A 140,678-nucleotide genomic window follows, 5' to 3' on the forward strand; every position below is an offset into this window, starting at 1 on the left:
TCCTGGGGGTTGAGATGGCTGGGCAGGGGCCCCCTCCTGTTCTGAAGCCTGTTCCTCCCACCCCCACGTAGGCCCCATAAGCTACCTGCCTTTTGAGCAGTAGAGGCTGAGAGATGAACACAGCTCCAGCCCCACTGCCTTGTAGACCTTCAGGCAGACCTATGGCAGGTATTGAAATGCACGCATGCAATTAGGCTCAAAAAGTCTACAGACAGGAGATGGGTGCATAACAGGGTCAAAAGACTCACAGATGCCACCAAGATGAAGACAGCTGGCCACGGGACACCCAGCCCCTCAGAAGGCAGACAGAGCCGCTGACCCCAGCAGTCAAGCCCAGGCAGGGCCGAGCCTGGAAGCCTTACTTAAGTGGACAGAGGTCAGTGTGCCCAGCGCGGACCTGGCCTTCGAAGCTGTAGGAGCCCCCAGACTTACCCCAGGCCCTCCACTGCGAGCGTTTTGGGAGCAGACAGACAAACATCAACACTCACAGACAGGCATTCCTTGGTGCTATTCTCTTGCAAACAGAATCAAGCACTAGGCCAGCAGCATGAGCCTCAGGTTACTCAGGCCAGACCCAGAAAAACAGACCCTGAGGGGGAGCTTCGGGCAGCCTTCCTCACCCCTCCACCTCCTCTGCATCTTTCTGCCAGCCAGCCCCACTAAAGGAAGCACATCACTCAATCTGGGGGGCTGGGTGAGGAATGCACGATGAGGCTGGACGCCTGAGTCCCCCAGAGGAAGGAGGAACTAGATACCTAGGTCCCTGTGGGGGGCCCTTGGTGCCCGTCTGAGGCTCAGTCTTTGAGGGGATTGCAGAAGGGGGTTGCTGGAGCTCCTTTTAGTGTCTCTGAAGGGGATTCTGTGTGAGGGGATGGGGACTGGGGGGTTGGGGAGCAGGAAGCAGTCCCCAGGGGAGCCATCCAGGCCCATTCAAGGGTTGAGCACTTGTTTAGGGTTAGAGCTGCCCCCTCTGGGGACCGGGATTGTCCAGCCAAGGCCATTGTCCTGCCCCCTTCCCCCAGTCCCTCCCAGGCTTCTTTGAACCTGAAGTCAGATATTTTTTTTTTCTCTATACCCCAATCCCTTGGTTTTCCCCACCCAGGGCCTAGGGCTAGAGGCCTGGGCCGGGGAGGTGGGGGAGGGAGAAGGTATTTTAGGAGCCACTGTGGTATTAGATGTCTGAGTTTTGGTCGAGAGGGGAGCAAGGTTCTGCAGTGGAGGGGGCCCGGAGCGGGTGTCTGATCCTGCTGTTTGAACGAAGGTTGGGAAACTCAGGCCCAGTCAGTCCAAAGCCTGGTCTCTTGAAGGGGAAGTAAGGGCCAACTCCTCAGTCTGTTAGATGAGGAGACTCCGGAGTCTGATTCTGGAAGACGGGGATACCGCATAGAGGCCTTGTCTGGCAGTCTACTCTTGAAGATGGGGTGGAATTTGGCAGGCTGGGCAGATGGTGCCGGGCATCCAGGCTTCGGGGTGGCTGGGTTTGGCCAGTATCTGGAAGGGAATGCCTAGGGTTCTGGGAGAGGGCATAAGGGAGCAGCTAGCCAGGATGCTTATGGCTACTGATGCATTGAAGGATAGCCTCACGCACACGTTCAGTAAATGTGAGGAGCCGAGAGGGTGACTGGGTCTCAGTGAAAGGACAGTGCCAGAGGTCTTTGGAGAGCGGGTCAGGCAGCTGGGTTCCTGAAGAACCTGGAGGTGTAGGAGGGATACCAGACAGGTGGGGTGAACAGAGCTTAAGAGAGTGCCCGGGAGCCTGTTGGGAGTTTAAAGTTGGGTGTGGTGGCCCACAATCCTGACACTTTGGGAGGCAGAGGCGGGAGCATCGCTTGAGAACAGGAGTTCAAGACCAGCCTGGATAACATAGTAAGACTCCCTTCTCTACTAAAAATAAAAAAAATTATTTTTAGGCCAGGTGCCGTGGCTCAAGCCTGTGATCCCAGCACTTTGGGAGGCTGAGGCGGGTGGATCGCGAGGTCAAGAGATCGAGACCATCCTGGTCAACATAGTGAAACCCCGTCTCTACTAAAAATACAAAAAATTAGCTGGGCATGGTGGTGCGTGCCTGTAATCCAAGCTACTCAGGAGGCTGAGGCAGGAGAATTGCCTGAACCCAGGAGGCGGAGGTTGCGGTGAGCCGAGATCTCGCCATTGCACTCCAGCCTGGGTAACAAGAGCGAAACTCCGTCTCAAAAAAAAAAAAAAAAAAAAAAAAAAAATTGGCCGGGCGCGGTGGCTCAAGCCTGTAATCCCAGCACTTTGGGAGGCTGAGGCGGGTGGATCACGAGGTCAAGAGATCGAGACCATCCTGGTCAACATGGTGAAACCCCTTCTCTACTAAAGATACAAAAAAACTAGCTGGGCATGGTGGCACGTGCCTGTAATCCCAGCTACTCAGGAGGCTGAGGCAGGAGAATTGCTTGAACCCAGGAGGCGGATGTTGCGGTGAGCCGAGATCGCGCCATTGCACTCCAGCCTGGGTAACAAGAGCGAAACTCCGTCTCAAAAAAAAAAAAAAAAATTATTTTTATTTTCAAGTGCTACTTGAAAATTTTCCCAGCCACTCAGAGGGCGGAGGCAGAAGGATTGCTTCAGCCCAGTAGATAGAGGTTGCAATGAGCCATGTGATAAAACACTGTACTCCAGCCTGGGCAACAAAGTGAGACCCTGTCTTTTAAAAAAAGGGGAAAAAAAAAAAAAAGAAGTTTCTGTGGGGACCTGCACCGAGGTCCTGGAGGGGCACCCAGTTGTGTCTCCCGGTTCTCCCCTTCCACAGACACCACTGCCACCACCCTTAGGCAAACACCCTTCGCCTCAGTTTCTCCCCCCCACCTCCCTCTCCTCCACCCATCCAGGGGGCGGGGCCAGAGGTCAAGGCTAGTGGGTGGGATTGGGGAGGGAGAGAGGGGTTGAGCAGTCCCTTGGCAATCCCTCATTTCACCAGGCCCCCGGCTTGGGGCGCCTTCCTTCCCCATGGCGGGACACCTGGCTTCGGATTTCGCCTTCTCGCCTCCTCCAGGTGGTGGAGGTGATGGGCCAGGGGGGCCGGAGACGGGCTGGGTTGATCCTCGGACCTGGCTAAGCTTCCAGGGTCCTCCTGGAGGGCCAGGAATCGGGCCAGGGGTTGGGCCAGGCTCTGAGGTGTGGGGGATTCCCCCGTGCCCCCCACCGTATGAGTTCTGTGGGGGGATGGCATACTGTGGGCCTCAGGTTGGAGTGGGGCTAGTGCCCCAAGGCGGCTTGGAGACCTCGCAGCCGGAGGGCGAAGCAGGAGCCGGGGTGGAGAGCAACTCCGAGGGGGCCTCCCCGGAGCCCTGCACCATCCCCCCTGGTGCCGTGAAGCTGGAGAAGGAGAAGCTGGAACAAAACCCGGAGGAGGCAAGTGAGCTTTGACGGGGGTGGGATGTGGGGAAGGTGGTCATGGCAGGGCAGCCTGAGTGGGAAGTGGTCACCTGCAGCTGCCCAGACCTGGAACCTAGAAGAGGAGCAGGCAGGGGCGGCTGCCCCAGGCAAGCAGGGGTGTGTATCGACTGCAGGCAGCCCTGGGAGGCAGGGGGCCAGGTGGGAACTGGAAGCTGGAATTTGAAGAGACAACCGCAGGTGAGGGCCGGGAGGCCTGGGGGAGTCAGAAGCTGGCCCAGGCTGGCCTTTGCTCTTGTCAGGGTCGCTCTCATTTCCTAGGCCTGGCCAGGGTCAGGTCACTCATGACTGGCCCAGCACTCAGCTTGGGATTGGTTTGAGCCTCTTCTCGAAACCTTAGTCCTGCCTGAAAATTTGACCCTTATCGGGCCCCAAATCTTGGCCTTAGGGTTAAGTATGTCCTGAGGGTAAAAACAGTGATTGTCCCGGGGTTTTGTTCCTGAAAGTCTAGGGTGTGACTGGTTTCTGATAGGAGCTCCTGTTTGGGCTGCGTGTGCGTGCACGTGTGGCCCTGAGTTTACTTCCAGTCCAGTGTAGGGCTTGTCTTCCCTTGACCTCTGCTTGCCTCAGGCCTGTGACTCACCACTGTTTAAGGTGCACACCCTGGTATCCCTTGTAGAGAGCTGGATTTTGATTGATTTCGTAAGTTGTAAACAAGAAAAATGGTGAGAGATTTCTCCAGGCCATTCCTCAAATTTAGAGCTGCTGAGGGATTGAAGGCATCCAGCCCTGCTGAGGCGTATTAAAGATGTACCTTCCAGTCCTCCAAGGCGACAAGTGTAAGCATTTGGAAATCAAGTACTAAGCCTTGAGACCTCACAGAAAGGTGTGACTGGTTTCGGGAGTGACCGAGAAGCCCCAACCTCTTTGCAGGAGGTCACTGCTGGGCCTTGAATGATAATGGCTGCCAATTGCAGTCCACTAACTAAGTGCCTGGCTGTGTGCTCCGTTTATACATCATTATCTCATTAACCAGCACAAAATCTCCTAGGGGGAGGTATTATTATCCTATTTAACGGGTCTTAACTGCTAAATGATGAAACAAGGATTTGGACCGGTGTTTACTTTATTTCAAATCCCCAGAACATAATTTGGAAAATCCAAGGTAGCAGAGGGCAGGTTTGAGTTACTGGCTTGAGCAGAAGTTGGGAATGAAAATCAGCCCATTTGAAATTGATATGATTGAGCACCATTGAAACACTTCCTTGAGGCCTCAGGACTACACAAAGACATTGTTTTTTTCTTACTAGCTGTGCTCGTTTGTCCCCCAGCAGCCTCACTGGCTGCCCCAGGGCTCAGTCCTTCAACCTCTGCCCTATCTACCTTTCCTTCCTGTCACCCACCCTCAAGGCTTAAATGCCATTTAGACACCAGATAACTACCTCATTTTCTGTCTCCGGTGTTGGCTCCCTCAGCCTCTCCACCCCAATCTCCCAGTTGCTCAAGGCCAAGCCCAGTCATCCTCAGTTTCTTTCCTGTCCTACGTCCTATCCTTAAGAAACATCCTGAATCAATCACAACCTAACCCCGGGCTCCCATCATCTCTGCCGGGATTACTGCAGTAGCTTCTTGAATTATACTGCTTCCTCCCCACTGTCTGTGGCCAACATGTCTGAGTCAGTGTTTTTTATTTATTTATTTATTTAGGAGACTGAGTCTCGCTTTGTTGCCAGGCTGGAGTGCAGTGGCGTGATTTCGGCTCACTGCAACCTCCGCCTCCTGGGTTCAAGCGATTTTCCTGCCTCAGCTTCTCGAGTAGCTGGGATGTCAGGCATCCATAACCATGCCCAGCTAATTTTTTGTATTTTTAGTAGAGACGGGGTTTCACCGTATTGACCAGGTTAAAGCTGGTCTCAAACTTCTGACCGTGTTATCCACCTGCCTTGGCCTCCCAAAGTACTGAGATTACAGGTATGAGCCACCACACCTGGCCTTAAAGTCAGTGTTTTAAAAGGTGAGGCTGGGCGCGGTGGCTCACGCCTGTAATCCCAGCACTTTGGGAGGCTGAGGTGGGCAGATCACTTAAGGTCAGAAGTTCAAGACCAGCCTGGCCAACATGGTGAAACCCCATTTCTACTAAAAATACAAAAATTAGCCAGGCATGACCGCAGGTGCTTGTAGTCCCAGCTTACTTGGGCAGCTGAGGCAGAATAGCTTAAACCCAGGAGTTAGAGATTGAAGTGAGCTGAGATCAAGCCACTGCACTCCAGCTTGGGCGACAGAAAGAGATTGTCTCAAAAAAAAAACCGTGAGAGATCATTTCGCTTGGACTAAACCAAAGTCACTAAGTCCGCCAACAGGATCTGCCCAGCCGCAGAACCAGCTTTGGGCTCCTGCAGGCCCACTTCAGGGCCTTGCCACTAGACTCTAGTCCTTTGCTTAAGTAATCACCTTTTCCGTCTTTAAAATTGCCATCCTCCCTCCTACATAATCTCCTTACCTCCTTTACTCCATTCCCTGAGACTGCTTTACTTTTTTTTTTTTTTTTGAGATGGAGTTTCACTCATTACCTAGGCTGGAGTGCAATGGTGCGATCTCGGCTCACCGCAACCTCCGCCTCCTGGGTTCAGGCAATTCTCCTGCCTCAGCCTCCCAAGTAGCTGGGATTACAGGCACGTACCACCATGCCCACCTAAGTTTTTGTATTTTTAGTAGGGATGGGGTTTCACTTTGTTGACCAGGATGGTCTCAATCTCTTGACCTCGTGATCCACCTGCCTCGGCCTCCCAAAGTGCTGGGATTACAGGCTTGAGCCACCGCGCCTGGCCCCTTTACTTTTTTTTTTTTTTTTTGAGATGAAGTGTCACTCTGTCCCTCAGGCTGGAGTGCAGTGACATGATCTCGGCTCACTGCAACCTCCACCTCCTGGGTTCAAACAATTCTCCTGCCTCAGACTCCCAAGGAGCTGGGATTACAGGCCTGTGCCACGATGCCTGGCTAATTTTTGTGTTTTTAGTAGAGACGAGGTTTTGCCATGTTGGCCAGGCTGGTCTTGAACTCCTGACCTCAAGTGATTTACCCATCTAAGCCTCCAAAAGTGCAGGGATTACAGGCATGAGCCACCGTACCCTGCCTACTTTACCTTTTTCCATAGCACAGAGGGAGGAGGCAGCACAGGTCTCACTATGTTACCCAGGCTGGGCTCAAGCAATCTGCCTGCTTGGGCCTTCCAAAGTGCTAGGATTACAAATATGAGCCATTGTGTCTGGCCACTTTTTATTTACTTTTTTATTTTTCAGAGCAGGAGTGGAAGTTTATTATTATTATTATTTTCCTTTTAATTGCATTTATTTTAATGCTGAATTTACTCTGTGCCATGAGTTTTTGTTTGTTCAGTTTCTTCTGGGCAATCTCCTCTTCTGGTTTAGGAACAATCTGTTCCTCTTCAGGAAGGATCATCTCAATGTGGCAGGGAGAGCTCATGCATGGGTTAATCCGACCATGAGCTCTGTAGGTCTGTAGGTCCAGCGGCCTGTCTTAGGTGCTTCGTTCCCTTGGATATGCTCAATGGCCAGAGAGTCTATATCTAAACCCTTAAGTTCAGCATTACTCTCCACATTTTTAAGCATGCGCAGCAAAATTTCAGCATCTTTTTGGGCCACGGACCTTGTGTCCAGCCCCACGGCTTGGCCTGGGCACACCTGCCAACTCTACCATTGTAACATTGGAATGCTACGTACTGTTTGTGTAAAATGACATCTTTCAGATACTTCATGGCTTTTCACATATGCACACCCTTGATGGCCTGGGCAGTTCCACAAGTGTTCTTAAAGTTAACATGAGGAAGCCGGGCACAGTGGCTCACACCTGTAATCCTAGCACTTTGAGAGGCTGAGGTGGGTGGATCACCTGAGGTCAGGCGTTCAAGACCAGCCTGGCCATCATGGTGAAACCACATCTTTAATAATTAATTAATTAATTAAAATAAAATAGTTAACACAAAGATTGGAACCTCTAGATTTGCATGATTTTGTGGGGTTCTCTGGGTCAAGTGAAGAGGGAACCATTTTCACAGATTACCTCAGACCGCTTAGGGAAAGAGCAGAAGTTTATTATTAAAAAGCTGGCCGGGCGCGGTGGCTCAAGCCTATAATCCCAGCACTTTGGGAGGCCGAGGCGGGTGGATCACGAGGTCAAGAGATCGAGACCATCCTGGTCAAGATGGTGAAACCCCGTCTCTACTAATGGTGCAAAAAATTAGCTGGGCGTGGTGGCGCGTGCCTGTAATCCCAGCTACTCTGGAGGCTGAGGCAGGAGAATTGCCTGAACCCAGGAGGCGGAGGTTGCGGTGAGCCGAGATCGTGCCATTGCACTCCAGCCTGGGTAACAAGGGCGAAACTCTGTCTCAAAAAAAAAAGAAAAAAAAGCTTTAGAGCCGGGCGCAGTGGCTCACGCCTGTAATCCTAGCACTTTGGGAGGCCAAGGTGGGTGGATCACCTGACGTCAGGAGTTCAAGACCAGCCTGGCCATCATGGTGAAAACTCATCTTTAGAAAAGAAAAAAAAATTATTTAAAATAAAACATATATATGTGTGTGTGTGTGTGTGTGTATATATATATATATATATATATATATATATGAGCTTTAGAGCAGGAAAGAAAAGGAAAATGCACTTGGAAGAGATGCAGGTGGACGACTTGAACAAGTGCCAAACAGCGCTCTGTCATGCTGGATGTCAGGGCTCTTTGTCCACTGTGTATAGCCGCTGGCTTATAGAAGGTGCTCGATAAATCTGTTGAATTTAAAAATCAATGAGGATGCCTCTATAGTAAAAAAGATAACAGTAAAAATGAAGGATAATCAATTTTTTAAATGAGCATTAAGTACACACAAAGCGTTTTATTCGTTCTGCTGACACCTGTTCCTTTATTGCTGTTTGGGCATATGCATGCCATGTCACAGTGTGTGGGACCCCCAAAGCAAGCTGGGGAGAGCAAATTGAATTCAGCTTCAGAGACACGATGCTCTTTCTTTTTAATTAACCCAGAACTTAGCAGCTTATCTATCTCTCTAGTCTCAAAAGGTCCTTACACTGGGGGTAATACTGAACTGAAAGAGACTTTTGTAAGTATCAAATGAGCTAGTCAGGTGGGAGCTTCTAACCTTAAATACCTGACTGGTGTTTCCGTCCTTTCACAGTGCTCTGCATCCCCTGGATGTACCAGTTTCTGGGGGAAGAACAGTCCCTTGTTACAGGCATGAGTCAATGAACAGGGAATGATGAATGACATTTGTGGATGCCTTATTTCTAGAAGTTAGCTGGGCAGCTTGGGAGGCAGAGGCACTCCTACAGAGCATTCCTAGGGGCCGGGCACATTCTTGAATCCCAAATGGAAAGGGGATTGATAACTGGTATGTTTATGTTCTTACATGTCTTCTGTCTTTTAAAATCCAGTCCCAGGACATCAAAGCTCTGCAGAAAGAACTCGAGCAATTTGCCAAGCTCCTAAAGCAGAAGAGGATCACCCTGGGATATACACAGGCCGATGTGGGGCTCACCCTGGGGGTTCTGTTTGGTGGGTTCCACTCAGCATGTTCTGACCACATATCCCCTCTAACGAACATTCCTGATCCTAGGACTTTCCTCCCTATCAAGGGAGTGGGGGAGGAGCGGGGCAGACTCTACTGTCACCCATCAAGAGAAGGGGAGAGGGAGATGCTTGGGCTTTGAGCTCCCTCTGGGAAGAGATGGGAAGTCTGGATCTTGGAGTCAACAAGGGACCTGCGTGTTCCCTCACTTTGCTTCTCTTTTGACCTGCCTCCCCCAGGAAAGGTATTCAGCCAAACGACCATCTGCCGCTTTGAGGCTCTGCAGCTTAGCTTCAAGAACATGTGTAAGCTTCGGCCTTTACTGCAGAAGTGGGTGGAGGAAGCTGATAACAATGAAAATCTTCAGGAGGTAAGGGTGGGAGGGGGATACATAAGGACCTTCCCTTTCTTGGCCCAGTTTCCATTGCTACCATTCCTGGATCGTGGCTCTTCCTCTTTGGTGCAGTAGTTCTCAGTGGGATGGAGTAAAATGCCTCCCTTCTGCTTGGAGAAGGTCCAGAGTCAACCTTTCCAGGATCCTGCCTTTACACACCACCTGGCTCTGCTGACACATCTAGTCACAGACCCCGGAGATGCTATTACTCAGCAAGTCCAAAGCTTGCCCTTGTACCTGCTTCCCACCTGCACAGATATGCAAAGCAGAAACCCTCGTGCAGGCCCGAAAGAGAAAGCGAACCAGTATTGAGAACCGAGTGAGAGGCAACCTGGAGAATTTGTTCCTGCAGTGCCCTAAACCCACACTTCAGCAGATCAGCCACATCGCCCAGCAGCTTGGGCTTGAGAAGGATGTGAGTGACAAGCCTCTCCACGGGCTCCATCTCTTTCCTCTGTCACCACCTCTGCTTTCCCTAGCTCTGGCTCCTCCTCCAACCACTCTAGGGCTGTTGGCTTTGGGCAGAATGACCCGGTAGGGTCAGGCCCGTCTCCGCTCATTATCTAATGTCACTCTTCTCTGTGTTGTCCACTCGCAGGTGGTCCGTGTGTGGTTCTGTAACCGGCGCCAGAAGGGCAAGCGATCAAGCAGTGACTATGCACAACGAGAGGATTTTGAGGCTGCTGGGTCTCCTTTCTCGGGGGGACCAGTGTCCTTTCCTCTGGCCCCAGGGCCCCATTTTGGTACCCCAGGCTACGGGAGCCCTCATTTCACTGCACTGTACTCCTCGGTCCCTTTCCCTGAGGGGGAAGCCTTCCCCCCTGTCTCTGTCCCCACTCTGGGTTCTCCCATGCATTCCAACTGAGGTGCCTGTCCTTCTAGGAATGGGGACAGGGAGAGAGAAGCTAGGGAAAGAGAACATGGAGTTAGTGCCAGGGCTTTTAGGATTAAGTTCTTCATTCACTAAGGAAGGGATTGGGAACACAAAGGGTGAGGGCAGGGGAGTTTGGGGCAACTTGTTAGAGGGAAGGTGAAGTTCAATGATGCTCTTGATTTTAATCCCCACATGTATCACTTTTTTCTTAAATAAAGAAGCCTGGGACACAGTAGATAGATGCATTTATCTTGGTTTGGCCTCCTTTAGTTACTGAGGTGGGGATGGGAATATCCAATGCTCATACCCAAGTGACCCTGAAACCAAGGTGCCATTTAAACTCCTTGAGGTCACACAATGTCAGAGGAAGAGCTGGGATTGGAACCAAGTTTATCTGTACAGGACCCCTTTATAGCTAGTTCCCGGACGCCTGTGACATGGGATCTGGGTACCACACTTTTGCCCATACTCAGTCACCATGTAGCTGTTACCAGCTCAGAACGGGCTTTTTGCTTGCCCCACCCTACTCTAGAATTCTTTTTTCTTCTTTTTTTTTTTTAAATTTTTAAATTTTTTTTTTTAAAGACAGTTTCACCATGTTGGTCAGGCTGGTCTTGAACTCCTGACCTCAGGTGATCCGCCCGCCTTGACTTCCAAAGTGCTTGGATTACAGGCGTGAGCCACCGTGCCCAGCCTACTCTGGAATTCTTAAATGGCTTTATACTTAAAATCAAGTCTTATTACTGTTGTACTTAAATCACCCCAACTGGAAACTTCTATTAATATTTTGTGCTTTCTTGATACCAGGGTCTATCTGGTTTCCACTTAAGGTTTTCGCATACCCTGCCCATAAGTGACTCACCAAATACATAAGGCTTTATTTCTTTACAAATGATGCTTTGACAATAGCTTGGCTTGGTGTAAGGCTCACAAAGGAAAATCACATGTACCACATGTGGGGTAAGCAGTTGGATTCACACTGGACCAGGCCAGCCCTCTTGCCCTCTGCTGTGTCCACTATGGAGTGGAGCTGTGTCACAACCATCATGCTGGTAAACTGCTATAGCTGGTTTTCCAGGCTTTCTCTTGCCCTGATGGTATAGGTGAAGCCTGTAAAACTTATGCTATCTTTGTGAACTTGACCAGATCCCAGCTACCTTAGTTAAATGGCAGTAAATCTGTTCTCCCTTAAACTAGGAAATTACCTGTATTCCTACCTCCAGCTCAACCCATATATTTGCACCTTTCCAGTAAGTAGGTTTGTATTTCTCCATTCTTCTCTACGCCCCTTCCCCTAAGATTCTGAATTAGTTCTCCAGACCTTGCCAAGTGCATTCTCCCTGAAAAGCAAGGAATACCACAGACCCACAAGAAGAGTAAATACCCAGGAGTGAATGAAGCTGCTTGTCCTTGACTTGGAAATAAAAGCAAAGCTCTGAAAAGCCCAGTCCTTATGATTTAGTCAGTGGCAGGACTAGCCAGAGCAGGGAAGTTTTGGGGCCAGGCCCTAGGTTTTCCCAGAATGCCTTAGGTGATGCCACCAAGAACCTTAAGAACTCCCTCTTACGGCAGGAAAGAATTTTTTAAAAAACTCCCTTAGTTTTCCATCATTTGCAGGCATGGCTTTTGCAACTGATCAGTGCTCTGACTACAGATATTTTGGTGTCCGTGGCAACATGGCCTTGTAACAGTGGGAACTTCCAGCTCACTGGCAATTTCCTGGAGGTGGCAATATCTTTGGCAAGAAGCCATTTCTTCTGTCACCTTGGCCACCAGGCTCTGCTCCAGGCCCTGAATGAGTCCACATCAATCCACCCTTCTTCCCTGCAGTCATTCCCTCCTGGAAAGGGAAGGGAGCATTTATCAGACCAATTTGCTCACTGCTGTCTGAATGATGGGCAGCTGTGTCCGAGGGTACCTTCGTGGTTGACCTTAGGTGTGGATGCCAGCACGGCACCCTGGGCATCGGAAGTCAGCCTCCCTGGCAGCCTGGATGCTACAGCCAACACAAGCCACATGGAACCAGAGGTCACAGCCATCACACTGAACCCAGGCCACTGTCTCTTCCTGGGGCAGGCAGCAACAAGGAGCTGCACAGGGCTCCCCACCCCCAACTGCAGGGGGAGCCATGGGGTCTCTCGCTGGGTACTTCCGGGGACGAGGATGGCCACGTCGATTTCTGAAGGAAGTAACACAAATACAAGAGTCACTGGAAAACTGTAGGAGACGACCTAGACTTTGCCACCCTATGGCTGGTCATAGGGTGAGTCCACAGAGGCACAGTGGTCTGAGGACTAAGGTTAGCCCAGACCCTGTCTTTAAAAACACATAGGGTGGGCCTAAAATCCTCTAGTGTGAGCCTGGAAGTTCCCCAGGCACTAGAAGAATGGGGTTAAAGCTAGATGAATAAAAAGTAGGATGTGTCCACTCCAGCTGTTATAACCATTGCCCCCACCCCACCTCTCATTTTCTCCTGCACATAGTTTTCTTATCAGAGCTAACCCAGGTCTTGCCACTCCATCTATTCCACCTCCCAGCCTAGAGATACAAGGAATCAAAAGGCAGTAAAATACTGAGAGGGCCAAGTGAGGTCTCCACTTACCCAGTGGGAGTCAGAGGGGCTTTGTCTACACGGAGTTTCTTCCTGGGCTCCATAAGGACTGGTGGTGGGCTCTCAGAAGGCTCACTCTCATCCAGTTCTGCTAACACTTGGTGAGCAGATTTCCTCCGATTGCGTGGGGGTGGAGCAGAAGGGGTGATACCCACTTCCCCAGGTGGGGTCGGAACAGGCAAGCTCTTTGGTCTACCCCCACTAGGGGAGAAGGTGAGGGGCTGGGGCCGGAGCTTGCTGAGGCTGCCAATGGAGTTCAGGATGAGTGTGGCCTTGGGGGTAGAGGAGAAGGTGCTAAGAGGCCGCTGTGGCGCCCCAAGGGAGGGCAGCATGGGGCGGAAGCAAGCCCCAGCCCCAGCCTGGACTTCTCCCCTAGACCGTGGGATGGTAATGGCAGCAAACTCCTGAGGTTTGACTCGAACTTGCTGGAACATGAAGTAGAACTCCGAGGGGCTGGTCCCTGGGGGCCCTTCAGGGCCAAAGGTCAGGAGGTCTCCATCACTCAGTTCCAGCCTGTGACCTCTTGGGATTCGGACATTATTGACCAAAGTCCCTGTTGATGGTGGGACCAGACAAATACGGAGGACAAAAACAGAAATAACCAGAGTCAGGCGTGGAGAAATCTGGCTCTTGTCTGATTTCTGGGGAAGAACCTAAAACTGTCATCAGATTCTCCCTCACATCCTAAGCCCCTCAGCCGGTGGCAGGTACCAGGCAGTACGCTCCTTGTCAGCTGGGAACGAGTCTGTATTTCTTGTGCTTTCCTACAAAGGATCTCTGTCCTCACTCTCCTAAGGTCCAATTTTCTTCCTTTATGTTTTTTGAGACGAAGTCTTGCTCTGTTGCCCAGGCTGAAGATTACCTCAGCTCACCGCAACCTCTGCTTCCCAAATTGAAACAATTCTCCAGCCTCAGCCTCCTGAGTAGCTGGGATCACAGGCCTACGCCACCATGCCCGGCTACTTTTATATTTTTAGTAGAGATACATTTTTAGTAAAGATATATTTCTCCATGTTGGTCAGGTTAGTCTCGAACTCCCGACCTCAGGTGATCCGCCTACCTTGGCCTCCTAAAGTGCTGAGATTACAGGTGTGAGCCACTGCGCCTGGCCCCTAAGGTCCAATTTTCAAACATGCTGATTCTCCCCCAGCTCCAACTTGTTCAGATCTTAGCTCTACCACTTATAAGCTATGTGACCCTGAGCAAGCCTTTAGTTTTTTAAATTAATTAGTTAATTAATTTTTTGGTAGACAGAGTTTCACCATGTTTCCTAAGATGGTATTGAACTCCTGAGCTCAAGTGATCCACCCAGCTTGGCCTCTCAAAGTGCTGGATTACAGGTGTGAGCCACCATGTCCAGCCCTGGACAAGTTTCTTAACCTCTTTGTGCCTCCTTTTCCTTTACTGTAAATGAGGATAATATTAGTGCCCCTTACATTCAAAACACTTAAAATAGCGCCTGGCTCACAACAGTAAGCACTAGATGAATGTTGGCTACTAATACCCACAACACTCCTAAAGCAGACCTTCAAGAGGAAGAGGTTTTGCCAGGGGCCAGTGGCAGAACTCAAATGTGAATCTAGGTTTTCTGAGGTTTAACTGCCTCAAGTCAAGGAGAAAGACACAAGCCCAGATTATTAGAAACATCATTCAACATAGAACTACCCTAATCCAGGAACAGAGTGCCTCAGCAAAGCTGGAAACGGAATCAAGTCTAAACTTGGCCTCTAGTGGCCCCAGAACATCCCCGCTGTGACACGTTTCTGATGATACCCCAGGTCTTGTATGAGCTAAACGGGACCAACACAAGGGTCAGTCTTTCAGAGAGCTTCTGACTGTGCACACTTCTTCCCCCATCCCCTCACCCTCAATGACTTTCTTTTAACAGCAGACTGTGCACACTTCCGGTGGGAAGATGAAGGTCTGGACCATGACCATCCATCCAATCTGACAGGAGTATGGGAGGCAGGCAGCAGGGTCTTGTGGAGACCCTTCCTCATTTCAGCCTGGAACTTCAACAACCCAGGGACAAAGCTGCCCTGCTTACTGCTCACCTTGGCTGCTGTGGTCTTCCAGGCTGACCCTCCAGTCATCACCCCGGGGTTCGGCATGCAGTTCGGCGTGGATCCCGGAGATGAGGCCAGGCTCCTGCTGGGGCCGCAGAGCCACATCACACAAGTCGGCCCTGTGGCCCAAGCGGTAGGTGCAGCCAGCCCCGGCCGGGGGGTGAAAGGTGTAGAGATCTCCGCCTCTGCCGCCCCCTATGCGCAGCAGTTGGAAGCAGGGCAGCATGGGTGGTGCCCACTTTGCACCACCTCTTCCACTTCAGGCATCCATTTCCTTTCCCACTCCTGGGCCACGCACCACTGGCTTAAGTTCGCTTCCCAGTCTGATGCAAACTTGAGTTGTGCTGTGTGCAGTTTCAACTTTGAGCACACGACCTAAGTAGTCCAAATTCAGACTGCAAGCAGCCTAGGACTCAAGGCAAAATTTGTTGTGAAGCTGACTTGCAACTGAAAGATTCCAGGAAGGTCTCCATGCAGTGCAAACTCAGGAACACGTCCTATGGCACCTCACTTGAGCTGGATCCTCAGGTCGCAAAATATTTGGAGAACCTCCAATCTGCAAGGCTAGGATATTTTAGGCAGCTCCTTTGTGTGTTGGGGTGGCGGGGCGGGGAGGTCCTGTTATACAGTCTACATGCAATACGAACACATCACCTCTGCGTAATTTGGAGAACAGCAGCTTCTTCCTATCAAACTTGCTTATCCTAACAGAGCACTCCTGCTGGCCTGCGCCGCGATCTTCTGGCCAATCCCTCACTCATAACTAGTTTGAACCCCCGAGGGCAATGAATCCACTGTCATCCCCCAAAAGGAACTGCAAACAAGTCCTTAAGTTCTCCAACAAATTGGACCTAAACCCCTGTTTCCCGGCTTCTCTAGGCGGGATTAAAGGAAGGCGCTCCCGCGATCATGCAAGGCATACCCGGCCTTTTCCCTCGGGCTCAGCCGCGTTTCGGATCTACCGGTGCGATGCAGTCTCTGAGTGGCCTCCTCTTCAAGTAGTGCCAGCCTGTGCGGCGGTCCCGGGACCCCCTGGCCTCCTCCGCGGGAGCCAACACTTCCGCAGCTGTTTGACAGCCAAGAAGCCGGGGCCTGGAGGGGCGCGGCCTCGGGGCGCTGGCAGCCTACCCCGCCTTCGGAATTCCCGGGCCCGAACTTCGCGCCGAGCAAGCCCGCCCCCGTGCCGTTTCTGATTGGCCAGATCATTTGTTCTCTTCCGCGCCATTGGACGGTGCCCCAAGCTCTCCCGCCTTCCGCTTTTTCTGATTAGTTCACAAGTTTTCCCGGGTTCCCGCAGTGGGGAGGAGCCGCCTGGGCGCGGAGATTCTCCGACGCAAGGAGCCCAGCTTTAGACGGCATTGCGCCTGCGTGCACCTTTTCTGTCCTCTGAGTGAAATGGGGGCTTCAGAGAGCCCGACTTGCGCAGGCGCGGTCGATGCAGAGGCGGGGCCTGGAGCGAGGTGGCGGGGGTGTGGCCAAAGCGCAGTAGAGTGCTCTCGCGGTTGGTAAGGGACGTTCGGGAAGAGTCGGTTGGGGGCGGGAAGGGGCCGAGAGAGGGTGCTGGGGGGGTGTAAGGGGTCCAGAGGGGAAGGGGGCACAGGGGCCCGATGAAGGGGCAGATGAGGAGATCAGAAAAGCCTTAGATCTCAGGGGCCAACAGGGTGAAGCCTCGAGTATCTGAGGGAGCGTTGGGGGGAGCAGAGCGGGCTAGCGTGCAGGGGACGAGAGCAGGCTATTGAGAGATGGGGGTGAGGGTGAGGACCAGAATAATTCCTTCAGAAAAAAGTAGATTAGGATGTAAAAAGGGACGGGAGTAGGAATCCCAGATTTGGGTAACAAATAGATGAATGAGGGTGGGAGGGTAGGAGGGTGGGAGGAAGATCTTAAAGTGCCCGCTGTGTGTTAGGACTCTAGAAAGAGGGGGTGGGCGGCAGGCATGGAAGCTGAGGGGATAGTAGAGAGAAGCAGAGAGGACAGCTCCAGGAAAGATTTGGATGAGATGTCAGGAAGCTGGCTTTTCTGCCTGGGGATCTAGGCTGCCTGGATTCCCAAGGGCCTGGGGAGGGGTCTAACCCTGCATGTGGCCACATTCAACTGGGGCCAGGCCTTGGGCCAGCGCTTTAATAGGGAAGGACCCAAGAGTCATGGCCTGGTGGTATCTGGATGGGCTTCCCCCAGGCCTTGCTGAGCCATGGAGAGAATTCTGGAGATGGCGCTCAAGACCCCTGCACTGTGTACCTCCTTTCTCACCTTTGGCCAGGAGCAGCAGGGACCATAGAAACTTAAGGAGGAGGGTAAAGGCATTGCCCAGAATCCTGAAAGTAGGAGTAAAGCCTCAGAGCCCCCTCTCGGTCTCTCAGTAAATTCTCTCCACTTTGTAGTTAGTTGCCTGGGTTCTACCAGGAACCAGGTTGAGACAAGCAAGTGAATTTGGGGTATCTCCTACTTCTTTGGGGAAGTAGGAAAAGAGCGGAGCATCGGGTGGACCTGGCTGTAATTCCAGGATTATGACTTCATTATTGTAGGAGATTTCTCTTTGGAAGGTGGCCTGAAAATTGAATTGGAGTGTCCTTGTTTCTCCTATTGTCTAGGGGAATATAGATGGCTGGGGACAGAATCTAGAGCCTTCAAATAATATGAAGATGTTTCCACCTTCAGGTCAGTGGGACCAGACAAGGGGAGTGGGGGTTGCCTCTGCCTGGGAAACTGACCATCTTTGCTTCTGTAATTCCTCAGGTTCCACTGGGCTGATTCCCCCCTCCCACTTTCAAGCTCGGCCCGTTTCAACTCTACCAAAAATGGCTCCCACCTGGCTCGCAGACATTCCCCTGGTCCAACCCCCAAGCCATCAAGATGTCTCAGAGAGGCGGACAGACACCCAAAGACCTCAAGTGACGATGTGGGAACGGGATGTTTCCAGTGACAGACAGGAGCCAGGGCGGAGAGGCAGGTAGGGATCCATCCTTGCCATTTTCTCCGGCTTACTTGCTAGTGAGCCTTCCTCACTGGAATATCTTACCCTGTTTTGGCCCGTGTTTCCATAACTTACTCATTTTTATGTAAGCAAGTACTAGTTCCTACAGTGCATAAATAATAAAGCAATGTGCTAGGTGCTAGGTGCTAGGGATGGGAATAACAATAGGGAATAAGACAAACGTGACTTGAATTTGTAATTAATAAGGAACCTAAAACCCTAAGACGGGAGATAGATTGACCACCAGCTGATTGTAAAGCACAGCATGAGGCAAGATGAAGTGCAAACTGGAAGTAGAGACCCAGCACTGTGGCAGTGTGGGTTGATTCTGATGGAAGAAAGCCTTTACAGAGGACATGCTGTGGGAGCTGGCCATGCTGTCTGTCGCATTGTCTGTAAACATTCTCATTCTTGCTTCATGTGCCTTTTCCCAGATGTACTAGTATATCATTCTGCCATTTTGCTCCAGAATAGGATTACATTAGGAGCAGCAGCATGATAAAGAAGGAGGAATACTAAACTGGGTGTCAGGAGACAGAGACTCTGTTTCTAGTTTGGCTACCAGCTAGAGGACATCTGGCAAGTCACTTAATATCCCTAGACTACAGATCCCTGCTACTTTAAAAAAAAAAAAAAAAAAAAAAGAAGAAGAAGAAAGAAAAAGCCAGGTATGGCAGCTCACACCTATAATCCTAGCACTTTGGGAGCTGAGGCAGGAGGATCCCTTGAGCCCAGGAGGTCAAGACCAGCCTGGGCAACAAAGCAAGACTCCGTCTCCACAGAAAATAATTAGCTGGCTGTGGTTGCCTGCATTTGTAGTCCCAGCTACTCGGGAGGCTAAGGTGGTAGGACTGCTTGAGCTCAGGAGTTCAAAGAGGCAGTGACTTACGATCCAGCCACTGCACTGAAGCCTGGGTGACAGAGTGATGCCCTGTCTCTAAAAACAACAACAATTTCCTGTGGTCCAGGGTCTCAGAGAGAGAGCTGCCTCAGGAACCACGTTCCAAACTGGATTAAACTTTACGTGACATTGGTAGATGATATTCTCCAAAGGTTGGCACTGTGTTATTTATGTAATGTTCTCTCAGACGCCTCATAAAGTATACCTAACACTCGATAAATGCCTTTAACTAGCACCTGGCCTCACCATATTGATACTGGAAGCTCATGACCTTTTTATGCCCATTCCTCCCTCAAACTCCTTGCCCTTAAATCAGAATTCAGAAGTCTCTGTGTGTTCGTCCAACTTTTCCACTTAAAATGTGTTGCCTAAAAATAAAAATTAAAAAAAATAAGACAAACACCAAAAAACAAAAAGAATGTGGTGGCCTAATGGTACACACATTTGATGTCGAATCTGCCTGTATGTAGTGCTCTCTAGAGAGATCATGTTTCATGATCTCAGCCAGACTTTAGGTCCTGTGAGTCCAAGCACTGGACTTAACATGCTCAATAGGGCTTTGATGAATGATGTTAAGTGCAGACATCCCCATGCCCCAGCTTCAGCACCCCCTTCACCTCCCAACACGAGTGCAGATGGGCCCTCTTTTGCTTCTCCTAGCTATGTTTGTGCTCTCAACTATCCTTCCATCTCTGGAGACAAGTTTCATCTGCGCTAACCTGTCTTTGAAGGTGCCGGGAGTTGGAGGGGTCACAGGCCCTGAGCCAGCAGGCTGAGCTGATCTCTCGGCAGCTGCAAGAGCTGCGGCGGCTAGAGGAGGAGGTCCGGCTCCTGCGAGAGACCTCGCTGCAGCAGAAGATGAGGCTAGAGGCCCAGGCCATGGAGCTGGAGGCTCTGGCACGGGCAGAGCAGGCTGGCCGAGCCGAGGCTGAGGGCCTACGTGCTGCTTTGGCTGGGGCTGAGGTCGTCCGGAAGAACTTGGAAGAGGGGAGCCAGCGGGAGCTGGAAGAGGTTCAGAGGCTGCACCAAGAGCAGGTGAATCCAGAGGTGGAAAGGATTCAAATTCATAGTGGAGAGCTGGGCAGTAGCTTCCAAGCAGGTATTACAGAAAAGACCCCCCCATGAGTAGTAAGTAGTGGAATGCTGAGACCTTTGGTGAAAGGAAACACATATGGCCTAGAAGATGGAGAACTTGGGTGCTTTTTGTTTGTTTGTTTGTTTGTTTGTTTTTTTGAGACGGAGTTTCGCTCTTGTTACCCAGGCTGGAGTGCAATGGCACGATCTCGGCTCACCGCAACCTCCGCCTCCTGGGTTCAGGCAATTCTCCTGCCTCAACCTCCTGAGTAGCTGGGATTACAGGCACACGCCACCATGCCCAGCTAATGTTTTGTATTTTTAGTAGAGACGGGGTTTCACCATGTTGACCAGGATGGTCTCGATCTCTTTTTTTTTTTTGAGATGGAGTTTCGCTCTTTTTACCCAGGCTGGAGTGCAATGGCGCGATCTCGGCTCACCGCAACCTCCGCCTCCTGGGTTCAGGCAATTCTCCTGCCTCAGCCTCCTGAGTAGCTGGGATTACAGGCATGCGCCACCATGCCCAGCTAATTTTTTGTATTTTTAGTAGAGACGGGGTTTCACCATGTTGACCAGGTTGGTCTTGATCTCTCAACCTCGTGATCCACCCACCTCGGCCTCCCAAAGTGCTGGGATTACAGGCTTAAGCCACCGAGCCCGGCTTTGGGTGCTTTTATCTTAATTGGGTGCTTTTATCTTATCAGATTCCACTTTTCCCCCAAGACTCAGGTGGGTGCTTTTATCTTAATTTGGGTGCTTTTATCTTATCAGATTCCACTTTTCCCCCAAGACTCACGTGGCCTCCCACCACTTGAAGCCCTCCTTTCCTTTCTAGTAGGAAGTAGTTGCCTCCCTGCTTTACTGCAGGTACCAATTCATTGGGGGTATTGTGGAGGGCAGTGAGGAAGGTGGGTAAGGAGGCTGTGGTGGACTGGGGTAGAGATTATTCAGTCCACAGTGCTTACTCTTTGCCATTTTTCAGACTTAGGGACCAAATTAGCCTGAGTCCTGCCTTCGTGGATAGAGCTGACAGCCTTGTGGGGGATACACTCATCTATATTTAATTTAATCATAAGTAATTGCATTTGGGGGGAATGCCTTAAAGAAGGACTAGAGAGCACTAACTTGGTCTGGGGTTCAGGGAAGGCCACTGTAACCAGTTGACATGTCAAGAAAAGTAACCATAGGGCTGGGCATGGGTGGCTCATGCCTGTAATTCCAGCATTTTGGGAGGCTGAAGTAGGTGGATCACAAGGTCGGGAGTTCGAGACCAGCCCGGCCAACATGGCGAACACCCGTCTCTACTAAAAATACAAAAATTAGCTGGGCGTGGTAGTGCATGCCTGTAATCCCAGCTGCTCGGGAGGCTGAGGCAGGAGAATCGCTTAAACCTAGAAGGTGGAGGTTGTCGTCAGCCAAGATAATGCCACTGCACTCCAGCCTGGGCAACAGAGCTAGAATCCATCTCAAAAAAATTAAAAAATAAAGAAACCATAAAGGAACTGGGAGAAAACAAGGGATAATTGAATTCCTTATAACCTTGTAGTGTACAAGGCCTTTCTACCTGTGAGTCAAAATCCAAAATCTAGAAGCCATAAAGGAAAAGATTGACCCATTGACTGGAATGGCAAAAAAAAAAACCAAAACACCAGCTATATTTATAGCTCAGATAACAAGAAAAGGATACTATCCCTAATATATAATGTGTGTATAGAAATTGGTAATGGAAAGATGAGCAGTCCAATCAGAAAATGGACAAAGGAGATTAATGAAAGAAACTTAGCAATAAGAAGTTAGGCCAGGCACAGTGGCTCATGCCTCCAATCCTAGTACTTTGGGAGGCCGAGGCAGGTAGATCACTTGAGGCCAGGAGTTCGAGACCCGTCTGACCAACATGACGATACCCAGTCTACAAAAAATGCAAAAATTAGCCAGGTATGGTGGCAGGTGCCTGTAAGCCCCCAACTTCTTGGGAGGCTGAGGCAGGAGAATTGCTTAAACCCGGGAGGCAGACATTACAATGAGGTGAGATCACTACCCTCCAGCCGAGGCAGCGGAGCAAGACTGAAAAAAACAAGCTACCATTTGTGCTGGATAGGAGGTGGCCAGTGAAGAGGCGTGTGGGGTGCAATGGTAGCTGCTGAACACTCAGCAGGACAGCAGGTAGAGGTGGGGACAGGAGGAGGCCAGAAGACTGGAGCACAGAGATGAAGGCCCTGAGTGTGCTGCAGAGCACAGGACCCAGGGCGCAAGGCCTTGGTCAGTTCAGAACTTGATACTTTCCCTTAAGAGTAATGAGCAGGCTGGACACAGTGGCTCGTATCTATAATCCTAGCACTTAGGGAGGCCAAGGTGGAAGGATCACTTGAGCCCAGTAGTTTGAGACTAGCCTGGGCAACAAAGTGAGACCCCCGTGTCTATTTTATAAAATAAATTAGGGCCTGGCATGGTGGCTCACGCCTGTAATCCCAGCACTTTGGGAAGCCAAAGTGGGTGGATCACTTGAGGTCAGGAGTTTGAGACCAGCCTGGCCAACATGGTGAAACCTCATCTCTACTAAAAATACAAAAATTAGCCAGATGTGGTGGCTCATGCTTATAATCCTTGCTACTCAGGAGGCTGAGGCAGGAGAATCGCTTGAACCTGGGAGGCAGTGTTGCAGTGAGCTGAGATCTAGCCTGGGCAACAAAGTAAAACTCCATCTCCAGAAACAAAAAAAAGAAATTTAAAAAAAAAATTATTTTTCTTTTTTTTTTTTTGAGACAGGGTTTCACTCTTGTTACCCAGGCTGGAGTGCAATGGTGCGATCTCAGCTCACCGCAAGCTCCGCCTCCTGGGTTCAAGCAATTCTGCCTCAGCCTCCCGAGTAGCTGGTACTACAGGCGTGCACCACCATGCCCAGCTAATTTTTGTATTTTTAATAGAGGTGGGGTTTCACCATGTTGACAAGGATGGTCTTGATCTCATGACCTCATGATCCACCTGTCTCAGCCTCCCAAAGTGCTGGGATTATAGGTGTAAGCCACCACACCCAACCCCCCCGAAATTTTTTTTTAAGTAATATGTAACTGTTGAAACGTTTTAAACAGGGAAATGACATGATTAGATTTATATTTTATGTCTTAAAAGTTTTGTGGCCGGGCGCGGTGGCTCAAGCCTGTAATCCCAGCACTTTGGGAGGCCGAGGCGGGTGGATCACGAGGTCGAGAGATCGAGACCAACCTGGTCAACATGGTGAAACCCCGTCTCTACTAAAAATACAAAAAATTAGCTGGGCATGGTGGTGCGTGCCTATAATCCCAGCTACTCAGGAGGCTGAGGCAGGAGAATTGTCTGAACCCAGGAGGTGGAGGTTGCGGTGAGCCGAGATCGCGCCATTGCACTCCAGCCTGGGTAACAAGAGCGAGACTCCGTCTCAAAAAAAAAAAAAAAAGTTTTGTGATTTATGTCACCCAAATTAACTTTATTGTATGGAGACAGGACTAGAGGAGGGAGACCAGGAAACAGAGTGGCCACTGTGCTCTCTTTCCCAGTCCATCCTATGATTCTTGGTGGCTTTGACACCCCTACAACCCTTTGAGGTGTCATGAGCAAAAGACAAAATTCTTCCTTTTCCTTCCCTATGGCCCAACTGATGGTAACACAGTTACCATAAGCAAGACAAACACATAAGCAAGACATGGTCAGTGCTAAGTGCTTGGGAGTATGTGAACTGATGGGGTAGAGTAGGGTGGTAGGGGGCATGAGAGAGCCCAGCGAGGCCATCCTGAGGAGGGGCTATCGCTTGGGGTCTGTAGAGCAAGGAGGGGCCACTGTCTGGTTCTCAGCAGACTCCCTGCAGCTGGAGCAGGGAGCAGTGGGAGAGCCTACAGGGGTGAGCTCAGGAGGCAGGCAGAGGTGGGGTCACCCAGCCCACAGGCGTGGAGAGGCGTCTGGGTTTTGTTCTGAATGCTGTGATAAGCCACCGAGGATTTATAAAGACTCGTTAGGAGATGGTTGCTGTGGCCCAGGCAAGAGATGAAGGTAGCTTACCTTGGGTTGGTGGCCGTGGAGACAGAGAGAGGTGAAGATATGTTTTGGGGGAGATCTGACAAGAACTGATGGGTTGTGGGGCAACTGCAGAGAGTGAGTTACCAGCTCTCCATTTGTTATTGTTTTTTTGGGTTTTTTTGAGACAGAGTCTCACTGTCGCCTAGGCTAGAATTGCAATGGTGGGATCTTGGCTCACTGCAACCTCTGCCTCCTGGGTTGGAGCAATTCTCCTGCTGCAGCCTCACGAGTAGCTGGGATTACAGGTGTATACCATCAAGCCTGGCTAATTTTTGTATTTTTGGTAGAGACAGGGTTTCACCATGTTGACCAGGCTGGTCTTGAACACCTGACCTCAGGTGATCCACCCATCTCAGCCTCCCAGAGTGTTGGGATTACAGGCGTGAGCCACTGCACACAACCAACAGCTCTCCATTTGCTATGTGCAATTGGGTGATTGGTTGGGTCCTTTTCTAAGGTCACAGAAAGTGGGAGTGAAGGGAACAAGGAAGGCCCCCATGTGGGGTTGAGCCCCTGCTGAGCCCCCTCTTCTTTCCGTAGCTGTCCTCTTTGACACAGGCTCACCAGGAGGCTCTTTCCAGTTTGACCAGCAAGGCCGAGGGCTTGGAGAAGTCTCTGAGTAGTCTGGAAACCAGGAGGTTAGGGGAAGCCAAGGAGCTGGCCGAGGCTCAGAGGGAGGCCGAGCTGCTTCGGAATCAACTGAGGTAGGTGGGCAGACACCAGGGGGAACAGCAGTTGGTGATGTGGTGGGTCTGCAGGGCGCCCCACTGGTGGCTGTTCCATTCCCACCCCAACGCTAGCAAGACCCAGGACGATTTGGAGGCTCAGGTGACCCTGGTTGAGAATCTAAGAAAATATGTCGGAGAACAAGTCCCTCCTGAGGTTCACAGCCAGACATGGGAACCGGAGCGACAGAAGCTTCTGGAAACCGTGCAGGTGAGAGTGCAGGAGTGCATCTATGTGGGGATTTGGGGATCAGGTAGGGGGGCAAGCATAATGTATATAGTCCCCAGGAGAGAAGGTGGTGCCTGAGGTGGCATGGACGCCCTACAGAGGCGCTGCTTCCCTCCGCCCACAGCACTTGCAGGAGGACCGGGACGGCCTGCACGCCACTGCGGAGCTGCTGCAGGTGCGGGTGCAGAGCCTCACGCAAATCCTCGCCCTGCAGGAGGAGGAGCTGACCAGGAAGGTACAGCCTGACCCCCAGCCCCTCACCCTCAGCCGCATCCTGCACCTACTGTCCCCCTGCTTCCTCCCTGTGGGCGGGAGGGGTCGGTGTGCCCCAGAACCTGCTTGGATCTCTTTCTTCCTGTGAACTTGCTGTAGCTCATGTTGCCCAGGCAGGACAGGAGAAACAAAGACACCACCTCCCTCCTCTCCTCCCCCGGGAGCCCACACTTTGCCTCTCGCTCCTTCTCCCTCAGGTTCAACCTTCAGATTCCCTGGAGCCTGAGTTTACCAGGAAGTGCCAGTCCCTGCTGAACCGCTGGCGGGAGAAGGTGTTTGCCCTCATGGTACAGCTAAAGGCCCAGGAGCTGGAACACAGCGACTCTGTTAAGCAGCTGAAGGGACAGGTCACTGCACACTCTCTTTATTCCCTGTATTCCCTCCCAGCACCTTGCTCCTTCCATAAGGGTGGCATCCATTCAACCGGTGTTTATTGAGTGGTTACCACATGCTGGGCACACAGCCCTGAACAAAACCGAAATGTGGAGCTTGCATTCTAGAGCAGAGACACAGAACACGCAAGTAAGCAGGTAACGTTGAGTAATTATGTGTGCTATACAGAAAGATTCAAGCCGGTGCAGTGGTCACGCCTGTAATGCCAGCACTTTGGTCTCAAACTCCTGATCTCGGATGATTCGCCCACCTCAGCCTCCCAAAGTGATGGGATTACAGGTGGAGCCACCGTGCCAAACTGAGTAATGGCAACAGTTTGGGAGACTGAAGTAGTTGAACCACTTGAGGTCAGGAGTTGGAGACCAGCCTGGGAAACGTGAAATCCTGTCTCTACTGAAAATATAAAAAGTTAGCCAGGCATGGTGGCTTATGCCTATAGTCCCAGCTACTGTGGAGGCTGAGGTGGAGGATCACCTGAGCACGGGAGGTCAAGGCCACAGTGAGCTGTTATCCCATCACTGCACTGTAGCCTGGGTGACAAAGTGAGATCCTGTCTCAAAAAAAAGAAAGTAGTAAGAAAGAATCAAAAGATAATGAGATAATATGATGGTGAGACTGTGGGGTGGGTCAGCCTCAGGTAGGATGGTTGGGGACAGCCTCTCTGAGGAGGTGACAGCATCTAAGGAGGGTGGCATGGTCAGTTGGTGGGTCCTGTGGGGTAGGTCAAGGACTAGTCCCATGTTCAAGGGGGAACATGGAATGTGGAACATGGAAGGAACACTGGGCTCAGATTCCATTCTCAGGAACCTAAGCTTTGGTCTCCTGCATGGCATTCTTTCTTTTTCTTTTTTCCTTTTTTTTTTCTTTTGAGAAGGAATCTCTCTCTGTCACCCAGGCTGGAGTGCAGTGGCGTAATCTCAGCTCACTGCAACCTCCACCTCCCGGGTTCAAGTGATTCTTCTGCTTCAGCCTCCTGAGTAGCTGGGTCTACAGGCAGGTACCACCACACCCAGCTAATGTTTCTATTTTTTGTAGAGATGGGGTTTCAACATGTTGGCCAGGCTGCTCTTGAACTCCTAACCTCAAGTGATCCATCTGCCTCAGCCTCCCAAAGTGCTGGGATTACAGGCGTGAGCCACCTCGCCTGGCCCCTGCATGGCATTCTTGCAGAGATCTCTGCACCTGCCACTTTGCTTCCAGTGCCCCCATCAGCTTTTAGCTCTAGAAGGCCTTGCCCAGCTCCCTCTCCTCTCCCAGGTGGCCTCACTTCAGGAACAAGTGACAGCCCAGAGCCAGGAGCAGGCCATCCTGCAGCGATCCCTGCAGGACAAAGCTGCAGAGGCGGAGGTGGAGCGGATGGGTGCCAAGGTTGGTGTCTGAGCCCAGTAGAGACTCTGGGAGGGCAAGGGAGCCCCTTGTCTGGGGCTGCACCCAGGACTCAGGGAGAGACCCTGTCCTTTGCTGCGTCCTCCCCAGGCCTTGCAGTTGGAGCTGAGCCGTGCTCAGGAGGCCAGGCGCTGGTGGCAGCAGCAGACAGCCTCAGCCGAGGAACAGCTGAGGCTTGTGGTCAATGCTGTCAGCAGGTATCAGGGATGGAGGGGTGGATGGAGTACTGTTTCTGCCACTTCAGCTTCCCAGAGCCTCCGACAAGAGGGGCTGGAAAGCTGGCCACTGGAGGCTACAGGGAGGCTACAGGGCTGGGCACATTTAGCCCTATCAAAGTTCCTGTGTTTGTTTCTTTTCCTAGGGCAGCCCCCTCTGCCTTCATACCTGATTACTTGTTATGAATTCCCTGTTGCCTGTTGGGCTGGAGGTGAGGCCTTGCTTCCTCCTGCAGTTCAGTCTAGTAATGGCTTGAGCTAAATAGAGCACCTGGGAGGATCTTCACTTGCACCATTGTTCAAGGATGGAGAGTGTGGACACTTCATCATAATCCTTTCCTTCTCTAAAATTTTACAGGCATTCCCTGTTTCACTGCAGAAAAATTTAGTCTATTTATTTATTTACTTATTTACTTTGAGACAGAGTCTTGCTCTGTCACCCAGGCTGGAATGTAGTGGTGCAATCTCAGCTCACTGCAACCTCTGCCTCCCAGGTTCCAGTGATTCTCCTGCCTCAGCCTCCCGAGTAGTGGAGACTACAGGCACCCAGCACCATGCCCAGCTGATTTTTTTTTTTTTTTTGGAGATGGAGAGTTGGTCTGTCACCCAGGCTGGAGTGCAGTGGCATGATCTTGGCTCACTGCAACCTCCACCTCCCGGGTTCAAGCATTTCCCCTGCCTCAGCTGCCTGAGTAGCTGGGACTACAGGCATATTCCACCATGCCTAGCTAATTTTTTTTTTTTTTTTTTTTTTTTTTTGTATTTTAGTAGGGATGGGGTTTCACTGTCTTGCCCAGGCTGGTCTCAAACTCGTGAGCTCAGGCAGTCCGCCCACCTTTGCCTCCCAAAGTGCTAGGATTACAGGCGTGAGCCACTGTGCCTGGCCTAATTTTTGTATTTTTGGTAGAGACAGGGTTTCACCATGTTGACCAGGCTGGTCTTGAACTCCTAAACTCAGATGATCCACCCACCTCTGGCTCCCAAAGTGCTGGAATTACAGGTGTGAGCCACTGTGCCCAGCCTAGTCTATTTATTTAAAGCTTTGTATTTACTTGGTTACTAGATATTCCCTCTAAAATGTAAGCCAGTTAGTTTCCTTCTAAATCAATTGCCAGCCTTTGTCTCTTATACCATCTTCCTAGCTGTTTCATTACCAACAATTCTGTGACCTTCAGAAAAACCTCTAAGGATCCAGCAAAGCTTCTTGTGCTGGTGATGACTTCCCCTCAGCCTTAGACATTGAGATACCCAAGGCAGGCAGTTCTTAGCACAGTGTCTGGCTTGTAAATGTTTGTTGTTATCTTTGGCTCTTCTTGATGGGTTAGATAATTTAGATAAAGATAATTTTTGGTTTAGCCAAATTAAGATGCAGGATGAATTCTTGCCCATCACTCTCTTGGATTTGTACCTTGGGAACTGATTCAGCTTAAAAAATTATGAAAAATTTCAAACATGAATGGAATTGGACTAGTTATGATGACCTGCCACCCAGGTTCAATCCGTTGCATGTGCCTCCTGTCTCCAGAACAGAAAGATGTTCTGTGGACAGGGTTTGACTTTGGTACCAGGCGATCACAGAAATGGTTCTGTGTAATGATGCATGGCCAGAAGTCCTCCAGGCTCAAAGCAGCCCAAACTCGGATTGTTGCTGGGTTTATTAGGTTGTCTCTAGGTAATTGGGGACTTCATTAGAAAATGGCTTTAATAAGAGCTGTGGTAGGTGTTGGAAGCATCTACTCAAACAGTTTCCAGATCAAAGTAATCTTTGCTGTACTGCTGGGAATACAACTGCCAGCCTTTCATCATCAGGTGTTTTTCTGTGGATGCAGACCTGAACTCTATGAGGAAACCCCAGCCGGGCGCTAGACACTCCCTTGGCCTCCTCCCAGGATCTGTTTAAGCTGCTCAGTTTTCATGAGCCAGGTTGGTCCTGCTTTTGGCACAGCCAGCTGGTAAAAGCTGGTAAAGCACGTGGACCTGCCCATCATTGGTGCTAGAGGATCGACACCCCTGGGCTTGTTGGAGAGGATAACTTTGTTTTGTTTTGTTTTGATGAGACAGAGCCTTGCTCTGTCACATAGGCTTGAGTGCAGGAGTGCAATCTTGATTCACGGCAACCTCTACCTCCCAGGTTCAAGTGCTTCAACCTCCTGAGTAGCTGGGATTACAGGTGCACACCACCATGCCCAGCTAACTTGTGTATTTTTAGCAGAGACAGAATTTCACCATATTGGCCAGGCTGGTCTCCAATTCCTGACTTAAGGTGTTCCTCCTTCCTCGGCCTCCCAAAGTGCTGCGATTACAGGCGGGAGCCCCCGCCCCTGCCAGAGAGGATGACTTTGATCTTTGATGCCTAACAGTGAGCTAAACACAGGTTATGAGAAATAAGCTTAACAGTTTGCTTGAAAAGATACGGTCATTTAATGCATTCCTGGGGCAAGGACCCTTTAGAAAATCGACAGAAGCTGTGCATAACAGGACAGGATAGAGGGAATTGTCTATACAAGACACAGCAAGTCCTTTGAGAATGAGGGAGGCCTGGAGGGTCAGTGACCTGTGCCCTCTCCAGCTCTCAGATCTGGCTCGAGAGCACCATGGCTAAGGTGGAACAGGCTGTCACCCGGCTTCCCAGTCTCAGCAACCGACTCAGCTATGCTGTCCGCAAGGTCCACACCATTCGGGGTGCGTAGGGCAACTGCGAACCACATCCTGCTCCTGCCCCTCCAGCTCGGACTTTCTTCTTCCTGGCCCAGCTCTCTGATCCCACATCATCCACCTTCCTCTTTTCACCAGTCCTTTCATCTCTTTTCCCTTACTCCCCAGTCCCCCACTTTCTCCCATGCAAACTTCATCTGTTTCTCCCTGCCTTTTCCCTCCCAGGCCTGATGGCTCGAAAGCTTGCTGTTGCTCAGTTGCGCCAGGAGAGGTGAAGTTTGGGCACTTTGAGGTGGATGGGGCTTTAGGGTGGGGTGGATGGGGCTTTAGGGTGAGGTGGTTGGGGCTTTAGGGCATTGGTTGCTGGGACCCCCAAAACAATGAGGACTGAGGTGGGATGGGGGCTTAGGGGTAAGGCAGCTGGGTGACTTCTCCTGACTCTTTCTCGTCCCCATCCCAGCTGTCCCCTACCCCCACCTGTCACAGACGTGAGCCTTGAGTTGCAGCAGCTTCGTGAAGAACGAAACCGCCTGGATGCAGAACTGCAGCTGAGTGCCCGCCTCATCCAGCAGGAGGTGGGCCGGGCCCGGGAGCAAGGTACACCTGGTTGCCAGGGGGTGGAGAGGATGAAGAAAGACCTGGCATCTAGGGTTCCAGGAGAGGCCTGAGCCAGCACCCCCTCCTTTTAGGGGAGGCAGAGCGCCAGCAGCTGAGCAAGGTGGCCCAGCAGCTGGAGCAGGAGCTGCAGCAGACCCAGGAGTCCCTGGCTAGCTTGGGGCTGCAGCTGGATGTGGCACGCCAGGGCCAGCAGGAGAGCACGAAGGAGGCCGCCAGTCTGCGGCAGGAGCTGACCCAGCAGCAGGAACTCTACGGGCAAGGTGTCCAGAGGGGAAAGGGGTGCTTCCCTTGGAGGGTGGGATGGGAACTGCAAATCAAAGCTCCTGCTGATACGTCCCATCTGCACCTTCACCCCAGCCCTGCAAGAGAAGGTGGCTGAAGTGGAAACTCGGCTTCGGGAGCAACTCTCAGACACAGAGAGGAGGCTGAACGAGGCTCGGAGGGAGCATGCCAAGGCCGGTGAGCCTTGCCAGGGTGGATAGGGCTTTCCAGGAAGAAGGAAGTGTTCAGACATAAGGTTATTATTTCCCCCTCAACGTTTTTTCAAAGCTTCATTACAGGAGGTAATGAAGGTATCCAGGAATGACACAGATGAATTCTCACATCATAAACACACCCATGTAGCCAGCACCAGATTAAGAAACAGCATATGACTAGCTCAGGACCCTCACTGTACCCCTTCCAGTCATACCCCTTCACAGAGGACACCATCTTCCAGATGTCTAACACCAGCAATTACCCTCTAGCAAAAATTTCACACACCTGAACAAGTTAAAAGAATTGGGACCAGCACTTTGGGAGACCAGGTTGGGAGGATTGCTTGAGTTCAAGAGTTCCAGATCAGCCTGGGCAACATAGTGAGACCCCATCTCTAAAAAGAAATACAAAAATTAGCCAGGCATGGTGGTAAGCACCTGTAGTCCCAGCTTACTTGGGAGGCTGATGCGGGAGGATCATGTGAACCTGGGAAGTCGAGGCTGCAGTGAGCCAAGATTGTGCCACTGCACTCCAGCCTGGGCAATAGAGGAAGACCCTGTGTCAAAAAAAGAATTGTGTAATGAATATTCATATATCTCCTCTAACTATAGCAGTTAACATTTGCCACATTTGGTCTCTTACCTGTATACACACATATTTATACATTTTTTGAATCACTTAAAGTAAGTTTTAATGTTTTTCTTTGTTTTGTTTTGAGAAGGAGTCTTGCACTGTTGCCCAGGATGGAGTACGATGTCGTAATCTTGGCTCACTGCAAACTCCTGGGTTCAATCGATTCTCCTCCCTCATCCTCCAGAGTACCTGTGATTACAGGCGCCCACCACCACGCCTGGCTGACTTTTTGTGTTTTTAGTAGAGACGGGGTTTCACTATTTTGGTCATGCTGATCACAAACTCCTGACCTTGTGATCAGCCTGCCTCAGCCTCCCAAAGGGTTACAGGCATGAGGCACCGTGCCCAGTGTAATCATTTAACGTTTCAAGTAAGCCGTAAATATAAGTCGTTGAGCTGGATCTCCCAAAACCAGTAAATTTTCCTATATAGCTATCATCAAACTTTAAGAAATGAACACTAATTGCACAAAATCTAACCCAGTCCATATTCAGATTTCCCGTGAGGAACTCCAGGATGGATCAGGGATGAGGAAGGTACTTAGGTTCACAGCTTCCCAGGCTCCTGGAGCATCGGCCCACCCCTTCAACTGTGCAGAAGAGACAGATCCACAGAGCAAAACAGCCTCCCCAAGACAGAGCTGGTGACCCCGTGTTTGTTCCTGTTTTCGTGGTGCCTGGCTGCCTCTGGGCAGACCCACACCTGCCCCCTCTGTGCCTTGCCCTCTCTGCAGTGGTCTCCTTACGCCAGATCCAGCGCAAAGCTGCCCAGGAAAAGGAGCGGAGCCAGGAGCTCAGGCGTCTGCAGGAGGAGGCCCGGAAGGAGGAGGGGCAGCGACTGGCCCGGCGCCTGCAGGAACTAGAGCGGGATAAGAACCTCATGCTGGTAGGAGACAGGATTGCAGAGACTAGGGCCCATCCTGGGCTGGTTCCCGGGCTAGAGGTGTGGAAGGAGGATGGTGGGGGAGGCTCTACCCGGGCTAGGTGGCGTTTAACCCTCTCCTTCCCAGGCCACCTTGCAGCAGGAGGGTCTCCTCTCCCATTACAAGCAGCAGCGACTATTGGCAGTTCTTCCTTCCCTACTGGATAAGAAGAAATCTGTGGTGTCCAGTGGCAGGCCTCTAGGGTGTTCAGCATCTGCACCTGTAGCAGCAGCAGTGCCCACCAGGGAGTCCATAAAAGGTCTTGGCCCAAGCACAAAGGGACAAGGGATAAATGGGGACACTTCAGGAATCTCCGCTCCAGACTCTTGCATGATGAGTGTTGTTCTCTGATCCTTCCAGGCTCTTAGCCTCTTAGCCATGCCCCGCTTAGACCAAAGGGCCTTCTCCATCCTACCCCTTATGTCCTGTGCCAGCCCTGTTTCCTCATCTGGTGCTCATCCCCTGTCTTCCTTCCCAGGGTCCCTCTCTGTCCTGCTCGATGACCTGCAGGGCCTAAGTGAGGCCATTTCCAAAGAGGAAGCTATTTGTCAAGGAAACAACCTTGACAGATGCTCCAGCTCCAACCCGCAGATGAGCAGCTAAGCAGCTGAGAACTGGAGGGAAAGCCAGCCTGGAGGCTGGAGAAGCGGGTGTGGGGACAGACTATCCCTTCCCCAGCCAGTGGGCCTGCCCTGGGGAATACAGCTGAGTCTGAATTCTGCTCTAAATAAAGATAACTACTGTAGGAGCCATTGTTCGGAAATGTTATCTCTGGGAATCTGTGGGAATTCTCCCGGCAGCCACTCCGAGTGAGAAGTAGTCCTACCCATAGCTCTTTCTCTCAGTGGCACCTTTTCAAATCTTCTTTCTAGGCAGCTCTGGAAATTTTTTGGGAAGCTCCTGTATTTCTTTATCCTCAACTTTTGTTTTAAAACTCTCCTTCTGGAAGATGATAAATGCCAGGAGTGGGGAAGGTGAAACATTCATTCAACAGCAACGTCAGAGCCAGGCACTGTATTAGCCCAAGGGGCCACCATGGTGGGCCCAGCGGGCCCTTGAGAGCCTACATCCTAGTGGGAGAGAGAGGGCAGACAGGCCCTACACAGATGGACAGGGTCATTTCAAGCTGTCTGAAGTGCTTGAAGAGAAAGTACAGTGCAATGATGTCATAGAAACTGACTCTGTGGGGAGAGGCCTCGGAGCAGGGGACCTTGTGCTGAGGCCTGACTGAAGCGGGCTCCTCTGGAGGTCAGGAGGGCTCTGTATAGAAGCATCACAGGATGCTGCAGCAAGGCCGAGCTTGGATTTCGCTCTAAGTCAGTAGAAAGCCGTTGGAGTGCTTCTTTAAAAACGGAAGAGGGCCAGGTGCTGTGGCTCCCGCCTGTAATCCCAGCAGTTTTTTTTTTGAGTGCTAGGTCTTAGCTCACTACAATCTCCACCTCCTGGGTTCAAGCGATTCTCCTTCCTCAGTCTCCCGAGTAGCTGAATCCCAGCACTCCCTTTTTGGGAGGCCAAGGTGGGCAGATCGCTTGAGCCCAGGAGTTTAAGACCAGCCAACATAAGGAGACTCCATCTACACAAAGAATAAAAAATATTGGAAGGCGTGATGGTGTGCACCCATGATCCTAGTTACTCCAGAGGCTGAGGTGGGAGGATTGTTTGAGCCCAAGAAGTTGAGGCTGCAATGAGAGGTGATCGCACTACTGCACCCCAGCCTAGAGACAGTGAGAACCTGTCCACGCTCCCCAAACAAAGGGAAGAAGCAACATGCTTTGGTGTACATTTGGTTTTTTTCCTGAAAGACTTTTTTTTTTTTTTGAGATGGACTTTTTGCTCTTGCCGAAGCTGGAGTGCAATGGCATGATCTCGGCTCACTGCAACTTCCGCCTCTTGGAGTCAAGCAATTCTCCTGCCTCAGCTTCCCAAGTAGCTGGAAGTATAGGCGCTCGCCACCACGCCCTGCTAATTTTTTGTATTTTTGGTAGAAAGGGGGTTCACCATGTTGGCCAGGCTGATCTCAAACTCCTGACCTCAGGTGATCCACCTGCCTCAGCCTCCCAAAGCACTGGGATTACAGGCATTAGCCACCACACCCGGTCTTTCCTGAAAGACTCTCATTGGATGGTCCCTTCCAGAGTATGGTGCACACATCTACACACTGTTGTCAGCCATTGCTCCCAGCACTCCTGACGCCTCAGTTTAGTGAACTCGGAGCAAGACAGTGACTGCTCTTGGTCAGCACAGCAGGTGGGTGGGTCCGTTGAGGTCACTCCCCCAGGAGTGTGTAATTGAGCAGCTTCTGGATCAGGTCCACCCAGGCCAGCAGCGTGCAGCGGTGGCTATAGCGCTTCAGGGCCAGGGCATCCCCCTCAGTGTACTTGGCCTGCACAGCCCCAGGTAGGCCTCCCACATGTTGCCCACCATCTTGCTGCAGGGAAGCAGTGCACGGTGATCATGGCAGCGGCTTCGAAGCAGCTCATCCCCTTAGTGTATTTTTTTTTTTGAGATGGGGTGTCTCACTCTGTCATCCAGGTTGGAGTGTAGTGGCATGATCATGGCTCACTTACAGTATCGACCGCTTGGGCCCAAGCAATGCTCCCACTTCAACCTCTCTAGTAGCTGAGACTACAGTTGCACACCACCACACCCAGCTAAATTTTTTTTTTTTTTTTTTGAGATGGAGTCTCACTCTGTTGCCCAGGCTGTAGTGCAGTGGTATAATCTCGGATCACTGCAACCTCCACCTTCCCGGGTTCAAGCGATTCTCCTGCCTCAGCCTCCCAAGTAGTTGGGATTACCGATATGCACCACCATGCCCAGCTAATTTTTGTATTTTTAGTAGAGATGGGGTTTCACCAGGTTGGCCAGGCTGGTCTTGAACTCCTTACCTCAGGTGATCCGCCCACCTCACCTTTCAAAGTGCTGGGATTACGGGTGAGCCACCGTGCCTGGCCTTTTTTTCCTTTTGAGACAGGGTTCCACTCTTGTTGCCCAGGCTGGAGTGCAATGGCATGATCTCAGCTCACTGCAACCTCTGCTTCCCAGGTTCAAGTGATTCTCCTGTCTCAGCCTCTGGAGTAGCTGGGATTACAGGTATGCAGCACCACACCCTGCTAATTTTGTATTTTTAGTAGAGATGGGGTTTCTCCATGTTGGTCAGGCTGGTCTCGAACTTTCGACCTCAGGTGATCCACCCACTTCGGCCTCCCAAAGTGCTGGGATTACAGGCATGAGTCACCTCGCCTGGCCTTTTTTTTTTTTTTTTTTTTTTTTTCAAATTGTAGAGGCGGGGTCTCACAGTGTTGCCCAGGCTGGTCTCCAGCTCCTTGAGCTCAAGTGGTCCTCCCATGTCAGCCTCCCAAAGTGCTCGCATGAGCCACTGCGCCTGGCCTGATGTACATTTTAAGAGCTCCTTTGCTGGTTGTGGAGGGCAGGTTTTGTATTGGGGAGAGGGATAATGAGTGGGAGCAGGGGGGCCAATTAGAAGGGTGTTGGGGAGGCTGGGGGGAGATGGTGGCTCAGGTCGATGGGTTGGGTTTGGACAGGGCACGGAGGGGCTGGCAGGTAGATGGGCTGTGGATGGTGGATGAGAGAAGTGAAGGTTTCTGTGTGAGTCCTGGAGGGGACAGGGGTGTCCCTTACTGTGGGGTAGCAGACCAGATGGGGAACAACCTGGGAGGAATCAAATATTATTTTGGACATGTTACTTCTGAGAGGCTAACAGACTACCAGGCAGAGAGGTCCTCGAGGGAAACATTCTAGGGGTCTCTGGGAGGCTTAGACCAAGGAGCTGAGACTGAAAGGAAAATGGGAGGGAGGAGGCGAGCACAGCAGAGTTGGAGCAGAGGCCCTAGAGGCGGACAGGAGGATTCCTGAGGGGGAGGAAGGGGCTGAGGTTGTTGGAGCCTGGTGGGACCCACGCAAACAGGTCTGGGTGGGGAGAGGGGACCAGGATATCCTTCTGTGTCCTTCCTCTTCTGCAGTCATCTGCAGTCATGGGGTGGCTCCCGGATGGAATTCCTCGGATGTCACTGCTTGGAAGTCCCCTGCATGCCTGAAGGACAGGCTAGAGAGCAGGATGCCTGGATCCCAGGGGAGGGAGGTGCCCAGGAAAGAACAAAGCCCCAAGGGAGTGTTAAGCATGGGGGCAAGTGGGGAGGCTGGGGTAGTAGCTGACACCGTCCTTGCTGTATCCCAGGTTTGAAAGGCACCCCCTTCCCCAGCGCAGGCATGCTGCCTCCCAACCTTTAATTACGGTGCTTCCCAACGCCTGGTTTGCTCCCATTCTTTGGCTTCCAATAGTTGCAAAGGGTGAAGGTGAACATCTCTGTGATTACAGAGATGCCAAAGTGGGTACTGACTGCTGCAGGGTGTGGATGGAGGGCATGAAAACCAGGGTGGGGTGACACAGGGTTTGGGTCATGATAGGGAGAGCGGGCAGCTGGGTCTTGGGCTGGGGGACTAAAATGAGAGACGCCAACTTCAGAGGTGACACATTAGCCCGGGCCTTCCCAACGGGTCTGACCAGTTCTGTTCTCATGGTACTCCTGTGTCACTGGATTGGCCTCGCCTCCCCTCCTCCCCTATAAAGCCTCTTGGGGTTCTCAGGCACCCAGACTCAGCCCACCCCAGCTTTGGGGGCCAGTACACAGCCATGATGCTCAACTGGAAGCTCCTGGGGATCCTGGTCCTTTGCCTGCATGCCGGAGGTGAGGCGGGAACAGAGGCAGGGAGTGCAGTTTGGGGTGATGAGGGATAGTTAAGATGGGGGAGGTGAACTGGATGCTTGGGGTGGGGTGCAGAAGGTGTGTTTGGCTTTCACCAGAAATGGTTTGCTGGCTGGGCGCAGTGGCTCACGATTGTAATCCCAGCACTTTGGGAGGCTGAGGTGGGCATATCACGAGGTCAGGAGTTCAAGACTAGCCTTTTCGAAATGGTGAAAACCCATTTCTACTAAAAAATACAAAGATTAGCTGGGTGTGTTCCTAGCTACTTGGGAGGCTGACGCTGGAGAATCTCTTAAACCTAGGAGGCAGAGCAGTGAGCCGATATCATGCGACTGCACTCCAGCCTGGGCGACAGAGTGAAACTCCGTCCCCCCCCCCCAAAAAAAAAAGAAATGAGAAATGGTTTGCTGGCTCCATGTGGTGAAATGGGTCAGGATTAATGTGTGGGGAATGAGTTTCCTCGGAGCTGGGATCTGTGTTGAGGAGCTGGGGTCACTGCAATGATGGGGCCTGTGTGCTGGGGGCACCAAGGTGTAGCCCACTTTGGGGTGCAGGTTGGCCTGAGGGCAAAGCCTGTGGGGTACCCCAACCAGGGGTGATGGAGCTTATCTGGAGAAGTCTGGTCAGTGTAAAGTGGGTCGAGTGAATGGCTCAGATCCATCGGGGATGGGTGTTTATGCCATTTTAAGTATTTACGTTTGTAAATACTTAACAGTATTTACTGTTAAGAGCTCTTTGAAAGAGACTTTTTTGGTCTGTTTGTGGGTCAGTTCAGGCTCTGTCCATCCAGAGAGGCTCTTCCTCCTGGGCTGGGCCTGGGCTGGGGTGCGGGAGAGAAGCCCTCACCCCCTCTTACCTTTCTCCTTCCTCCTCTACAGGCATCTCAGGCAGCAAGGACCACCCCTCTCCCCAACCCACAGAGGACCGAGAGGAGGCAGGCTCCCCAACATTGCCTCAGGGCCCCCCGGTCCCCGGTGACCCCTGGCCAGAGGCCCCCCCTCTTTTTGAAGAACCTCCGCCTCCCAGCCCGAGTCGTACCTGGAGAGACCTGCCTGAAACGGGAGTCTGGCCCCCTGAACCGCCTCGAACGGATCCTCCTCAACCTCCCCGGCCTGATGACCCCTGGCCGGCAGGACCCCAGCCCCCAGAAAACCCCTGGCCGCCTGCCCCTGAGGTGGACCACCGACCCCAGGAAGAGCCAGACCTGGACCCACCCCGGGAAGAGTACAGATAGCGGCGTCCCCCCGGCCCTTCTGCTCCCAGGCCTCTCCAGGCACCCACGCCCTCTTCACCTTCGGATTCCCCGTGAATTCTCCCCAATTCAGCCTGTCTCCTTAAACCTCTTGCTCATTCCCTCAGTTTTATTCTGAACCCAGACGGTGGTGTTCTCAGGACATCCTGTCCCCTCCTGAGATCTGTGCTTAGTCCTCGCCTCGCCCGTATTTTCCTCTGCCAGCCTAAGGCTACCTCACCTCCCGGCCTCGGCCCCACCTGCCTCCCACCCCTCCTCCCGCCCGCGCGGTCGCTGGGGCAGGGCTGCGGTCCTGTGTTCCCTTCTGCCACCTGGCGGCCGGCGGCGGGAACTATCAGTAGACAGCTGCTGCGTCCATGACACGAAAAATAAAAATCATGTTTTCTTAATTCCGAATCTAGGCTGCTGCTTTTTTGTTTTGTTTTGTTTTGTTTTTGAGGCGGAGTTTCGCTCTTGTTACCCAGGCTGGAGTGCAATGGCGCGATCTCGGCTCACGGCAAACTCCGCCTCCTGGGTTCAGGCAATTTTCCTGCTTCAGCCTCCTGAGTAGCTGGGATTACAGACACGCGCCACCATGCCCAGCTAATTTTTTTTTTTTTTTTTTGTATTTTTAGTAGAGACGGGGTTTCACCATGTTGACCAGGATGGTCTCGATCTCTTGACCTCGTGATCCACCCGCCTCAGCCTCCCAAAGTGCTGGGATTACAGGCGTGAGCCACCGCGCCCGGCTTACACTGCTGCTTTAACTAACACTTAAGTTTTTGACTATTCGGGTGCCTGCCTCACAGTCCTAAACTTACAGAGACCTGGAAGTAACTTGAGTTCTCATCTTGCTCATATCCAGTGCGTGGGGCTATGATACTCAGCAGGAGGAGGGTTGGAAATGTGGTCACTACCCCAGTCACAAGAACATTCAGGCCCACATTTCTCCCCTTCTGGGAACTCTGTATTGAAGATTGGGAAGGCAAGTTTCATCTGTTTAACGGCCTATGGCTTGGATATCCCGGGTGGCACATGCAAACCTTCCCAGGGACTTGTCAGCAGGACCCGTTTTAAGAGAATCAGTTTCCAGATGAACATGTGCCCCTCCCTAGAATGAATCTCCTGCTTGTCCTGGACCTGACCAGAGTGCCCTTCCTAGAGCTGCCAAAGGTCAATGGGAAATAAATTGACGTTTTCCATCCCTTTAAGAGATGGGTTTTCTTTCTTTTTCTTTTTTCTCTCTTTTTTTTTTTTTTTTTTTTTCAAGTCAGAGTCTTGCTCTGTCCCAGGCTGGAGTGCAGTGGCACCATCTCAGCTCACTGCAACCTCCGCCTCCAAGGTTAAAGCTATTCTCCTGCCTCAGTCTCCTGAGTAGCTGAGATTACAGGCATGTGCCACCACGCCCTGCTAATTTTCATATTTTTAGTAGAGACAGGGTTTCACCATATTGGTCAGCCTGGTCTCAAACTCCTGATCCATCTGCCTCGGGCTCCCAGAATGCTGGGATGAGCCACTGCGCCTGGCTCCCTTTTTACTTTTTTTTTTTTTGAGATGTCGTCTCACTCTGTCACCCAGGCTGGAGTGCAATGGCACAGTATCCACTCACTGCAACCTCCACCTCCTGCATTCAAGAGATTCTCCTGCCTCAACCTCCCAAGTAGCTGGAATTACAGGTGCATGCCACCGTGCCCCGCTAATTTTTGTATTTTTAGTAGAGATGGGATTTTGCCATGTTGGCCAGGTTGGTCTTGAACTCCTAATCTCATGTAATCTGCCTGCCCTGGCCTCCAAAAATGCTGGGATTATAGGCATGAGCCACCACATCTGGCCAAGAAATGTATTTTCTTTCTTTCTTTTTTTTTTTTTTAAGATGGAGTTTCACTCTTGCTGCCCAGGCTGGAGTGCAATGGTGCAATTTCGGTTCACCACACCACAACCTCTGCCTCCTGGGTTCAAGGGATTCTTCTGCCTCAGCCTCCTGAGTAGCTTGGATCACAGGCATGAGCCACCACACCTGACTAATTTTGTATTTTTAGTAGAGATGAGATTTGCTCCATGTTGGTCAGGCTGGTTTCGAATTCCCAACCTCAGGTGATCCTTCCACCTCAGCCTCTCAAAGTGCTGGGATCACAGGTGTGAGCCACCTCGCCCAGCCAAGAGATGCATTTTCAACAAGTTACTTTTCATATCTTTGTGTGTGTTTGCTTGAGACAGCGTCTCTATCTGCTGTCCTGGCTGCAGTGCAGTGGCACGATCATGTCTCACTATAGCTTCAACCTCCTGTGCTCAAGCAATCCTCCTGTCTCAGCCTCTGGAGTAGCCAAGACTACAGATGCACCATACATGACTTTCTTTTGTTGTTAGAGATGGGGTTTCGCCATGTTGCCTAGGTTTGTCTTGAACTCCCAAGCTCAAGTGATCAGCCTACCTTGGCCTCCCAAAGTGCTGATATTACAGGCATGAGCCACCATGCCTGGCCAACTTTTTATGTTTAATTGTTATCAATATTCCTAGTTTTGATTAATTGCAATACAAACCCAGTGTAGAATAACCCACACTACATTGGGTTTGAAATACAAACACCTGAACAGTGTTTCTAACGTTTGTTCAAGGGCTTGTTCACGTGTTTTTTAAAGGATGCTAACAGATATGAAAGTTCTACGGTATTGCATTCCATTTGCTATATATATATATATATATATATATATATATATATATATATATTTTTAGACAGAATCTAATTCTGTCGCCCAGGCTGGAGTGCAATGGTGCAATCTCCACTCATTGCAACCTCCATCTCCCAGGTTCAAGTGATTCTCCTACCTCAGACTCCTGAGTAACTGGGACTACAGGTGCATGCCACCACACCTGGCTAATTTCTGTATTTTTAGTAAAGACAGGGTTTCACCATGGTGGCCAGGACAGTCTTGATCTCTTGACCTTGTGATCCGCCAGCCTCAGCCTCCCAAAGTGTTGGCATTACAGGCATGAGCCACTGCGTCCAGCCCATTTGCTATACTTACAGTGATGTGCAGTCTCTGACAGAGTTAGCATAGCAAATTGTTTTTAATTTTAAAAAGTGATATGGCCAGGCACTGTGGCTCATGCCTGTAATCCCAGCATTTGGAAGGCTGAGGTGGGTGGATCACTTGAGGTCAGGAGTTCGAAACCAGCCTGGCCAACACGGTGAAATCCTGTCTCTACTAAAAATATGAAAACCTTTACAGACAAAGATGACTTAGAGAAAATTAAAAAAATAAAATAAAATAAATTTTAAAAAATCTTAGCTGGGCACCTGTCCCAGCTACTTGGGAGGCTGAGGCACAAGAATCACTTGAACCTGGGAAGCAGAGGTTGCAGTGAGCCAGGATTGCACCACTGCACTCCAGCCTGGGTGACAGAGTGAGACTCCATCTCAAAATAATAATGATGATAATGATAATAACAAATAAATTAAATAAATAAAAAGTCATGTAATTTTTTTTTTTTTTTTTTGAGACGGAGTTTCGCTCTTGTTACCCAGGCTGGAGTGCAATGGTGCGATCTCGGCTCACCGCAACCTCCGCCTCCTGGGTTCAGGCAATTCTCCTGCCTCAGCCTCCTGAGTAGCTGGGATTACAGGCACGAGCCACCATGCCCAGCTAATTTTTTGTATTTTTAGTAGAGACGGGGTTTCACCATGTTGACCAGGATGGTCTCGATCTCTCGACCTCGTGATCCACCCGCCTCGGCCTCCCAAAGTGCTGGGATTACAGGCTTGAGCCACCGCGCCCGGCTGTCATGTAATTTTTAATATGTATTTGCAATTCCCTGAAAAGTCTACCCTTTACAATGCTATTAAATGATCACAAATGTTAAATGTTGACTTAAAAATGTGCAAGAGGCCAGGCGAGGTCACTCATGCCTGTAATACCAGCACTTTGGGAGGCCGAATAGGTGGATTGCTTGTTGCCAAGAGTTTGAGACCAGCCTAGGCAGCATGGTGAAACTCTGACTCTACAGAAAATTTAACAAATTAGCCAGGTGTGGTGGCCTGTGCTTGTAGTCCAGCTACTCAGGAGGCTGAGGTGGGAGGATTGCTTGACCCTCGGAGGTTAAGGCTACAGTGAGCCGAGATGGTACCACTGCACTCCAGTCAGAGTGAGACCCTGTCTTAAAACAATAAAAATGTGCAAGGGACATAGTTCTTCAAAATTCTTTAAGGAGGCAGTCAGGTTAGAAGGGCAGGAGCCCAGAGATCCCAATGCTCTACTGTCAATCAAGTAACTGACCAGGGTTGGGGATGAAGAGGGCTTTAAAGAAATTGAGGTTGCATAAACTTAAATTTCACTCCTTAGAATCCAGTTTGCTTATGCTCTAACTCCCATTAGAAACTACAAGTGAGGTCAGGTGTGGTGGCTCATGCCTGTAATCCCAGCACTTTGGGAGGCCAAGATGGGGTGGATTACCTGAGATCAGGAGGACAAGACCAGCCTGACCAACATGGTGAATGACCAACATGGTGAAACCCTGTTTCTACTAAAAATACAAAAGAATTAGTTGGGCATGATAGCGGGAGCTTGTAAGCCCAGCTACTCGGGAGGCTGAGGCAGGAGAATCCCTTGAACCCGGAGGCAGAAGTTGCAGTGAGCTGAGATTGGGCCACTGCACGGCAGCCTGGGTGACAGAGTGAGACTCCATCTAAAACAAACAAACAAAACCTACATGTGGCCCCAGTGAAACAGAACTAAGCTTAGGGTTTCGGAATAACGTGAGAACACATAAGAACTGTAGGGGTACGCCGGGCGCAGTGGCTCAAGCCTGTAATCCCAGCACTTTGGGAGGCCGAGGCGGGTGGATCACGAGGTCGAGAGATCGAGACCATCCTGGTCAACATGGTGAAACCCCGTCTCTACTAAAAATACAAAAAATTAGCTGGGCATGATGGCGCGTGCCTGTAATCCCAGCTACTCAGGAGGCTGAGGCAGGAGAATTGCTTGAACCCAGGAGGCGGAGGTTGCGGTGAGCCGAGATCACGCCATTGCACTCCAGCCTGGGTAACAAGAGCAACACTCTGTCTCAAAAACAAACAAACAAACAAACAAACAAACAAACAAAAAAACTGTAGGGGGAGCCTAGGAGGCCCAGGCTGGACCGGATTCACCCATGTATTCATTCACTCATTCGCTTACTTCCTTACTATGTCCACCAATGCTGGGTGCACGGGAGAATATAAGAATATAAAGATTAAAAATATGTAGTTTCCACTCAGAGGAACTTAAAATTGTGAGAGATAGGATTTATTAACAAGGTTAAATAACATCAAAGACAGTAAAAATGCTTATGTCCTAATAATGACATGAGTAAGCACCAATGTCATAGCCTTGGCAGTAAACGCTATGAGTTCAGAAGAGTCACGGTGAGCTGGACCAGTCAGGGGAGGCTTCCGGGAGGAGGGCCCGGAGCAGGACCGAGGGAAGAGCCAGTGGTGTGTCTGGAGGATGGTCCAGGAAGGGTGGACCCGGAGCCTCATGCAGGGCCCAGACGCATAAGCTGCCCCCAGGTGATGTGCTCTGCTGGCCAGACCCACCAGCTCTGGGGACCAGCCCTTGGGACTCTGTGCGTCACCCTTCGTGTGTGCTGTTCGCTATGTCTGGAATGGCCTTCCTCTCCCAAACCAGCTGTATATCTCCTCAGGGATGCCTCTACCTACAGCACTCCCTCCCGAAGCCCCGCCCGACCCCCAACACCCTTCACCCCCCGTCACCCTAGGGCAATGATTTCTTCATGTCTGTCTTCCCTCCCCAGGCCATGAACCTCATGGGGCAGAGACTGTGTTCTGCATGCTTCTTCTTGAACCCCTTTACCATTTTTGTGCCTATGGACTCCTGGAGCGAAATAACCCACAACAGCCCTGCTTATGCCTCAGCCGGGACCTTTTCCAGGAGCAGAGAGCTGGAGGCACTTGGAAATTTTTCTCTCCCACATCTTCACATACCACCAACCCTCCCACTCCCCCAGCCCGCCCCAGGCCTTAACCAATGATGGACAAATATGAAGGCGTCAATAGCCCAGCCCTGTGAGCTGAAGTGGCCCTCCACGAGACTTACCTCGGCTCCACTCATGACCTTGGGTCCCACTATCCCACTCCTTTTCCACTCTTCCCCATCCTCATTACCCCTTTGCTTTTTTTTTTTTTTTTTTTTTTTTTTTTTTTTTTTTTTGAGACGGAGTTTCGCTCTTGTTACCCAGGCTGGAGTGCAATGGCGCGATCTCGGCTCACCGCAACCTCCGCCTCCTGGGCTCAGGCAATTCTCCTGCCTCAGCCTCCTGAGTAGCTGGGATTACAGGCACGCGCCACCATGCCCAGCTAATTTTTTTTTGGTATTTTTAGTAGAGACGGGGTTTTACCATGTTGACCAGGATGGTCTCGATCTCTCGACCTTGTGATCCACCCGCCTCGGCCTCCCAAAGTGCTGGGATTACAGGCTTGAGCCACCGCACCCGGCTTTTTTTTTTTTTTTTTAACAGAGTTTCCCTCTTGTTGCCCAGGCTGGACTGCAGTGGCACAATCTTGTTTCACTACAACCTCTGCCTCCCGGGTTCAAGCAATTCTCCTGCCTCAGCCTCCTGAGTAGCTGGGACTACAGCCACATGCCACCACGCCCAGCTGATTTTTGTATTTTTAGTAGAGACGGGATTTCACCATGTTGGTCAGACTGGTCTCCTGACCTCACATGATCTGCCCACCTCAGCCTGGAAAGTGCTGGGATTACAGGCGTGAGCCACCGTGCCCATCCTCCCTCATTACTTCCATTTATTTATGTATTTATGTTTTGAGACAGAGTCTCCCTTTTGTTGCCCAGTCTGGAATGCAGTGGTGCAATCTCAGCTCACAGCAACCTCCACTTCCTGGGTTCAAGTGATTCTCCTGCCTCAGCCTCCCGAGTAGCTGGGACTACAGGCATGCGCCACCACGCCTGACTGATTTTTGTATTTTCAGTAGAGACAGGGTTTCACCATATTGGCTAGGATGGTCTTGAACTCCTGACCTCATGATCCACCCACCTCGGCCTCCCAAAGTGCTGGGATTACAGGCATGAGCCACCGCGCCCAGCTGCTGCCTTCTTTAATTCCACAGCACTGTGTGGATTTCCATGTCTTTATTTCCTTGGAAAGTATGAGCTTCTTGAAGGCAGTGACTGTGCCTTGTCTTTCTTTGTATCCCTTGCTTCTCTCCTAGTACCTGTCCTAGAAAGCACTCAATAAAACAAACAATTAGCCCCATTTCACAGATGAGGAATCTCCACTGAGAGAGGTAACTGACCTGTGCCAGTGATATCACAAGTGCCAAAGTCAAGACAGGATGCAGCACTGCCTGGCTGCAAACCGATTCCTCCCAGACTGACGTGACAGGTGGGTGAGTGGGAAAAAGAAGGCATGAGGTAATTGGAGATTTTAGTACCTATTAATAGGCAGCGGATCTTGGCACTCAAACAGGCTGTCTTTATTAGCTGGGGAGGAGACCGAGTGGGCCTGGGTGGCATGGAGTTATTTTCCCAGGGAAACCCATTGTGCCAGCTTATCCATTCAGATTAGACAATGCCGGTTCCTCTCCACCTGCCTTGGCTAACCTCACCTAGGAGTGAATGTAGCAGGGACAAAGTCACATCTATGTCAACACAGAGTCATGGAATTCAATAACAGAATGGGATCACAGATCTACAGAACAATAGCCGGGAAACTTGGTCATAACCGATAGTTATTAAATGCTTGGCCAATGGAAAAGAGAAGAACCTAGAACAAGTATCACAGTCAAATCTAATTATAGAAGCTGAGTTACTTTGAGAAAGCACCGGGCACAGCCCTCCGCCTTTGGGCAGCGAATGATGTCTTTGGACTAGACAGAAGAGATGGTTGTCTGCCCTGCTTTGAAGCTCTCTGGCCAGGAAAACTCCAAACCACTCATTTGTTCATCCCTTTGCCCACACAATCAACATTCATGGAGCATCTGCTGTGTGGGGTGCTAGGTGACAGTGACAGTCCCAGGAAGCAGTTTCAGTCCTCCCTGCCCTCAAGGGGCTCTGTGTTTAGGGAGGACAAACATACACATCATGGCAATACAATTTGATAAAAAAATTAAATTAGAGAAGGGCACACCCTGCAGCCGAGGAGGGACTCCTGACTTCTCTGCCAATTTCATGTTTCAAAATCACTTGATCGAAGACGTGCTTTGGTATGAACTTAAGCTCTCTTACTGTGTACTTTTTTCTTCTGCTAATTTTTTTTTTTTTTTTTTGAGACGGCGTCTCGCTCTGTCACTCAGGCAAGACCTCAGCTCACTGCAACCTCCACCTCCCAAGTTCAAGCAATTCTTCTGCCTCAGAATCCCAACTAGCTGAGACTACAGGCACCCGCCACCACACCTGGCTAATTTTTTGTATTTTTAGTCGAGGGGTTTCACCATATTGGCCAGGCTGGTCTTGAACTCCTGGCCTAGCGATCTGCCTGCTTCGACCTCCCAAAGTGCTGGGATTACAGGCGTGAGCCACTGTGCCCGGCCTCTTCTGCTAATCTTTAATTAAGTGCTCACCAGGTGCCTGACACTGACTCAGAAACTTGGTGAATTCAACCAAATGCACCTCCTAAGGGTTTTCCCGTCTAATATCCTCAGAGGCAGTGATCAATTCCCTCCCCAACAACCCCCAGTCCCCACCCCACCCCCACCTTTCCTTTTGCAGCATAATCTTAACTGCTGTAATGGGGGCACGCAGGATAGCATGGTAGTGAGATCATCAGACTGTGACCTGAGTCTTTTTGTCCCTATTTTGCCATTCGTTCTCTGTGTAACCTTGGGATGGGACTTCAGCGGGATTCCTTTAATAACCTCTAAACTTCCTTGCAATGCTGAGAGCCAAGGCAGCGGCTCTAAGGTCTTGTTCCAGGAACTGCCACCAGAGGGCAGCCTAGAGACCCCTCGCAGGTGTTTTCCTCCAGAGCCTTTGCTCTTTCCCTCACTAATGTCATCCACTCCCTAGGGTCACCATTAAGGCACACAGGTATCCCCTTAGCTGTCAGGTGAGCCAGGCATGTGAGGTGAGGCGAGATAGGCTCGGAGCCCTCAGGAAAATTCAGGCACTGGCTGCTTTTGCAAGTGGACCTCACGGTCATCACTCACACATTCTCTCCCGGGGATTATTTCACAAGCCTATGGTCTAGAGGCGAGGATACCACAGCCAGTCAAAGGGATCCGGGCCCCCTCAGGGGGCTACCTTCCAGTGGGGGAGGAGGGGAACACACAGATGCTTACCTGGTACCTGTAGTGGGATTCACCTAGTGACGAATGGTGTGATGCTTTGTAGGCAGAGGGAGGGAATAGGGATGGTCCAAGCATGTGGATTTTTTTTTTTTTTTTTTTTTTTTTTTGAGACAGAGTTTCGCTCTTGTTACCCAGATTGGAGTGCAATGGCTCGATCTCAGCTCACCGCAACCTCCGCCACCTGGGTTCAAGCAATTCTCCTGCCTCAGCCTCCCGAGTAGCTGGGACTACAGGCGTGCGCCACCATGCCCAGCTAATTGTTGTATTTTTAGTAGAGACGGGGTTTCACCATGTTGACCAGAATGGTCTCGATCTCTTGATCTCGTGATCCACCCCCCTCGGCCTCCCAAAGTGCTGGGATTACAGGCGTGAGCCACCACGCCCGGCCCGGATTTCTTTTTTTTTTTTTTTTTAATGGAGTCTCACTCTGTCACCCAGGCTGGAGTGGAGTGGCAGAATCTTGGCTCACTGCAACCTCCGCCTCCCGGGTTCAAGCGATTCTCCTGCCTCAGTCTCCGGAATAGCTGGGACTACAGATGTCTGCCACCATGCCCAGCTAATTTTTGTATTTTTAGTAAAGATGAGGTTTCACCATGTTGGCCAGGATAGTCTTGAACTCCTGATCTTGTGATCCGCCCACCTCAACCTCCCAAAATGCTGGGGTTACAGGTGCAAGCCACCATGCCCAGTTTTTTTTTTTTTTCCTAAATTATTTTGAGACCAAATTTTGCTCTTGTTGCTCAGGCCTGAATGCAATGGCATGATCTTGGCTCACTGCAACCTCCACTTTCCAGGTTCAAGCGATTCTCCTGCCTTAGCCTCCGGAGTAGCTGGGATTATAGGCATTCCAGGTTAATTTTTATATTTGTAGTAGAGATGGGGTTTCACCATGTTGGCCAGAATAATCTCGAACTCCTGACCTCAGGTGACTCACCCGCCTCAGCCTCCCAAAGTGCTGGGATTACAGGCGTGAACCACTGCACCCAGCCAAGTATGTGGATTTTTAAAATATAAATATAAATTTTATTTCATTTTTTGAGACAGAGACTTGCTCTGTCACCCAGGCTGGAGTGTAGTGGCACAATCACTGCTCACCCCATCCTCCACCTCTTGGCCCCGTGTGATCCTCTGACCTCAGCCTCCCAAGTAGCTGGGACCACAGGTGTGTGCCACCATGCCCGGCCTGGACACACTTTTAAACAGGAAAGTCAGAGAGGGCCTATACGAGGAGATGACATGTGAGAAGAGCTGAATGAAATGAGGGCGCAAGCCAGGCCACGGGAGTGTCAAGGGAGAAGAGGCAAGTACAGCTTGGTGTAGTGTAGGACACGGCCTCGAGATTCCAGGGTAAGGTCCCCACCTCCTGGTAGTAGCCATCGTGCTTAGCTCCCTGATTTACTGCCTGCAGCTCCAAAGGACAAATAATTCCTGTGTTGGCTGGGCATGGTGGCTCACACTTGTAATTCCAGCACTTTTTTTTGTTTGTTTGTTTTTGAGACGGAGTCTCACTCTTGTTACCCAGGTTGGAGTGCAATGGCGTGATCTCGGCTCACTGCAACCTCCGCTTCCTGGGTTCAGGCAATTCTCCTGCCTCAGCCTCCTGAGTAGCTGGGATTACAGGCACGCACCACCATGCCCAGCTAGTTCTTTGTATTTTTAGTAGAGACGGGGTTTCACCATGTTGACCAGGGTGGTCTCGATCTCTTGACCTCGTGATCCACCCGCCTCGGCCTCCCAAAGTGCTGGGATTACAGGCTTGAGCCACCACGCCCGGCCAATTCCAGCACTTTGGGAGGCCGAGTTGAGTGGATCACTCGAGGTCAGGAGTTCAAGACCAGCCTGGCCAACATGGCAAAACCCCATCTCTACTAAAAATACAAAAATTAACTGGGCGTAAGGGCACACACCTGCAGTCCTAGCTACTTGGGAGGCTGAGGCAAGAGAACCGCTTGAACCTGGGAGGCGGAGGTTGCAGTGAGCAGAGATCGCACCATTGAATTCCAGCCTGGGCGATGAGTGAAACTCTGTCTCAAAATAATAATAACAATAATTCCTGTCTCCTAGGGTCATTGAGAGAATGGAGATCAGTCCTGCATGGACAGACGTTGGCGGCCCTGAGCTGAACGTTACACACTTCCAAGGAGTTGGTGCCAGCCTCTGGTGAAGCTGTTCTAGTCCCACAGCCCCGGAGAACTGAGTAGGACACCAGATGCCTCTTCAACAGGAGTCTGTGTTTCCTGGTCACCTCCGTGTGCTGGGTGATGCCTCAGGTGCCAGGGAGACACTGGGCAGTAGGCGAAGCTCCCTCCTGTGAGGACCTCTCACCCAGAGGCACTCAGACAGCCCAGAACACAGGAGGGAAGATGGGCCACGACAGTCCCAACCCCAGGTGCTCCAAGGGCCAGCCCAGCCTAGAAACCCCTCCTGGTACGAGCCTTTCCCACCTCTCCTCTCCTGAGAGCACGTCAGACTGCACCCTGGCCCTCTCTTTCACCCTCTCGAGGGAGCTGGGACTCTAATTCTGGGTGACCAGTAACAATAAAAACCACTAATAGCCCTAGTGGAAGGAATGACTGTTTAATAGGTGCACATAACAAGCAAACAAGGAGCGCTCTTTTCCCTCGCGATCACTCTGCAGAGCAGAGACGGAAACATTCTCGTTACTCTAAGAGCTAATCACAGCCTCCGTGCGCCTCCTTGTAAGATAGGAGGGGTGGCGGCCGCCTCAGGTGTGACTGAAACAGCCATGAAGGCATGGGCTGGGGAGCACTGCCCTGCAGCTGACTCCCTGTTGCTTTGAGGAAGTGGGGGTGAAGGGAAAAGACCTGGGGGGGAGATAGGTTGGTGGGAGAACCCCACTTGCTGAATTGTTCCTCTTTCAGGATTCAGTGCCTGAAGGTGCACCTGGCTCTGGCCCAGTCCCCACTGGCATTGCCAGCGGCAGTGCCCTGGGGCCCCAGAGGCTGGCAAGCCTGCTGGGAGGTGAGGGCAGGACATGGGGAGAGTGGCAAGTGGGGGCTGCCCCAGCCAAGCTCCAGGAGGCCATTCCATAGAGGAGACAGCCTTGGACCGGGAGCTGAGCAGGGAAGAAGGAAGGAAGGATAGAGCGGAGCACTGCCCACGCCAGGAAGACTCTCAGGGAGAGGACGGTGTGGACTCGCCCCAGGACAGGGCTTCTCAGCTACGGGCAACTCGCGGTGCTGCAGTGGGGGCACCTAACAGAACGCCCTAGGGGGGTTGTTTTGTTTTTGCTTTTTTGAGACAGAATCTCACTCTGTCACCCAGTCTGGAGTGTAGTGGCGTGATCTCGGCTCACTGCAACTTTGGCCTCCTGGGCTCAAATGGTTCTCCTGCCTCAGTCTCCCAAGTAGCTGGGACTACAGGCACACTCCACCACAGCTGGCTAGTTTCTGTATTTTTAGTAGAGACGAGGTTTCAGTAAATTGGCCAGGCTGATCTCAAACTCCTGACCTCAGGTGATCCACCCGCCTCGGTTTCTGAAAGGGATGGGATTACAGGCATGAGCCACTGCACCCCGCTAGGATTTGTTTTTTAGGTCTACAGCATGGTGCTGCCTACCCTTGGCATCAGATTAATGCCATGTCCAGGGGAAACCCCAGTATGTCCTCATCACACCCATGTGAACTCTACTGCTTGTTCATAAAAATGTGTCGCATCCCTGGGGGGGAGAGAAAGGAGCTAATCCAGTAAAGAGTGGCTCAGGGGAGACAGTCACTCGTGAGGAATGAGGGCAGGACACACAGGCCCAGGCCGAGACTGCACAGGGAGTCACATGAGTGGCTGTGTCAGAGCCAGGTGCACGTGCCCACCGCCACCTCCGCCAAGGCCGTCAGTGAATCCTCCCAGCACCCAGAGGGGCTTGGCACATAGGTGCTAGCACAGGGCAGGACACTAGAGGGGAGGGCACCATGTCCTGAGAAAGGTAGAAAGGAGAAGCGTGGCCTGGACACATTCATGCATTCCTTTATCTCAAAATATCACCGAGTGCCCACCACAGCTCCATGCTGGGGACTCAGTGGACATGCCCGTGCTTTGCCCACTGGCATGGAGCGCATGGTCCAGGGGAGATGGTTTCTGTTGCATTTCAAAGCCATGGAAGTGAGTGGCACATTCCCAAGAGGGAAGCAGAGAAGTAGAGGTGAAAACTGAGTGGAGAAGTGCAGCCAGTCCCGTGGGAGCACCTGGGCTAACAAGGCTTCACCCCGCAGAGCTGGTCGGAACACTGTGTGGGGATGTGCTCGCTCCTTCCATGTTCTTGGTCACCAGAGGAACCAGGTGAAGAGTGTGGATGACTCAGGCCACCCCTCCCCACACAGGAAAAACAACTCCGAGGACATCCCCTACTGGGAGTGGACCAGGAGCATCAGGTTCCACGCCAGGGAGAGGAGGGCGTTGTTGTGGCTGCAGAGCTGAGTCCACAGGGAAGTGTGGGCGTCACGGAGACAGAGAGAGGAGGAAAGGAAAGGTCTCCCATCACAGCCAAGCAGAAAGGAAGAAAGGATGGGAAAAGCCCACAGGTGGCTCTGAATGGCCCCTCTCCTTCTCTTCCCAGTACAAAATAAGCTGCTTTTCCAGTCTTCTTCTCTTCCCTGTGCTCCCTCCAGTTTCCTTCTCCCAAGCCTAATCCCTGGTCTACCAAGGATGCCTGTGTGAAATGCTTGTTATAGAACTTCGGTCCTGATTCTCAGGCCCCCAGAGGAGGAAAGCTGTGGAAGAGGGACCTCATGAGTGGGTGACTCTCACTTAAGAATTCTTAATTTTTTTTTTTTTTTTTTTTTTGAGATGGAGTTTCACTCTTGTTACCCAGGATGGAGTGCAATGGCGCGATCTCGGCTCACTGCAACCTCCGCCTCCTGGGTTCAGGCGATTCTCCTGCCTCAGCCTCCTGAGTAGCTGGGATTACAGGCACGGGCCACCATGCCCAGCTAATGTTTTGTATTTTTAGTAGAGACGGGGTTTCACCATGTTGACCAGGATGGTCTTGATCTCTTGACCTTGTGATCTGCCCGCCTCGGCCTCCCAAAGTGCTGGGATTACAGGCGTGAGCCACCGTGCCGGCTAATTTTTTTTTTTTTAAGACAGTCTCACTCTGTCACCTAGGCTGGATGCAGTGGTGCGATCTTGGCTGCTGTAGCCTCTACATCCTGCGTTCAAGCAATTCTCGTGCCTCAGCCTCCCAAGTAGCTTGGATTACAGGTGCCCACCACCACGCCCAGCTAATTTTGTATTTTCAGTAGAGATGGCTTTGCCATGTTGGCCAGGATGGTCTCAAACTCCTGACCTCAAGTGATCCACCCACCTCGGCCTCCCAAAGTGCTGGGATTACAGGCGTAAACCACCATACCAGGTCAGGGATTCTTAACTTTAGCAGCTTTGATAGAAGTGGAAATCTTCTCTCTAGAAAGATACATACACATAAGGAATTCTGGACACCTTGCAGGGTTTAGGGAACCTCTGAAGCCTGTCCATGAGCCGCTGACGTTCATCTATAGCATGATGTCAGCTGCCGAATGACAGGATCCGTATGCGCCTGGAAGTCCAACAGGCCTGGGTTTCAGTCTTTTCCAAACATTTTGTTGCTTGTTAGCAGCTGGTTTGGACAAATAATTTCAACTTAGTTTTCTTTTTTTTTTTTTTTAAGATGGAGTTCTGCTCTGTCACCCAGGCCGGAGTGCAGTGGCGCGATCTCGGCTCACCACAACCTCTGCCTCCCAGGTTCAGGCGATTCTCCTGCCTCAGCCTCCCAAGTACCTGGGATTATAGGTGCACACCACCAGGTCCAGCTAATTTTTTTTTGTATTTTTAGTAGAGATGGGGTTTCACTATGTTGACCAAGCTGGTCTTGAACTGCTGACCTAAGGTGATCCACCTGCCTCGGACTCCCAAAGTGCTGGGATTACAGGCATGAGCCACCATATCAGGCACCATACCACACAGCGCCCGGCCTCAACTTAGTTCTCTCATCTGTGAAACAGGGAGAAAAAGCACTTACCCTGTAGGGCTGTTGTGAATACTGAATAAGACGACACACGTTGAATACCCAGGCACACTGTCTGCCTGCAGTAGGGAGTCAGGACATGGTAGGTCTCTTGCCGCACGCCTCCTCTTTATGCAGTCCCTCATGCTGCCCCACCTGGCCTCGGATTCCTCCCACCTCCACCTCCTGGGTAGCTGGAACTACACCACACTATGCTTCAACCCTCTTTTTGATCATTCAAAGCCCTTTGGTTCCATGCACCTGCTCACATTTACTGCAATTCCTATAGAATCCAAATTCTTTTTTTTTTTTTTTTTTTTTTCAGACAAAATCTCACTCTGTTGCCAGGGCTGGAGTGCAGTGGCATGATCTCGACTCACTGCTACCTCTACCTCCTGAGTTCAAGCAATTCTTCTGCCTCAGCCTCCCAAGTAGCTGGGATTACAGGCATCCACCACTATGCCTGGCTAATTTTTTGTATTTTTAGTAGAGACAGTGTTTCACCATGTTGACTAGGCTGGTCTCGAACTCCTGATCTTGTGATTTGCCTGGCTTAGCCTCCCAAAGTGCTGGGATTACAGGTATGAGCCATTATGCCCGGCCCATAATCCAAGTTCTTTTAACCTGGTGTTGTAGGTCATCTATAATCCTAATCGAAGCAGCCAGTCTATTCTCCCACACCACTGTTCATCCACCTGCGTGTCCCACACCAACCCACACCATCTGCTGGTTCTAAATACACCTGAAGCACCGAAAGGCCCTGAGTCTGGCTGCCACCTCCCTGAAGCCAAGTGCCTTTCCCGCTTCACTCTAGGCTGCTCTCTATGCTGTGTGTCCCCAGCTGGATAGCAGCTCCTCAGGGCAAGGAACAACTCCTCTTCCTGCTCAGTGCAACTTCCAAACCACAGCAGAGGAGCGTGCACTGGGAGCCAGGCCTGGCACAGAAAACACAGCAGCACAGGGCTGCCGGAGGGCGGAGGGGACAGTGACCTGCCTGCATCATAATACATGCCAGGGAGCCCCACCTTTTGCCTATGGAAGGCACATGCTTTGAGCTTGATTTTCTTGGGTGGGGGGTGTCTATGCCACCTGCACTTTCTCACCCAGTCCAATGCACAGACAGGGACAGGGACAGCATCTGCTGCTGTGGAACACAGCAGAGCCACCTGCACTCCTGTGGACATCACCAAACTGGCAGCTTCACTGAAGGTGCCCCCGGCCTGTGCAGGCACTCAGCTGATGCCCCTTCTCTTCCCTCCTCAACCCCATTAGCTTTAGGTCTTCCCTGCCTGTGCTGAGAGAAACATGAATGGTGAGCACCAGAGTAAAATCCAGCACAGCAGGTAGAGTTTCAGTAAAAACCCAAAAGCGTGACTCGAGCTCAGAGGGCCCAGATGTGGGCAGGACAACGAGGAACAGGGCAGCCCAGGGTGGCAGGATGGGGTGGATAAGAGTGGACAGGGGAGAGTAGTCAGGAGGAGGGACGTGGCTGCGCCACCAGCCCACATGGGCGGCTGGAGACCGGGAGAGACTGTGTCTCCTCCAGCCTGGCTGTCTGGGCCAAGTTCTGACAGCAACCGGGAGGAATGTGAGAAAGAAAGCAAGACAAACTTTGCCACCTCTGGCTGGCCAGGGGAAGTTTGTGTTGGAAAAGAATAAGCCACAGGCCCCACTGTTCTGCCTTCTCCCCTCCTACCCTGGGGGACGGCCCGCACCTTCTAGTCCACTCCTCCCTGCCCTCTGCCACTCCCTTTGATACCCAAGAGCCCCCTCCCTCCTTGCCCAGGTGCTCCAGGGAGCCAGGCCTGAGAGTCTCGGGAGGCCCAGAGGAGGAAATGATGATCCGAAAGGGCAGCATCACTTTCAATGGTATCTCTGTCTCACATTCATGCCTCCAGCTCTGTATGAGGCAGGAAGGGAGGGGAAGAGACTCTGCTAGTGTTGGCTGGGCTGGAGACTCAGGAAAGGGAGCCTGGGCTGTGGGGGTGAACCTGCCCTATGTGTTTCCCCAGTGAAAGGAGGACAGGCGCACCTGCAGGGCTCCGTTTGCTGGGCTTCCTGCTGGGGGCTGCACCCCTTGTCCCATTTAACCTTTCTCATAATTTCCCATCTGAAAAAACCTAGTGAGGTAGGTGTTATTTAAAATATCCCCATTTTCAGATGAGGAAATGGAAGTTCAGAAAGGTTTGATGAGCCCAAAGCCAAGAGGTTAGCTGGGACTTGAACCCACGTCATCTTGATTCTGAAGCCAATGTTTTGTTTTGTTTTGTTTTTTGAGATGGAGTTTCGCTCTTGTTACCCAGGCTGGAGTGCAGTGGCACAATCTCGGCTCACCGCAACCTCCGCCTCCCGGGTTCAAGCAATTCTCCTGCCTCAGCCTCCCTAGTAGCTGGGACTACAGGCGTGCGCAACGATGCCCAGCTAATTTTTGTATTTTTAGTAGAGACAGGGTTTCACCATGTTGACCAGGATGGTCTCGATCTCTTGATCTCGTGATCCGTCCGCCTCGGACTCCCAAAGTGCTGGGATTACAGGTGTGAGCCACCGCGCCCAGCATCAATGTTTTTTGTTCGGTTGTTTTTCCCAAGGCATCAGCCCCCTTCAGGGGACCCTATCCTATCACTTCCTCTCTCCACGGCTCCCTCAGCCCCTCTTTCCTCCCACTCCCATTTTGAGTGTCATCAGCAAGTCAAGAGCAAGACCAGATGGTAGCCACTAGCTGCACGTGGCCAACCACATCATTACTATTAATTAAAATTAAAACTCCAATTCTTCGGACAGCACAGACAGGAAACATTTCCATCCTCCTGCCGGTCTGGACTTAAAGGCCAGTCAGGAGGTAGACAGAATGGGAGAGGCCAGCCAAAGGGCCTCAGGGACAGAGCTGCCTTTGTGAGGAGATGAGGTTTTGGAAGTGACTTTGGGTGAGGAGAGCAGGGGTGTCTGAGGCCCGGGGTAGGAGAGGACAGCCTGCTGGACTCCCAGGCACCTCCCTCCGATACTGATACTCTGGCAATACCAGTGAGCAATTAATTGGCTGGGGCGGGGCCAGGGCCAGAGCAGGAGGAAGGCAAACACATGGAGGAGGAGCCACCACCCTCTCAGCAGATGGCAGGGCCCCGGTCCTCCTGGCCTCCTTTCTTCCTTTGAGGACCCGGGAGCCTGTGTGACCCTCCTTGACCTGCCCAGAGCTGGCTGCTGCTTCCTGCTCGCTCATCCAGCCCAGGGCCAGCGGGTGGGCTACAGGGCCACCACCTTCCCAATTAGCCTTCTTAGCCTCTTGCTCACCCTTGAGGTCTGGGTCACCAGCCATGGGGAGAGGCTGTGAATGGCCTGTGAGTAACCAAGGCCCAGCTATGACAGAGGTCATCAGCACAGGCCTCTCCCCTGGCTGAGCCCTGGCTCCCAGCATCGCTGCTCCCCTCCCAGCCCCCGCACCATGCTGTCCCCAGAAAGCCCAGAAGCGACAGGTCAGGGAGTTGGTTTTGGGAAGCAGTGCTCCATTTCTTAGAGGGAGAAGACTCCCCTGGTGATGGAACACGTAACACGTGTATGGCTGGCCTGGTACTTGGGCAATGGTGGGAGGGGGAGTCTGGAGAGTGGGGCAGGAGTCATTTGAAGGAGGAAAGTGGAGGTGGAGTGATGGGGTCCCAAGGAAGAAGCAGATCAGGGGCTGTGAATGGGACCTCATTGGGGTTCGGTGGCGGGGCTGGAGCAGGCACCCAACCAAGTGCGGAAGAAAAAGCTGAAACGCCCATGTCTGTGAGTGGAAGGCAGATGGGGAGACAGGCCAAGCCGGGTAGGGAGGAGAGGGAAGGAGCCAGGCGGCTGGGTTCCGTGGCAAGAGTGGCCGCCCCAGAGTGGGTGGCCGTGGGGCAGAGCGCCTGGTTCCAGGTTAAGCAATGAGGAGCCAGGGCCAGGCGTGTCAGGTGGCAGGATCGTTAGGGCCCCGTGGCCATGGGTACCCCACACTGCAGCCACTGCTGCTGCTGAGTAGGCAGATGCACCGGGCTGATTACCATGCTCCTCCCGGCCACACCAATTTCCCCCGGGCACCCTCCCCCTCCACCCCTCCTGCCCTCCCCACAGTGACTCCTGCCCAGGGAATGTCCAGCTCTGGCATAAAGGACCCGGGAGTCCTCGAGCTGCTGTCAGTTAGGAGGCTGTGCAGTCCGAGATGGGCTCGTCTCGGGCACCCTGGATGGGGCGTGTGGGCGGGCACGGGATGATGGCCCTGCTGCTGCTGGCTGGTCTCCTCCTGCCAGGTAGGAGGCTGGGGGCCCTGGGAGCAGGAGGGAGGTGGAAGGGAGAGTCCAGGAGTGGACTCAGCGAAGGGGATGGGCAGGGGCTCTGGAATCTGCCTTTTGAATCTGGGTGTTGCTCCTCACTGCCTTGTCACCTCAGGTAAGTTACTTAAACTTCCTGAGCCTGTTTCTGAAACTCTAAAGTGGGGTTAATAATAACATTTAGCTCTAGTCTATGTGTCTCAAATTAAATAATGTATGTGACATGTGCTTTAAATTCTAGAGGTTTACATAAATGTTAGTGGTGGTGATTTTTATTTTTATTTATTTATTTATTTATTTATTTATTTATTTATTTATTTATTTTGAGATGGAGTTTCGCTCTTGTTACCCAGGCTGGAGTGCAATGGCACGATCTCGGCTCACCGCAACCTCCGCCTCCTGAGTTCAGGCAATTCTCCTGCCACAGCCTCCTGAGTAGCTGGGATTACAGGCACGTGCCACCATGCCCAGCTAATTTTTTGTATTTTTAGTAGAGACGGGGTTTCACCATGTTGACCAGGATGGTCTCGATCTCTTGACCTCGTGATCCACCCGCCTCAGCCTCCCAAAGTACTGGGATTACAGGCTTGAGCCACCGCGCCCGGCCCAGTGGTGGTGATTTTTATTATGACAGCAGTACAAGATAATGATTGGACATTTAGTAGTAATAATAACTGTTACATTTTGAGGGACTTTTTATGTGCCAGACTCTGTTTAAAGCACAATTTGGATTATATATGGGCACCTTTTGTTTGTCTGTTTGTTTGAGATGGAGTCTCACTCTGTCTCCCAGGCTGGAGGGCAGTGGCATAATCTCAACTCACCGCAACCTCCACTTCCCGGGTTAAAGCAGTTCTTGTGCCTCAGCCTCCCGAGTAGCTGAGACTACAGGTGCCCACCACCATATCAGGCTAATTTTTTTTTGTATTTTTAGTAGAGACAGGGTTTCACCATGTTGGTCAGGCTGGTCTCGAACTCCTGACCTCAAGTGATCCTCTCGCCTCGGCCTCCCAAAGTGCTGGGATCACAGGTAGGAACCATCATGCCTAGCCTATGTTAGCACTTCTGATCATTACAAGAATGGTATGAAAGAAAATTTGCTATTTCCACTCTACAGATGGGGACACTGAGGCTTGGTGAGGTTAGGAAACCAGTGCAAGACCATGCATTAGGAAGCAGTAAAGCCAAGACTCCAAACCAGACCAGGCGACCACTGGACCTGTGTTTTTGGCCACCGGGTACCTACAGCCCTTGAGAAATTTCTGTGACCTTCCTATGGCCTGGTGGGTGGTTGGTGTCTTAAGGAATAGAGAAAGAGAGGGGCAATTCTTGGAGGATTCGTGCAGAGGACTGAAGGGAATTGCCACAGCTGGGGTTTGGTGTGGTGGTACATGCAAATAATTTCTTTTTGAGGAGAGAACAGGGACATCACAGATGACGGAAGTCCGGTTGTTGGTGGAGGGATCAGGATGAGTGGCAGTAATAAAGCATGATGTATAATGCTTTATGCTTTCTAAAACATCATCCAGCAGGGTGTGGCTCGTGCCTCTAATCCCAACACTTTGGGAAGCCAAGGCGGATGGATCACCTGAGGTCAGGAGTTTGAGACCAGCCTGGCCAACACAGTGAAACTCCATCTCTACAAAAAATACAAAAAAATTGCCGAGTGTGGTGGTGGCCACCTGTGGTCCCAGCTACTTGGAAGGCTGAGGCAAGAGAATCCCTTGCACCCAGGAGGCGGAGGTTACAGTGAGTTGAGACCCTGCCAAGGCAACAAGAGCAAAACTCCATCTCAAAAAAAAAAAAAAAAAGAAAAAGAAATCTTCCATGTGGATGCTCTCATTTAGTATTCACAGTAATGCTGTGGGAAGGCAGGGCAAATTTGGCTCCTCTAAATGTATAACTAAAGCTCAGAGAGGTTCAGTAACTTGCTGGTATGTGGCTCCGTCTGTGACTCGTGGGACCTGGAGGGGCTGGGGTAGGCAGAAGGAACGTGAGTGAAAGAGTCGTAGAGAAAGGATAAGGTAAGTTGGGCCTGCGGGTTTGAGCAAAGGCAAGGAATGGTAAGGAGAGATGCGGTCCCACATTCCCGAGGGAAGTCAAAGAAGCAGAAGTCAGATGAGGGGCTGGATGGAGGCCGGCGGGCTCAGAGAGGGAAGCTGATGGTGGCCAGGAGCCTCGGAGGCTCTCGGGGTTTCGTCCTGGTTCCCTGGGCTGGGCCAGGGAAAGCAGGGCTGGCTCAGGGTGCGGTGTCCTGCCACACTGGTACCAGCAGGTTCTGAAGCAACAGGTGGTGACCCCACATCCTGGCCCCCACCCAGCTTTACTGGCATGGCCAGTGCTGGGATGGGAAATAGGGTTTCCATTTCTGACCGCAGCCTGGGCTCTCACGAAGAAGCTGGGGACCAAATCTTAGTCCTCGAGTGCTCTTTCCTTTAATTCAGCGCCGCTGCCCCCAGGCTTCTATTTCCAGTGTCTCCTGCTATGTTTTTCCCCACTTCTCAGCCCTCCATTGTTTTGCCTTTTGTCTTCTCCTTCCCTTTGGTCCCCCTATCTGGCCCAGGATTTTTCCCTAAGAATTTATGCCTGCACTTCTCAGAGTCATAGTTTCCCCAATTCTGTCTCTTCAGGGCCCTTTCTTTTAGACCTACGTGTTCCTGCCACTTCTCCATTCCTTCTTCTTTTAAAAAAAAATTTTAATTAAAAAACAAAATAGAGATGGGATTTTACTGAGGGTCCCCCACTTTGGCACCTAATTTTCTATTTTTCTGGTTGGTGTTTGTCCACCCTTCCCAAACAATGGAACTGCCTTTATTCTGTCACCTCAATAACCTTTAGAGACGATAGCCAGTTCTCCCTTCTTTCTCCCTCCCCAAGCTCTCCCTGGGCTCCTCTTGGGAGAAATCGGAAAGGCAGATGACTGAGCTGGGGCTGAAGGGTGAGGGAGGAAGCCAAGGCTCCCTGGCCCTTACTGACCACTCCTTTCCTCCCCAGGGACCTTGGCTAAGAGCATTGCCACCTTCTCAGACCCCTGTAAGGACCCCACGCGTATCACCTCCCCTAACGACCCCTGCCTCACTGGAAAGGGTGACTCCAGTGGCTTCAGCAGCTACAGTGGCTCCAGCAGTTCTGACAGCTCCATTTCCAGCGCCAGTGGCTCTAGTAGTGGCTCCAGTGGACCCAGCGTCGCCCAGAGTGGTTCTTCCGGATCTTTTAAGCCAGGAACGGGGTACTCCCAGACCAGCTACTCCTCTGGATCTGCCTCTAGTCTACAGGGGGCATCTGGATCCCCCCAGCCGGGCAGCGGCAGCTCTTACTCCGGAAGCAGCGGCTCTCAGTCCGGAAGCAGCGGCTCTCAGTCCGGAAGCAGCGGCTCTCAATCCGGAAGCAGCGGCTCTCACTCCGGAAGTAGCAGCTCTCACTCCGGAAGCAGCAGCTCTCATTCGTGGAGTAGCAGCTCTCATTCGAGCAGCAGCTCGCATACAGTCAGCGGCACCTACCAAGTAGGGAATGGCTCTGCTCTGCCAACCAACCCCGATTCTTCCCGCATACTAATGAGACCTTCCCAGACCTCAGGGGCGTCCATCAGTGGCCAAAGTGTCAGCTCCAACCTGCGTCCCTGTAGTTCGGACATCCCCGATTCTCCTTGCAGTGGAGGGCCCGTGATCACGAAGGACTCCAGCCCTTACATCTCCAGCTCCCACTCTGTGTCAGGGGGTCAGAGGCCTGTGGTGGTGGTGGTGGAGCAGCACGGTTCTGGTGGCCCTGGAGTGGTTCCAGGTGCCCCCTGTAGCAATGGTGGCCTTCCAGGCAATCCCTGCCCCCCAATCACCTCTGTAGAGAAATCCTACGGTGGCTACGAGGTGGTGGGTGGCTCTTCTGACAGTTATCTGGTTCCAGGCATGACCTACAATAAGGGGAAAATCTACCCTGTGGGCTACTTCACCAAAGATAACCCTGTGAGAGGCTCTCCAGCAGTCCCTTCCTTTGCAGCTGGGCCCCCCATCTCTGAGGGCAAATACTTCTCCAGCAACCCCATCATCCCCAGCCAGTCGGGAGCTTCCTCGGCCATTGTGTTTCAGCCGGTGGGCACTGGTGGGGTGCAGCTCTGTGGAGGCTCCAAGGCGCCCTGCTCTTCCTCCGGTTCTCAAGTCCACATCAGTTCTAGCGTTTCCAGCAGCTCCGGTTCACCCTACCATCCCTGCGGCAGTGCTTCCCAGAGCCCCTGCTCCCCACCAGGCACCGGCTCCTTCGGCAGCAGCTCCAGTTCCCAATCCAGTGCCAAAATCATCCTTCAGCCTTGTGGCAGCAAGTCCAGCTCTTCTGGCCACCCTTGCATGTCTGTCTCCTCGGTGACACTGACTGGGGGTCCCGATGGCTCTCCCCATCCTGATCCCTCCGCTGGTGCCAAGCCCTGTGGCTCCAGCAGTGCTGGAAAGATCCCCTGCCGCTCCATCCGGGACATCCTAGCCCAAGTGAAGCCTCTGGGGCCCCAGCTAGCTGACCCTGAAGTTTTCCTACCCCAGGGAGAGTTACTCGACAGCCCATAAGTCAGCGTTTGCATGTGTGCATGCCTGGGGCACACACAAGCACATACATTGTATCTCATTTGGGAGAAGTCCAGTGCCCAGGCATAGGGTTAGCTCAGTTTCCCTCCTCCTTCCCAAAAGAGTGGCTCTGCTTCCTCCACTACCCCAAGGTGGCAGACTCTCATCACCCCTTCCTCCTTCCTCTCCCTAATATTGTAGATTCAAAGCTCCTCTCCGATTCTCTCCTACTGTTTAGATTCCCATTCCACTGCAGTGCTCCCTCAGCCAGATAACCACCCCTTACAATTCCGTCTGCTATGTCTTTGAAATGGTCCATTGAGTAACCCCCGCCCCCATCAGCTTCTCAACTGGGAAACCCCTGAAATGCTCCCAAAGCACCTCTGATGCCTGGAAAACTATACGTTTCTCTTCCACTTTACCAAATAAAGCAAAGTCAAACCAACATCTGGAAACAGTGGCCACTTTTCACTGACCTCTCTTCAACATCTGATCAACTCACCCAATATACTACTGGGCTCTCGCTCCCAGTTTCACCCCACCCTCCATTACAGAGCTCACCACGCCCTTCTACATCACCGTCCTGAACACACCCATCGCCTCTTAAGTCCCTTATCTCAGCCCCTTCCCTCAGTGCTCAGATGCTTCCCTGGGTGAGGGAGACACTGGGGTGCCCGCAGAGGTTGGAGCAGACTCCCTGCTCTCTCTGGATCCTGGACCGTTGATCCTGGCTCAGTAAACTGTGGGGATAGATGCAGACTTTTTGCCTTCTTGGAGTTCTGGGTCTCCTCTGAGAGCCTGGGTCGTGCTCCTCCTGCACCTCTAGAGGTCTCTGTATCCCTAGTTTTCCTTCAAAAGAGGACCGTATTTCTCTTCTACCTTCCAGCTCCTCCCACAGAGGAGGAAGACAATAAATATTTGTTGAACTGAAAGCAGAGATTGCCTGGTCTTCCAGATCCTTCCTCCATTTCCCTCCTCTCATTGCTCCAGGAAATCCATTCTCTTCCCATTCCTCATTCACCATGGGGTCCCCTCTTCCCTTATTTAGGGCCCTTAGTGCTTCCTCTCGCTCCCCTCCCCACCCAAGCTCCTTTTCTTCCACCATTAGCGTGCCTCACCTTGTAGACGCCATCCTCTCTGGGAGTCGCGAGTCTCCATTTCCTGGGTTTCTGGGACACCTGGAAGCTTGGGAAGGCTGAGACACAACAACTCCAACCAGATTCCTGTCAACTGAGTAGGAGCCCAGGTGGGCGTTGCTCCTGGAGCTGGGGGTGGAGAGAGTAAAGGACTGAGAGGATGGAAGAGGGGAAGGGAGTGTAGCCAGCAGGGTGACTCACTGGCCTAGATAAAGAGGCCCGCCCGCCCGAAGCACAGCAGAGCCGGCAGTGGCCTCTCCATCTTCACAATCCCTGCTCTGCTGGGGTCCAGAGTGAGAGCGGGCGCAACATGGCTCGGGTGAGGGCAGAGAGGACAGAGTGGTCTCCATTGGAGAAGAGAGAGCATGTGCAGACCGTGGTGAGGTTCGTGCGACTTAAGTCCTGAGACAGGCAGGAAGAGGCTGAGGCTGACAAAGTTCCTGCATCCCAGGGAGGCCTGTGCTTGTCTCTGTAGGAGCCCCACCCCCCACCCCCAGCACAGGCCACCTCTCAGAGCCTCTGCTTGGCTCCAGAGGAATTCACCCCTACCCTAGCACTTAACCCATTCTCTCCTATCGGGATGGTGCTGTCTGGTCCTGAACGTATAACTGTTGAAACTACAAGTCTGGAATCAGCAGAAATGTATCACGTCGACAAGAAAGGGATTGAATCACCCTTGGTCCAGCGTCTGGACCCTGATCTGCAGCCAATGGCAGGAATCGAGGTCCTCAGATACTTCATGGATGGGAATCACAGGGAGGGTAGGCCCTCTGATGTGGTGGTTCCTCGAGTCTCTTGCTGTGCTCCAAATTAAAAGCTTGGGTACAACTCATGCAGGTCACCCGAAACGGCCTTGGGCTCCACCCACTGCCAGTTCTGGAGAGGAACTCTTCACTCCTGCAGTGGTTAAACCAGCAGGGGCTGGGGAGGAGGACACAGTGGAATCAGCCCGCAGCTCATGTTTAGACCTCAGGCAGCCGGGGAAGTCTACTCTTGGGGCCTCCCAGAAGCAATGGACAGAACAAAGGCATTGCATTTTTATAACACACATTTCAAACGTATTCAAAAGTCAACAAACAGTTAATGAATCTCTACATTCCCGTCACCCAGCTTCAACAATGATCAAGTCCTGGCCATTTGACAGCAGCATTTAAAGGCCTTTCTCTGGATCATGAGGTCAATAGTCAAAGACCAGCCTGAACAACATGGTGAAACCCTGTCTGTACTAAAAATACAAAAATTAGCCAGGTGTGGTGGTGCTTGCCTGCAATCCCAGGTATTCAGGAGGCTGAGGCAGGAGAATGGCTTGAACCCGGGAGGCGGAGGTTGTAGTGAGCCGAGATTATGCCATTGCACTCTAGCTTGGGTGACAGAGTGAGACTCTGTCTCAATAAATAAATAAATAAAGGTTTTCCTCTACTATTACTTGGAAATAACAGTATTCTTTCTCCCAGTGTGTCTTATGTTCTGTGGCATATCTGGCCACCTGTGGCTGGCAGAATGATGTCTCCAACCCTAACACCATCAAAGATGTCCACATCCTAACCCCTGGAACCTGGGAATTAGGTTACATGACAAAGGGAAGTTAAAGTTGCCGATGGATTAAGGTTGCTAGTCATCTGACCTTAAAGAGATTATCATGGATTATCCAGGTGGGTCCGGTGTAGTCACTGGGTCCCTTAATGTGGATGTGGGAGGCAGAAGAAGAAGTCTGAGTGGCACAGGATAAAAACTGGCTGATTTTGACTTTGGAGATGGAGGAAGGGGACCATGAGCCAAAGAACACAGGTAGCCTCTAGAAGGTGAAAAAGCAGGGAAAGGGATTCTCCCCTGAGGCCCCCAGAAAGAAGCACAGCCCTGCTGACACCTTGATTCTAATCCACTGCAACCTGTTCTGGACTTCTGATCTCCAAAACTGTGAAGTTTAATAAAGCCATGTTGTCGCAAGCCATTCCATTCACAGTGATTTGTCAGTGCAGCAGCAGGAGTCAACCAGCATCTCAGAAGGATGGATCCAGCCCCATTTCCCAGCTAGATCCAGGTCTCATCTAGGAGCAGCTCCTCTGATGGGGCCACTTCTGCACCCCAGAGCCTCCTGCAGGTGGGGGCCGAGGTGAAGGAGATGTGACGATGCATGAGAAAGCGGTGCTGGGAGTGGATATTCTGGACCCGAAAGAGAACCAAGTGTTTCTGTTGCTGAGAGTAGCAATTAAGAGAGTGGGACCCCACGGTGGAGGTCCGTGTGTGGAGGGAAACAGGGTGGGGGAGGCTGGCAAGCAGGGGTGAGCTATGAGCCTGGACACCTGGGCCAAGAAGGGGCAAGGAGCTCAAGGAAAGGTGCCAGGGTGGGAAACACCCAGCTTCCTCTCGGACATTCATTCAAGTAGCACCTGTTGCCACAGACCGCATTAGGAATGAGGGTGGAATGTGGAGGTTTATTGTCTCCACAACCACTAGCCCAGCCTGTTTCTGCTGTCCCCCGCCCCGCTACCAGGATAAAGGCTGGCTGTCTTGGGGCTGAGGGAGATGCGGGTGCTGAGCAGGATGCAGGGCCGCGTGGCAGGGAGCTGCGCTCCTCTGGGCCTGCTCCTGGTCTGTCTTCATCTCCCAGGTATGGAGGCCATGCCTGACCCTTGGGCAGGAGGCACTGGAGGTCCCCCAGGAAACAGGAGTTAAGAGAAGGAATAAAGGCAGGAGGGTACACCTTTGGGTCCCTGAGGGAAAAGGAAGAATAGGCATAGGGGAAGCAAAGGGAATCAGGGAATCCAGGAAGGGAGACCATTAGTTGCTTTATCTTCTCTTTCCCTCAGGCCTCTTTGCCCGGAGCATCGGTGTCGTGGAGGAGAAAGTTTCCCCAAACTTGGGGACCAGCTTGCCTCGGCTTGGGCAACCTTCCTTGACTGGCCCCTCTAACTCGGAACATCCTCAGCCCTCCCTGGACCCTAGGTCTAATGATTTGGCAAGGGTTCCTCTGAAGCTCAGCGCGCCTCCCCCTGATGGCTTGCCCCCTGCAGGAGGTTCTGGGGTGCAGAGGTGGCCTCCATCCCGGGGGCTGCCTGCCGTGGATTCCTGGCCCCCCGAGGATCCTTGGCACATGATGGCTGCTGTGGCTGAGGATCACCGAGGGAGAGTGCTGCCTGAAGCACTCTCTTACCTGTCCAGTGCCGCGGCCCTCCCTCCAGGCAGTGGCCCTTTCCCTGGGGAGTCCCCTGCCGACGCCACAGACCCCTCGTCCAAGGCTTTAGTCCTCTACCAGGACTCAGAGTCCAGACGACAGCCCCCTTCTAATCCTCTGGGAGCCGGGGGAAAAATCCTTTCCCAGCGCCCTTTCTGGTCTCTTATCCACAGGCTTCTGCCTGGTCACCCCTGGGAGACCCTGAATCCCACTGTGTCCTGGGGAGGTGGAGGCCCTGGGACTGGTTGGGGAACGCGGCCCATGCCACACCCTGGGGGAATCTGGGGCATCAATAATCAACCCCCAGGTACCAGCTGGGGAAATATTAATCGATATCCAGGAGGCAGCTGGGGAACTATTAATCTATACCCAGGTATCAATCATCCATTTCCTCCTGGAGTTCTCCGGCCTCCTGGCTCTTCTTGGAACATCCCAGTCGGCTTCCCTAATCCTCCAAGCCCTGGGTTGCAGTGGGGCTAGAGCATGACAGAGGGAAACCCCACACTGGGAGTTAGAGAAGGGAGTCCTGCTCCCGCCCCTGCCGTGTGGGCTCAATCCAGACCCTGTCAGCGTGTTTCCAGCAGTATCCCCACTTTTCACCGCCTCCCTTGCTCATCTCCAATAAAATAAAAGCACTTATGGAATTTGCTTCTCCTCGGTGTCTTTGTTTCTGGGCATAAGCTGAAGTGAGTCTGTCCATTCCCGTTTTCTAGCTGTCCCCACGTCCCTCCAGGGGCCCCTGCAGACACTCTCCTGCTATCCCATCCTTTGTAGGGGATCAACACTCGGGTGCTTGAAGGTGGAGCCTCACAGTCTCACCTCAGGCAGGTGGGAGACTGTCCCAGAACTGTGCTGGAATCTGAAATGGGGAGGCGGGACAGCAGGACTGATTGACACACAGCAGGGGGAAGGGCGAGGTCCCTGAAGGCGGCTCCAGGACCAGGTGGGCAGAATTCCTTGCAATTCACAGAAACAGAAAGCCAAGTCACAATGTCTATGCTTCACTTGTCTTTTCTTCCCCAGAAAGTCACGCTTCTTGGAAGTGGAGGATGCATTGGTCTCCTCCCTTACAGGCATCATTTAGCACATTGTGTCCAAGAGAACCACAGACTTTGAACATTTGCTGAGTAAACAGCAGACGTTGATAAAGGAAAAGACAAAAGGGAGAAAAAACCTTGGAGCCAACAATCCCACCTGGGGTGACATTTGATGCCTTTATTCCCAAGCGATGACACAGTCTCATCCTTTGGTCACATTATTGTCTTGCCTGCCCTCCCTTTGGCTTTCCCAGGAGCTCAGCATCCTCACACAGGAGTTGGAGTGAGGGCAGTGAAGGATCAGACTACAAAAGCACAGATGAAATTAGCAGGTGTGGGTGGGAGGTGGTTTGGTTCTGGATTCTCTTTTCCCTGTGCTGCGCCTGCAGTGGTCCGGGTGTATGGACTCTCCATCCAGCCAGGTCCCTGGGAGTTGGGCAGCTTGTGGGAGGGGAGGAGGGAGTAGGAAAAACACCAGAACTCAAGGCATGGGGAGCTACCTGCCTGCCTGAGTGGGAGACGGGTGTTTCCAGAGAAGATGCCCTGTCCCAGCGTCTGCCATAAGGTTCCAGCCTGCACTGAAGTCCTTCCTGAAACACCTTCCCCAGAGCCCACCTTCCCCATCACCAGCCACACTCCCTTCCTCATCACCTCAACCTCTTCACCTGACTCTTTTCCCACCTTGGACTCTCTTGGTTTCACCGTGCCCTAGGGTGAAGGGTGTTGTGCCTGTTTTCAGCACTGCCTCTTCCACAGCCCAGGGTCATTCTCTGTAGCCTGGAGTCCCTTTTCTCTCTGTCGCTCCTCCTGGTTGCCTCCTCTCCATAGTCATTCCTATTCACACATTTATACTTTATCGACGGTCCCCTGCTCTGTTCCCCCGACTCACTAGAGTGTAAGCACCACGAGGACAGGGGCTTTGTCTCTTTTGTTCACTGCTGCACCCCCAGCACCAAGAACAGGGTCCCGACCAGGGCAGGCACTGAGCAGGCACTGAAGGAATGGCTGATCCTGTCTCTCTCTCTGTCTCTCCCCCTCTCTCCTCCTCTCTCTTCTTCCACTCAGTTCCTGAGCCACATGGCTGCACACAGAGTCTAATCTACATGCCCAGGTAGACTGTGGGCCTCCCAGAGCCTCCCTGATGTTTCTCACAAACCTCATGAGCCCTTCTCAGCCCCAAAATACTCTGCGCGTTTCATCGTTTAATCTTCATTACTCTCTGTGAGGAAGGTATTATAAGATTTTTGCCGCTGGGTGCAGTGGCTCATGCCTGTAATCCCAGCACTTTGGGAGGCTGAGGTGGGTGGATCACCTGAGGTCAGGAGTTTGAGACCAGCCTAGCCCAACATGGTAAAACCTTTTCTCTACCAAAAATACAAAAATTAGCCAGGCATCGTGGTGGGTGCCTGTTATCCCAGCTACTCAGCAGGCTGAGGGAGGAGAATCACTTGAACCCAGGAATTGGAGGTTGCAGTGAGCTGAGATCACGCCACTCCACTCCAGCCTAGGTGACAGAGTGAGGCTCCATCTCAAAAAAAAAAAAAAGATGTTTACAGATGGAGGAACTAAGACTTAGAGGGATTAAGCAACTCACACAGGGTTACAAGTGACAGAGGCGGTGACTCAAACCTCATTTTTCTCATTATCTGCCCAGGGATTGTTCAAACGCAATATGCAATTAACAGAAATAACAATAAACTTTTATTATATTTACATATGGGCCAGGTTCTGGACAAGGTGCTTCCACACACATCCTTCCAGCAAATCCTCACAAGAACCCCATTGGGTGGGTGTTGCTGGACCCACTGCACAGGGGAGACACTGAGGCCCAGAGAGGGTGGGGAGGCAAGGCGCGCACACAGGCAACACCGAGCCAGGGCGGTGAAGTTCAGCTGATGCTCGGGTGCTGGTGGCTCAAGGAAGACGGGCTGCAACCATAGAAGATCCCGGGGGATGTGGCCAGTCCCCTCAGGGTGGTCTTTGGCTTAAGGTTAGTGGTTGCTTTAAAGAAGTGGAACTGAGCATGGTGGCTCACGTCTGTAATTTCAGCACTGAGGTAGGAGGATTACTTGAGCCCAGGTGTTCTAGACCAGCCTGGGCAGCATAGAGAGACCTCCTCTCTACAAATAGTAATTTAAAAATTAGCTTGTACACTTAAAAAAAAAAATTAAGAGTAGGCATGGTGGCTCACGCCTATAGTCCCAGCACTTCGGGAGGCTGAGGTGGGTGGAGATCAGCCTGGCCAACATGATGAAACCCCGTCTCTACTAAAAATGCAAAAATGAACCAGGCATGGTGGTGCACACCTATAGTCCCAGCTACAGGGGAGGCTGAGGCATGAGAATTGCTTGAACCTGGAAGGTGGAGGTTGCAGTGAACTGAGATTGTGCCTCTGCACTCCAGCCTGGGAGACAAAGCGAGACTCTGTCTCAAAAATAATAATCATCACCATAAGAGCAAAAATAAATGAAAAAATTAGATATTAGCTTGGCATGGTGGTGTGCCTGTGGTCCCAGCTACTTGGGAGGCTGAGGTGGGAGGATAACCTGAGTCTGATAGGTTGAGGTTACAGTAAGCCATGATCATTCCACTGCACTCTAGCCTGGGTGACAGAGCAAGACACTCAAAAAAGAAAAAAAAAGTCAGGTGCGGTGGCTCATGCCAATACTTTGGGAGGCCGAGGCGGTTGGATCATCTGAGGTCAGGAGTTCAAGACTAGCCTGGCCAATATGGTGAAACCCCGTCTCTACTAAAAATATAAAAATTAGGCCGGGCACGGTGGCTCACGCCTATAATCCCAGCACTTTGGGAGGCCAAGACGGGTGGATCACGAGGTCAAGAGATCGAGACCATCCTGGTCAACATGGTGAAACCCGGTCTCTACTAAAAAATACAAAAATTAGCTGGGCATGGTGGCGCACGCCTGTAGTCCCAGCTACTCAGGAGGCTGAGGCAGGAGAATTGCTTGAACCCAGGAGACGGAGGTTGCAGTGAACCGAGATCATGCCATTGCACTCCAGCCTGGGTAACAAGAGTGAAACTCCGTCTCAAAAAAAAAAAAAAAAAAAAAAATTAGCCTGGCATGGTGGCAGATGCCTGTAACCCCAGCTACTTGGGAGGCTGAAGCAGGAGAATTGCTTGAACCCGGGAAGTGGAAGTTGCAGTGAGCTGACGTTCTGCCACTGCACTCCAGCCTGGGTGACAAAAAGGAAACTCTGTCTCAGAAAAGAAAAACCCCAAAACCAAACAACAACTACAACAAAAAGAGAGGAAGTGTTTTCAGTAATCTGTGATATAGGAAAGGTCCTAAAATTTGCAACAGGGACTCCTGCTGGCATTCTGATGTTTACATTTTTATTAGTGGTTAATTGGTGGAAGTGATGGCTGGAGTAGCAGGGCTCATTCATTTCTCCTGTCCTAGGAGGACACTCATCTAGAAGTTATGAGAACAAGTTTTTCCTCCTGCCATGCAGCCCTCTGTACTAGGTCACCTTAGACAAGTCATTGACCTCTTCGCATCTTCCTTTTTCTCAGCCTCCCTCACAGGGTTGCTAGGAAGTGTAGATAAGATAATGATAAGGTGCCTTAGAGACTGGAAAACCCTGAACCATCATAAGGGATGGATCCTAATGCACCACACTGTCCCACTGAGGCGGTCCCCGCAGGACCACAGGATAGCTCTGAGTCCCACAGAGGAAGGCTGGTCTGGTGCGGTGGCTGTAGTTGACATCACAGTTGATAAGGTTGATGTGATGCTTTGGACTTGGAATTACACTTGAGAGAATGTCTCCAAGATCAAGAGGAAGAGTTGAGTTGGCTTCTCATTTAAATGTTTCATCCTGCAAACAAACTGCATTCACTCAGTCATTTGTCAGTAAAAAGGACATTTTTTATGCACACACACACACAGTTGAGTGATAATAATAATAGTTTTCTTTACGTATTTACCATGAACTAAATGTTACAGCGTTATTTATTTCAATTCTCACAATTCTAAGATGTACTTACTCTTTTTCTTTTCTTTTCTTTCTTTCTTTTTTCTTTAATTTTAAAGACGGGGTTTCACCATGTTGGTCAGGCTGGTCTTGAACTCCCGACCTCAGGTGATCTGCCTGCCTTGGCCTCCAAAGTGCTTGGATTACAGGCGTGAGCCACCACGCCCGGCCTCTTTCTCTTTTTTTCTTTCTTTCTTTCTTTCTTTCTTTTTTTTTTTTTTTTTGGAGACAGAGTCTTGCTCTGTCACCAGGCTGGAGTGCAGTGGAATAATCTTGGTTCACTGCAACCTCCAACTCTCTGGTTCAAGTGATCCTCCTGCCTCAGCCTCCTGAGTAGCTGGGATTACAACTAATTTTTGTATTTTTTAGTAGAGAAAGGGTTTCGCCATGTTGGACAGGATGGTCTCTATCTCCTGGCCTCGTGATCCGCCCATCTCAGCCTCCCAAAGTGCTGTATTTACAGGTGTGAGCCACCGCGCCCGGCCAGAGGGTGCTTTCTTTAGCACCTCTTCCTCTGTCCCTCCTTTTTCTGAATTCTGGGTTTAAACCACTCCCTGGCTACTCAAGACCATGATCCCTCTCGCCTCACCTAGTTAAAACCCACTTTTCCTGAGTCTTTCTGTCCACTATGACATTGTCATATGATGGATTCAGCAGAACTAACTCTGTTTATGATTAATAGGTGCAAAGATGATGAGTCTAGGAAGATAAAACCCATCTAGCATGTTAGTGATCCCTTAAATATCTGTCTCCCGCCTTCATACTCAGGTGCCTCCCTCTTTTCCTGGGACACCCTCTCAATGTCTAAAAAACATTAAGGGATTCCTACTTAATGTAATTTTGTTTATCTTCTGAATTTATTAAACAGCATTTGAGCATTAAATAATATTCTTCTATATATATTATTATACAATTAATACATATAAATTTATGGATTTAATAATCCAAACTGACCGGGCACGGTGGCTCATGCCTGTAATCCCAGCATTTGGGGAGGCTGAGGCGGGAGGGACACTTGAGCCCAGGAGTCTGAGACCGGCCTGGGCAACATAAGGAGGCCATATCTCTACAAAAGAGAGAAAAAAAAAAGGACAGGCAGTCTGGGACACAGGGACTGGAATTCCTAGACAACTCCTGGTGCTGGGCTGGACTTACAGCCAGTGGACTGGGGTGGCACTTGACCTAGGGAGATGCCAGCTGGCGTGGCTACGAGAGGGCTTGTGCCACCTTCTCCAAACGCAGCCAGTGCGGCTCCTAGCAACAGAAGCGACTCCTTCCCTCTGCTTAAGGAGAGGTAAGCAACGGATAAAGAGGACTTGGTCTTGCAGCCACAGTAGAATAGGGCACCCGGCGGAGTCACGAGGGTCCCCATTCCAGGCCCTAGCTCCCAGATGACATTTTTAGACACACCTGGGCCGAAAGGGAAGCTGCTGCCTTGAAGAGAAGGGCCCAGTCCTGGCGGGATCCATCACCTGCTGGCTCTTTAGTTTTGCCCTTAGGCCCTGAACGACTAGCAGCAGTAACCAGGTAGTACATTGTGGGCCTTGGGTGAGACTCGGCGATGTGTTGGCTTCAGGAGTGACCCGGCACCTTCCCAGCTATGGTGGCTATGGTGAAAGACAACTGTGGTTTGAGAAAAGCAGAGGGAAAAGTACAGGGGACTTTGTCTTGTACCTTAGGTACCAGCTCAGCCATGGTAGCAACAAGCAGCCTCTTGGAGTCCCCAAGTCTAGGCCTAGGGAGCCTGCTGCCCTGAAAGGTAAGTCTCAGGCCTGGCAACATTCCCCACAAGCTGATGTAGAGCCCTTGGGCTTTAATGTTAATTTTTTTCAAGACGGTGTCTTGCTCTGTCACCCAGGCTGGAGTGCAGCAGCACCATCTGGACTCACTGCAACCTTCACCTCCTGGGTTCAAGCAATTCTCCTGCTTCCCAAGTAGCTAGGATTACAGGCACCCACCACCATACCTGGCTAATTTTTTTTTTTTTTTGAGACCTAGTTTCACTCTTGTTACCCAGGCTGGAGTGCAATGGTGCAATCTCAGCTCACTGCAACCTCCGCTTCCTGGGTTCAGGCAATTCTCTTGCCTCAGCCTCCCGAGTACCTGGAACTACAGGCAAGCACCACCATGCCCAGCTAATTTTTGTATTTTTAGTAGAGACGGGGTTTCACCATGTTGACCAGGATGGTCTCGATCTCTTGACCTCACGATCCACCCGCCTCAGCCTCTCAAAGTGCTGGGATTACAGGCTTGAGACACCGCGCCCGGCCTCAATTTTTTTTTTATTTTTTTTTTATTTTTTAAGTAAGATGGGGTTTCACCATGTTGGTCAGGCTGGTCATGAACTCCCAACCTCAGGTGATCCGCCTGCCTTGGCTTCCAAAGTGCTTGGATTACAGGCGTAAAGTACCACGCCCAGCCTCTGCCTCAATTTTTGTATTTTTAGTAGAGACGAGGTTTCACCATGTTGGTCAGGCTGGTCTTGACCTCCTGACCTCAAGTGATCCACCAGCCTCGGCCTCCCACAATACTGGGATTACAGGCGTGAGCTACCGCACCCTTAAATCCTTTGGGCTTTAAGTGAACATCTGTGGTGACCCGGCAGAACCACTGAGGACTAGTGGTGGTGCTTGCCATAGGGAGAGGCTCCTCGGCCTGAGGAAAGCGGAGGGATGAGTGAGAGGAACTTTGTATTGTGGTGTGAGTGCCCACTTAGCCACAGCAGAACAGAGCATCAGGTAAATTACCAAAGTTTTTGACTCAAATTCCTGGCTCCCAGACAGCACCTCTGGACAAGCTCTGGGCCTAGGGGAACTTGTCACCCTGAAAGGAAGGCCCTTAGCCAAGACCCAGTGCTGTGCTGGCTTCAGGTCTGACCCAGCGCAGTCCCAGTGGTGGTGGCCACAGGGGTGCTTGTGTCACCAAGCCCCCAGCTCCAGGTGGCTCAACACAGAGAGAGATTCTGTATGTTTGGGAAAAAGTAAGCAAAAAGAACAAGAGTCTATGCCTGATAATCCAGAAAATTCTTTCAGATCTTATCCAAGACCACTAGGCAACACTTCTAAGATTCTAGAAAACCACAACATTACTGGGTTTCCCAAGAAGGACAGGCACAAACAAGCCCAGACTGTGAAGACTACAATAAATACCCAGCTCTTCAGTGCCCAGATACCGACAAACATCTGTAAGCATCAATACCATCTAGGAAGACATGACCTCATCAAATGAACTAAGTAAGGTATCAGGGACCAGTCCTGGGGAAAAAGAGAGATATGATCTTTCAGACAGAGAAATAGATGTTTTGAGAACACTAAAACAAATTCAAGATAGTACAGAGAAAGAATTCAGAATTCTATCAGATAAATTTCACAAGAAGATTGAAATAATTAAAAAGAATCAGGCAGAAATTCTAGAGTTGAAAAATACAGTTGACATGCTGAAGAACATATCAGACTCTTTTGAAATTTTTTTGAAAAAAAAAGTTTTTTCTGTTTTCTTTTTTTTTTTTTTTTTTGAGACGGAGTTTCACTCTTGCTACCCAGGCTGTAGTGCAATGGCGCGATCTCGGCTCACCGCAACCTCCGCCTCCTGGGTTCAAGCAATTCTCCTGCCTCAGCCTCCTGAGTAGCTGGGATTACAGGCACATGCCACCATGCCCAGCTGATTTTTAGTATTTTTAGTAGAGACGGGGTTTCACCATGTTGACCAGGATGGTCTCGATCTCTTGACCTCGTGATCCACCCGCCTCGGCCTCCCAAAGTGCTGGGATTACAGGCTTGAGCCACTGCGCCCGGCCCTATTTTCCTTCTATTTTTCAGACAGAGTCTCAGTCTGTTGCCCAGGCTGGAGTGCGGTGGCACAATCTCAGTTCATTGCAACCTCTGTCTCCTGGGTTCAAGAGGTTCTCCTGCCTCATCCTCCTGAGTAGCTGGGATTACAGGTGACCACCACCATGCCTGGTTAATTTTTGTATTTTTAGTACAAATGAGGTTTTGCCATGTTGGCCAGGCTGGTTTCGAACTCCTGATCTCAGTTGATCTGCCCGCCTTGGCCTTTCAAAGTGCTGGGATTTCAGACATGAGTCACTGCACCCAGCCTTTTAAAAAATTGTATTTATTTTAATTTTTCAGAAAATACAGAGTCTCTGAATAGTAGAATTGATCAAGCAAAAGAATTAGTGAGCCTGAAGACAGGCTACTTGAAAATACAGTCAGAGGAGACAAACAAATTCAAGATAGTACAGAGAAATAATTCAGAAGTCTATCGGATAAACAAAATTCTATCAGACAAATGAAAAAAGAATAAAAAACATGAAGCATGCCTACAAGATTTAAAAAACAGCTTCAAAAGAGTAAATCTAAGAGTTATTGGCCTTAAAGAGGAGGGAGAGAAGAGATAGAGGTAGAAAGTTTATTTAAAGAAATAACAGAATTTCCCAAACCTATAGAAAGATATCAACATTCAAATGCAAGAAGGTTATAGAATGCCAAGCAGATTAAACTCAAAGAAGACTACCTCAAGGCATTTAATGATCAAACTCCCAAAGCTTCAATAAGTCTGGCAGCAGATTTTTCAGTGGAAACCTTGCAGGGCAGGAGACAGTGGCATGACATATTTAAAGTGCTGAAGGAAAAAAACTTTTACCCTGCAATAGTATATCCAGTGAAAACATCCTTCAAGCGTAAAGGAGAAATAAAGACAAAAAAAAAAAAAAAGCTGAGGGATTTCATCAACACGAGATTACCCTACAAGAAATGCTAAAGGGAGTTCTTTAATCTGAAAGAAAAGGATGTCAGTGAGTGATAATAAATCATGTGACGGTACAAAGCTCACTGGTAATAGTAAGTATACAGAAAAACGCAGAATAATATAACACTGTAATGGTAGTAGGTAAACCACTCTTGTCTTAAAGTAGAAAGACTAAATGATGAACCAATAGAAACTAATAACTATAGTTTATTGCGGTACTGTTCACAATAGCCAAGATTTGGAAGCAACCGAAGTGTCCATCAACAGATGAATGGATAAAGAAAATGTGCATAGACTCCTCATTAGTATAGTAGTGAGAAAAAGAAAATACACGTATGCATAATGGAGTACTATGAGGCCATAAAAAAGAATGACATCTTGTCACTTGCAACAGTATGGATGGAACTGGAGGTCATTTGTTAGATGACATAAGCCAGGCATAGAAAGACAAACACCACATGTTCTCACTTATTTGTGGGCTCTAAAAATCAAAACAATTGAACTCATGGACAGAGAAAATAAAATGATGGTTACCAGAGGCTGGGAAGAGTAGAGGAGCTGGGGCGGGGGACATGTGGGGATGGTTAATGGGTCCAAAGAAATAGTTAGAAAGAATGAATAAGACCTAGTCTTTGTCAGCACAACAGGGGACTATAGTCAGTAATAACTTTTCTTTTTTTTTTTTTTTTTTTCTTTTTATGATGGAGTCTTCCTCCATTGCCCAGGCTGGAGTGTAGTGGCACAATATCTCAGCTCGTTGCAGTCTCTGCCCCTTGGTTTCAGAAATTCTCCTGCCTCAGCCTCCCAGGTAGCTGGGATTACAGCCATGCACCACCACGCCTGGCTAATATTTGTATTTTTAGTAGAGATGGGGTTTCACCATGTTGATCAGGTTGGTCTCGAACTCCTGACCTCAGGTGATCTGCCTGCCTTGGCCTCTCAAAGTGCTAGGAGTATGGCATGAGCCACTGCGCCCAGCTGGTAATAACTTAATTGTACATTTAAAAATAATTAAAAGAGTATAATTAGATTGTTTGTAACACAAAGGATAAATGCTTGAGAGAATGGATACCCAATTTTCCATGATGTGATTATGACACACCGCATGCCTGTATCAAAATATGTCATGTATCTCATAAACATATATATCTACAATGTACTCACAAAATTAAAATAAAAATTAATAAAATAATCAAATGGAATAAAAATAAATAAATGTACAAAACCAGGGAGTAGTTTTTAGTATACCGAGGTGGGCGGATCATCTGAGGTCAGGAGTTCAAGATCGGTCTGGCCAATATGGCAAAACCCTGTCTCTACTTAAAAAAAAAAAACAAAAACCAACACCATAATTAATTTCAGAATATTTTCATCAACTCCAAAAGAAAGCCCAAAGCCATGAGCTGCCACTCCCAATTCTCTCACACCCCTTCCCTACTCCCCCCCATCCCTAAGCATCCAATCATCTCTTTTTTGTCTGTAAGGACTTACCTATTCTGTACATTTCTTATAAATGGAATAATACAACACGTGGTCCTTGTGACTGGCTTCTTTCATTTATCACAATGTTTTCAAGGTTCATCCATGTTGTAGCACATATCAGTACTTCATTCCTTTTTATTTTCAAATTCATTTTTATTCTAATGTATGGATGTATATATCACATTTTATTTTCCTTTCATCAGTTGATGGACATTTTAGGCCATTTCCATTTTTGTTGTTGTTGTCGTTGTTGTTTGGCTATTTATTATGAATAATGCTGTGATAAACATTTGTGAACAACTTCTTGTGTAGACATAGATTTTCATTTTTCTGGGCTATAAACCTAGAAGTAGAATTGCTGAGTCATAAAGTAACTCCATGTTCAACCTTTGGAAGATCTGTCAGACTATTTTCCAAAGTGCTGTACCATTTCACACTCCAACAGCTGGGTATGAGAGTTCCAATTTTTCCACATCCTTGCAACACTTATTATTATCTCTTTTTTACTATAGCCAGCCTACTGGGTGTGAAATTATATCTCACTGAGAAATATAACTGTTTTTAGGTATACATCTTTTACATAAATTCTAGAATTTTGCAGGCAGGGCAAGGTGGCTAACGTCTGTTAATTCCAGCACTTTGGGATGCTGAGGTGGGCGAATCATCTGAAGTCAGGAGTTCAAGACCAGTCTGGCCAACATGGCAAAACCCTGTCTCTATTATAAAAACAAACAAACAAAAAAAACCCGCAAAAATTAGCCAGACATGGTGGTGTGTGCCTGTAATCCCAGCTACTCAGAAGGTTGAGGTTTGAGAATTGCTTGAACCCAGGAGGTGAAGTTTGCAGTGAGCTGAGATTGTGCCATTGCACTCCAGCCTTGGTGACACAGTAAGACTTTGTCTCAATTTAAAAAAAAAATAAAAAAAAATAAAAAAAAAATAAAAAGAAAAAAAAGCAAAAAAAAAAAGCAAAAAAAAAAAAAAGCCCGGGCATTGTGGCTCACACCTGTAATCCAAGCATTTTGGAGGCCAAGGTGGGCAGACCACCTGAGGTCGGGAGTTCAAGAGCAGCCTGACCAACATGGTGAAACCTCATCTTTAAAAAAATAAAAAATTAAAATTAAAAAAACAATTTCCCAACCTATTTTCTCCCCCCAATATAACACATTTTAATAATCTCTCTTGACCATTATTATATAATCAATTTTTCTATCATGATATACTAACTTGGTCTGTTATCTCTCTCTCTCTCTCTCTCTCTCTCTCTCTATATATATATATATATATATATATATATATATATATTTTTTTTTTTTTTTTTTTTTTCTTAGACAGAGTCTCACTGTTGCCAGGCGTCAGGCTGGAGTGCAGTGGCACAATCTCGGCTCACTGCAACCTCCGCCCCCTGGGTTCAAGCAATTCTCCTGCCTCAGCCTCCCGAGCAGCTGGGACTACAGGCACATGCCACCAGGCCCAGCTAATTTTTGTATTTTTAGTAGAGACGGGGTTTCACCATGCTGGTGAAACCAACAGGATGGTCTCGATCTCTTGACCTCGTGATCCACCCGCCTCAGCCTCCCAAAGCGCTGGGATTACAGGCTTGAGCCACCCCGCCCGGCCCGGTCTGTCAGCAATATTAAATCTTATGCATGTCTTATTTGTATTTTATTGTAACTAGTAGGGCTATTTAAATATTCAATATTCTAGAAGATAAAGGATTGGGTTGACTTGGTTAGCTCTTCTTTTTAGCAATTTTTTGGGTTAATTTATTATCTTGGTACCTACAATTGAAACTCCCTTCTCTTTCAGTATTGCCTCTGACATCATCTCATGTCAGACATTCTTATTTCTGCTAATGTTCATACTTACAGCACGGATGTTACTGGCAGTGATCTGTAGGGGTTGCTACAACCTCAATTCTTACCTCCTCAGAAGAAAGAATTTGATTGAGGGGCATAAGGCAGGAGAGACCAAGGCAAGTCTTAGAGCAGGAGTGAAAGTTTATTAAAAAGCTTTAGAGCAAGGCCGGGCGCAGGTTCATGCCTGTAATCCCAGCACTTTGGGAGACCAAGGCAGGTGGATCACAAGGTCAGGAGTTCGAGACCAGCTTGGCCAATATGATGAAACCCTGTCTCATAAAAAAAAAAAAAGCTTTAGAGTTGTAATGAAAGGATGGAATATACACTTGGAAGGGGACCAAGGGGGTGACTTGATAGATCAAGTGTGCAGTTTTTTGAGATGGAGTCTTGCTCTGTCACCCATGCTGGAGTGCAATTTTGGCTCACTGCGAACTCTGCCTTCCAGGTTCAAGCGATTCTCCGGCCTCAGCCTCCCAAGTAGCTGGGATTATAGGTGGGCACCACCACACTTGGCTCATTTTTGTATTTTTAGTAGAGACAGTGTTTTGTCATGTTGGCCAGGCTGGTCTCGAACTCCTGACCTCAGGTGATCCGCCCACCTCAGCCTCCCAAAATGCTGGTATTACAGGAGTGCTACTGCGCCCCGCCTGACTTGGGGTTTTATACATTGGCATGCTTCAAGGGACTTGGTGTTCCTTCTCCCTTGATTCCTCCCTTGGGCTGGGCTGTCCACATGTGCAGTGGGCTGCCAGACCTTGGAAGGGATTGTATGCACGGCGTGTTTACCAGAGTTGTATGCACACTCACTTGAGGCATTTTTCCTTCGCCAGATTAGCATTCCTAGAGGAAGGACGCAGACCAGTTCAACTCCACCAGTTTACCTCTTAGTGAGCATGCTTGACTCCACTCGCCCAGCTTCTGAGATCTTATCAGAAAACTGCTGATCACCAGTTTCAGGTTTTTTCAATGTATTGGGAGGCCGCTTTCCCTGGCGCCAGCTGCTACCAGTTATTATTTTAGAGAAACAGTTAATAACCGCCTGGCCATCACCTGATGCTTGCCTGAGATTGCTGGTGGGTGTGTGTGGCAGGAGCCCTCTCCTGCTTCGCTCAGGCATGATTAGCTGCCTACTGTAACAGGGCTACTTGGCTTTCTCAGCATTCCCTGTGGCTTTTCTGCTTACACAGATGAAAGCAAGCACCTATCTTTGCTTTATAAACAGACACCTAATTAATAGAAGAGACAAAATGAATAGTTCCCTTTTTATTAAAATAAAATTTTAAAACAATTCTCCTCTATTATAGCCATCTTTTGTGCCCTTTATGTTAATTTTTATGTTATTATCATGATTTTATGGCCTGCCACAGATTCAATTTACTTCATTAACTATAATTATCATTTCTCCCTCCATCTTCTTTCTTTCATGCCAAATTGTCAATTTGAACAATGGGAGGTCTTCTAAGTTGGCTCCTTAGGCTGGGTGTGGGGGCTCACGCCTATAATCCTAGCACTTTGGGGGACCGAGACAGGTGGATCACAAGATCAGGAGTTCAAGACCAGCCTGGCCAACATAGTGAAACCCCATCTCTACTAAAAATAGGAAAACTAGCCAGATGTTGTGGCATGCACCTGTAGTCCTAGCTACTCAGGAGGCTGAGGCAGGAGAATTGCTTGAACCCAGGAGGCGGAGGTTGTGGTGAGCTGAGATCATGCCACTGCACTCTAGCCTGGGCAACAGAGCAAAAAAAAAAAAAAAAAAAAAAAAAGTTGGCTCCTTTGTCCTTTTTAGCACTGTCCTTGACATTTTCATTTTTTTCTTGTACTTTTTTTTTTTTTTTTGAGACAGGGTCTCACTGTTGCCCATGTTGGAGTGCTCACGGCTCACTGTAGTCTTGACCTTCCCAGGCTCAGATACCCTCCCATCTCAGCCTCCCGAGTAGCTGGGCCTACAGGCATGCATCACCATACCCAGCTACTTTTTGTATTTTTTTGTAGAGACAGAGTTTCACCATGTTGCCCAGGCTAGTCTTGAACCCCTGTGCTCAGTGATCTGCCTGCCTTGCCCTCCCAAACTGCTGGGATTACAGGCATGAGCCACTGTGCCCAGCCTGTCCTTCACGTTCTTGAAGTCATCCTTGCTCTCTGGCAACAACAGAACATTCAAGTCCTGTCCTGATTCTTTCCTTCTCTGAGACATGGAATCAGTTGTCATCTAAGCTTTGCATTCTAAGGGGTCCTAGTTTATGTAAGTGAAGAATAGTGTTTGAAACCAAAGGATATGTGCTGGGGGTCCACATGAAAGCTGTTGACAAAACTACTACCTCCTCTGTTGGCCACTTTTTTTGTTTGTCTGAGACAGTCTTGCTCTGTTGCCAGGCTGGAGTACAGTGGCGCCATCTTGGCTCACTGCAACCTCAACCTCCCAGGCTCAAGCAATCCTCCCATCTCAGCCTCCCAAGTAGCTAGGACTACAAGTGTACCCCCATGCCTGGCTAATTTTTGTATTTTTTTTTTAGAGACAGGGTTTTGCCATGTTGCCCAGGGTGGTCTCAAATTCCTGGGCTCAAGCCATCTGCCCATCTCAGCATCCCAAAACGCTAGGATTACAAGTGTGAGCCACTGCTCCTGGACCACCTTTAAGTTGGCCACTTTTAAGTTAGATGTTGACGTCAGGTTTGCTAACTTAACATACCATTTGTTGTACCCTACTCGCGTTAGAGAAAGCAGGGTAGCACTCATCATGAAAACTTTCCACATCATGGGCCAGGAGCGGTGGCTCACACCTGTAATCCCAGCACTTTGGGAGGCCACGGCGGGCAGATCACCTGAGGTCAGGAGTTCAAGACCAGCCTGGCCATCATGGTGAAATCTCATCTCTGCTAAAAATACAAAAAATTAGCTGGCTGTGGTGGTGGGCATCTGTAATCCCAGCTACTAGGGAGGCTGAGGCAGGAGAATCAATTGAACCCAGGAGGCGTAGGTTGCAGTGAGTCAAGATCACACTATTGTACTGCAGCCTGGGCAATGAGAGCAAAACTCTCTCAGAAAAAACAAACAAAACACTTTCCACATCACTGAGAGACAATGAGGGGACCATACCCAGGTTTACACAGAAATGAAGGAAGGGAACATGTGGAAGTTAAAGTCTATCGGGGAAGGCTGGAGAGTGTGAATTAGGTAACACTACACGTAAGGTGAGGTCGGTTGGGAACCCGGTCCACTGTGGGATTCTGAAGTCATAAGTCTGAGAGAAGATGAAGCACTCGGTGATTTTTCCACCTGCTATTTTCACCCAGCAAAGACCTGTTTGAGCTACAGTCATTCAGGATATGACTGTGTGTCCCCCACTCCAAAACATATGTTGAAGTCTGAATCCCTGGTGCCTCAGAATGTGATCTGATTTGGAAATATCTTTATAGAGCTTATCAAGTTACAATGAGGTCATTGGGGTGAGGCTTAATCCAACAGAATTTGTGTCTTTATTAAAAAAGCAACTAGCTGGGCATGCTTGTAGTCCCAGCTACTCAAGAGGCTGAGAACGGAGAACTGCTTGAGCCCAAGAGTTCGAGGATGCAGTGAGCTATGATCATGCCACTGACTGCGCTCCAGCCTGGGTAACAGAGCAAGATCTTATCTCCCTTTCTTTTTTTTTTTTTTTTTTTTCTGAGATAGAGTTTCACTCCTCGTGCCCAGGCTGGAGTGCAATGGCATGATCTCGGCTCACTGCAACCTCCGCCTCCCGGGTTCAAGCAATTCCCCTGCCTCAGCCTCCTGAGTAGCTGGGATTACAGACATGGGCTACCACTCCTGGCTAATTTTGTATTTTTAGTAGAGATGGGGTTTCTGCATGTTGGTCAGGCTGGTCTTGAACTCCCAACCTCAGGTAATCCACCCGCCTCTGCCTCTCAAAGTGCTGGGATTACAGGTATAAGCCACTGCATCCAGACAATCTCATCTCTTAAAATACATACATATATATACACACACACACATACGTACATTTTATAAATATATAGATATATAGAGAGAGGTGACCCTGTGGGCTTGATGGTGGTGCCATGGCCAGGTCCCCTCCAGGCAGGAGTGGTATGAAACCCTGAGGATGGAGCCTGGAACATCTGCAGGACCCAACAAAGTGGCCACAGAGAGGGGCCGAGGGGTGGGGGTGCTGATGCTAACACTGCAGAGCCTTCTAGGCCTTCTTAGGGATTTGGCTTTTGTATCTGGAGAACCAGGGGTACCCTGATGGCAAGCCAAGACGCATCACGTTTGCTAGGGACTGCCAAGTCGCCAAGAGAGGAAATGACTCTGCAGATGGTTCTGCAAGGCCTGGCACAGTGTGAGTTTCCTGCACAAGGGAGGTGATTTTGTTTAATAGTTAAATTTGTTTCCTGTTTACGCCCTTCTTCTCACATGGGGATGCTCATGGCCTCCTGCCTGGGTGGTGACAGCAATCTCCTAATTGGCCTTATACCCACAGGCTCTGCCTGCTCCAGCCCATCCTGTAAGTCAGCTCGTCAGACTCTCCCCTGCTCCGTACCGGCTGGCTGCAGAGCCTGCAGCTTACACGTTGTTCCTGTGTGGCTGACTACCCCATCCAGGCTCTGTCTCTCTCCTGTCCTCACCCTCACCCCAGTCCTGCTCTCTGCCGGGCAGATGCTGCTGGTGGAACTATGCAAGCATTTGCAGAACCAGTGACTGAATGCAGCAGGGCCCTGCCAGCCACCCCACCGAGCACAACTGGAGCTCATCACCACCTTGCACTTTGGTTCTGTGATTCGCCCACCTCCTCCTTCTCTGCCTATTAAATGGGAAACTCATTTGCTAGATTCCAGTTCCAGAAGCTTTTAACAGAACTTGGGGAATCCTAGAAGGATACAGTAAGAGGAATGGAAGGAGGAAAGAAGTTAAAGCGTGTTTAGTGGCCAGGTGTGGTGGTTCCTGCCTGTAATCCCAGCACTTTGGGAGGCTGAGGCGGACTGGTCACTTGAGGTCAGGATTTCAAGACCAGCCTGGCCAACATGGCCAAACCCTGTCTCTACTGAAAGTACAAAAATCAGCCAGGCATGGTGGCGGACACTTATCATCACAGCTACTTGGAAGGCTGAGGCAGGAGAATTGCTTGAACCCCAGAGGTGGGGGTTGCAGTGTGCCAAGATTGTGCTACTGTACTCCAGGCTGGGCAACAGAGTGAGACTCCATCTCCAAAACTAAATAAATAAATAAGTGTGTTGGGTTCAGGGGAAAGACTAAAGCTGCTGATTAACCTTTTATGTTAAATAAAAATGTAACTTTAAATAGATGTAAGGAAAATCACTAACTAGACTAGAACTAAAGACCCATGTTTTAAACTACTAGAAGGGCTATAGCAACATAGAAAGCAACCCTTGCAGTGAAACTGGAGGAAAATGATACTCAGAAAAAATAACGTAATACAGACATCAAAGTTGATCTCTTTTTGTTGTTGTTGTTGTTGCTGAGACAGAGACTTGCTCTATCACCCAGGCTGGTGTGTAGTGGTGTGACCTCAGATCACTGCAACCTCCGACTCCTGGGTTCCAGCCATTCTCCTCCCTCAGCCTGCTGAGTAGCTGGGATTACAGGCATTTGCCACCAAGCCTGGCTAATTTTGTATTTTTAGTAGAGACGCGGTTTCACCATGTTGGCCAGGCTGGTCTCAAACTTTGGACCTCATGATCTGCCCACCTCAGCCTCCCAAAGTGCTGGGATTACCAGCGTTAGCCACCAGCCCAAATGATCTGATTTTTTTTTTTTTTTTGAGACGGAGTTTCACTCTTATTACCCAGGCCGGAGTGCAATGGCATGATCTCGGCTCACCGCAATCTCTGCCTCCTGGGTTCAAGCAATTCTCCTGCCTCAGCCTCCCTAGTAGCTGGGACTATAGGTGTGCACCACCATGCCCAGCTAATTTTTGTATTTTTAGTAGAGACAGGGTTTCACCATGTTGACCAGGATGGTCTTGATCTCTTGACCTCATGATCCACCCGCCTCGGCCTCCCAAAGTGCTGGGATTATAGATGTGAGCCACCACGCCCGGCCCTGATCTCTTTTTTAAATAGACTATTCACGTTCAATGAAACTTGATGATTTTTTTAAAAAGTGTATTCATGGAGAACAGTCTGACAAGATGTTATTCAGTGATTATTCCTTGGTGGTAGAAGCTTTTCAGGGCTTTTCAACTTTTTACTTTGTTCTTTTATAAAGACCTATATAGCGCTAGGTTTACAATAAAAGCAAAACAAACACAAAAGCCTATTCATCTGCAAACAACCCTTTCCTGACCCTCCCACTGAACTCCCAGGCTGAGGGTGCCTTTCTCATGACATTGAATAATTATAGTTATAACTACTGTAACTAATGGGCCAGGCACTAAGCTCTCTAAGCCTCATCTTCCTTATCTGGAAAGTGGGGAGAGTCAGAGTTCCCACGTGATAGGGTCGTTGGGATGACTCAACCAAATGTTGGTGTATGAAATTCTTAGCATCATGTTGGGCACAATAAGAACTCAATAACCATTTGCTATTGTTACTATTCTTACAATTTATTTTCTGAGATAGAGTGTCACTCTGTCCCCCAGGCTAGAGTCCAGTGGCAGGATCTTGGCTGACTGCAACCTCCCCCTCCCGGGTTCAAAGGATTCTCCTCCCTTAGCCTCCCAATTAGTCGTTGCTATGTCCCCATCTAATTTGTTTGTTTTTGTTTGTTTGTTTGTTTGTTTTAGACTCACTCTGCTGCCCAGGCTAGAGTGCAGTGGTACAATCTTGGCTCACTGCAACCTCCACCTCCCAGGTTCAAACAATTCTCCTACCTCAGCCTCCCAAGTAGCTGGGATTACAGATACCGACCATCAGGCTCAGCTGATTTTTATATTTTTAGTAGAGACAGTGTTTTACCATGATGGCCAGGCTGGTCTTGAACTCCTGATCTCAGGTGATCCACCCACCTTGGCCTCCCGTAGTGCTGGGATTACAAGCATGAGTCACCAATCCCAGACTAATTTTTGTACTTTTAGAAAAGACAGAGCTCTCACCATGTTGACCAGGCTGGTCTAGAACTCTTGACCTCAGGTGATCCACCCACTTCAGCCTCCAAAAGTGCTGGGATTACAGGTGTGAGCCACTGCACCCAGCCTCTAACTTACTTTAATTCCAAACATCCTGCCAGGATAGGCATTATCAACTTTATAAATGATAAAAACATGGCTCAGAGAGGTTAAGTAATTTGCCTAAAGTCATACAGCTAGTAAAGGGTTTCCTGGGACATTATGTGGAAGTTAATCAGCTATGAATGAGAGCTGTGGGGACTCTGTACACAGAGAATGAGAAGCACTATCTGGGAAAGGCACTGTAGTTGGTGCTAAGGAAATTGGAGATTAAATAAATCTAATCAAAGGTAGCCCCGGGCAAGCATGCATGGGTAGAGACTAGACCGAAGGAAGCAACAATCAAATCTACGGTACTAGGCTCCAACTGAAGAAAGAACGAAGCTGCAGTAGAGTGTGGCCTTTATGGAATCTAGGAAAGGCAGGCTCAAGGGACAAGAATCATGAGCTGTGGAGTCATTTGTCCCATCCGGGGGAACATGCAGATGGGCATGTTCTGGCCGTGAGTATTCTGTTCTGGCCAGAAGTTTCTATTAAAGAAAATTAAGAAAATAAAATAAAAATAGGTGTTTAAATTTTTTTTTAAACTATTTTTATTTTATTTTCTTAATTTTCTTTAATAGAGACAGGGTCTATTTTGTCCAGGGTGATCTCCTGGACTCAAGTAATTCTCCCACCTCAGCCTCCCAAAGAGATTACAGTTGTGATCCATCACACCCGGCCATAACCTACATTTTTTTTTTTTTTTTTTTTTTTTTTGAAGAAGGAATCTTGCTCTGTCATCAGGCTGGAATGCATTAGTGCAATCTCAGCTCACTGCAACCTCCGCCTCCTGGATTCAAGCGATTTTCCTGCCTCAGCCTCCCAAGTAGCTGGGACTACAGGCACGTGCCACCACGCCAAGCTAATTTTTGTACTTTTAGTAGAGATGGGGTTTCACCATGTGGGCCAAGATTGTCTCAATCTCTTGACCTCGTGATCCGCCCACCTCAGTCCCGGAAAAGTGCTGGGACTGCAGGTGTGAGCCACCGCGCCTGGCCCATAACCTGCTTTTAATCAGTAGCTTCAAAATGGCCGTGACACGAAGTGTATAATAGCATTGAATTCATAGTCATGCTCTACATATCAAAAGATGGGTGGAGAGAGACCTCTTATCTCAGTTTGGTGGAAGAATACGTGTGCCACCTATTTCATGTATACCAGAATCCATGCCTGGATTAAGCCAGACCAGTAGCAGGGGCAAGCAGCATGGGATTGCACCCATCTGACTGCTTCTGCCGGAACATGGTGCCACCAGCTGTAACAGGAACACCGGAAGAAATGAATAAATCCTATAAATACTTGTATTTACAGTAAGGGTATGGTTGAGATGTTGTTCATTTTATCACGGCCCTTCTAGTCAAGGGAGACCAGAAGAAAACTGCTTCCTGGTCTCAGGGAAAGGAATAGTTGTGCTACTGTTGCAAGACTTTTCCTTAGTTCAGCTAAAGACAGAGTTCTTCACCCCACAGCCACGATAATTCAGGATCGCAGACAATTTGATTGGTGAGTGAGACAGGGTTTTACTGGGTGAAAAGGAAGAAAAGGGGGAACCAGGGACTCTCACTAGGCCAGAGACCCTCCTAGAGAGCTTCCCGCCTGCCATTCAAATCCCAGGCTCCACACACACACACAGTGGCCAGGCTGCTCCCGGATGCAAACTGCAAACGCTGGAACTTCCTGAGGCTCCACCTCAGTGGGCAGGCTGGTTGGAGTTTCTCCAGGGAGCCCCTCCCACCTGGCGGTCTCACCGCTTCTGACTTTGGTCCCTTTTTACCTTCCGGACACTGGAAGCCATGTAATCATTTTGTTTCCCTCTTTGAATTGACTTCTAGAGAGCTCAGTTCCAAATCTGACCCCCACCCCCCACACAGCATGATGTTTATACTAATCTCATTGGTTTTCTCTGATTTTTCTAACTTCACTTGCCGCCATATATTTTCTCTTTTCTAGAGATGGGGTCTCACTCATAGTTCACTGGAGCTTCGAACTCCTGGGCTCAAGTGATCCTCCAGCCTCAGCCTTCCGAGGAAGTAGCTGGGAGTACAGGTATGTTCCCCAATAGACTGGCTAATTCATTTTATTGTTTTTTAGAGATGAAATCTGGTTATGTTGCCCAGGCTAGGCAGTCTCAAACTCCTGGCCTCAAGCAATCCTCCTGCCTTAGCCTCCAGAGTAGGTGGGGTTATAAGCAGGCACCACTAGGCTCAGCCCTAGTAGTGATTTTTAATTCTATTGTATTGTGTTTAAGCTATTTTAGATTTTTTTAAAAACAAGGCTGGTATAGATATATACAATGTTTTATTCCCAGACTGGGTTTTCCTATGACCTGGATGAAATACTCCTAAAATATCTACCTCTCTTATCTTTGATTTCTTGGCCCCAGCAACGTATTTTGACTGGCAGTCAATGTTTCCTTCCAGGTATCTTGCTGCTAGAAGGTAGGCACCCCGGAGAGTGGACAAGAGTGTTTTGGCCGGGCGAGGTGGCTCACACCTGTAATCTCAGCACTCTGGGAGGCTGAGGCAGGAGAATCACATGAAGTCAGAAGTTGGAGGCCAGCCTGGATACCATGGCAAAACCCTGCCACTACTAAAAATACAAAAAATAGCTAGGCGTGGTGGTACATGTCTGTAATCCCAGCTACTGGGGAGGCGAGGCAGGAGAATCGCTTTAACCTGGGAGGTGGAGGTTGCAGTGAGCCGAGATTGCGCCACTGCACTCCAGCCTGGGTGAAAGAGTGACACTCTGTCTTAAAAACAAAACAAAATTAAAAAACAAACAAACAAACAAAACAGTGTTGTGTCTCAGGAGCTAAATGGTTCCCACACTTGAGATCCAGCAATAATGTTGTGTTGGTCCCAGTTCCTTTTCCGGGAGTAGAGGTTGTTCTAGAGCTCAGAAGGGAGCTGCCTAGGCAGGTTACTCAGTACAGCCAACTCCCTTGCCTCATTTCATGTGAGACAAACCCATTGGTCATGAGCCGCAAGGACGCTTGCCAGGGGAAGACAAGGGAAAGGAACCCGCGCTCAGGAACCAGGGCTCAGAATACTAGGCAGTCCATAGCAGAAACATTTAATTCTGGCAGTAGGAGCTGTTGAGCCCCGACGGGCCAGAGAAGCTCTCTAAGTATTACTTTCCTCATGTGTAAATGGGGATCATAATATCACCTGCCTTCTTGTGTGGATTAAATGAGATGACCCACGTAAGTCATTTAGCACAGCTGCTGCAACGATTGTCACCCCTATTACTACCATTATCATGTTATCGTCGCTGCAATTCTGCCAGGTGTGTATGATCAGTCTTTTTTTTTTTTTTTTTTTTTTTTGAGACAGAGCCTTGCTCTGTCGCTCAGGTTGGAGTGCAGTGGCGCGATCTCGGGTCACTGCAACCTCCGCCTCCCAGGCTGAAGGACTCTCTTGCCTCGGGCTTCTGAGTAGCTGGGATTACAGAAATGCGCCACCACGCCTGGCTCATTTTTTGTATTTTTAGTAGAGACGGGGTTTTACAGTGTTGGCCAGGATGGTCTTGATCTTCTGAGCTCGTGATCTTCCCGCCTTGGCCTCCCAAAGTGCTGGGATTACAGGCGTGAGCCACCGCACCCGCCTGATCGCTCTTAATTTAAAGCGGGGAAAGCCGGAGCCCCGCGCTCCAGCTACGCCGCAGCCGTCCGCCAGAGGGCGGGCTGGGGCTCGGGAACGCGCAGGCGCCGCAGCCTCAGCGAAGCTTTGTGAGCAGGCAATGGCGGCGACCGCGGGGGTGACGGCAGACATTCGTACTCCGACCGGGCGTGTGTGAGCCCAGACATCCAAAGGACCAGCCAGGGCTCCACCTCCTTCGCCTGCTCGGTCTGCCCCTGAAGTCACTGTCCTGCAGGCCCCTTGTGGACACAGCTTCTTTCCCTACGACTCTGCTCACAGTGACACCTAAGGCCACCTCCTACCATCCCTTTCCCCACGGAAATCCCAGCTTCTCCCCACACTCTTTGAGATTTAAGGGCTGGATTCCCTCCACCCGTGATTTCTTCCAGTCGAATAAAAGAGAGGCAGCAAACGGACAATCCCCTGAGGCGATTCGGTTCTCTCCTCTATGTAGAAAAACAACAAATACCTTTCAACCTTCCCCTGTGCAGCGCGGCGGCCCGAGACCTCATCTGGTTTCGATCTCGGCATTCCCGGCGAGGGAGCCCGGCCGAGCCCGAGCGCGATGCGCGTTCCCGCACTCCCTGGGGGCGGGTCTGGTGGAGATCAGGGCGGGCGTGGGCAGGCGGGTGCCCTTTCCAGGAGAGGAGCGGCGACACCGAATTCTAAAACTTACCCTTGGGAGCGGGTTGAGCGCAGGCAGGCACAAAGCAATGTCTACTGGCTTCCCGTCTCCAGACTCGGACCTCCCAAGTCCTTCCAGTTGCCTCCTAAACTTCCCAAAGTGAGCTCCAGTCTCCAAATCTCCAGAACCAGCTACAGCAGCTGCTCTGTTTCCAGTTGAGATTTTTTCTTTCCATCTCTAGTTAAGGCATTTGGGACTGAGCCTGGGGATCTCCAGAAGGGGAAGGCCTGGCAGCTGTCCAAGGAGCCTGTCTGGGTGGACAACAGGCTTTGTGGTCTCTCCTCAGCGCCTCTTTGTTGCCTTTTTTATTATTTTATTTTATTTTATTTTATTTTATTTTTTGATACAGGGTCTCACTCTGTTACCCAGGCTGGAGTTCAGTGGCGCGATCTTGGTTCACTGCCACATCTGCCTCACGGGTTCTAGCGATTCTGGTGCCTCAGCTTGCCGAGTAGCTAGGATTACAAGCGTGCACCACCACGCCCAGCTAACTTTTATTTTATTTATTTTTATATTTTGGTACAGTTGAGATTTAGCCATGTTGGCCAGGCGGACTCCTGGCTTTAAGTGATCGCCCGCCTCGGCCTCCCAAAGGGCTAGGTTTACAGGCCTGAGCCACCGCTCCCAGCCCCTTGTTTTTCCCGAGACGGAGTCTCGTGTTAGCCAGGCTGTAGGGCAGTGGCGCGACATCAGCTCACGGCAACCTCTGCCTCACGGGTTCAAGCAATTCTCCTGCCTCAGTCTCCCGAGTGGCTGGGATTCCAGGTGCCCGCCACCATGCCCGGCTAATTTTTGTATTTTTAACAGAGACGGGGTTTGGCCAGGCTGGTCTCGAACCCCTGACCTAAATTGATCCACCAGCCTCAGCCTTCCAAAGCGGTGGGATTACAGGCATGAGCCACTGTACTGCCGAGTAGCTGGGATTTTAAATGTATAATTCATTTAAAATGAATTATATATAAATTAAATATACACTTAAATGTATAATTTATTGGCATTAATTATATTTGACATTGTGCCGCTGTCAACCACTGTCTATTTCCAAATTTTTTCATTGCTCCAAACGGAAACTCGTTACCCATTAAGCAGCAATTCCCCATTCCCCTTCACCCCCAGCCCCTGGTAACCTCTAATCGACTGGTTTTCTTTTCTTTTAATTTTTTTGTTCTTTTTATTTTTTTCTTTTTATTTTTTTGTTGTTTTCTCTTTTTTTTTCCTTTTGTATTTTATGTTTTCTTTTCTTTTTTAGAGATATGGGTGTGGGTGTCTCACTATGTTGCCCAGGTTGGTCTCAAACTCCTGGCCTCAAGCAATTCTCCCATCACAGCCTCTCAGAGTGCGAGGATTACAGGCATGAGCCACGTCACCTGGCCAAGTTGACTTTTCACCTCTATGATTTTCTTGTTTTACTTTTATTTATTTTTTTCCCTGTTGTGCTGGCAAACCAGATTTCCCCATTTTAAATATCTAATGTAAGTGAAATCATACAGTATTTGTCCTTTTGTGTCTGGCTTCTTTCATTTTGCATAATTTTTTTCCATATTCATGTTGTAGCTTGCATCAGAATGTAATTTCTTTTTTATGGGTTTTTATGGCTGAATAATAGTAGTTTGTAATATTTCCATTATTGTATTTTTCTGTTAATTGTAACTCCTTACATTATTTTTCTTTTCTTTCTTTCTTTTTTTTGGGTAGCTATGGGGACCTCACTATGTTGCCCAGGCCGGTCTCAAACTCCTGGGTTCAAGCGATCCTCCCCTCTCAGCCTCCCAAAATGCTGGGATTACAGGCGTGAGCCACCTCCTCCTGCCACCATTTTAGTTTTTGAACGGTTTCTCGTCTTAACTTCCTAAGTGGCTAATAGTGATGTTTGCCAGTATCACCCCGGCATCCTAACGTGATCCTAAGCAAGGGAGGTGGGCGCTCTTGCCGGTAGATGGCGCTGTGATCTTTTTTTTTTTTTTTTTCTGAGACGGAGTTTCGCTCTTGTTACCCAGGCTGGAGTGCAACGGCGCGATCTCGGCTCACCGCAACCTCCGCCTCCTGGGTTCAGGCAATTCTCCTGCTTCAGCCTCCTCAGTAGCTGGCATTACAGGCACGCGCCACCACGCCCAGCTAATTTTTTGTATTTTTAGTAGAGACGGGGTTTCACTATGTTGACCAGGATGGTCTTGATCTCTTGACCTCATGATCCACCTGCCTCGGCCTCCCAAAGCGCTGGGATTACAGGCTTGAGCCACCGCGCCCAGCCGCTGTGATCTTTTAAAAAGCGAGCTCTCAAAAAAGAAAGAAAGAAAGAAAGAAACAATAAAAAACGAGCTCTCCTGCCCTCCCACATTGAACTCGCTGAGCCAACTATTCATAGCCTGGATAGTTTAGGAGGTCCAAAGCCCTGCACATCTCCATTTTCCAAAATCTCTCTCATTAAGACCAACGAAAATTGTAACTTTATTATTAGTTATGTGACCTGCTAAGACAATTTATAACACTTTTTATTATGGAAATTTTCAAACTTACACAAAAATTAAGAAAATGCCTCTGTTTACCTACCATGAGACTTCAACAATTATTAGCGTTTACAAATCTTGGAACAATATTATTTTCTGACATTATGTTCTATCTCATCCCTCTTGAAAAGTTATGGGATAGAAAATCCATGCCGTAGGCTCAATAAAATCACTATACATTGGGAAAATCTTGGAAACAGATTGCATTTCACAGGGAGAGGAGGGGGGTTGATGATTTCATTCAAGAAAACCTTAACTCGCCACCCTGACTAATAACCAGGTAATGTGGACCATGCCCATAAGATTCCTCGTGGAAGGCAAAAATAGAGCACAATTGGCCTTTTGACTACCTCCTACATCTGCCTGCCTTTGTCTTCTCTATTTCCAACCTGATTTCACCCCTTCCCTATCAGGATCTTAGTATCTCAGGGTGCAGCTGATCTCAGCTCCCTTCCTCATAGTGAGACCAAGATAAGTTGACTGGGCCTGGAAGTATTCTCAAGAGAGGCTTTAGAACGGAGTCTACTGCGTTTCCACTGAGTCATGTCTGAAGATAAACCACAGGGCATCTATTCAGCAGACCAGGCTGGTGTCTATCTTACTTCCTGAATGTGGGCTTGGATATCCCTCAGAGCAGCTGTCTGATAATCAAGAAGGGAAATGTATGCTAGAGATGGTTTACTGTTATAAGCCAAACAAATAAATTATTAAATAAAACATGTTCCAGCTTTTGTCCTGATAAATATACCTTCATACTGATCTTGAAGTCTACTGTAGCAGATACTGTTGTGTGCTACCCAAATGCTACCTTCAAGATTGTCACTCATACCCCAGCTGCCAGGAGTGTTGGCTGTGACAGCTCCCTCCCTGGGAATTGCCCTTAGCTGAAAAGAGCTGCCTTGCCCAAGTTTATACCTCCCCTCCATGGGGGCAGCCACGTCCAGTGACTGATAGATAAGAACATACAAGTCCAGTTATCTTCAAGTTTGGTTATCTAGCTTTTTTTTTTTTTTTTTTTTTGAGACGGAGTTTCGCTCTTGTTACCGAGGCTGGAGTGCAATGGCGCGATCTCGGCTCACCGCAACCTCCGCCTCCTGGGTTCAGGCAATTCTCCTGCCTCAGCCTCCTGAGTAGCTGGGATTACAGGCACGTGCCACCATGCCCAGCTAATGTTTTGTATTTTTAGTAGAGACGGGGTTTCACCATGTTGACCAGGTTGGTCTCGATCTCTTGACCTTGTGATCCACCCGCCTCGGCCTCCCAAAGTGCTGGGATTACAGGCTTGAGCCACTGCGCCTGGCCTGGTTATCTAGCTTTAAAGGACTTTCCCAATGCCAGAGGCCTCCACAACCCAAGAGATCAGCTCAGTCCTCTTGACGTCTTCATTACGGCTCCTTCAAAGGGCAGTCCTTTGAAAACCATGAGCCTATGTTGTTAGCCATGATATGCAGAAAGAGATTGTTGAGAGTCTCAAGTACCAAATCCACCTACTGCAATGCATTGAGAAAATATGCATTGATTGCTTGTTTTGATAATGTACTATAGTATGTAAGATGTCAGCACTGGGGAAGCTGCGTGAAGAGTGCGCGGGACATCTCTGCACTAATTTTGCAACTTTCTGTGCATCTTTAATTATTTGAAAACAAAAAGAGAAGAATAAAAGAAGAGGAGGAAGGACATTAAAAAATATGTTCTTATTTAAAAATTAAGACCATTCCAGATAAAGCAAATCTCTTTATTCCTGCAGTCTTGGCCCCAAACTTTATTGTGGCTTCCTACCTTAGTGAACTGGATTAGTGAACAACATGCGTGATTGCAGCGACTGTGCCTAGACAAAAGGCAGGTCTCCTTCCCCAGCAGGAGGAGGCGTTGAGTAATTCTCATGACACCAGCCTTAAAGAAAGACTTTGCCTGCAGTCTGAGCATGCATCACCCGCAGAGCGCCCGCAGGGCCACCGCAGCTGGTAGGTGCTTAATGGAGGATTTTGGGATTTTGCATCTTGGTGATGTCATCTTTGAGGACTTGACCTACATCTGGCACAGTCTAGGAGACGGAATTGAGGAGAGCATATGCACGGAGCGCTGGGAATTAGAGAGCTGAGTCACTGGAGAGTCTCGAACCTCAGAGCAGCTGCCTTCTCTTGGGCTCAGGCCAAGATGGAGGGAGACTGATGACATATTGCATCTCATAGGTTCCCAGGGGCACAAGCTTATTTGCGACCACAGCAGCTTCATTGGCTAAAGAGGCCTTGGGTGTTTCTGCAGGGACAGGAAGAATCAGAGCGGATGGAATGGTGACCGACGTAGGGCCCTGAAGTTTACTTGGTTGTCTTCTAGAAATGTGAGGTGCTGCGTTTACAAAAAAAAAGCATAGCTTGCATTGTGCTCAGTCTCTGAATCCCAGGGGAAAGGGCTAAACAAAGACAAAGTGCAATGCATTGGAAGGAAAAACTGAGAGGCTTAGACATTTATGAGAGGTATCCCCACTATAAATTTGTAAATTTTCCAGAATGTAGGAATGTCCAGGTGCCATTTTTAAAAAAATGGACTAATTTTATTTATTCATTTATCTATTTTTGTTGACATTGTAATTGTGTATATTCAAATGTCACTTATAATTATTATTATTTTTTGAAATGAAGTTTGGCTCTCCTTGCCCAGGCTGGAGTGCAGTGGCACAATCTCAACTCACTGCCACCTCTGCCTCCTGAGTTCATGCTTGAACTCAGTAGCTAGGGCTGGGACTACAGGTGCACGCCACCACACCCAGCTATTTTTCTGTACTTTAGTAGAGATGAGGTTTTGCTATGTTGGCGAGACTGGTCTCAAACCACTGACCTCAAGTCATCTGCCTGCCTTGGCCTCCCAAAGTGCTGGGATTACAGGAGTGAGCCACCACATTCTGCCTTTTTTTAAATGTAACTCTTAACGAATTTGCATGTCATCCTCAAGTAGGGACCATGCTGATCTTTGTATCAGATGTCACTTTTTTTTTTTAAGATGGAGTCTCACTCTGTCGCCCAGGCTAGAGTACAATGACACAATCTCAGCTCACTGCAACCTCCACCTCCCATGTTCAAGCAATTCTCCTGCCTCAGCCTTCCAACTAGCTGGGATTACAGGCGCCTATCACCACGTCCAGCTAATTTTTGTATTTTTAGTAGACATGGGGTTTCACCATATTGCCCAGGCTAGTCTTAAACTCCTGATCTCAGGTAACCCACCTGCCTCAACCCCCTAAAGTACTGGGATTACAGGTGTGAGCCACTGCGCCTGGCCTCAGATGCCACTTTTAAAGAGAAAAGGCGGTCCGCATGGATAGTGAAGTTTATTTTGTTGTTGTTGTATGTGTCTGTTTTCTTTGTTTGAGATGGAGTCTCACTTTGTCATCCAGGCTGGAGTACGGTGGCGCAATCTTGGCTCACTGCAACTTCTGTCACCCAGGTTTAAGCAATTCTCCTTTCTAACCTCCCAAGTAGCTGGGACTGCAGGCATCTGCCACCAGGCCTGACTAATTTTTGTATTTTTAGTAGAGATGGGATGTCACCATATTGGTCACGATGGTCTCAAACTCCTGACCTCAGGTGATCCACCAATCTCGGCCTCCCGAAGTGCTGGGATTACAGGCGTGAGCCACCGTCCCTGGACTCTTTGTTTTTTAAACTCAGTACACATCTTAGTATTCTAATATATTATCTCCTAAACGAGTTTTTATTTAACTATTTAAAATTTTTATCAAATTTATACAGATATATAATTTAAAAAGCCAAATAATTCTACAAGATATAACAAAAGCCATGTACTAACCCCAAATTCTCTCTTCCTAGAAGTAAGCATTTTGATGCACAATTGGTTTCTACCTTCCTGTTTCTTAATAATAAGCTTTACCAGTCAGGGTTTAATGCAGGAACTAGAGATTATCCTAGTAAATTAAACAGGAAGAGATTTTAAAAAGAATATTAAGAGCTTTTGAAATCTGTAGAAGGGCTGAGGGTGCAGGTTCTAGCTGGGCCTTATGGAATGATATCCAGAACTATACAGATCTACTCAGTTTTCTTTTGATCATTTGTCTATGAATGTATCACAAATTTGTCAGCAAATTCTACAGAAGTCTATTTTTTCTCTGTAGTCTAATGTATTACAATTAATCAACTTCCTCTTTTTCTTAGTAACATCTTTCTGTAACCATGTAAAGGAATTTTTTAAATTCCTGTGGTTTGAGCCCCAAACTTTTTTTTTTTTTTCTTTGAGATTCACTCTGTCTCCCAGGCTGAGGTGCAGCGGTGTTATCTCGGCTTACTGCAACCTCTGCCTCCCGAGTTCAAGTGGTTCTTTGCTTCAGCCTCCTGATAAGTTGAGATGACAGGCATGAGCCAGTGTGCCTAGCCCCATGTACATTTCTTTAGCCTTTGCTTCTTTTTAGAAGGTTTCTTCAACGTTGTGTTATTTTACCATGGAGAAAATATCTTCTCTTATGTTTATGAAAATACTAATTGCAGTGGATTTTATTATTTGATTCGTTGCATTCTCTACCATTTCTTCCCTCTCGCTCTTTTTTTTTTTTTTTTTTAAGACAGGATCTCTGTTGTGATGGAGGGCAGTGGCTTAATCACAGCTCACTGAAGCCTCCACCTCCCTGACTCAAGTGATCCTCCCATCTCAGCCTCCTGAGCAGCTGAGACTCACAGGTGCAAGCCATCACGCCCAGATAAATTTTTTTTTTGTAGACATGGGCTCTCACCATGTTGCCCAGGCTGCTTGAACTCTTGGGCTCAAGGGTTCTGCCCGCTTTGGCCTCCGAAGGCACTGGGATTACAGGCGTGAGCTACCACGCCTGTCTTCATATTCCTTAATTCTTGTGTTTTCAGTCCCTGTCTTTCATGTCAGTGGTTTTCATCCCATAATGACTGGATTGTTATCAATGTATTGCCTCTCATCGTAAATCCACCCTCTCAACTGCTCTGCATTAATGAACTAGGCCGTTCTCCTTCGCAGCCAGCACAATATTAAGCTTTCTCAGTAGAGGGCGCTGGAGGAACACTGCCAGAGTAAATTTTTTTTTTTTTTTTTTTTTTTCTGAGATGGAATCTTCCTTTGTCGCCTGGCTGGAGTGCCGTGCAGTGGCGCGATCTCGGCTCACTGCAACCTCTGTCTCCCGGGTTCAAGCGATTCCCCTGCCTCAGCCTCCTAAATAGCTGGGACTACAGGCACGCGCCACCACACACGGCTAATTATTTGTATTTTAGCAAAGATGGGGTTTCGCCATGGCCAGGATGGTCTCGATTTTCTGACCTCGTGATCCGCCCGCCTCGGCTTCCCAAAGTGCTGGGATTACAGGCAAGAGCTACCGCGCCAGGACAAGAATTTCTTCTATCTCTGGTTCCAGGAGCTGTGGTCTGTGATTCTTGTTGCAGGGCCCATCAGTGGCGGGTTAGGAACATCCGGTGGGCTCCGCCCCAGCTGCGTGCTGACAGCATGCGTTCCACAGCGAGCTGGCCCAGATGTGGACGCTGCGTGCCCCAGGGCTTGCATGCAATGAGTGGGCTCCCGAGGCCCGCCCCCACCCCCTCCAGTTTCCTGCCTGCTAACGACCCAGGCTTTGGCCTGGGCATCCCAGGGAAATAATCTGGTACCCGGTGGGCGCATGCACACTTGTGCCACGAGTGCTGAATCCAGCTTTGGGGTGGGGATGCCCTCCCACGTGTGTCCTTTGGGTACTCTCCCTCGGCCCTGGAGCATTCTTTGGAGCTCTCTGCCCGTTTTTTTAGCTACTCCCCTGTTACAGCCAATAATTCTTTCTAATAATAAACTTTCTCTGCTCAAATTAGGGCTTGGGTTCTGTCTCCTGGCTGGACCTAGATGATACAGTACTCCTTGGCTTAGTTAGATCTTAAGCTGTTTGGAAAGTCCAGGTGTGTGTGTGGTGGGGGTGAGGGGTGAAGGGTGGTTTCAGTGGGCTTTACCATAGTGCAACTGGGCTGAACTGTTTCTCCGTAAGACCCTTGTATGAGGGTTCAGTAGGATGAAAGAAAAAATCCAAATATTTAAACAGAAGTAATTTTGTTTTGTTTTATTTTATTTGAAAAGGAATTTCACTCCGTTGCCCAGGCTGGAGTGCAGGGGGGCGATCTTGGCTCATGGCAACCTCCACCTCCTGGTTTCAAATGATTCTCCTGCCTCAACCTCCTGAGTAGCTGGGATTACAAGCGTCCACCAGCATGCCCAGCTAAATTTTGAATTTTTGGTAGAGTAGGATTTCACCATGTTTGCCATGGTGGTCTTAAACTTCTGACCCCTGGTGATCCACCTGCTTCAGCCTTGCAAAGTGCTGGGATTACAGGCGGGAGCCACCACACCCTGCCAGTGGTAATGTTATATAAATAATTGTTAACCACATATTGAGATCTAAAAAGACAAAAAGGGCATTGAGATGCCGCAGAGGTAGAACGCATGGGAATCGGGAATCAGGCAACTGCCTCTCCTTCAGCTTGGGAAACTGAGGGAAGAGGCTGGGATTATTCACTAGGAGAATCTGGGAGGACGGCCCCATGGAGCTAGAACTCAGTTCCCTGAGGAGGAGCCTGGCCAGTGAGCAGGTATCGCTGAGGCCCAGGGAAGAGGTCCTTGCTGGGAGTGGGGAAAGTTTGGGACCTGCTGCTGCTGCTGGACCAGCCGTTGCTGCAGGGCTGAAGATCCTTGGCTGTGGTTGTGGGTAACACCCGCCACGGGCACCGAGGAAGGAGAACTGTCCAGACCCCAGGCACAATTAGTGCCTGAAGAATATCTTAGTTTATAGTGTTATTGCTCAGCTGTTTCCTTTATATAATCCTTCATATATAATCATATATTCGTTTATATAATTAATGCCTGAAGTATAACTTACTGCTTACATATATCTAGCTTATATAATCATACTTAATACCTGTATCTAGCATACTTAGTTCTATATATTCTATATAATCATATAGGTATTGTAGTCAGACCTGTACTGACACATTTAGTGTCAGTTATAGAATCCTTCCATATAACCACAGAGTAGTTTGTAGTAGGAGGAATGCCTAGAGCAGTCACAGAACAGAAGCAGTACATGGGAAAACAGCCAGACCAGGACGAGAACCAAAGACCCAGGCGGTGGCATCCCTGCCTGAAAGGGCATATGCTGTATGGCAGACTTGGAGCAAGAGCCTCTCCTCCTGATAAAGGAGTTGTAGTACCTTGCATCCAGTTCCTGTGGAAAGTAGGCCTCAGGCCTGAGATCCTGGAAGTAACCAAGGGAGAAGAACCCCTCTGGTGTGACCAGTCACTGTGGCTGTACACCTGTCAGTCTTTTCTCACTTCTGTGCTAGCTCAAATCATTCTCCCATAAATATCTTAAGAGAAGAGCACAAGTCTGTCAGCTCCCACTGCATTAAGCTTACAGTATCCTTCTATTAGAAATCCTTTGAAGTCTCCAGCCCCCAGATAAGAAGCGTTACGCATGACACCTGTTGCACACAGCCCACCTCCTTGCCTCGGTGACCTAATGGGGGTGGACCCCTTGTTCTGTATACAACCCTTTACTACTGTGCACAGCAAAACCCCCTACTGTGTACAGCCCACCTCTCTGCCTAGGTGACATAATGGCGTGGTCTCCTTGCTTCTGACTCACGTGATTATGTATGCACTATTACTAAGCCTATAGATGATGACCTCACTCACGACCCTGCCCCCTGCTTGTACCTAATAAATACAGATGCTCCTGGGTATTTAGGGCTCGCTGATCTCCGCTCACAGGTGGCGTGGCCCCCCGAGTCCAGATGCTCTTCACCAGTTCTTCAGTGGCCTGTCTCTTTATTGCTCGGATCCTGCACTTCAGCACAGCATAAGGGGTACCCCACGACCCTATGGGGCCCCTACAGCCCTACATGTGGTGATGCCCACAGGATCAAGAAGCCAACAAAGGAGGGGGTCTCTTCTTCCTCTGGCACCAAAACCTCCCTCTATGCCTAAGAGGGAGCCAGCTGGGAAGGAGAGAGTAGAAGATGGTTTTGAAGTCAGGTGACAGTAGTTTAATATCCGTCAGACCCCCCTTACTCCTGCGGTCCTAGGTGTTTTTCCTTGTCTGATCAGTCTCTCCAGAGAGGTTTCTCTGTTAATCTGCCTGGGGCAAGTCTGGCTGCTGAGTTCTCAGAACTGACTTCATGGAGGGGACCAGGAAGCCTTACTGTGTCATAGGCAGCTTTTACATAATCCTAAATGGTTTTTTCTTTTCTTTTATTGCTTCTTTTATTTTGTTATTTCCTATTAGTATTTCTTTTATTATTTTCTTTCTTTTTCTTTTCTTCTGGCCAGATAAAGCCAGAAAGTCACATATATATTCACATATAAATACACATATGTATATACATATACCTATAAATAATATATGTATGATATACATATGTATATATATATGTGTGTGTATATATATATATATATATGTATCTTTTTTTGTAGAGATGGGGGGTCTTGAATTCCTGGATTCAAGCGATCCTCCTGCTTTGATGAAAGTGCCAGGATTATAAGCATGAGCCATCGTGCACAGCCTTAACTGATTTTCAGTATGGTTCCCAGCACCTCTGTGGCATGGTTCAATCCCTCCAGCGAGCAAACCACCCATTAGGGTGGAATATAGGGGGCCACTCTGCCATGTGGGTTGAATTAAAAGATTTAGCGTTCTAATGGCTTTTGTTGATGTTGTTGTTGTTTTAGACAGAGTCTTGCTCTGTCACCCAGGCTGGAGTGCAGTGGTGCGATCTCAGCTTACTGAAACCTCTACCTCCCGGGTTCAAGCAATTCTCCTACTTCAGCCTTCTGCGTAGCTGAGATTACAGGCTCATGCCATCATGCCTGGCTAATTTTTGTATTTTTAGTAGAGATGGGGTTAGGGTTAGGACCTTGTGATCCACCTGCCTCGGCCTCCCAAAGTGCTGGGATTATAGGCATGAGCCACCGCACCCAGCCTCTAATGGCTTCTTACACAGACTATAAACTTCTGGTTCCAGGCCCTCTTGCATACTCACTTTTGAGATACTTGGTTTCTCCATTCCTTACTGGGATTCTGCTATGTGAAATCAGCCTGCTTCTGGGATTCTCCCACTGACATTTTACATTTAATTTCTCTTATCTGCTAAGACATTTGTCTATTTGTTATCCAGATCCTGATTTATTCTCTATTTAAATTGTGTAGTCAGTTTCTCTCTCCCTCCCCCCACTCCCCACTTCCCACTCCCCTGTCTCTTTTATCCTTGTCAGTTCTTGCCTTTTAAAACCGCTTTATCACATTTTGGTGGGATTTCTGCTGGGAGCAGAGACGGTTGTGTTCAATCAGCCTCAGAAAGCCTGAAGGCCCAATTGAGTTTGTGGTGTAGATGTGGTGGACTCTGGGTACCCAGCAGCTTAGCTGGCACCATGTAGAAGCAAATGCCAGGAAGTCCTTCTTTTCATTTCCCTCTGTTTTCTCTGGCTTGCCCTCTGCCCAGGTGGCACGGGGCCTCTGCTTCAGTGTATGCCTCAGTGTGTTTCTAACAAGATCCTTTCCTATGGAGACGGAGATGAGACAGCCCAGAAATCTGACTGATAGGCCATGCTGTGGAAAGATCTTCCAGGAACAACAAGGAGTCTGCAGTTTTCATTCTATTTTTGCAGGCCTCTCATGATCAGAAGCAAAGCAGGGCCAAAAGAAATAAGCTAATTTACATTCCCTGCTATTGATGCTCATAAAAAAGCTAATTTATATTTCCTGATATTGATGCTCATTTTTATATTGATGCCCATAGCACAGACTGCAGAAAGAGTATTGAGGTAGTCCTGACTCTCTTGCTCAATAATTTTCTCCCTCCATCAAAAATAAGGTGGGGCATGGTGGCTCACATCTGTAATACCAGAATTTTGGGAGGCTGAGGTGGGAGGATAACTTGAGCCCAGAAGTTCAAGACCAGCCTGGGCAACATAGTAAGACCCCCATCTCTACAAAAAATACAAAAATTAGCCAGGTATGGTGGCTCATACCTGTAGTCCCAGCTACTTGGGAGGCTGCAGTAGGAGGATCATCTCAGCTCAGGGAAGTTGAGGCTGCAATGAGCTATGATCACACCAATGCACTCCAGTCTGGGCAACAGAATGAGACCCTGTCTCAAAAAAAAAAATTAAAAATCAATAAATTAAATAATACTGGCTGGACATGGTGGCTCATGCCTGTAATCCCAACATTTTGGGAGGCTAAGGTTGGAGGACTTTAGTCCAGGAGTTTGAGACCAGCCTGGACAACATAGCGAGATCCCCATCTCTACAAAAAGTGAACAAAATTAGCCAGTCCTGGTGGTATGTGCCGGTAGCCCCAGCTATTCCGGGAGCTGAGCGGGGAGGATCAACTGAGCCTGGGAGGTTGAGGCTGCAATGAGCTGAGATCGCACCACTACCCTCCAGCCTGGGCAACAGAATGAGATCCTATCTCAAAAAGGAAAAAAAATATATATATATATATCGGGTTTGAAATCTTAAGGGATAAAATCTACATAATATAAGAAAACAAAAATAACTTCTAACCGCAATAAATAAAGATAAAAGGCATTGCTAACATTTTGGTATATTTCCTTTTTGATTGTTGTTTTTGTTTTATTTTGTTTAGAGACGGTCTCCCTCTGTTGCCCAGGCTGGGTGCAGTGGTGCAATCAGCTGACTGTGACCTTGAACTCCTGGGCTCGAGTGATCCCCTGACTCAGGCTCCCCAATAGCCGGGACTACAGGCATGTGCCATCACATCTAGCTTTTTTTTTTTTTTTTTTCCTGAAATAAGAATAGTTATATTTTGCTGTAACAACATGAGGTTAGGGACCAGGCCTGCGTAGTTGTGGTCATGCTTTATGATGTGGCTGGTGACTCAGTTAATTGCTGGTTCATGAGCTGGAGCAATCCCAAAATGGTTTTCTAAAGGATGCCTGACTCTGGTGTTTCCAGGCTGGCTCCTGTGGAGCCTCTCTAAGAAGAGGCTGCGTGGTGTTCTATCCAGGTGGAGCACAGGCTGAGTGATTCAGTTTTCATGAGGCGATGAATACCTCTTGCCTGCCCAAATGAGTTCTTAGGAAATGGTAATGAGGCTGGGCATGGTGGCTCGCGACTGTAATCCCAGCGCTTTGGGAGGCCGAGGCTGGCGGATCACTTGAGCACAGGAGTTTGAGACCAACCTGGCCAACATGGTGAAACCCCGTCTCTACTAAAAATACAAAAAATTACCTGGGCATGGTGGCAGGTGGCTGTAGTCCCAGATGCTTGAGAGGCTGAGGCAAGAGAATCACTTGAACCTAGGAGGCGGAAGTTGCAGTGAGCCGAGATCGCGCCACTGCACTCCAGCTTGGGCTGGAGTGAGACTCCATCTGAAAAAAAAAAAAGAAAGAAAGAAAAAAGAAATAAACAAAACAGATATACAGTAGTCCCTTGGTATATGAGGGAGATTGGTTCCAAGACTTCTGTGTATACCAAAACCCACACATATTCAAGTCCCGCAGTCAGCCCTTCGGATCCCGAATACATGTAAAGTTGGCCCTTTGATACGTGGGTTTCACATCTCACCATTCCTGTGTTTTTGATCTGCATTTGACTGAAAATAATCCATGCATAATTGGACGTATGCAGTTCAAATCCATGTTGTTCAAGGGTCAACTATATGGACATTAAATTAAGCAAGACATAAACTGGGATGTTAAAGCGTATGCGATAAATTAAAACTCAAAGAAATGACAGAAACCATTAGAGAAAACCAAATGAAGTATTGTTAAAAAAAAAAAAAACAAAACTTTAGGCAAATTTAACAAAACAGGAACAATTTTATCAAGTTGATTTTTGCAAAGAAACTGGAACACCAGCTTCCTCCACTCATGTGTCTGGGCCGCTCAGGTGGGCAGTCCCGGGGAGCCAGTACAGAGCCCAGGGCTGACGTTAATGCCCCTAGGCAGGCTCCCACTGCCTCCACGCCTTCCTTCTCTCACTTTCTAGAATCCCAGCCCTAATGTTTGGCAGAGGAAAGCCCATTGGGACATGCATAATAATGGTGGAAGACAGAGGCGAGGAGAGCTGTGAAAGGTGTTGAAGGGGGCAGAAGGGGCTACCCCAAGGAGGCTGTGTTTTAAAATGTGTTTACACAGGCCTTTTCCATCATAAGTAAATCTTTATTATTATATGTATTTTGGAAAACACAGAAAAATTTTTCAAAAACAAATCCTAAAGTAGTAAGCCTTTAGGTCACTGTGAAATTTAATTTTTAAATATATTTATTAAATTAAATTAATTTTTTTTTTTTTTTTTAAGACAGAGTCTCACTCTGTCACCAGGCTGGAGTGCAGTGGCGTGATCTCAGCTCACTGCAACCTCTGACTCCTGGAATCAAGGGATTCTCCTGCCTCGGCCTCCCAGGTAGCTGGGACTACAGGCATGTGCCACCATGCCCAACTGATTTTTGTGTTTTTAGTTGAGAGAGGGTTTCACCATGTTGGCCGGGATGGTCTTGATCTCTTGACCTCATGATCTGCCCGCCTCAGCCTCCCAAGTGCTGGGATTACAGACGTGAGCCACTGTGACCAGTCAATTAATCAATTTTTTGAGTCACAGTCTTGCTCTGTCACTTGGGCTGGAGTACAGTGGCACAATCATAGCTCACTGCAGCCTCAACTTCTCAGGCTCAAGCGATCCTCCCACTCAGCCTCCCGAGTAGCTGAGAACACAGGCAGTAACCACCATGCCCAGCTAATTTTTTATTGTTGTTTTTTCGTAGAAAGTCTCACCATGTTCCCCAGGCTGGTCTTGAACTCCTCACGTTATCACCCATCTAAACCTCTCGAAGTGCTGAGATTACAGGCATGAGCTACTGTGCCCAGCCAAAGGTTGATTTTATGTGTCAGTATGGGTAAGCCATGGTAGCCAAATATTTGGTCAAACATTATCCTAGATTTTTCTACTAAGGTATTTTGTAGATGAGATCCACATGTAAATGGATGGACTTTGAAGAAAGCAGATTACCCTCCTGTAAGTGAGTGGGCTTGACATCCCCCGAGGAGGGGAGATTCTGCCTCCAGGTTGCCTCGGACCTGAACTGTGACGTTTACTCTTGTCTCCAGCCTGCCGGTTTTCCCTGCAAATTTTGGACTTGCCAGTTTCCACAATCGTGTGAGCTCATTCCTTAAAATATCTCTCCTTCGGCCAGGCGCGGTGGCTCAAGCCTGTAATCCCAGCACTTTGGAAGGCTGAGGCGGGTGGATCACAAGGTCAAGAGATCGAGACCATCCTGGTCAACAATGGTGAAACCCCGTCTCTACTAAAGATACAAAAACATTAGCTGGGCATGGTGGCGTGTGCCTGTAATCCCAGCTACTCAGGAGGCTGAGGCAGGAGAATTGCCTGAACCCAGGAGGCGGAGGTTGCGGTGAGCCGAGATCGCGCCATTGCACTCCAGCCTGGGTAACAAGAGCGAAACTCCGTCTCAAGAAAAAAAAAAAAAAAAAAAAAATCTCTCCTTCATCTACATGTGCTCCCTTGAGTGTGTCTTCTCATCTATATGAGAGAGAGACACACACAGAGAGAGATTTTAGCTCTGTTTCTCTGGAGAACCCTAATACAGTTATGGTTCCCTTTTAAAACATTTTTTCTAGTCTTGTCTTTATAGCTAAGTGGTGTTTAGGTTTTTTGTTTGTTTCTTTGTTTCTTTGTTTTAAGGGTTGTATTTTATTGTCAGCGATTGCATGTATAATTGTGTATTCCTTAATTCCTTATATTTATTTATTTATTTTTGAGACACAGTCTTGTCACCCAGGAGGGATTGAAGTGGCATGATCTCTGATCATTGCAACCTCCGCCTCCTAGGTTCAAGAGATTCTCCTGCCTCGGCCTCCTAAGTGGAATTACAAGCTCCCACCACGATGTTGGCTAATTTTTGTATTTTTAGTAGAGACGGGGTTTCACCATGACCTCAAGTGATCCGCCTGCCTCGGCCTCCCAAAGTGCTGGGATTACTCAGGCATGAGCTACTGTGCCTGGCCTTTAATTCCTTTTAAATAAATTATTATGACACTATTGTCTTCTTTGTTAATATAAAGTTTGAATAAAAGTCACTTAAGTAGCTCCCCAATGATGTACGAAGTACATAAGTCTATAATTTATAGTTTTTCCTGTTAAATGTTTCTGCTGCTTCCAATATTTTGTTAAGATAGTAAATTATAATGGACTTTTTCTGTTTATAAAGCTTTTTCCACAATTGAGAATTGGATAGATTCCCAGAAATGAGATTACTGCATCGAAGTCACATAAGAGACCCAGAGAATAGCAGCGACCTGCAGGAAGCTGGACCAGAGACTCTGTCAAGGCCTGCCGGGGAGGAAGCCATGGGCAGTGGGTGGGCCAAGTGTGGGCTCAGAGGCCACCCTCAGCTCCCCACAGCTGCCGTCAGGCTCATGTTTAATAAGGCTCCACTAAAGGCTTAGGGATAACAGAAGAGAATTCTACATACACTTAAAACTGGAAATTAGACATGGCTGCTTTCAGACTTCAGAGGTCCACACCCGGCCATGTATGGCACCTCCTACAGGAGGCTTCTCTGCCTCACCTTTAGCATGCTCTGAGTTCGGGGGCCAGCATAACTCCCCAAGATGGGTGGCTCCCTTGAGTGTCTCTTCACTATGCAGAATACAAGCTCCCAACCCTGTCCTTGTTCTGGTTCAAAGACAGGAAGAAGTTTCCCCACTCAATCCAGCTTCTGGCCCACCTACCTACCAGAACTGATCTGCCTTCTTTAGGATGAATTAAAATGAGAATGAGCTGGTCTCTGAAGGAGAAACATCTCACCTTATGGCCTGTGACCTCTGTGCTTATGACCTATGCTCAGCAGAAATAGAAAATGAGCTCTGTGTAATTTACAATGGTCTAGGAGTCACACGAAAAAGGTTAAAAATGACAGGTAAAATTAATTTTAATAGTGAATTTTATTTAGCCCAGCATATCCAGAATATTATGATTTTGCCATGTAATAAATATTAAAATTATTAGTGAGATATTTTACAGTTTTTGTACCAAGTCTTTGAAATCTCATGTGTGTCTTGCACTTAGGAGCACATTTGAATTTGGACTAGCCACATTTCATGTGCTCAGTTGCTACATGTGGCTAATGGCTGCCACATAGAACAGCACAGACCTACTGCACAGCTTGACTGAGAGATGCTAGCAACAAATACTTGTCTTGCATCAGATATGTGTTAATAAGAAGTTATTATTATTATAATTATTTGAGACAGAGTCTACTCTGTTGCCCAGGCTGTAGTGCAGTGGCATGATCTTGGTTCACTGCAACCTCCATCTCCCGGGTTCAAGTGATTCTCCTGCCTCAGCCTCCCAAGTAGCTGGAATTAACACGTGTGCACCACCATGCCTGGCTAATTTTTTTATTTTCAGTAGAGACGGGGTTTCACCGTTTTTCCAGGCTGGTCTCGAACTCTTGACCTCAGGTAATCCTCCCACCTCAGCATGAGCCACCACGCCCGGACAAGAATAAGTTATTTAGTCTTGAGTTACAGATTTCACTGAACATCTACAGCTCCGTCTATGATGTCCTGTACTTGCTCAGTGGGGCCAGTTTTCCCCATTCCAAGATGAAAAAGTGGGCGGTACTGAGACTGTTCTGATCTCTCTTAGGTCCTACAGTTATTTTATACGACCAAACACAACATCAATTCAGAAACGCAACGTTTAGTTCCAAAGTGAAGTATCATTTCCTCCAGCGAGGCCTTTGCCAGCATGGGAAGGCACAAAATGGGGAAACAGGTCCTCAACTTTATGCTTCTCTCCCTCTTCTGTCTTGCTAATGGTGGTTTCTAAGCCTCCAAGGTTGAGTAGAATGGGGAAAGGTTGGGAGATGGAGTGTCTGGGGCGTGGAGCAGCATGGTTTACAAGAGGGCTTTGCATTCTCTGGGACTGGCAGGTGCTTACAGGCGATTCCTCCTCGTAGGGTGCTTCTTCGGGGATTCCTCACCCCTAATGCCAAGCAGTTGCAAATAAAACTTTCCATCCACAGTTTATTCCTTCCACATTCCATAGGAATGCAGTAATCACTCAGCTTCTCTCTGCTGAGACCTGTTTATGCCTGTAGGTGGCCACATCAGACAGGATTAGCTCAGCTCCGCAGGGGTTCGCTCCTAGCACCTAGTCTGCTGGAAACACCTACACAGCCTTGCCCTGAAAACCTGGGATAAAGGTTCCCAGTGCATCCTCCTTTCCTACACTCCCGCCACCAGGGCAGAAAAACAAACCATTAGGTTTGCAGACAAATGTTAGATGCCAGCCCATGGCAGGCTGTCCAGTGGGAAGGGGGAAGCTTTATGCTGGACAGTAGAAAAAAAAGAGTTGAAACTATTCTGAATTAGATATTTATATACATAAAATGATATTGCTTACTTAATACCTGAAGGGAACAAGAAAAACTCTGGAGCTTTCTTGATGTAGTGATATGAAAGAAAGATGGGGCCACATGCGGTGGCTCATGCCTGTCATCTCAGCACTTTGGGAGGCTGAGGCTGGAGGACACCTTGAGTCCAGGAATTTGAGAATTTGAGGCCAGTCTGGGCAACAGGGCAAGATCTCACCTTTACTTACAAAAAAAAAAAAAAGCTAGATGTGGTGGTGCACACCTGTGATACCAGCTATTTGGGAGGCTGAGGTGGGAGGATTACTTCAGCCAGGGAGATTGAAGCTTCTGTGAGCCATGATCACACCACTGCATTCCAGAATATTTAAAAAACTTAAAAAAATTTTTTTTCTTTTTTTTTTAGCCTTGACTTGAAACTCAGAGACCTCGTCTCAAAAAAAAAAAAAAAAAAAAAAAAAAAAAGCCAGGTTTGGTGGCTCATTGGCTCCTGCCTGTAATCCCAGCACTTTAGGAAGCTGAGGTGGGCAGATCACTTGAGGTCAGGAGTTTGACACTAGCCTGTCAAAATAGTGAAACCCTGCCTCTACTAAAAATACAAACATTATCCAGGCATGATGGCATGCGCTTGTAATCACAGCTACCTGGGGCCTGAGTTGGGAGAATTGTTTGACCCCAGGAGGTGGAGGTTGCAATGAGCCGAGATCACACCACTGCAATCTCTTTTGCCTGGGCAAAAACGTGAGACCCCATCTCAGTAAAAAGAAAGAAAGAAAGAAAGATGGGACCATTGGTTGCCGTGGACACTGTTTCCACAGCTACTTTGCTGTTTTGATTGTGTATTGTTTGAAGGACTCTGCTATGAGAAAAATTATCTATTTCTCGATTTAACCATGATAGACAACAAATGGATAAAATCCACTTAATAAATAAAATAAGGCTGAGACAGATTAAATACACTATTAAGGGGAAGAACTAGACTAGAACCCAGGTTTCCTGGCTTCTTATCTGGTGTCTGTTTTCACTCTGTAACTCACTTAGGGTCACAGGATCACTGACTCACAGATTCAGTGTGACAAAGATCATCAGAAACCAAGTCACCGTAACAAAAGCCCCCTAAAGGCAGGACACCAGCTCACTACTGTATCCTCAGTGCTGATGCCAGTGTGCTTGTCTGGTAATCAGCACTTAATAAATGTGAGTAGAATGAGTGAATTAATTCATTAATGATTTAGTTGTTTAGTTCGTGAGGGAACAAGCATCTGGAAATGTTAAGTGAATCACTGAAAGCCATTTACATATATATGTGTGTGTATATACATATATGTATACATATATATTATTTATTGATTTATTTTAATAGGGACAGGGTCTCTCTATGTTACCCAGGATGGTCTCGAACTCCTGAAATCAAGCAATCCACTTGCCTTGGCTTCCCAAAGTGCTGGGTTACAGGCATGAGCCACCGCACCCAGCTGAAAGTCATTTATATTTTATAGATTATAAGACGTATATTTATTTTCGTATCTATCATCTCTTGAACAGGGATGCATCTTAACAATCCATGGCATGTCATAGTTTAATTTGCTGTGTTTCTCTCTTAGTGATGCATGAAATAATGGTACGTTTTCCAGCAGCGGAGCCTTACCTGCAAGGAGGAATGGCAGTTGTTTGTGGACATATGCTGTGTCTCATGCCAGAGTGCACGGAAAGGGGGAGGTGGGATGACCCCGTGGGATACAACACAAGTCAACTTCTCCAGGCCCTCGGAAGTGGCGCTCCCATCTCCAGAGGCGCCCATCTCACAGAGGGCCGCTACCCGGTCACTGCCACTAGGGGGCTTACCACAGGCAGTCCTGGGGCCTCTCTTCAGACGAGTCCATTTGTTGCTATGGATATTGTTTCCATAGTTGCTTTGACTGTCGGCATTTCCCCTCATTATCCGTTTTTGCATGCTGAATATATATTATAATCCAATCTTCATCCTTGTCCATGTCACAATGTTATCATACCTAGATTTTTCTAATGGCCAGTTTTCATCAATTGTGACGTTCATGGTGTTTGAGTTTACTAGTGAGTTCTGTTTTTAAAAAATATTTGCAGCCTCCGCGTTCCAGTGTACAATACTGCATTACAGCTCAGCTCAATTCACAAATTGGGTATCCACTGCAAGCAACTAAGCGCAAGTAGTGAATACTAATCCAAACGAAAGAATGGGTGGGTTGTGGTGTCAGGGCTGGAGAAAATTCCTCTGCTCCGCGGAGCATCAGTAGCTCATTTTGCTTGTTGTCCCATTTGATTACATTGCCGGTGGTAAATATCACTGCTGAAAGCTCCATGAATTTCTTAAAGGTCTCCAAAGAAGGTGTGGAACATGGAAGCATTTCACAACATTTGCATGTACATGAGAGCAATATTCATTCGCTTCTGCCAGGCATCCTGAAGGCCAAAACTATTTACATGGCTCCCCACTGTGTCCTCAGAGACACGCATAGGCTTATATGTCCTTGGTAAAGACATGACGGATGATTAAAGGAATCATCCATGCCACCTCCTCTCATGGGTAGAAGGTAGAAGCTGAAAAAGTCTTCGGGGTATAGAAACTCACAAATACCTTGAAGCCAGCTTGGTTCAAGGCTGCTGCCTAAAAAACTCTGGGTGAGGTCCTGAGTTGAAAATAAAACATCTCTGCTTGGGTTCAGTCTTCAGATTCTTTCAGGGGTGAGGCCTGAGAAGTTGCAAATATTTTAAAAAGTAGAACTCACAAGTGAAGGCAAATAAATGCCATAAATGTCAAAATTGATGACACATTCCCTACCATCTGTCGCACACACAAGGTTGTTTTTTCGTGTATCTGCAACTTGTTTTCAGACTGGGGGCTCCCCAAGAATAGGGATGGTGTCTGGTTTTTCTTGCTTGGCTCAAAACCCAGTACAGATTGAAGGAAAGATGCGAGAGCCTGCCGTTGCAAGCCTAAAGAAGAGAAGACTGAAGGATAAAAGTGTTCATGCCTATGAATGATTTTTGTAAAGACAGTGCAGAGTAGTGCATCACTTGAGATTCAGCCCAAACGAGATAAAAAGTGAGTGATCCTGGAGCCAGGAAACCTGAGTTTGACTCCCCGCTACCCCTACCCTACCGCTTACCATTTAGGAGGTTTGGGGACAATTTATTTAACAGCTCTGAACGTCAGTGTTTTCATCTCTAAGACAGGATAGTTTTCCTATCTCAGAGGTGATGTGAAGATCAAAAGAAACCACATATGTGACAGCAGCACAAAGTGCCCCACAACTGTGTCGTAAGTCTCAGGTCAGTTACCCCGTCCCTTGGGACGCTTTCCAGGCTCTGCACAGGCTGAACAAGGTCCCTTCTCTGGACTCTGCCCCAAAAGCATTCCTTTGTTATAGCACTTAGCATGTCGAACTGTAGTTGCTGGTTTTCTTGTCCTTGAGGGGAAGAACTACATCATTCACTTCTGTCAGTCTGCTGTCTCTGTTCCCAGAATAACTCCCAGCACATACTAGACAGTTATTAAAGAAATCATAATTTCCTTGGTTTACAAATAAGACCAAAACAGAAGAAATAGTGCCAAAAGAAAGCATGCATTTATTCATTTATTCCAAAATGTGTATTTCATCCAATCTAAGATGGCACTTAATGCAGGATGCACCATTACTTATGCCCCACTAAGGAAGAAAGAGAGCTACCGTCTGGTTCATGATGTGCTATCACCAAAGACACATTCCCATTTTTTAAAATTTCTTGGTGTTTTTTAGGCAGTGTCTCAGGATGTTGTCCAGGCAGGTCTCCAACTCCTAGCTTTGGGCAGTCCTCCCACCTTGTCCTCCAAAGGTGCTGGGATTACAGCCCTGAACCACTGCAGCCAGTGGACATCTCCATTTTATTTTTATTTTTAATTTAATTTTTTTTCGAGATAGTGTCTCACTCTGTCACCCAGGCTGGAGTGCAGTGGCATGATCTCAGTTCACTGCAACCTCCACCTCCCAGGTTCAAGTGATTCCCCTGGCTCAACCTCCCGAGCAGCTGGGATTACAGGTGTGCACCACCATGCCTGGCTAATTTTTGTATTTTTAGTAGAGACAGGGTTTCACTATGTTGGCCAGGCTGGTCTCAAACTCCTAACCTCAGGTGATCCACCCACCTCAGCCTCCCAAAGTGCTGGGATTACAGGTGTGAGCCACCTCACCCGGTCAACATCTCCATTTTACACCATGATCTAATGGGGGAGATATGCATTGTAGAGTAAGTAATAATCACATGAAGCATGTGATTATTAAAATATCATGTGATTATTAAATACTTACTCTATCATATAATGTCTTCAAAACCCCTATTCTCAAGGAACTGACATTGTACTAAACGGAGACAGACATAAAACAAGTAACACATAAATAAGCATAAGTTGATTGTCATCAGCTCCATAAAGAAAATAAAACTGGTAATCTGTAGAGACTGAAGAGAGGATTTGTTTTAGATAAATCACAAGAAAGGTTCCAAATAGATTTGAAAAATAGCTACGTGTTTTCTGAGGTATCAAACAATATCTTGCAAAGGGAGAGTGTTGAATCACTCTTGCTGGATAGCTTCACCAAACATTCTTTTTTATAAAGACAGGGGACTGGATCGGAATGTGCATTTGCAGACATTTTCATGAGAGGTGACACGCCCCCAAAAGGCATAAATCCTGTTCAGGCACAATTCCAGAGGGGTGTGCATGTTTACCTGGTGTCCTCAATCTGGACATGTGCAAGTTGGGTTAGCTGGACCTGGTATGACTCCTTGATGACACCTGAAGAGATCCTTTAAACACCAGGCTTTATGAAGAGAAAAGGAGGATTAGCTGAGTGGGGCTGATGGAATGAACTGTATGCATTCACCAAAGGCATGAAATGCACAGAGACGTGTGACAACTTACAAGTGTCATCTGAGTATAAGTATTTTATGATTTGGGAGTCAACTACCAAATCTTGTATTTCAGGGTCCCAGAAGTGGTTAGAAAGATATTTCGCTTATTCATTGAGGCTTTTTTCTTTCTTTCTTTTCCTTCTGGGTGTTTCTGCAGCATCTTCTCCTTGTCTTTTCTACTTTCAATATTCTTCAGAGACCAGATCCTCATGTATATCTTTCTGGGTCCTCAAATGCTAAAACCATACTGTCCTTCCCGTAGCACCCTGAAAGGGTGGCCTCATTCTGGAGAAGGCTACACGGCAAGTTGAGGGAGGCTGACTTGTCGGCAAAGCCCCTGTGCCTCTGGCGGAACTGCTGCCACAAAGGGACATGGGTATCTTGGGAACAATTAGTACAGGCCGGTTGCTATTGACATTAAGGGTGTCCCTTATGCCTCCATCCTATGTACAACTCTGAGATCTTTGGAGAGCAGCCAAAAAGACTGAGAATGAATTTGCCTCTAAACTGACAGGAGCAGAAATTAACATTTTTTCTCTTTTCTTTTCTTTTTGAGACGGGAGGAGGGCAGTGGTGTGATCACAGCTCACTGCAGCCTCGACCTCCTGGGCTCAAGCAGTCCTCTCACCTCAGCCTCCCAAGTAGCTGGGACTACAGACATACACTACCATGCCCAGCTTATTTTTTGTTTTTTTGTAGAGATGAGATCTTACTATGTTGCCCAGATTGTTCTTGAACTCCAGGCCTCAAGCAATCCTCCTGCCTCGGCCTCCCAAAATGTTGGGATTACAGGTGTGAGCCACAGTGCTCAGTGCTCAGCCTCTTTTTCTTTTCCTTCTTTCTTTTTTTTTTTTTTTTTTTTTGAGACGGAGTTTCGCCCTTGTTACCCAGGCTGGAGTGCAATGGCACGATCTCGGCTCACCGCAACCTCCGCCTCCTGGGTTCAGGCAATTCTCCTGCCTCAGCCTCCTGAGTAGCTGGGATTACAGGCACGTGCCACCATGCCCAGCTAATTTTTTGTATCTTTAGTAGAGACGAGGTTTCACCATGTTGACCAGGATGGTCTCGATCTCTCGACCTTGTGATCCACCCGCCTCGGCCTCCCAAAGTGCTGGGATTACAGGCTTGAGCCACCGCGCCCGGCCCTTCTTTCTTTTTTTTTTCTGAGACAGGATCTTTCTCTGTCGCCCAGGCTGGAGTACAGTGGCATAATCATGGTGCGCTGCAGCCTCCACCTCCTGGGCTCAAGCGAGCATCTTATCTCAGCGTCCCAAGTATCTGAGGCTACAGGCCTGCACCACCACACTCAGCTAGTTTTTTTTATTTTTAGTAGAGACAAAGTCTCACTATGTTGCCAAGGCTGGTGTAGATCCTCCCACCTCGGTCTGCCAAAGTGCTGGGATTACAGATGTGTCGCCCTGCCTGGCCAGAAATTAACTTGATTGAAAGAAAAGAAAAGCTTTTGATATGCTAGCGTTTTTGCATGCATGCTTTTGCATGCTGAAGTTTCTAGGCTGAGTCATAGGAGCTACGCCATTTACAGAGATTTCATGGTCTCTTCAATTGCTCAAAGTTGTCCTTGAGGTGCAGAAACTCAAGTACACAGACTTCTCAGCTAGAATGTGTAGCTCTAGCAATTCCTTTGTTTATTGCACAAACCTAGCATGTACTGAGACCAAGAGTTCTGCCCCCTTGAAGACCAATGCGGACTCTGGAATTCCTTGTGCTTGCCAATGCCCTTTGATGAATGCCCAGCCCCAAACCCCTGCCTGAACTGCAGGAGGAGGATTTTTTTACTTTTTTTTGAGACAGAGTCTCACTTGTTGCTCAGGCTGGAGTGTGATGGTGCAATCTCAGCTCACCGCATCCTCCGCCTCCCGGCTTTAAGCGATTCTCCTGCCTCAGCCTCCTGAGTAACTGGGATTACAGGCACCCACCAGTATGCCTGGCTAATTTTTGTATTTTAGTAGATACAGGGTTTCACCATGTTAGTCAGGCTGGTCTTGAACTCCTGACCTCAGGTGATCCGTCTGCCTACGCCTCCCAAAGTGCTGGAATTACAGGCATGAGCCACTGTGCCTGGCTGGAGGAGGATTTTATAGAGACACATTGGACTTTTCCTGCCTGTATATGAACTAAGAGACTCTTTTGTCAGCCTTTTTTCCTGTAATAAACTGATATTCGTGCCAGTATTTCTAATCACAAAATTCTTCCTTGGCCACTTGCTGCCTCCATGGGAGCAGAAAAGGGAGACCATTTCGTCATTCTTCCACTCTGCACTATGTGTAGCTCCCATATTCCCATATTCTTTTTTTTTTTTTTTTTTTTTTTTTTGAGATGGAGTTTCACTCTTGTTGCCAGGCTGGAGTGCAATGGCTCAATCTTGGCTCATCACAGCCTCTGCCTCCCAGGTTCAAGCGATTCTCCTGCCTCAGCCTCCTGAGTAGCTGGGATTACAGGCTAATTTTGTATTTTTAGTAGAGATGGAGTTTCTCCATGTTGGTCAGGCTGGTCTCGAATTCCCGACCTCAGGTGATCTGCCCACCTTGGCCTCCCAAAGTGCTGGGATTACAGGCATGAGCCACCACGCCCAGCCATAGCTCCCAATTCTTAAAACCCTGAGCACTGTGTTTTCCAAAATGTGTCTCAGGATGCATTTACAGAAATCTGCATGTTCTAGATGATCTTTATGTGCCGTATCAGTTAGGATCCCATTCCGTTGGAATCACAGGAAGCTCTCCTCACTGAGCTGCGGCACACTGCTGGTCTCATATACGAAGTGTCCGGGAGGAGCAGCCTAGGGCTCAGTAATGCCATCGGGCACCCAAGTGATTTCTTCCCTCTGCTCCACTCTCGGCCTGAAACCTTCACCCTGCTGTGGGTCTCCTCCTGGCCTCAGCATGGCTTGCTGCACCCCAGGTCTCACATCGGCATTCCAGGCAGGAAGAGGAATGAAGTGGGAAGGGGCAAAGGGCTTTCTCCCCATGAGCTTCTGCCTTTTCATCTGGAAGGGACACCATCCCCAGGGATTTACACTTATATCACATCGGCTAGAACTGTATCTCCTCACCGCACTGGCTGCCAGGGAGACCAGGAAATGGGGTATTTGGGAAATTGTTGTTTTTTAGCTGGGCACACCATCATCCCCAAAACTCAGTGTGAGGGAAGGGAAGAATGGAGCTGTTTCTGTCACATTTTCCTTCAGGTGATAATCTTGAAAATACCCATAATATAAGCATTTCCTGGATTCTATTGATGACTCATATAAAACCAACATAAAGCTAATAGAAATGATTAGTCTCTTTCATCAACGTTCCGTGAAAAAAAAAAAAAAAAAAGAAATGATTAGTCTTTAGAACTCTCACAGCCTAACAAGAGTAGCATGAGAACTGCCTTAAAATTTAAATGGTGCATTTGCATTAAGGAAAGTCCCGATAATCCCACAGCTGACTGAGAGACTGAAGGTCTGAGAAAGCTTGTACCCAGAAGATCCATGAAAGGAGGAAACATCATGTGGCAAAGGAGATTGTGAAACCAGGCTGTAGCAATTGGTACAATACTAACATTGGAGCAAAGAATCCTTCAGTAGCCGGGCGCGGTGTCTCAAGCCTGTAATCCCAGCACTTTGGGAGGCCGAGGCGGGTGGATCACGAGGTCAAGAGATCGAGACCATCCTGGTCAACATGGTGAAACCCTGTCTCTACTAAAAATACAAAAAAATTAGCTGGGCATGGTGGCGTGTGCCTGTAATCCCAGCTACTCAGGAGGCTGAGGCAGGAGAATTGCCTGAACCCAGGAGGCGGAGGTTGCAGTGAGCCGAGATCGCGCCATTGCACTCCAGCCTGGGCAACAAGAGCGAAACTCGGTCTAAAAAAAAAAAAAAAAAAGAATCCTTCAGTAAAGGAATATCATGCATTACACTAACTACTGCTGTAACTGGAACAGTAGAGCTATAAGCATAAGGAGTTTATACTTCATTTTCTGTTTCATACATATTTACGTAATATAATATAAATAGTTTAAGCCAACATGGTGAGTTCTCAAAAAAATCTCTTTTCTTGCCAGGCACAGTGGCCCACACCTGTAATCCAGCATTTTGGGAGGCCAAGGTGGGTGGATCACCTGAGGTCAGGAGTTCAAGACCTGCCATGGTGAAACCTCGTCTCTACTAAAAATACAAAAATTAGCCCAGCATGGTGGCAGGTGCCTGTAATCTCAGCTACTCAGAGGCCAAGGCATTAGAATCACTTGAAACCAGGAGGCAGAGGTTGCAGTGAGCTGAAATCACACCACTGCACTCCAGCCTGGGCAACAGAGTGAGACTCTGTCTCAAAACAAACAAACAAACAAACAAAAACAAAAAAACTCTTTTCCTTTAAAGGAGTTTATCACATAATTTTTAGAAATACCAGTTTAATATTAATTAATCAATTCAACTTTTCACTTTAAAAATTGAAAAGGAGGCTCTGAGAAGTTAGGACTTACTCTACAGATAGTCAGCTACGTGATGATGAAGCTCTGAGTCCTTTTAGTTTCTAGATGTCCCCTGCACTTATGGGCCAATCGTGTCACTTGTCATATCATATAAAAATGATCAGTATTAACTGTCTGGCTGGAGAACTATCTGGTAAGCGGTTTGAATCTTATCCAACTTGTGGCTGCAATGCCTGGATGATTAATAGATGCTGTATACATTTTGGAAACAGACCAACTGGATTGTAATATTTTAATTCATTATCCTGTGTTTCTGACTCTATATCATAATACTACAATTCCATTATTTAACAGTGATGGTGATGCTGCTTATAGCGGCATCAGTAGTAAAAATTGTCTTCAAATATCTTTGATCTTTTGCTTTTTGTCCTGAACTCGTCACAGAGCTGTTATATCCAATGCCCTGGCCTTGCCTGTGGTCTTAGCCATCATTCATAGGTGCATGAATATGGTGCATTCACATTAAGGAAGGACAAGTCCCTTCTTCTATTAGGCAGGGCTTTTCTCTTAGTCAGAGGTCAGGTCAGGACTTCGTGTCCTCATTTCATACCAGGATTGAGATGAGACTCATTTATTTGCTGTGGTGGCCGGGCCAGTCCCACACAGGTGCTCATACATACTTGCTGAATGACCAGTTAACGACATCCTGTAAATGTGACCCTTTGACCTGGGTGGTGGGGGGATGCAGGTATAGTCCTCTTAAGAGATAAGTTGTATCCTTCGGCTCACAGGTAGACTGAGATAGACAGACTGAGAGACGTAGAGTGTTGACCCCATGCTAGGCAGTTAATAAATATTTTGTTAAGACTGGGTGCTGTGGTTCACATCTGTAATCTTAGCACTTTGGGAGACAGAGGCGGGTGGATCACCTGAGGTAAAGAGTTCGGGACCAGCTTGGCCAACATGGTGAAACCCCATCTCTACTAAAACTACAAAACTTAGTAGTTTTTTGTATTCGGGAGGCTGAGGCAGGAGAATCGCTTGAACACAGCAGGCAGAGGTTGTAGTGAGCTGAGATCACACTACTTTACTCCAGCCTGGGTGAAAGAAAACTCTGTCTAAAAAAAATGTATATATATATATACAGTTAAATGAATGAATGTAGAGATACAACCCAGACAGAAACACAAAATTTCCTTTTTGATTTGATTGGACTTAATGAATATCTTTTATATCTGAGCTGTGCATAATTCTTCGAAACCTGGCAGATGGGTAAAGATTGTCCGGAGGGAGTAACCGAGGTGAGGCACAATTCGGAGACACTCAGAGCGGATGGGCATCCTTCTGGGTGTCCTCCACGTGCTTATTCCAGACGCCAGCTGCCTTCCTCATGTGGTGGTGCTTATTCCCAGGGCTCCTGACTGGGGCAGAGGAGCGGAGGCCTGAGGACGCATACCACGCTGCATGGTCCTGCAGAGGCGGACGGGGGTCTGCTTTTTCTAGAGCCCACTGTAGTCACTGCTGGGATCCTCTTCATGGTGCACTCTAGGCCATGCCATGGGGGTGATAAATAACTTTGGTGGATGGATTTAACAGAGCCAGGAAACACTCTTTCTAGGGAGGAAGAAAATGGTTTTTTTTTTTTTTTTTTTTTTTTTTTTTTGAGACAGAGTTTCGCTCTTGTTACCCAGGCTGGAGTGCAATGGCGCGATCTCGGCTCACCACAACCTCCGCCTCCTGGGTTCAGGCAATTCTCCTGCCTCAGCCTCCTGAGTAGCTGGGATTACAGGCATACGCCACCATGCCCAGCTAATTTTTTGTATTTTTAGTAGAGACGGGGTTTCACCATGTTGACCAGGATGGTCTTGATCTCTCGACCTCGTGATTCACCCGCCTCGGCCTCCCAAAGTGCTGGGATTACAGGCTTGAGCCACCGCGCCCGGCCGAAAATGGTTTGGTTTTAAGACTCTGCTCCTCTCTTAACTCAGGTGGTTTGTAATCTATCACTTCTGCCCAGCCCGTTTCCCTGGCTCTGTGAGTCCGCTAGATGTCACTGTTTTCTTCAGATCCTGACACTGACTATTAGAGATCAATACTTCCAAAAATGTCCACAACATTTGGGGGGAGGGGGGGAAGCCTATAAAAACAAAACAATAAAAACCCTTAAACCATTAAGGTTTAAAGAAAAAAGCATTTTGATAAGTGGAACTTAGGAGGAATGGTAATATAATTCTTATTTTTAAAACTCTTTGGGTAAAAGTAAACAATTTAGCAAGTTTGGGAGCAAAGACTTTCCTCTTACTTCCCACATCCTAAGCCTTTTGAATCATCTCTTTTTTTTTTTTTTTTTGAGACGAAGTGTCACTCTGTCACCCAGGCTGCAGTGCAGTGGTGCGATCTTGGCTCACTGAAACCTCTGCCTCCTGGGTTTAAGCGATTCTCCTGCCTCAGCTTTCTGAGTAGCTAGGATTACAGGTGTGTGTCACCATTCCTGGCTAAGTTTTGTATTTTTAGTAGAGACAGGGTTTCACCATGTTGACCAGGCTGGTTTCGAACTCCTGACCTCGTGATCTGCCCGCCTCGGCCTCCCAGAGTGCTAGGATTACAGGCATGAGCCACTGCGCCCAGCAGAGCCATCTCTTATTTTTATTCTCTACACGAAATTAGGAAGGTGCTAATGCTAGTGACTTCTCTGGGCCAATGCCTGGTTTGGAGGAAGAAAAGCATCCTTCAATCTAGAACATGATCAGAAATCCAATCGTTTATGACAACAGCAAAGTCAGAAGGTCCTCCCTCTACTGGTGAATACGGAATGTGACTCACGCATGAGTCGGATACATACAGTTGCTTTCATTCCGTTTTCCTCTTGTCAGCATCCTTCAGAATGCTCTAGTTTCATGGTGTCATTTTAGCAGAATTAATTGTGAACACCTCAACTGTATCATGCATTACTTTCGGCTTTACTCACACTTACGAAGTCACCCAAAGCTGTGGATCTGCCTCTTGGGGCAGGGGTCAGTGCACAATGGCATCAGTGACCGGCAAGAATTAACGAGGCTTTCATGACCTGCCCGAGTTGGCTAATCCTGCAAGCCGCCACTTGTTAAAATTTTGACATGCACTTAATCCTTAGGTCAGGATGGCCAAAACGACCAGCCCTTCCCCATCAAGCAGCAGACCAGAAGCAGAAGGCTTGTGTTTTAGATCAAGTGTCAGTGAGAGGCAGCCACAATGTGGGGTTCCCCAGATCACCTTCTTTTCCTTCTGAGTCCTGACTGAAAATCACAGATCGCCTTGACCATTCTGTGCCTTGGCCAGCGGCAGGTTTCCTCCAGCAGGCTTGAACTGAAACCAGGGCCTTGAACGCTCTCAGGCACTAATAAAGGTATCTTGGTTGTTTCCCAAGACATTGAAAGAAACTGGCTCAGGCCTGAGTCAAATTCCCTAAACCCCCATATAAACTCCATACCCTGACCCCCTTGCTACAGACATACCCAGACAGAACATCCCTTTCCCCTCACTGTCGGCAGGGAGGATTGCTGCAGTTCCCGTAACAAATGCTTCGAACTGATCACCCTGACATCTGGGCTTCTTTCTTTGGAATCCCAATTGGCCCCATCTCTAGAGGGTTTGGGCCACTCCCTGTGGGAATTCCCCTGCTGCTGCTTTTGGGTTGATTCCACCCACGAGTTTGGCGAGATGAAACACACAGGGTTTACGGGGAATTCTTTTGTCTCCTTTTGTAGAAATAACAGGGACCCTCAGAGACAGAAAAATACTCAGAGCTCCTCTTGGAGCTGGTACAAACTGTCTCTCTCTCCAGTATACAGTCGTGGTGCTCAGAAAAACCCACCCAATTTTGGTTGAAAAAAATCTTCTGCGGAACTCCAGAGTGGGTAGTAGTTAACACAAGAATATGTAATTCCTGATCTGAGTGGACCGCCCAGAAAGTTTCTAATTCATCCACTCCTCTGCTGCCCAGTTCCTTGTCTTCTTAGGAAGATTTTCTTTTTTATGTTCATCTCTACCGAATGGTTCATGCTTTGCTCTGACTCCCGCTGTGACTTGCCATGTCTGTGTTTTTGTTTCTCTCTGTCTGCTTTCTCACGCTCAGCCTCTCTTTTCTTTCTCTCCCCCTCTGTGTCTCACAGCTTTCTCTCTCCCCAGCGCTTTCTGCATCTTCTGTGCCAGGTGCTCTTTTCCTTTCTCTCCATCTCTGTCTTTCCGGGAGTCTTTGCAGAGCTCTCTCAATGTACGCTTCCTCACGCCCGACGACTTCTTGGACCCCTGTACCTCAGCTCTCCATGCCCACCCCTCACCCTCACATGGCCTCGTTCCCATGATGCCCTGAATATTCCCAGACTAGATACTCACCGCAATGAAGCCCAGTCCAACACAGAGTGCAACATGACTGTGGTTGCAGCCAGGGATATGGGGATAATTCCCATGGGTGTCAGGAGCCTAATTCCCATGGGTTTCGCTGCTGTGACTCAAGTAGTTCACAGAAGGTGAATGCCACCATGTTTTGTGATTTCATCTTCTGTGGTCCAAGAGCCTGCAGTGACATAGTTCTCAGTGGTCCTTTAGTCTGCAGTGATGGAATCTTCGGTGGTTCCTGGGTCTACAGTGACGGAGTCCTCAGTGGTCCCTGGGTCTGCAGTGATGGAGTCCTCAGTGGGCCCCGGGTCTGCAGTGACAGAGTCCTCTGTGGTCCCTGGGTCTGCAGTGACGGAGTCCTCCGTGGTTCCTGGATCTGCAGTGACAGAGTCCTCAGTGGTCCCTGGGTCTGCAGTGACGGAGTCCTCCGTGGTCCCTGGGTCTGCTGTGATGAAGTCCTCGGTGGTCCCTGGGTCTGCAGTGATGTGGTCCTCAGCGGTCCCTGGGTCTGCAGTGATGTGGTCCTCAGTGGTCCCTGGGTCTGCAGTGATGTGATCCTCAGCGGTTCTTCCATCTGCAGTTATATAATTTTCCCTTGTTCTTGAGTCTTTAGGGCTGGTCTCCGGGTGCTTAGTAGAAATGCCTTGGCTTAGTCCTACTAAAACATAATCTCATTGAAGTGAATTGTTGATGGCCTATCCTCATCTGCTCTGCTTAGTATTTTTCATAACAATCCTCACATCCAAATGACACATCTCCCCAGGTAATGTGGTTAGATTTGTTTGAATTAGGGATCATTTGGCATTTTTCATTTAATTCCAGTAAAACGCATTCCACAAAGAATCCTCTTGTATTACAACATGGATTAACTTTGCTGAGCCACGTCCTTCGAAGGCCTGCTCATACAACTTTGACTTTCTCCTTTCCAGGTCTGGTCTCTTTCCATGGGACCCTAAACCTGACTCTTTCTTGAGCTCGTTGCTCTCTGAGCTGGTGTTTCAGCAATTTGGGGTATTCTGACTCCATGTTCATAGGTGTCTCCTCTCATCCACTTGTGCCTGGGGTTCTGGCAAACCAGTGAGGCTGAAGCTGTAATTCATGTTAGAGATTTTTTTTTTTTTTTTGAGGCAGAGTTTCACTCTTGTTACCCAGGCTGGAGTGCAATGGCGCGATCTCGGCTCACCGCAACCTCCGCCTCCTGGGTTCAAGAAATTCTCCTGCCTCAGCCTCCTGAGTAGCTGGGATTACAGGCACACGCCACCATGTCCAGCTAATCTTTAGTATTTTTAGTAGAGATGGGGTTTCACCATGTTGACCAGGATGGTGTCGATCTCTTGACCTCGTGATCCACCCACCTCGGCCTCCCAAAGTGCTGGGATTACAGGCTTGAGCCACCGCGTCCAGCCCATGTTAGAGATTACACTCAGGTCATGCTTGGTGTATGATTAAAAATAAGACAGCTGGCTGGGTGTGGTGGCTCATGCCTGTAATCCCAGCACTTTGGGAGGCCGAGGTGGGCGGATCACCTGAGGTCAGGAATTCAAGACCAGCCTGGCCAACATGGTGAAACCCCGTCTCTACGAAAAATACAAAAATTAGCCAGGCATGGTCACAGGTGCATGTAGTCCCAGCTACTTGGGAGGCTGAGACAGGAGAATCGCTTGAACCTGGGAGGCGGAGGTTGCAGTGAGCAGAGATTACGACACTGCACTCCAGCCTGGGTGACAAGAGCGAAACTCCATCTCAAAAAGGAAAAATAACAACAACAACAAAAAGCAAAAAAATGAGACAGCTTCTGGGTCAGATCTGGGGCTAATGTGGTAGGCTTGGAGGCAGAAAAGATTCAAGTTGGTGTGGGGGCAGGTTTTGGGGAGCAGTCATGAGGGAGGGATGTGGGTATGATCTAGTTGGACTGACAGCAGCACTGAGTTGGGTATAAATACAAAGGAGAGATGAATCCCCTTCACCTCCAGCCCTCATTGCCACAGGCAGGCTTCAGGACTGGGAGTATTTATTCTTAGGAATACATGTAGCCTACATGACATAAATTTTGAACTTTTGGGACTCTGTCCAAATCTAGTTCTCTCTCTCCCTGCTGCTGCTGTTCCACATTTTTCTAATGGGATTCAAGTCTTCCTTCCTTCCTTCCTCTAATTTTTTTTTTTTTTTTTTTTTTTGAGTTGGAGTCTCATTCTGTCGCCCAGGCTGGAGTGCAATAGCATGATCTCCGCTTACTGCAACTTCCACCTCCCAGGTTCAAGACTCCCAAGTAGCTGGGATTACAGGTGTGTGCCACCACACCTGGCTAATTTTTGTATTTTTAGTAGACCCCGGTTTTCACCATGTTGGCCAGGATAGTCTCAAACACCAGACCTCAGATGACCAACCCGCCTGGGCCTCCCAAAGTATTGGGATTACAGGCATGAGCCACTGCACTTGGTCCTGTCTTGTCTTGTCTTGTCTTTCTTTCTTTTTCTTTCATTCTCTCTCCCTCTCTCTCTATCTCTCTTTCGTTTTTGAGACAGGGCCTTGTTCTGTGACTCAGGCTGGAGTTCAGTAGTGCAATCATGGCTCACTGCAGCCTTGACCTCAAGTGATCCTCCCACCTCAGCTTCCTGAGTAGGTAAGACTACAGGCATGGGTCACTTCGCCTGGCTGATTTTTTTGTTTTTTGTAGAGATGGTGTCTCACTACATTGCCCAGGCTTGTCTCAAACTCCTGGGCTCAAAGGATCCCCCTCCTTCTCAGCCTCCAAAGTGCTGGATTGCAGGAGTGCCAAATCTTTCCTTTCTCAAGGAAAGTTGAAACAAAGAAACTTAAATAAAATGTACAAAATCAAAAGCAGAGTATTTTCTTGAAAGGGGTCAGGAGAGGATGGGCGCAGTGGCTCACACCTATAATCCCAGCACTTTGGGAGACCAAGGCAGGCAGATCACCTGAGGCCAGGAGTTCGAGAACAGCCTGGCCAACATGGAGAAATCCCGTCTCTCCTAACATACAAAATTAGCCGGGCGTGGTGGCGCATGCCTGTAATCCCGGCTATTGGTGAGGCTCAATTAGGAGAACTGTTTGAACCCAGGAGGTGGAGGTTGCAGCTAGCCGAGATCGCGCCATTGCACTCCAGCCTGGGCAACAAGAGTGAAACTCCGTCTCAAAAATAAAGGGCGCGGGGGATATGAGAAAGACACTGAACTCCCTGCTTCCCTGTAGCAGGTGATTGTGGGCAAATAGCAGGGTCGGGAGCCTCCTGAGGTTCCCTCACCTATTCCGTACCTTCGCTCAGGATTGGACCTGTCTGAGTCCCCAGAGGTTTCTTCTCCAGGACCCCTGACTCCGTCTCTCCAGGCCCTGGGAACCTTTGCATCCTTCTCACCAAAATTAACTCTCCTACCCCGTTCTGAACACCTCAGGAGAAGCAGGGCCAACAGCAGGAGGGATGTAGCCGGGAATTGTCATCTCAAGAGAATCCACACGGTGCTCGCCAGGACACCTTTTCCTCCCTCCTCCTCGGCCTTTTTCCGCGCTGCCCTTGTCCTTTCCGCCCATGGCGGCTGGGGTTTCTATGTGTCGCTACCGCGGGAGGCCGGGCTCCGGGTCTTCCCTCCTGCAGCGAGGAGCGGCTTCTCCATTACCCCCTGTCACTCACAGGAGCGGCGGGGCAGGGCAGAAGAGGCTGTCAGAGCGGAAGGGGCTCTCAGCCTTGGACCAGAGCCCAGAGCGGAGCAGTCACAGGGGACCGAGCCTGTCAGCGTGACTGCGCCTCTTTCTGATGCGGAGCCTTGTTGAAAACGATTCTCCACCCGATGTCTCAGTGCTCGGCCTTCCTTCCCACAGGTGGCCACAGTAAAGTCAGGGTGACCAAGGAGGGCGTAGGCCAGGCCTGCCTGGGGGACGATGCCTGGCAAGAGGAGAGCTGGGTGTCAGAGGGTAGAGGACATTTGGTAAGGACAAGAGAAGGTCCCCCAACAGAATGGGAGGAGCACTCATGAGGGGGCCGTGAACACCCAATCTCTCTCTCTTAAAACCTGTGTCTCAATCATCCCCCCAAATCCTCTTCCTCGGCTTCTCTCCAGCCCAGAGATCTCTCCTTGCTCCCCCTACTCCAGTGCCCTCACCCCAGCAAGCTTTCTCAGTTGCTGCATCTATTCGTCTGTTTTCACTGCTGAGAAAGACTTACTCCAGACTGGGAAGAAAAAGAGGTTTAGTCGGACTTACAGTTCCACATGCCTGAGGAGGCCTCAGAATCATGGAGGGAGGAAAAAGGCGCTTCTTACCTGGAGGTGGCCGGAGAAAATGAGAAAGAAGCAAAATCAGAAACCCCTGGCAAACCCAGCAGATCTCCAGACTTTTTTTTTTTTTTCTGAGACGGAGTTTCGCTCTTGTTTCCCAGGCTGGAGTGCAATGGCGCGATCTCGGCTCACCGCAACCTCCGCCTCCTGGGTTCACGCAATTCTCCTGCCTCAGCCTCCTGAGTAGCTGGGATTACAGGCACGCGCCACCATGCCCAGCTAATTTTTTGCACCTTTAGTAGAGACAGGGTTTCACCATGTTGACCAGGATGGTTCTCGATTTCTTGACCTCGTGATCCACCCGCCTCGGCCTCCCAAAGTGCTGGGATTACAGGCTTGAGCCACCGCGCCCGGCCTTCTCGAGACTTATTCACTATCACGATCACAGCGCGGGAAAGACTGCCCCATGATTCAATTACCTCCCCCGCGTTCCTCCTCAACACGGTGTGGGGGCGTGGGGGGTTGGTGATTCTGGGAGCTACAATTCAAGTTGAGATTTGGGTGGGAACACAGCCAAGCCATATCACTGCACAAAGTCAGTCCACTTGTGGTGAGGTCAGGCCTGAAAGAGAATGCCCACATCTTTTCCTTCTTCTCTGACCCTCATCCCTGCCTCGCCCATCACTGTCTAGAAGATCATTGTTGGTTTCCATCTTCATTCAGAGATGTCTCTCGCCATCTGCGGGGCCGCTCTCTTTCCCAGTGTCCTCCTAACTAAAAGAGGAGCTTGAAATTGCAGGTGGGCTTGGAACTGTTCCCCTCTGAGATGGCAGCTGATTTCCTGAAAATCAATTTAATAAATGGCTGGTTTACCAAATTTAATTGATTATGTTAACTTCTAGTATTATTTGAATATATTACACATTTTCTTTTTCTTTTCCTTCTTACTTTTTTTTTTTTTTTTTTAAGACAGGGTCTTGCTGTATTGCCCAAACTGGAATGCAGTGGTGCTATCATGGCTCACTGCAGCCTCAATCTCCCAGACTCAAGTGATCCTCCCACCTTAGCCTCCCGAGTAGCTGGGACTACATGCATGCACCACCATGCCCAGCTGATTATTATTATTATTATTTTAATTTTTAGTAGAGACAAGGTCTCACTATGTTGCTCAGGCTCTTCTTGAACTCCTGAGCTCAAGAGATCCTCCCTTGTCAGCCTTCCAAAGTGCTGGGATTAGAGATGTGAGCCACATTGCCCAGCAACGTTTTCAAACATAGTATTTAAACACGTTCAGAAGTATTTGTATATATTTAGTATAACTAATTAATAGATTTCAAAAGAGTATAGTAAGGATACTATATTATTTTCTAAGTCAAGAGGTATAATTTGCATATGATAAAATTCATCCTTTTTCATGTACAGGTCTATAGGATTTTTTTGGTTTGGTGTTGTTTTAGAACTTTTAAAACTTCATTTTGAGATCATTTTAGACTTACAGAGTATTACAAAAACAGAGAGTTCCCATATATTCTTCCCCCAACTTTTCCTCATGTCAATAGTACAATTATATTTATAGAAACTGAGAAATTATATATACAGTTATAGACGCTAAGAAGTTATTGTTGGTACAATATTATTTTTTTCTTTTTCTTTTGAGATAAAGTTTAGCTCTTGTTGCCCAGGCTGGAGTGCAATGAGATGATCTCAGTAACCTCCGCCTCCTAGGTCAAGCGATTCTCCTGGCTCAGCTTCCTGAGTAGCTGGGATTACAGGCATTAGCCACCACACCCGGCTAATTTTGTACTTTTAGTAGAGATGGGGTTTCTCCATGTTGGTCAGGCTGGTCTCAAACTCCCGACTTCAGATGATCCACCCACCTCTGCCTCCCAAAGTGCTGGGATTGAGCCACCGTGCCCAGCCTAGTATAATACTATTAACTAAACTGTGGAATTTACTCAGATGTCACGTGCTTTTCCATGAATGCACTTTCTCTGTTCCAGGATCCAATCAGGATTCCACGAAGCATTGATTTGTCCGGTCTCCTTAGGCTCCTCTAAGCTTTGTCTTTCTTTTTTTTTTTTTTTTTTTTTTTTAAATGGGTATTGAAAATCTCTTTTATGCTTAATAATGGAAACAGGGGAAAAAAACGAGGGAAGAAAATAACAAGCAGCCAATCAATATTTCATTTAAACCTGTGAGTAGGTGTGATGTACTGATAAGATGGTGTATTTTGTGTATTTAAAGTGGAGAGTTCTATAAATGTTTATTAAGTTTACTTGTTCCGAATCTGAATTCAAATCCTGGATATCCTTGTTAATTTTCTGTCTCGTTGATCTTTCTAATATTAATGTTGAAGTCTCCCACTATTATTGTGTGGGAGTCTAAGTCTCTTTACAAGTCATTAAAAGCTTGTCTTATGTATCTGGGTGCTCCTATATTAGGTGCATGTATATTTATGATCACTGATTATTGACTTCTGTTGTTACTTTGATCCTTTTACCATTATGTAATGTCCTTCTTTGTTTCTTTTAGTCTTTGTTACTATTGAAGTCTATTTTGTCAGAGATGAAAGTTACAACTCCTGTTTGTTTGTTTGTTTGTTTGTTTGTTTTGCTCTCCATTTGATTGGTGAGTCTTCCTCCAACCTTTTGTTTAGAGTCTTTGTGTGTCCTTGCTTATGAGATGGATCTGGACACAGCATGCCGAGGGGTTTTGACTTTTTATTCAACTTGCGTGTCTGTGTCTTTAATTGGGGATTAATATTGACATTTGTGAGTTTAATATTGTCATTTAATGCTAGCTGGTTATTTTGCCCATCTGTTGATATAGATTCTTCATTATGAAGATACTCTTTATGTTTTGGTAAGTTTTTGGGATGATGGATACTGGTTGTTCCTTTCTGTGTATAGTGCTTCTTTCAGAAGCTCTTGTAAAGCAGGCCTGGTGGTGATGAAATCTCTGAGTGCTTGGTTGTTCATGAAAAATTTTATTTTTCCTTCATTTCTGAAACTTAGTTTGGCTGGATATGAGATTCTGGGTTGAAAATTCTTTTCTTTGAGGATATTTAATATTAACCCCCACTCTCTTCTAGCTTGTAGGGTTTCTGCTGAGAGATCTGCTGTGAGTCTGATAGGTTTCCCTTCATGGGTAACCTGATCTTTCTCTCTAGCTGCCCTTAGAATTTTCTCCTTTATTTCAACCCTGGTGAATCTAACGATTATGTGTCTTGGGTTGCTCTACTTGAGGAATATCTTTGTGGTGTTCTCTGTATTACCTGGAGTTGATTATTGTCCTGCGTTACTAGATTAGGAAAGTTTTCCTGAATAATATCTTGAAAAATATTTTCCAGCTTGGATTCATTCTCTTCATGACATTCAGGTACACCTATCAAATGTAAATTACATAGTCCCACATTTCCTGTATACTTTGCTTATTCCTTTTTACTTTTTCTTCTCTAATCTTGTCTTCTTGTTTCATTTCATTAAGTTGGTCTTTGACCTCTGATATCCTTTCTTCTGCTTGATCAATTTGAGTGTTAAAACCTGTGCATACTTCAGGAAGTTCTCTTGTTGTATTCTTCAGTTCCATTAATTCACTTATATTCCTCTCTAAATTGTCCATTCTCGTTAGGATTTGTCAAACCTTTTTTCAAGGTTCTTAGTTTCCTTACATTGGGCTAGAACATGTTCCTTTAACTCACAGAGGTTTCTTATTATCCAATTTCTGAAGCCTAATTCTGTTATTGGAACGCACTCATTCTCCATCAGGCCTTGTTCCCTTGTTGATGAGGAACTGTGATCCCCTGTGGAGGGAGAAGCATTCTGATTTTGAGTATTCACAGCCATTTTATGCTGTTTTCTTCCCGTCATTGTAAATTTATCCACCTGTTGTCTTTGTAATTACCGACTTTCAAATTAGGTCTCTGAGTGGACGTCCAGCTTGCTGATTCCCAGTGCCCAAATCTGAGCAACTCACCGCACCGGCCAAAACAGCGGTGCCAAGACTCCTGATGCTTTTCTGCCCAGGAATCCCTGGTCTAGCTTCCCTCCTGGGTCCCCCCTTTCAATCAGCTGAATGGGCGTTTCTGCGTTCCTGGAGCTCCAAACATCGACCAAAAGGGGAACCAGTCCCGTTCACTCCGCACGGGGAACTGCCATGCCAGGGTGCCGGCAAAACCGCCCCACCAGTGACCCATGGGACTCCTCAGCTGGGAATCTCCTGGTCCCTGAGCAAAAAAAATTTGTCTGAAAGTGTGGCGTCCTCTCGTTCTCTGCACTTTCACTGGGAGCTACAATCCCAAGCTGTTAGTAATCCATCTTGGATCTCTCTCCAGGAGGCTGGTTTTGTAGCCTGTCTTTCTTTTTCTTATGATGTTGACACTTTTGGAGTCCTGGTCAGATTCTTTTTTATTAGATGGAGTCTTGCTCTGCTGCCCAGGCTGGAGTGCAGTGCCTTGATCTCAGGTCACTGCAACCTCCACCTCCCAGGTTCAAGTGATTCTCCTGTCTCAGCCTTTCAAGTAACAGGGATTACAGGCGCACATCACCATGCACAGCTATTTTTTTATATTTTAAGTACGGATGGGGTTTCACCATGTTGGCCAGGCTGGTCTTGAACTCCTGACCTCAAGTGACACACCTGCCTTGGCCTCTCAAAGTGCTGGGATTATAGATGTGAGCCACTGGGCCGGGACCCTGGTCAGATATTTTACACATGTTCCACAACTTTGATTTGCCTGATTTTCTTATGAGTAAGTGGGAGCTATGAGCTATTGGGAAGGACATCACAGCGGTGAGGCGCCCTTCTCAGTGCAGCTTATCAGAGAGCACATGACGTCAACATGACTTATTATGGAGGAGTTCACCCTGGTCACTGGTTAAGGTGGCATCAGACAGGATTCTCCCTGGAAAGTTACTATTTTTCCCTTTTAATTACTAAATATTTGGGGGAATTATTTTAGACTATGAAAATATTCTGTTCTTGCTTCAACTTTCACCCACTAATTTTAGCATCCATCGGTACAACTCGACTATAGCAACTATTACTGTGGGCTTCTAACGGTGATAGATTGGATTCCTTCTACATTTATTAATTGAAATGCCTCTGTAAGAAAAAGTTGTGCCCTCTCCCGATTTTATTTATTCAAAGATTTGTTTATATCAGTGTGGACTCAAATGTTTACTTTGTTCTGTGAGTTATGATCCAATACTATCACTATTTGTTTTGTTGCTCAAACTTTGGCCACTGGGAGCTCTTTCAGATGGGCTCCAGCGCCTTTTTAATATCCTCCATCCTTTTGTTTTGTTTTGTTTTGTTGAGGCAGGATTTCACTGTGTTGCCCGGGCTGAATTGCAGTGGCACCATCATACAGCCTCAAACTCCTGGGCCCAAGCGATCCTCCTGCCTCAGCCTCCTCCAAGTAGCTAGGACTACAGGCGTGCACCAGCCCACCCAGCTAATATCTCCATTCCTACTTTTTTTGTCTTTTGTTGTTGTTGTTGTTTTCTTGAGTTTAAGTCTCACTATGTTGCTCATGCTAGAGTGCAGTGGTGCAGTCTTGGCTCATTGTAATCCACGTCTCCTGAGCTCAACTAATCCTCCCACCACAGCCTTCCGAGTAGATGGGGAACAGGTGTGTGCCACCACACCCATAATTTTTTTTTTTTTTTTAGACATGGTTTTGTCATATTGCTCAGGCTGGTCTTAAACTCCTGGGCTCAAGCAATCCACTTGCTTTGGCCTCCCAAAGTGCTGGGATTACAGGCTCAAGCCCCTGTTTCTGGCCTCTCCATCCCCCTCTTTGTTTTTTTTTTTTCGTTGTTGTTTGTTTGTTTGTTTGTTTGTTTTGAGATGCAGTCTTACTCTGTTGCCAGGCTGGAGTGCAGTGGCGAGATCTCAGCTCACTGCAACCTCTGTTTCCTGTGTTCAAGCCATTCTCCTGCCTCAGCCTCCAGAGTAGCTGGGACTACAGGCATATGCCACCATGCCCAGCTAATTTTTGTATTTTTAGTAGAGACGGGGTTTCACCATGTTGGCCAGGAGGATCTCGATCTCTTGACCGCATGATCCGCCTGCCTTGGCCTCCCAAATTGCTGGGATTACAGGTGTGAGCCACCATGCCTGGCCTCCATCCCTTTTTAAAACACTTTCTTGAGCCCTGGTATTACAAGATGCTTCATGCTCATTTTGTATTTTCTCCATCGAGGCCCTAGAGTCCACTATTTCTCTGCAGAGCTCTGGCTCCTCTTTGTGTTAGAGAACAATATTTAGAAACCAAGATTTGAGTACTAGGTGTGCTCATTCATAATGGGTGTCACTACTTCTTGCCCCCACAGAAGTTAGATCTAGGAAATATACGTATGTATACCAATTCATGCATGAACACATTTGTATTTATTTCTGTAATTATCTGTCTACATATACAGGTTGAATCACTTATCTGAAATGCTTGGGACCACAAGTGTTTTGGATTCTTGGATTTCAAATTATTTGCATATATGCAATGAGATATCTTGGGGATGAGACCCAAGTTCAATCATGAAATTTATTTATGTTTTATATATACCTTATACATACATGTAGCCTGAAGATAACTTTATGCAATATTGTAAATAATTTTATGCATGAAACAGTTTGTGTACGTTGACTTGTGGTGTCACGTTGGTGCTCAGTAAGTTTTGGATTTGGGAGCATTTTAGATTTTCAGATGAGGGCTGCTCAACCTGTGTGTTAAACACAAGCCTGGGTGCATTCTGACACCTCCAGCTTCAATCCGGCAACGTGGGGTTCATTCTAGTCTCTCTCTTTTCTTTATTTGTAACTCCTTTCTCTGACATGGCTATGAATATCTATAAACACATATTTTACTTATTTTGAAACAAATTTACCAACTACAGTACAGTGTTTCTGTATTTTTATTTTTTTGTCTTTAGTTTTATGATAAAAACACAGGTTGTTGTTTTTTTTTTCTTTTTCCTTTTTTAAAATTTGAGACAGGGTCTTGCTCAGTCACTGAGTCTGGAGTGCAGTGGCACTGCAGCCTTGATCTCCTGGAACCAAGCGATTCTCCCACCTCAGCCTCCGGAGTAGTTAGGACTACAGGCACACCATGATGCCCGGCTAATTTTAAAAATTCTTTGTAGAGGTAGGGGGCCTTGCTATGTTGCCCAGGCTGATCTCTCCTGAACTCAAACAAGCCTCCTGCTTTGGCCTCCCAAAGTGCTAGGATTACAGACATGAGCCACCATGCCTGACCCAAAACACAGTTCTTCAAAGTTACTTAAGCCAGCTGCTTCTTCTCCACCCCTCCACTGTGCTTACGTGAGTCATTTGTCAGAGTCTGCATTCCATCTTTCCCTCTACATCTGGGCTGATTTGATGAATTTCCACACTGTAAAAAATCACTTTTTGTAGTGTGCATTTGTATGGATTTTGATAAATGACAGAGTCATGTATTCAGCACAATGTATCCCTTCATCCTCCTCAATCTCCTGCCTTTCCTTTATAGTCAACCCTTGTCCCAGCTCCTAAACCCTGGCAACGTGGATCTTGTTTCTTTCCCTATAATTTTGCCATTTCCAGAATGTCATATGAAGGGAATCCTATAGTCTGTAGCCTTACAGTTTTGGATATAATTTATATATTAATTCATAGGAATAATATTTGCAATTATTCATCACAGTCAAGAATAAATCATGTTTCTTGCATATGTTTTTGAATAGTCTTTCATATGAAAATTGTTATAAATAAGTGTTTATCTTGAGTATGTTCTTAACTAGAAAAGAAGCTATAATCAAGAAGACATTCCCCCAGTCTCCCTCTGTTTGTCTCCCAGACTCTAGCCTGCAGCAGGAGGGAGTCACAATGAATATGATTTAAAGAAAAAAAAAATTCAAAGAATTAGTCATTTGATGAATTAGTTTTAAGAAAGTTGCTGGGCCAGGCGCAGTGGCTCACACCTATAATCCCAGCACTTTGGGAAGACAAGGCAGGTGGTTCACCTGAGGTTGGGAGTTCGAGACCAGCCTGACCAACATGGAGAAATCCCGTCTCTACTAAAAATACAAAAAATTAGCCAGGCATGGTGGCACACGCCTGTAATCCCAGCTACTTGGGAGGATGAGGGAGAATTGCTTGAACTTGGAAGATGGAGTTTGCGGTGAGCTGAGATTTCACCATTGCACTCCAGCCTAGGCAATAAGAGTGAAACTATCTCAAAAAAAAAAAAAAAAAAAGAAAAGAAAAGAAAAGAAAAAGAAAGAGTTGCTTAGAGGTTGTTAGATGAAGACCTCCCTAAAACAGGATTCGTAATAAGTCACCTTATTCAAGAGTTGAGGGAGGGATTTTTTTTTTTTTTTTTTTTTTTTTTTTTAAACAAAATCTCCCTCTGTTGTCCAGGCTGAAGTGCAGTGGTGTGATCTTGGCTCACTGCAACCTCTGCCTCCTGGGTTCAAGCAATTCTCCTGCCTCAGTCTCCTGAGTAAATGGGATTACATGCATGCACTACCATGCCTGCTAATTTTTGCATTTTTATTAGAGACGGAATTTCACCATGTTGATCAGGCTGGTCTTGAACTCCTGACCTCGTGATCCATCTGCCTCAGCCTCCCAAAGTGCTGGGATTACAGGTGTGAGCCACTGTGCCCGGCCGGGGAAGGATTTTTTTTTTTTTTTTTTTTTTTAAGTGCTAGGCAGAAATCTCTTGAAATCCACATTTCTTCTCCTTTTTTTTTTTTTTTTTTTTTTTTTTCTGATATGGGTTCTCACTCTGTTACCCAGGCTGGAGTGCACAATCACTGAAGCCTCAACCTCCTGGGCTTCAGTCATCCTTCCACCTCAGCTGGGACTACAGGCGTGCACCACCATGCCTGGCTAATTTTTTAACTTTTGTAGAGACAGAGTCTCACCCTGCTGTCCAGGCTGGTCTTAAACTCCTGGGCTCAAGCAGTCTTCCCACCTTGGCCTCCCAACATGCTGAAACTACAGGCGAGAGCCACTGCGCCCAGCCTCCACTTGTTTTCTTGATTACCATTTCCATGTTTGTGGTCTTACAATTGTTTATTTGCTTTCTTTGCTGGGACAGTACAATAGTCTTTTTGCTAGTTTTCAGCCTCTATTTTCTACTCACTCAGCTGATTGAAGTATTCTTATTTGGGAAAGAATTGTGTCCCACTTCACCTTAAAATGATCTGTTGGTGGCTGGGCGCAGTGGCCCACCCTTCTAATCCCAGCACTTTGGGAGGCCAAGGCAGGCAGATCACGAGGTCAGGAGTTCGAGACCAGCCTGGCCAAAGTGGTAAACCCTGTCTGTACTAAAAATACAAAAAGTCAGCCAGGTGTGGTAGTGCGCACCTGTAGTTCCAGCTACTCAGGAGCCTGAGGCAGGAGAATTGCTTGAACCTGGGAGGCGAAGGTTGCAGTGAGCCGAGTTTGTGCCACTGCACCCTGGAGCAAGACTTCGTCTTGAAAAAAAAAAAAAAATCTGTTGGCTTTATGCTGTTAAAGGATGAAATCTGGCCACATTGGGGTGGCACAGATTAGCCCCCAGTCCCAGCTCCCTCTGCCATGCTCTCCAGCCCCACAGGTCTTCTGACCTTCACCGGCCGTGCCCCGCCCGGTCTTGCAGAAGCGGTTCGCCTGCCTGGCATTTCCTCTTCTGCTCCTTGTAAATGCCTGCTAACTCCTCAAAATCCCAGCGTCACCTTCTACGTGAGGCAGCCTCTCCTCCCCTCGTCAAGTTAGCCGTTTCCTCTTGTGGTGCTTTCATTCGTGCTACTTGATGCATTGGCCTGTAACATCTCTGCCTCCCTCCCCAAACTGTGACCTACAGGGTCATCCGTGTTGCCCCAGCTCCTTGAGACCTCATGCCGAGCAGGTGTCCAGTAAATATGGTGAATCAATGAAAGAACAAATGAGTGTGAAAGATAATCGTTATTTTAGGATAAAGGTCCAGGGGCTCTTAAAGCTGAAGAGTGATAATGGATGACTGATCGCTACTTTCAAGATAGTATTTTAAAACCCCAATATAAAAATAAAAAGGAAAAAAACCCAAAATAAAAAACCCTAATATATAGTTCTTATTCCTATTGAGGTTAAATTTATAAAAAGTGAAATGCACAGATCTTAAGAATTCAGTTAGCAGAGTTTTCTCGTGTTGTTTTGTTTTTGAGACAGGGTCTCACTGTTGCCGGGGTTGGAGAGCAGTGGCACCATCACAGCTCACTGTAGCCTTGACCTCCTGGGCTCAAGCAATCCTCCTGCCTCAGCCTCCCAAGTAGCTAGAACCACAGGTATGCACTACTGCATCTGGCTGATATTTGTATTTTTTGTAGAGATGGGATCTTGCCATATTTCCCAGGCTGGTCTCAAACTCTTGGACTGAAACAATCCTTTTCCCTCAGCCTTCCGAAGTGCTGGGATTACAGGTGTCAGCCACCATGCCTAGCTGTTAGCTGAGTTTTGACAAATGTGTTTACCTGTGTAACCAACAGACCAGTTGATATAGCAAACATTCCTATCATCCAGAAAGTGCCCCTTTCCTAAATTCCTCACCCTCATAGGAGATCTGATCACTGCCACCACAGATTAGTTTTGCCTATTCTTGAATTTCGTTTGTTTGTTTGTTTGTTTTTTGAGATGGAGTTTTACTCTGTCGCCAGGTGCTAGGCTGGAGTACAGTGGCCCAAGGTGGGCTCACTGCAACCTCTGCCTCCCGGGTTCAAGCAATTCTCCTGCCTCAGCCTCCCGAGTAGCTGGGACTACAAGCACATGCCACCAAGCCCAGCTAATTTTTGTATTTTTAGTAGAGACGGCGTTTCACCGTGTTGGCCAGGATGGTCTCGATCTCTTGACCTTGTGATTCACCAGCCTCGGACTCCCAAAGTGCTGGATTTACAGGCGTGAGCCACTGTGCCCAGCCTATTCTTGAATTTCATGCAAATAAATTATACAGTAGATACTCTCTTGCATCTGTTAAAAACAGAGTTTTTTTCTTTTTTTTTTTTCTCTGTTTTGAGACATAGTTTTTTTCTGTCACCCAGGCTGGAGTGCAGTGGCGCAATCTCTGCTCACTGCAACCTTTGCTTCCCAGGTTCAAGCAATCCTCCCACCTCAGCCTCCTGAGTAGCTGGAATTACAGGTATGTGCCCACCATGCCCGGCTAATTTTTGTATTTTTAGTAGAGATGGGGTTTTGCATGTTGGCCAGGCTGGTCTTGAAATCCTGACCTCAGGTGATCATCCACCTGCCTCAGACTCCCAAAATGCTAAGATTACAGGCATCATGAGCCACCGCACCCAGCCTAAAATACAGTTTTGTTCATCATATTGTTAAATGTTCTTAGAAAAACAGCTTGGCCCTGTTGAGGCTCTCCTAAAGACCCAGGAGCATCCCAGAAGCTAAAGAGACAGCACAGGGCGAAGCTGAAAAAGCAGAAGGAGTGACTCACAAGGAGGAAGAATCACTGGGGTGGGTGTGTGAGAGCAAGTTGCACCAGAAGGCTGGGCGGGGCCAGGCCTGAGCATGGTGCTGACATGGGAATGCGTGCCCCATCTGAGGCCTGGTTTTGTGGGGGCTGCTGAGGATCTAGATCATAGCAGGGCAAGCCGGGCCTGCCCTTACAGACACTGGAGCACATTCTCCCTGCCCAGAACAGCTGCTGGGCTGGGAGCACACAGGAGAGAAAGGTGGCAACTCACACCTGCAGCCCGGAGCGGATGTGAGTGGCCAGGAAAAGTGGCCATGTCTAGGGGTGGCCCCGAGAGCAAGCTCGTTCCTACCTCACACCATGAAAACAGGATCAGTTTTCTCCAGTTCACGTTCTAGGCTCACACTGGCCATTTTCCTGCAAGGCAACACACGTCTGTAAAGACCAGGACCTGCCTTCCTCCATCTCTCCTGACTCCATTCTTCCATCAGCCCTTGGGGAGTAGGGAAGGAGTGGGGAAGAAAATGAGACGGATGTGAGGTCTCTGGATTTCATGCTAGGGATTTGAGAACTGGGAGCGCACAGCGAAAGAGTGTCTTCATGCTATAGGAAACCTGTTTTCACAGCAGTATACAAGCACACACCACAGTCTGGCTCCCACATAGAGTAGATGCACTCATTTAATCAATCAGCCCCAGCCATAGAGTCTTGCTTCAGGTCTGGGAGAACCAAGCAGAAGGGAGGAGTGTCAGGGGTTGGAGCAGAGCTGGGAGGAGCAGCCCTGGGAGTGAGTGGGGAAAACCAAGGCCCCTGGTCCTCCCCACCCTGAGGATGGTGAAGTGCCTGCTTTTAGGGACATTCAGGACTCCCTGACATCCTTGAGGGCATAGACAAGGTTCGGGGCGTGAGGGTCTATAGTGAAGAGGTTT

General features: G+C 48.6%; 6 protein-coding genes across 9 annotated transcripts; 5 read left to right on the plus strand and 1 right to left on the minus strand.

Annotated features, from left to right (window-relative positions):
• The first annotated feature begins 2,919 nt into the window (after positions 1-2,919).
• Positions 2,920-10,453, plus strand: POU5F1 (POU class 5 homeobox 1). The gene is made up of 5 exons (XM_003944630.4): positions 2,920-3,378; positions 8,817-8,937; positions 9,190-9,320; positions 9,601-9,759; positions 9,943-10,453. The coding sequence occupies exons 1-5, from the start codon at positions 2,974-2,976 to the stop codon at positions 10,207-10,209; spliced, it is 1,083 nt and encodes a 360-aa protein (XP_003944679.2). The 5' UTR covers positions 2,920-2,973; the 3' UTR covers positions 10,210-10,453.
• A 619-nt stretch (positions 10,454-11,072) lies between these two features.
• Positions 11,073-16,034, minus strand: TCF19 (transcription factor 19). The gene is given in 5 exon segments (XM_010332613.3): positions 11,073-12,154; positions 12,156-12,317; positions 12,319-12,397; positions 12,821-13,382; positions 14,884-16,034. Coding segments are annotated over 5 exon segments (1,272 nt in total). The 5' UTR covers positions 15,122-16,034; the 3' UTR covers positions 11,073-11,923.
• Positions 16,035-16,237: 203 nt separating this feature from the next.
• Positions 16,238-33,168, plus strand: CCHCR1 (coiled-coil alpha-helical rod protein 1). Of its 4 annotated transcripts, none has more exons than XM_003944628.4 (18): positions 16,238-16,400; positions 17,487-17,553; positions 17,632-17,845; positions 19,502-19,805; positions 24,435-24,598; positions 24,695-24,830; positions 24,973-25,083; positions 25,319-25,468; positions 26,772-26,882; positions 26,991-27,097; positions 29,685-29,797; positions 29,996-30,041; positions 30,231-30,367; positions 30,460-30,648; positions 30,746-30,847; positions 32,232-32,383; positions 32,508-32,679; positions 32,899-33,168. In XM_003944628.4, the coding sequence occupies exons 2-18, from the start codon at positions 17,532-17,534 to the stop codon at positions 33,021-33,023; spliced, it is 2,355 nt and encodes a 784-aa protein (XP_003944677.3). In that variant the 5' UTR covers positions 16,238-16,400; positions 17,487-17,531; the 3' UTR covers positions 33,024-33,168. The 4 variants fall into 4 exon arrangements, with proteins under 4 accessions (XP_003944677.3, XP_010330917.3, XP_010330916.3 ...); XM_010332615.3 differs by lacking the exon at positions 16,238-16,400 and adding an exon at positions 16,768-17,189 and having other exon boundaries at positions 32,550-32,679; XM_010332614.3 differs by lacking the exon at positions 16,238-16,400 and adding an exon at positions 16,769-17,189.
• Positions 33,169-36,893: 3,725 nt separating this feature from the next.
• Positions 36,894-38,788, plus strand: PSORS1C2 (psoriasis susceptibility 1 candidate 2). Its single transcript, XM_039467847.2, has 2 exons — positions 36,894-37,129; positions 38,026-38,788. Exons 1-2 carry the CDS (start codon positions 37,075-37,077, stop codon positions 38,379-38,381), a joined length of 411 nt encoding a protein of 136 aa, XP_039323781.1. The 5' UTR covers positions 36,894-37,074; the 3' UTR covers positions 38,382-38,788.
• Positions 38,789-57,815: 19,027 nt separating this feature from the next.
• Positions 57,816-63,442, plus strand: CDSN (corneodesmosin). Its single transcript, XM_003944631.4, has 2 exons — positions 57,816-57,942; positions 60,958-63,442. Exons 1-2 carry the CDS (start codon positions 57,855-57,857, stop codon positions 62,511-62,513), a joined length of 1,644 nt encoding a protein of 547 aa, XP_003944680.3. The 5' UTR covers positions 57,816-57,854; the 3' UTR covers positions 62,514-63,442.
• Positions 63,443-66,190: 2,748 nt separating this feature from the next.
• C4H6orf15 (chromosome 4 C6orf15 homolog) lies at positions 66,191-67,301 on the plus strand. Its single transcript, XM_003944633.4, has 2 exons — positions 66,191-66,257; positions 66,457-67,301. Exons 1-2 carry the CDS (start codon positions 66,191-66,193, stop codon positions 67,299-67,301), a joined length of 912 nt encoding a protein of 303 aa, XP_003944682.3.
• The last annotated feature ends 73,377 nt before the right edge of the window (positions 67,302-140,678 follow it).

The sequence above is a fragment of the Saimiri boliviensis genome, chromosome 4 (genome assembly GCF_048565385.1).
Source record: "Saimiri boliviensis isolate mSaiBol1 chromosome 4, mSaiBol1.pri, whole genome shotgun sequence".
Lineage (NCBI taxonomy): Eukaryota > Metazoa > Chordata > Mammalia > Primates > Cebidae > Saimiri > Saimiri boliviensis.

Bases quoted from the DNA above. Each gene is read 5' to 3' on its own strand.
- POU5F1 (XM_003944630.4), top strand. From the start codon at position 2,974: ATGGCGGGACACCTGGCTTCGGATTTCGCCTTCTCGCCTCCTCCAGGT. The intron at 9,321-9,600 runs GTAAGGGTGGGA...CCACCTGCACAG, and splicing joins ACAATGAAAATCTTCAGGAG to ATATGCAAAGCAGAAACCCT. The intron at 9,760-9,942 runs GTGAGTGACAAG...GTCCACTCGCAG, and splicing joins AGCTTGGGCTTGAGAAGGAT to GTGGTCCGTGTGTGGTTCTG.
- CCHCR1 (XM_010332614.3), top strand. From the start codon at position 16,974: ATGTGGCCACATTCAACTGGGGCCAGGCCTTGGGCCAGCGCTTTAATA. The intron at 29,798-29,995 runs GTGCGTAGGGCA...TTTCCCTCCCAG, and splicing joins CAAGGTCCACACCATTCGGG to GCCTGATGGCTCGAAAGCTT. The intron at 30,848-32,231 runs GTGAGCCTTGCC...CCCTCTCTGCAG, and splicing joins GAGGGAGCATGCCAAGGCCG to TGGTCTCCTTACGCCAGATC.
- PSORS1C2 (XM_039467847.2), top strand. From the start codon at position 37,075: ATGATGCTCAACTGGAAGCTCCTGGGGATCCTGGTCCTTTGCCTGCAT. The intron at 37,130-38,025 runs GTGAGGCGGGAA...CCTCCTCTACAG, and splicing joins CCTTTGCCTGCATGCCGGAG to GCATCTCAGGCAGCAAGGAC.
- CDSN (XM_003944631.4), top strand. From the start codon at position 57,855: ATGGGCTCGTCTCGGGCACCCTGGATGGGGCGTGTGGGCGGGCACGGG. The intron at 57,943-60,957 runs GTAGGAGGCTGG...TTTCCTCCCCAG, and splicing joins GGCTGGTCTCCTCCTGCCAG to GGACCTTGGCTAAGAGCATT.
- C4H6orf15 (XM_003944633.4), top strand. From the start codon at position 66,191: ATGCAGGGCCGCGTGGCAGGGAGCTGCGCTCCTCTGGGCCTGCTCCTG. The intron at 66,258-66,456 runs GTATGGAGGCCA...TCTTTCCCTCAG, and splicing joins GGTCTGTCTTCATCTCCCAG to GCCTCTTTGCCCGGAGCATC.